This window comes from Labrus mixtus, chromosome 2 (assembly GCF_963584025.1).
Source record: "Labrus mixtus chromosome 2, fLabMix1.1, whole genome shotgun sequence".
NCBI classification, from domain to species: domain Eukaryota; kingdom Metazoa; phylum Chordata; class Actinopteri; order Labriformes; family Labridae; genus Labrus; species Labrus mixtus.
The window spans coordinates 25,016,595-25,138,490 of NC_083613.1; the positions used below are offsets into that span (position 1 = coordinate 25,016,595).

General features: G+C 41.2%; 5 protein-coding genes and 2 long non-coding RNA genes across 17 annotated transcripts; 3 read left to right on the forward strand and 4 right to left on the reverse strand.

Annotated features, from left to right (window-relative positions):
- Positions 1–17,357: 17,357 nt before the first annotated feature.
- Positions 17,358–63,858, forward strand: lef1 (lymphoid enhancer-binding factor 1). 9 transcript variants are annotated; one of them, XM_061058216.1, is made up of 11 exons: positions 17,358–18,382; positions 20,460–20,526; positions 21,755–21,885; positions 42,819–42,951; positions 47,650–47,740; positions 49,500–49,619; positions 50,375–50,537; positions 51,360–51,467; positions 53,277–53,316; positions 53,965–54,000; positions 62,096–63,858. In XM_061058216.1, exons 1-10 carry the CDS (start codon positions 18,185–18,187, stop codon positions 53,991–53,993), a joined length of 1,080 nt encoding a protein of 359 aa, XP_060914199.1. In that variant the 5' UTR covers positions 17,358–18,184; the 3' UTR covers positions 53,994–54,000; positions 62,096–63,858. The 9 variants fall into 9 exon arrangements, with proteins under 9 accessions (XP_060914199.1, XP_060914133.1, XP_060914143.1 ...); XM_061058193.1 differs by having other exon boundaries at positions 17,359–18,382; positions 53,268–53,316; XM_061058207.1 differs by having other exon boundaries at positions 17,359–18,382; positions 53,274–53,316.
- On the reverse strand, positions 63,434–64,920 carry LOC132990141 (uncharacterized). Its single transcript, XR_009675968.1, has 2 exons — positions 64,266–64,920; positions 63,434–64,128 (listed from the first exon to the last, which is right to left on the reverse strand). It is a non-coding gene; the product is annotated as an uncharacterized LOC132990141 (long non-coding RNA).
- A 209-nt stretch (positions 64,921–65,129) lies between these two features.
- On the reverse strand, positions 65,130–70,125 carry hadh (hydroxyacyl-CoA dehydrogenase). Its single transcript, XM_061058229.1, has 8 exons — positions 69,944–70,125; positions 68,487–68,615; positions 68,227–68,384; positions 67,843–67,969; positions 66,494–66,583; positions 66,330–66,402; positions 65,585–65,701; positions 65,130–65,481 (listed from the first exon to the last, which is right to left on the reverse strand). The coding sequence occupies exons 1-8, from the start codon at positions 70,103–70,105 to the stop codon at positions 65,363–65,365; spliced, it is 975 nt and encodes a 324-aa protein (XP_060914212.1). The 5' UTR covers positions 70,106–70,125; the 3' UTR covers positions 65,130–65,362.
- A 2,392-nt stretch (positions 70,126–72,517) lies between these two features.
- LOC132990148 (cytochrome P450 2U1) lies at positions 72,518–78,084 on the reverse strand. Of its 2 annotated transcripts, none has more exons than XM_061058248.1 (5): positions 77,594–78,084; positions 74,797–75,447; positions 74,072–74,233; positions 73,763–73,930; positions 72,518–73,665 (listed from the first exon to the last, which is right to left on the reverse strand). In XM_061058248.1, exons 1-5 carry the CDS (start codon positions 78,009–78,011, stop codon positions 73,484–73,486), a joined length of 1,581 nt encoding a protein of 526 aa, XP_060914231.1. In that variant the 5' UTR covers positions 78,012–78,084; the 3' UTR covers positions 72,518–73,483. The 2 variants fall into 2 exon arrangements, with proteins under 2 accessions (XP_060914231.1, XP_060914240.1); XM_061058257.1 differs by having other exon boundaries at positions 73,527–73,665; positions 73,763–73,866.
- A 635-nt stretch (positions 78,085–78,719) lies between these two features.
- sgms2a (sphingomyelin synthase 2a) lies at positions 78,720–90,616 on the reverse strand. 2 transcript variants are annotated; one of them, XM_061058277.1, is made up of 6 exons: positions 90,364–90,616; positions 83,810–84,313; positions 82,499–82,616; positions 81,007–81,160; positions 80,117–80,283; positions 78,720–79,486 (listed from the first exon to the last, which is right to left on the reverse strand). In XM_061058277.1, exons 2-6 carry the CDS (start codon positions 84,256–84,258, stop codon positions 79,301–79,303), a joined length of 1,074 nt encoding a protein of 357 aa, XP_060914260.1. In that variant the 5' UTR covers positions 84,259–84,313; positions 90,364–90,616; the 3' UTR covers positions 78,720–79,300. The 2 variants fall into 2 exon arrangements, with proteins under 2 accessions (XP_060914260.1, XP_060914251.1); XM_061058268.1 differs by having other exon boundaries at positions 90,360–90,615.
- Positions 90,617–91,244: 628 nt separating this feature from the next.
- On the forward strand, positions 91,245–108,539 carry papss1 (3'-phosphoadenosine 5'-phosphosulfate synthase 1). The gene is made up of 12 exons (XM_061058291.1): positions 91,245–91,484; positions 92,311–92,425; positions 92,534–92,769; positions 93,399–93,537; positions 94,213–94,331; positions 94,649–94,762; positions 94,887–94,998; positions 98,173–98,378; positions 101,454–101,589; positions 102,006–102,274; positions 103,407–103,636; positions 107,297–108,539. Exons 1-12 carry the CDS (start codon positions 91,425–91,427, stop codon positions 107,433–107,435), a joined length of 1,875 nt encoding a protein of 624 aa, XP_060914274.1. The 5' UTR covers positions 91,245–91,424; the 3' UTR covers positions 107,436–108,539.
- LOC132990178 (uncharacterized) lies at positions 95,011–97,473 on the forward strand. The gene is made up of 2 exons (XR_009675971.1): positions 95,011–95,261; positions 95,298–97,473. It is a non-coding gene; the product is annotated as an uncharacterized LOC132990178 (long non-coding RNA).
- Positions 108,540–121,896: the final 13,357 nt, after the last annotated feature.

Sequence of the window (121,896 nt, forward strand, 5' to 3'; positions counted from 1 at the left end):
TTAGCATCGTGGTGAAGGCGGGTACAATGTCTTCCAACACCGTAATCCAATGAGTTCTAATGACGCGACAGAGACATGCTGTGACTTCCTTCCTCTGCCAGACAGGCGGCAGAGTCACTTTGCGGCTGCTCGGCCATCTCTAATTATTTCATGCCCCTTGGTTCTGCGTGTACAGGACGACACGGCGTGATGTTGGAGAAGAATGAGGATGATTGACAGGCAGCCTCCATCCCACAGGAACTCATTAGGCTTCCTGACTAAAAGCTAGTGGGCACACTCATGCTGCTTCTGCCTGCTTCTTCCTCTGGTCTTCCTTTTAGTCCAACACTCAGTAAGTTGGAGAAAGAAATGCCTGAACTCAGCTGCAAGCGGAGAGTGAACTTACTGTGCTCTTATCTCATCTGATCTGAGGATCGACTCAGAAAAAAAGTTTTTTGGAAGCTGATTGCTCTTTCATTTTGAGTTTCTTTTTTTCTGAGTGTTTCTCTGCTCATCTCAACCCCTATGACTCTTTTGCATTTCAGTTTTAGAGTGTTCTTCCTCTTGCTCACTATCTCCTTTTATTTCTCTTTGGCCCTCTCTTCTCACCCTCTCTCAGGGTGATATGAGGCAGTAGTGTGGGTTCTAAGAAGCCCTTGAAGTGTTGGCTCCTCTGAGAACTTTAAAAGGCCATTTCATCATGTTCATGAAGCAGCGCTTGAGACCAAACTCAAATATGACTTATGTGAAACTAGAATAAACTCCCTGGAAAGTTTTGTTAGGCCCTTTACAGAATACTTTTCTGTACTGTGGATGTCAGCTCTTGCTGCTTGTTTGTAGTCTTTAAGTTGGTTACCTTCAGATCTCCATGTATGAACATGATGGTTTTTAGTTCAAGAAAACAGGAAAAGTGAGTCACTGGATGCAGATGGACATTAATTACCTTGAATTGTAACCCTGCGCTCAGCTTTCTGTTTCTAGAACGACTGAATTGCAGGCCTCAAACACTGCCTTTTTACTCAGAGATTGCTGGCCAAAGAGCATGTGGCGTATCATGCTTTAAGACATTCAGTGTCCAGACTTCACTGGTCTTTGTGCTGTGGCAATTATGAGCTGCCAATTAGACACAGAAAGAAACATGTTCAGCCCTCCAGTTTTTAATCCGCTCCCAAACTGGGAAATCTACAGACCCAGTGCATCAGATTTGCTTCACTCGCTGCCATCAATTTAACACATCTTTGAAACCACACAGGAACTGGTTTACATGTACGTATGAATGGGCACAAACTTGCACGCACACAGATAACAGACCAGACAAGAGAGTAAGTCTAAGTTGATTAAAATATTCTAAAACTCCAGAAAATAACTTAATTTGAATTGAAGAAAGTTGGGGATTTTTTTGTTTGTTAAATTTGTAGTTTCTTTAGGATGATTTTATTGGAATCCTTGACATTAAGCCAGTATATGTTTTTTCTTTCATTCCACCTATCACAATTTGCACCTTAACCACAAAATGTTACCGTATCCATGTCCACCTATAGTGACCATCCGTGTTAAGTAATTTGGACAATCCTACAATGGACAAGTACCCTCTTTCAGTTCAATTTTTAGTCTCCTCCACCCTGAGTGAAACATCCGGCTCTTTAGCTGCAAAGTGATTCTTAACTTAGTCCCTAACTTTGCGGGTTCAGGGCAAATATGTGTGCGCCAGATTTTTGGAACTTTTTGCTTTAACAGCTGCCAGCTGAACTTAAAAAGAAGATCAGTAGTAAGCTTGAACCAAAAGTAATACATTAAACTGAGGAGCACTTAAATGATTGGTTGTGGTTGTTGCTTTACATTTAAAAACAGCAAAAGTTTGTATCCATTGAGTAATTACAACTTATGTGAAATCATTTTTATTTTCACCTTTAAAAGGATGAAAACATTTTTATTTTACCCTATTAGAATTTTTTTTGTAATTTGTGGGGGCAGCAGCAGTAGCTCAGTATGTAGGGACTTGTGTTGGTACCTGGAGGGTCGCCGGTTCAAGTCCCGGTGCTGATCAAAATATGGAAGTTGGTCTGGTTGCTGGAGAGGTGCCAGGGCACTTCCAGGGTGCCATTGAGCAAGGCACTGAATCCCCAACAGCTCTGGTGCGCTCCCTGCATTACAGCCCCCCTCCGACATCTCTCCACTAACGCATGTCCACAGGTCCTTTTAGTCCATGTGTGTAATTCGGGCCTATGTGTGTGAGAAGCCTGTATCTCAATAATAATTTCCCTCAGGGTTTAATAAAGTATGTAAAATATAGATATATATGTTTTTATATATATATATTAGTGGTATGTTAAAGAAATGCAGCAAAATTGCCCAACATTTCTTATTTGACTTAATTAGTATAAAGTCAGGTCATACTTCATGCTTTAAATAAGTTTGTTTAAATACATTATTTAATCGATTAATTAATTTATTACTATCATACTGCACATGAACATATGCCGTCCTATACACAGAGCGTGATGTCCGGATTGATGAAATCCGTATTACTGACATGAATTCATCATGCTTGAGTTTACAATGACCGTGCTCCTTTCACCAAAGCTGCATGCTGTTTCTTTCTCCCAATTAGTTTCCAAACACACATCTGAGCAAGTTCCTGTTTGAGCTTATGCAATTGAATGTAGACAATTACTCCTTCTACTCTCAGTGTAGTATCAAGACTTTAAGGCTCAACAGCTTGTTGTGGGAGCCGGAGTAAATACAGTGCTGTTTGACGAAATGTTGATAGTGAAATCTCTCTGATTCATGTGCGATTACCATTATTTACAACATTGTTTGGCCTGGGTTTAGCACTAAGAAATTAATGATTGATTTCAGAAGGCCATAAACACAATCTTTTTTGGTGCCAAGCCAATGGTTAAATATAAATTAAGAAGAAAGCAGAAGATCAATAGGGATTCTATCAGTCTGAAATCCCCATTGCTTTATGTTTTGTTTGATGTCTCAAGTGAAGAGCTCATTCACACTGAAATCAAAGACCTGTCATCTTGGAAGCAGTAAGAGCAGATAATATCACGGTGCGGGACTTTGGGTATACATGGGTTAGTTTTAAAGCCTTTAGGAAATTGTTGTTTCTACTGGGAGGTTTATCTGGGCTCATCTCTGACTGTGATGTCTGCTGACCAACATCTTTAAACCACTTATTGATTGCTTTTAGGGACCTGTGAACTGTCCTGTGGCTTTTTGACCAAATATACTCCATACAAAGACTACTCTCTAACTTATACTATACAGTACAATTGTTTGGAATCTTTAATAAAAAGAACATATGGCTTGAAAAATAATGTTGAAACAGCAGCTCCAACTAATGTAGAAGGGAAAATTTGGCGAAGTGAGTCATCTCAGACTTTATCATGACATATGATATAATTACATTCATTTACTTTTTAAAGCTATTTCATGTGTTAGAAGGAACTCAACCAAAATAGTTATTCCTTCTGAAAGAATCAACAACTTCATGTTACTTAGATGAGTGTAACATGAGCAGACAAAGATGTGTTTTGAGCAACATTTTCTTGTTTTTCTGATAGCTTTATCACATTATTATCATCAAAAAAATTCCATTGGAAAAAAATCCCCTTATTGAATATCTCCTCACCATCTTCAGATACAGATTCGACAACTGAAGCATATCTTAAGTTTGACTGCTAAAAACAAACATTAAAGAAAAAAAAGTCAATGTTGATATGTTACAAAGGAAATGAAACTGTCACTGTCATCAAAGTGAAACACACACGTACCACACACTCCCTCCCTCTCCTGAGCTAATACCCCACCTTTCCTGAACTTCACAAAACCTCCATTCTTGTTGTACTGACAATAGTTCCTACTTACTAACAGAGTGTGGCTTTGAATGAGAGAAAGTGTTTCTCAAAATGTATTTTCCCACACTAAATATAGAGCACACAATCACAAGGAACTCTTGCTGCTATTAAAGTGTAAAATTATTCATTTAAGTGAGAGATTTGGTGCTGTCGATTATCTGTAGTGACGTGGAGCAGGATGTGGTCGAGGCAGATGTGAAATGTGTTAAAAGGACTTTATTGCGTGGTCCTTTGCTTAGATAGCGCATTTATAGAGTTTCAGGAAACCCACATTGTGAGAAAAACGAGTTGAGACCAACAAACACCACACGAAGAACATAAAAAAAACTTTTCATGCTGTCAGACGGCATGAGGAGGCCACTCAACGTAAATAAATGCTGAGGCTGTTATCGTGTGGATTCTAATTGTGCTGCGCCATGAATGCCTCCACCAATCACATTCCCTATTCATGCACGCTTCAGGGAAACCACAAGGGAACAAAAAAACAAATGTTGGGAAAACAAGCCACTGATTTGTCACCGTCTTTGCAGCAACGGAGGCGTCGTGAGGCGTTCAGGGACAGATCCCCTTTCCTCCACGCTTTCTCCTTTTCACCCCAAATGATCTCTGCCTTTCCTTTCGTTGACTTCACTCTCCTCTTTTGACTTCTTCCTCTTCCTCTTCCATCTATCTCTATGTCTTCAGTCTCCCTCCCTCCTCCTCTCCCTCGGTGTCACTCGGCCCATCTGGGCTGTCTGCTGGAGTTGCGAACATCGGTCCCTGTCAGGGGAGCTCAGTGGGGCCCTGTGGAAGACACAAAGGGCGGATTACTGCAGCTGCCAGTCACACTAAGACCCACGCAGCAGCTCCTCGCAGTCTATTCCAGTGTCCTCAACCCTCACACCCAGCCCCGTCACAAAGGGACATCATTAGCTCGGGCACAAAGGAGCCCCCCGCTCACCCCATCTTAAGCAACACTGCAATCAGGCCCACAAATAGAGTGATTAGTGGAGATAATATGCATGTGTAATGTATGCTAAGGCAGTGTCATCTGCTGAAAGTAGGAAGGATATGATGAGGGGCTTTGTTTTTGAGGAGCATCTTTCACACAGATTTCACATCATGTTAGCTGAAACATGTACACAATGGTTTTCTCACTTTTTAAATATGCTCTCAATAAACATTCAAGCATTTTGAGTAACAATAAGGCCTTCTTAAGTAACATATTCATCATACAAACTACATCATACGAGAGTCCATAGTGAAGACATATTAAAGCCTTAAATGAACGTTTTACAGTTTCCTGTGGCTGTCTCACTACTTCAAGATGTATTTCCATAACGTTAGTATTAGAAAAGGTATTTGTTAATTATGAAAATAAAATAAGAGGATTTTAAAATCATTTCAGTCTGAGGATGAAACTTAAACCTCATACATTTGTCATACTATCCTGTGCAGTTTAATGATATGTTCAGCAGTTTTAATTATAAATCAAAAAAAGGTGTGTTTTAATTGGACTTCCCAGGTGACTCCCACTCCTCCTTGTCATGCTGACAGAACCTGATAAAAATCTGCCTTTAGTCGGAGAAATCATTGCGTCTGGTCTTAACTACGAGAACAAAGAACTCCCCAGCCGTCACAGCCACAACAGACACAGTTTCCTTTCGTTTAGTAATCAAGTCTCATTTAACTGTAGAAGAAACAGCGGTGTGATGTTGTGCTTTTTTTATTTTTTATTTTAATTTTATTTTCACCCGCTGTGATCCAGCTCGATCCCCTCTGACAGATCACACTGAGCATCTGGCTCGATCTGCTAATGCACCGCAGCCAAGCAGCTCTCAGGGAGCCTAAAACACACATTCACTGCTCCAACACTCATGCTGGGCCGCCAACACTGTCCAGCCTGGTTATAGTGTTGGCTGTAGACTATGACTAATAATGTCTCCATTCATGCTGTTTGTCCTGTGACAACACTGGATTCATGGAGGGCTGCCTTCTCTCTCTTAGAGAAACATGAATTAAGTTTCAATCTTTTCTGTGATGAGTCAGGATTTTCCAACACAAATCAGACTGCTAGAGGATCTAATGGTCGATGGTGCTGGTGCCCATATTAACACTCACAAAAAAAAACCCTCGATATTCACGGGTGGATGTTACCATTTTCTGATGGTCCTCTAGGTCATAAGGAGTTATTGGGCAATCTTTGGTAGTATGCTTATTCAATACATTGGCAGAGAATTGGATGAAAAACCCAAACAAGCTTAACATAGTGACTTAAAGGTCACATTGTGCAAAACATACTTTACCGTGGTTTTCTATCACTAATATGTGTTCCTACCTGTCAACAAACCACCCGGTTATGAAGAAAGTCCATCCTCTCCAACTTTTGCCTGCCCCCCTTTTCAGATAATGTGTGCTCAAACAGGCTGTTTGGAGATTTTAACTTCATGACATCACAAAGGGCAGTAAACCCTCCCCCAGATGGGTGCTCCCACAGCTAGGTGTGAACCGTAAACAATCAGGCATAGTGCAAGAAAGCCCAAGCCACATCCCCTTCAAGAGAAGGGCATGGTCAAGCACAGCTTGCTTGCATTTAAAGCTATAGACACAGAAACAGCCCGTTGTGAGCAAGGCAGAGGGCAGAAGAGGGGTTTATAGCTATGCTAAAATACAGGATGAGAGTGGATTTTTAGCAAGAAACTTCATAGAATGTTTTGGAGACCTCTGAGATTTATTTATACATGTTGGAAATGAGTATAACATGTGACCTTGAAAACAGGGCAAACACCTAGTTTTTCCCATCTAACTTATCACCAGAAATTAATTTATTATACTTTCTATAATGTTAAATTGTTTTTTTTTTTAAACCTGACGATTAACTGCATTAAGTTCAAGGTCCTCATAATTTAGGAAAGTTAGAAAAAAATATTTTGGTACAAGTATATCTGAAATACATTTTTGCTTAAATTGAGACATCTCAGATGCTGTCTGCTAAATGCATTGCATGTCTTTGTCTTTAATAGACTCGCTGAGAAACTGGACTTTTCCATATTAGTTGTTTTATTATTGACCTCTGGAATTCAAATAAACCTAACGCAGTCTTTGAATGTGTTGGATAAAAGCAAGAGGCTCAAGACTCGATAAAGAGGTTGGAAATGCCTTTTAAGTCTGAATCAGGACCGGCAGTCTACAAAGAGAGGAAGCATTCATGTGTTTTATATGTGGTGGGAGGGAAGTGTGTGAAGTGTTATGTGTGGAGGATTGGTTGGGTTTTCCCTGTTACCTCTGTCTGCCACTTTGTCTTTCCATCTAACATTGTAGAGCCTGAACAAGGTGACCCCGACACTAACTGCATACCCAGACAAATCAAACAACTCAGCACGGATGGCCATTGATTGAAATAAAACAGAGGAATGCACAAGGGAGGCTTGTTTATGAGCATCACTCAAGTCAAAGCCAGGAACGGTCATGTAAATCAGAAGAGGACAAATGACATTAACAGCAGTGGAAAAGTACAAAGACTGGAAAAAAATCAGACGGGGCAGTAGGTCACCACTTCTTGAATGAAATGCTTTCCCTCATACACGTTAATTAAATGCAATGACATTTCTGAAAAAAAGCTTGAATGTTTAGAGAGAATACTTAAAGGTGTGGTGGCACACACTGGCCCTTTTTTTTCGTGACTCCACTTTATGAAGCAGATGGCAGGGCGAGGCTGGGCGAGGAGGATTTTGGCACGGCCTCTTTACTATGCATCCTTTGGGATTTTTCAGTTTCAAATCTGGCTCAAATTGGGCCGTGACTTGGGCGAGACAGAGGCCAAGAGTTCAAACGCTCTCCTGGCCACATATTTCAGCTGTAATAAAATTAGCAACAAGACAAAACAGGTTGTGTTTTTTTTTTTTGTTACTTTAGACTGGACATCTCAGACCCCCCTGTACTGTATGTATCAGACTTCCAAAATATTACCTGTAACCACATTTTGGAGCTCAAAGAAAGTTACAGGGGGAAAACTGACATTTTGAGTTTAGAGTCGGCGAACAAACACAGGCCAGTTTCCGAGACACGAAGTCTGCCTCCGATCCCCCGTCTGTTAGACCAACAAGAACAATAACATGCTCATTTCACCAACATATGAAGTCATCCAATCACATAGCATACCCCAAACACAAACTCAAAGACTCTTTTTTTAGCAGATACAACCGAAGTCTAAACCTTTCATGTTTGTCCTGGTTTGTCTGTGAAACAAGATCACGTTTTAACACTTTGGAAAGATGTCATTTAAGATAAATACATGCCGATAAAAGTAATAACCACTTTTATCAGAAGTAATTAAAGTATTGACAGGGTGAGTAAATCACTTTTGTCTACTCAAGTCCGTTGCCATTCTTTTTTTTTTTTTCTCCTTCGCCTCAGGCCTGCCAAGAAGAAATGACTCATTTGCAACAATTTCTTCATGTTGGGAGATGTGGGGGGAAAACCCTCAGACAAAGGAATAAAATGAGTTGTTTCCCGTGCTCTAAAACGCAGTCAAAAAGAGCCCGACTTTAATAAAAGAAAAGAAAAAAAAAACACTCATCTGATGCTTTTTAAATACAACAAAGGAGCGGAGCCAAGGTGCCTAACTAAACCTGTCAAATTGGCAGCATGTGCCTGTGTCTGGAAATGCTTTTCTCTCTAGTAACAACTCCGGGGAATTGTGGACTTTTCCTCTCTGAGACAAAAAGAAATCAATCAGCACAAGTGAGTATCACACTCCAGTGGTTTTAACAGTTAATATCCTGGTGGTGCAGGCTGGTGCACACAGGAAATCAGCTACCAAACTGGTTAAATATTGCCTGCTTGGGCTCTTTACACAGGCTGTCTTCAGCTTCAGGTTATTGGAAAGCTTTCACCACACTACAGAGAGCTTAGTCTGAACGGATCCCAAGGAGTATGGAGAGAAAAATGGATTCTTATGTACATTAAAACAAACCCATGTAGCCACATGTCTACAGACGTATATACACACTGACTCAGTTAAAAAAAAAAAAGAAGCTCAGACTGAAACATGAGGACAAAGAAGTGGAAGTGCTGCAGGGTCTTTGTAGTAATCACATACAGGTGCTGTTTGGGTACTTTGGAAGAGGTTGCATGGGTAAAAAAATGAACTACGTCAAAAGAATACCAACTGCAAATGTTGTTAAATACAATCCAAGGCACACTGTATGATTTCTGTTAAATCAAAGTACCTTTATTTTACATGCCAAAATGTTTCAAAATAGTTGACATGTTGCAACTAACTCAGGTCCTCATCAGAGCCTTTGTCAGCGATGGCTTTCACACCTATGATGACACACTAATTAGTGCTGAAGGTGTGTTTTATTCTTTTAACTGATGACTCCCTTGAACTGAGTCCAAGAAGATTAAATGAAGTGGGCTGTGGCTCATGGTCAAAGGAGCGGCCTTGGATAATACTAAACTTCCTACAGTCCCCACTAATGCTCAACTAAAGCTTAGTAAATTGTGTGATACACATGATATATTTGTGACACGTTTTTCACAATAAAAATGAAGCGCCATATTTGTAAATGAAGTGTTTTCATCAATAAAAGCTCAACACAAGTCAGGCGTCTGACAATACAAAAGCGTGAGAGAAGCGAGCAAATGTTCCGATTCATTTTAAAAAAACATCAAGAGGGGAGTTTGTCAGGAACAGGAATATAACAAAAGAAACACTTTCCAGAAGAAAAATACATTATTATTATGACTGTCCTCATTTTGTCTTTCATAAATTTACAATAAATAATAATCTTGCCTTTCAGGAAAGGTGTGCAGTAGTTGCAGCTTCACCATCCTCAGACGTGATGGTTGCAATGAAGGCACTTAACAGCCTGAAAACAATTAATTAATATAAACTTGTTTTCTGTTCGTGAGCGAGACAAATAGCATGTCACTATTTTCTGTAATAGTTTAAACATAATCCTTAAAACAGCCTATTACTTGAGCAACTGTTTGCAATATTGGCTATGTAAGGTGATTACTTGTAAGTATGAGGGTTTACAGCATGTTGCCAGACCAAAAGTGCCAGAAAATTGTTACTGAGTGTTTACATTTTCACATTTTCACTCTTCTTGATGCTTTACTAAGCTGATGATATGGGCGAGACTTGGAACCAATATCCAGAAATGATTAGCATTCTAAAAGTTGCATTTGATCATATTTAAAGCCATACTCCAAACGTCATGCGGGGAGATCACACGCAGGCTTCCACACTGATATGTACACAAGCTCACACACAAACACACACAGTGAGCCAAACCAGGCTGGCTGTGTTTACTGTTTGGCCCTGCGTGTTGATGTGATGAGACACCCAGGCTGATAACAGGCCAGAGTTACCGCCGCACTGTGTTTGATCTCAGGCAGGCGAAGCAGGCTGAGGCTGGGCGGTGGGACAGACGGAGAAGCCGGGGTCAGGGAGGTGTGCTGTGTGCTTGATTACAGACTGGATGGGGGCCCCGTGACCTCTTAGCAGGTCAGCCCTGACCCCCTGACCCTGACACACCAGGCTTCAACGCACTGCTCAATGCTTTCTCCAATAACACAGTGGGATAAAAGGAAAAGCTGTGTGCTCTGAGAGGACTGGACCACTTCCCCTTTAGACCTGAAAAATGTAGCATAGCACATCACAGCAGTGCACAGTGGAGGACTGCTGGTGGTGCAGCTGGGCCAGCCTCTGGACATATGTAGGCCCTGTGCAATAAAAAAGGAGCCTTGTCATGCCTTTCTAACCTCATCAAGTACACCAGTGGAGACCTTGCCCTTCCCACAGCGAAACTGAAGGGAATCCCTCTAAACTTTCACTCAGAAGAGGACTATAAACTGCAAAAGAACTGTTTTTTTTTTTTTTTTTAGTCTTCTGCCAAATATTTTGTCTCTTAAGGAAGTTGGTATGTTGCTATTGCAACAGTTCAAATTCAACATCCCATGCCTGGCCCTGAAGTTTTGTCTGATCACCGCAGCTTTTCCGCACATTTGACCTATCACCCTATTTCCACTTTGTGCTTTGACACATACGAGGAGAAACACATAGGATAAAAAATCTTGCTAAGTTTTTATGATGCCTAAATTATAGTGTGTGAGTCACAGTGGATGTGAGATGTGTTCAAATGCAACTAGAATTGCAATTTCTCAAAAACGTTGCTACTAAATCAGACATTTAAGGCTGCAACTGTCACAGAATTATTATTTTTTTTACATATTATTTTTTTTACATACTTTATTAATCCCTGATGTAAATTCTGGATTACACTCTGTTATTGAGAGACATGATGCTCGCACACATAGGCCCAGAATACACATGCACAAGCAGGACCTGTGGACATGCACTAATGGTGAGATGTCAGAGTGGGGCTGCTACACACTTCTGCGCAGGAAGTGCAACAGAGCTGTTGGGGGGTCGATGCCTAACTCAAGGGCACCTCGGCAGTACTGGGGAAGGGCCCTGGAACCTAGAGTACCGGAGACCCTCAGGTTCCCAACCCCAGTCCCTACAGACTTAGTTACTGCCGCCACTGGTAGTGCTTTATTTTCAGGAACAACTGTTTCATATGTGAAAGGTCATTTCAGATCTTTCAGATGACACATACAGAGTTAAACAACTTCCCCTGTCAACAAAAAATATATATATGGTACCAATATGCAACCTCAGCAGATTTCCACAAATTCCTACTAACAGAGTCCTCTGCAGAGAAGGTGATTGTCCCAGCTGGGGGAAGTTTGTAGGTAAACAACCTCACAGTCGGTTTCCCTTGAGGCACCTGGGTCAGCCAAGTGTTAATCTGCCCATTAGTCTTCAGGAGTGACAGCGGGACAGGGCTGCATGCACACACACAGAAGACAGAGACTGCATGTCATGATATGATCTGCCCCAGAGAATTTGCTCTTTTGGCTGAAGTGAGGCAACACTTCGACAAATCATAACCCGAGCTGGACAAGCTGGGTGTTGAGGAACGTGAAATAAGAGGTGGTAATTGTGTCTTTGCACGTGTGTTTTTGCCCAGTGCTGTCCAATGACGACTGCAAGCCCCCAGGTTTTTGAATCTAGCAGAGGGTAAATTAATACTCTCTCCCTGTGAGCCAAGCCTCAGGGGAAAATGCTCCCTTGTTCTTCCTCCCTCGTGACCAAAGAGTGTACTCTGTGCTTTTTTCTTTTTTGTCAGCATCACTGACTGGCTAGTAGAGAAAGGTGGAGTCAGGTGTGAATCTTTTAATCATTTTTAATAATCTTTTGCGTGTGGAGGAATTTATCCTCTTGAGAAAACTTGTTTTTTTTCCCCCTCTTTGTTAAAAAGCACAAATGCTGCAGGATTTCAGTCATTGTTGCCAAGTGGCAAGGCTCTGTCTATATAGCAATGTTGGCCAGTTGGTTAGTCCACCAATTTGAGTGAATTATATTGATAAATAGGGATAGCCAAAAATGTCTGCACAGACGTTCATTCATGATCGTCAGAGAATGATTCCTGATATATTTGGTAATCCTTTGACTTTTTTCTCCATCGACAACAGAAGACCAAGATCTTCATATCACAACATTATTGGACGGATCACCACACATGTTATACAACATCCATAACAGCCAGACGATGACTCTGTACCACCTGAGAGATGCCCTGACTTTTTTCTACTACAACCATGAGGTCGGCAGTTTAAATATTATGTCCCAACAGCGTTTGGAGGGATTCCTATACAAATATTTTACATATCTTCATGTCGCATTAGGAGGATTTGAAACAACCTGGATAATCCTAAGACTTCTCATGATGTCATCACTAAATTTCAACTGTCCTATATCGTGTTTATGAAAAAGACACTGTTTTAAAGCTATAGGACTAATGGTAAATCACTATGTATCTTGTGCTGAAGTATGCAGTGTCGTCAACCAAACACACTTCTCTAATGCTGCTGGTTTAGGCTGCTACTTCACAGGTCAATGTCCATCAAAGTTGAACCTCATGCAAGGCAAAGATGTCAATTTGCTTTGTCACAACAAAATGTTTTATTTGCCCATTCCGGTGCATAGAATGGAAGTGGACCAAAGTCACACATGTGCCCTAAATCTTGATAATCAGCCTTGGTTATACCGTATGTTAAATGCTTATAACACATGAAACTAAGCTGCTGAAAGTGGTAAGCATTGTACTGGCTTCATCCGCATGTTAACATTGTATTAGCTTTTAGCTTATCATCTCTATTTCTGGCTTTAGAAAGAGAAACATAACTTTTTATTTACTTAAATAGCCTCTAGTCTAGGACATCTTTTTGTCTAGTCGAGCTTCTACTTTCCAAATTGGACACGTCCTAAATATACACATTGCAGGACAAATTCCCCTCCTTTTCCATCATGGAGTTAATTTCATTTTAATGACAGTTTGTCTGAGACAGCGTCCTGACAGTGTTGTCGTAAATCAACAGATCACACATCCTCCCCTCTCTTCCTCACATTACCCTCAAGACACTTTCCTCCCCTTCAAGAAGGTGAGTCATCTTCCACCACTCAAAGGGCAGCCCAAATGATCACTCACCTCAGACCTCCCCCGTTTTTTGATTAGCACGTTTGATAAATGGTGTCTTTTCCCTACTTTAATTGGAAGCTCTTTTCATCATAATTTCATGTTTGTTTCCTGTCGTTTTCTCGATGATGTCTGGGAGCTGGAGGGCTGTAATTTCTACATCAAGGAAGTTGTTATGAATGACTAGCAGGTGGAACAGACAGTAGAGCAGAGATTTCACCACTGAACTCACCTGGCAGGTGAATTTAGGAACTGGTTTTGACAAATCACAACACAAAACAGGCTGACTCTCTCTCTCTCTCTCACACACACACACACACACACACTAGCACAAATGAAGCACGAAACACAAACAGGGGATAATTAGGCTAATTTTTGTTTGAAGTATTATGCGTCACAATGAAAATAGAACAGATAAAAGATGAGATAATAATAGATCTAAAGAGGACCTTGACTGAATGTTGTTCCAACAAAGAGCATTTTGTTTGACACAATTCATATTGTCGACAAAACTGATATGCTGTCCCAACTTTATAAGGGGCGGAAAAACATATAAAAATGCATTATGTTCAACAAAACTTTGTATCTCTGCATGATATGTGGAGTTAATAATCTATTCACGCCCCTTCTTCAGATTGACTTGGAGTGGGATAAGGAATCGAAATCTGCTGATGATAAATTATGCCGTGTGTATAGATATATTCGCTCCTTATATAACATGCAGAATGTAGTATCCAAAGTGAGAGACAACTGAATCGAGGTCACGCCACAGCAGGAAATCTTCCTTTTCATGTGAGATCCAGAGGGGTCACTCTTATGAACTCATTAGGAAAGAAATGCAAATGTACTTCTGTTTTTTTCCTCCCCTCCTTTTTTTTTTTTTTTTTACTTTCTCCTTTCTATCCAATTTTTTTAAACAAGCGCCGCAATACGCAGAGCCTCACTGGAGAATATAACGTATTTAGATGTAAAGTTCAAGTGTGTAAGGTGAATCTGACAGGCTATCATGTTTGTTGCCTTGTCATCAATTAACATAATCATTACTCAGCAAACAAAGCTTTGTATTTATCTATGCACACTTGTGACTGATGCAGTAACTCTGCTGCTGCAAACAATACTCATGAAATACATTCCACAGATGAAACAAAGTCTATTTCTTGGTGCAATATGATAATGAGGGATGAATGACCCCTCATCACCGGCCTTCTCTGCAGTGGTCTCTCATCATGCAGCAGAGGGCATTAAATAATGCTGGACTTCCCTTTACAAAAACAGAATTCAAATCAAATCAAGAATTTTTTTTTTTTTATTGTATTTTTAGTCAACTTTATTTTATCATTTATAATATTATTATTATTATTATTTTATAAATTATATCTTTTATAGGAAGAATATACTCTAATTGTCTTTTGTCATGGTCGTATGATTTTAGGGGGTTACAGCATGGACTGCCTGTATCACAATCAACCATTCTGTTTTCTTGACACTGGTTTTATTTTCTCTGAGTTTGTTGGGATCCACCAGAAACACTGTCGTAAGACAGAAAAATACAGCTATTTTATTTAGATTATGTTCAGAATGTCATTCTACCATGGTCTCTATAAGAATAAAAAACACATCAGGAAGTCAAGCTCCAAAGAAGGCCTGAGGTCTCACATGACAAACAATTCTGGGATTAAGCTTGGTGTCCCTAACAAAGTTGCATTTTATAATATCTCACAATGCCAAATAAACCAAAGCCAAAACCCCAACATGAATCATTTAGTCCTGTGATTTATTTAATCTGTTTCATTTTTCACAGTTTGCATCTCTTCACCTCTTACCTCAGGCCCTGCAGGCCTGCACTGTCTCTTTTTAGTCACTTAATAGGCCTACTAAAAATCGTTTTATCCCCTGATTTCCCCTTCCCCCAGAATGTTATGATTAAACCATATCCTAGGTGAAAGATGAAAAAAGAAAGGTAAAAAAAAAAAGCGTTTTTTTTTTCCAAAGGCGATGATGTCGTTTCTAGCTTGATTTCAGGCTGTAGGTAGCATCATTTCAGAGTGTTCCATAAGAAGTTGCAGATAATTCAATTAAAGAAGTGCTGTAATTAAATAGATCAGAAAATGAAAGAAAACAGCAAAACACAGTTTCTAACTTGTATCACATTCTCCTCAATTTATTGGAGCTGGAAACAAACAAAAAAATACAACGTTAAAGGTTTTTTTTTAATGAAAGGTTCGGTTGTGAGGGTCTGCCTGCGTAATCTTCCTAATTATTTCTCTCTCTTTCAATACTGTATTTGTGCGTGTGTGCGCGCGCGTGTGTGCGTGTGTGTGTGTGTGCGTGTGTGTGTGCGTGTGAGGGTGTGTGTGTGTGTGTGTGTGTGTGTGTGTGTGTGTGTGTGTGTTTGGGCGTGCGTGTTTTCCGCTATACTCTGGAATGCAGCCAGTCTCGGCTCTTTTGAATCCACACTCTGCTTCCAAAACCGAAAAGCCTTTGATCTTTTTTTCCCTCGCTGTCTCCTTACCCGGAAGAGAACCCCTTCTCGCTCTCCCTCCTCTCTCCTCTCTCTCTCTCTCTCTCTCTCTCTCTCTCAGCTGGGATGAACGCACACGTGGAAATGTTGGCCCGGCTCCACACTCGGACCAAATTTAGTCATACAAAGGCGAGGGAGCGAGAGAGGAGGGTGGAAGAGGGAGAAGGGGAGGCAGGGAGGTGGTGTTGGAGGGGGGGGGAGCCGGGCGGGGGGAGTTGGGGATGAAAGAGCCAGCCGCCGCAAGATCAAAGGCAGCCGCGGCTCCTCCCCGCTAACCCCACCTCCGCGCTTTATAAAGATCTGCCTCCCCATCCCAACTTTGATTCTCACGCAATCTCTCAGTGCTCAGTCTGTGGCTCAGACAAACACAGAATGCATCACGCTTCCACTGCTTTTTGGCTTGATTTTCTTTTTTCTTTTTGACGTATTGTCATTATTGTGAGACTACAGAAACTCAATTTATTTTGTTATAACCATTTCCCTCATTTTTTTTTTTACCGAAGGCCCATTTATTTTGTTTGTAATATTTAAATACTATTTAATGTCATAACATTTCAGTTGTGTTTATCCAATAATTCATACAATAATCCTAAAATCTGTGTTTTTAATCTTTAATCGTTTTGTGTGTGCGTGCGTGTGTGTGTGTATGTGTGCAAATAAAGAACTATGGCTTATTCATTTTCCCGATGCTCACTACAAATTCATATTTTTTTTTTAAATGATGCTTTTGATGGGTGTTTTAAACTTAAAAAAATGTCTGTTTACAAAAGTAATGGGACCCCAGGCCTATACTCAACTCTTATACATTTTGCCATCAAGTCGTGATTGTTTTATTCATTTATTAAATAAAAAAAAACAGTTCACTTAACATTAAATAAAGATAAAGAGCCTAATCAAACAGGAAAATAAAAAAAAAAGGGAAAAAATACACGACCTGTATTTTTTAGAAATGTTTCATTATGAGGTCTGCATAGAACCCATTATGAATATGTACTATTGTAAAACCAAATAGCCTCATTAGCAATTGATTTGTACGCATATAAAACACGAAATACATAAAGACTGCCCTCTTGTTCTATTGTGGCCTTTGATTGTTGGTTGTTTCCACTGAAAACGGCACTATTGCCAACTCTTGCGTCTAAATCAAACATCTCTTCCTCTACCTCGCCTAAACAAGCTGAAACTCGTCTCGTGTTTCTCTCTTTTTCTATCATTCTAATTTATCTTGATTGTTTAAATTCATCACAAACACTGCGAGTGCCAACCTCGCAGCTTCTGCTTCTTCTTCTATTCTTCTTCCCCTCCTGACTGCCCATTTGTTGTGAGCGGAGTATAAATCTCTCTCTCAGGAGGAGTGTCAATCGGTGCGGTGTCAATCAGAGCCTCGGCTTCCCTTTCATCTCTCCTTCCTCCCAATGACTGAAGAGGGAGAAGGAGGAGGAGGAGGAGGGAGCACGGCTACATTACCAACACACACATACACACACTGGATACATTACACTGTGGAAGCAGTGCGGCGAGCAGTGGGAAGTCGGTCTACGACATTTTTCCTCTCCGTCTTCTTTTTCTGATTGTTTTATGACTTTGAGCTTTTATCCCCTCTTATCCGAGCAGCTGTGAGGATGTATTTTGAAGCATGTGAGCGGCTCGCTGCGTTTCTTCTCGCCTCGTCTTAAGTGTTAAAACTGTCTTCTTTACATCCATCAGTTACCTTTTCACCTCCAGACGGTGTTTTGGTTCTGTTAGCCCACTTTCGAGGACGCCACAGTTTGTTCACTGGACGAGCAGGACGTATTTTTCTCACTTTTTTTTTTTCCCAATGCATTTTTTGACGTTGAGTCATTTTGTAGGCTACTGGACCATATCCGTCGTCTGTTGACTGAAAACAAGTGATGAGACTTTTAACTCGTGTTTTGACTTTTTTTATTTTTTTTTTCTAATGACATTCAAGCGTGCTCTGGACTTATCTGACCCGTCACGTTTGTAGTTTTTGGGTCCGAGTTTCTTTCATGTGTTATTGAAATACGCGTGATTTAAAAAAAAAAAAAAAAAAAAAAAAAAGGGACGCCGACCAAAAGACACACTCCTCCTGTTGCTTCTGTGAAAACACACCGGCAGCGTGTCTGCACGCCGCTTCCTCTCCAAGTGACTCGCGGTGCACACACTCCGCTGAAACAGAGGGACGCTTTCCCACTCGGGGGGATTTTAAGTGGGAGTTTTCCCCCTCTGTAGTTTCGGACAGTGCTGGCGTGTGCGGTGTCTTCAGTGAGACAAACCGAGTAAGAAAAATGCCACAGTTATCAGGCGGAGGAGACCCGGAGCTGTGCGCCACAGACGAAATGATCCCGTTCAAAGACGAAGGAGACCCGCACAAGGAGCAGATCTTCGCCGAGCTCAGTCACTCGGAGGAGGAGGGAGACCTGGCAGACATCAAGTCATCTCTGGTGAACGAGTCAGAGAGCAGCCCAAACAGCAACAGCCACGACGTGAGTAATGTTGCGTGTTCACTGATGTGGTGAGTGATGATGAGGAAGAGGAAGAGGAAGGTGGGTATCAACTCTGAACTCCAGCTGAGAGGGCGAAGCAGCCGGCATCACCTTGTAAACAAAGTTTATTTGATCTTTTTTTAATCTTTTAAGGAGCTCATATTACTTGACTGAGAGATTTTCAGCTAATGAAAAGGTGATGCGTTAAAGACCAAATTGACAAAATCAGAATCCCTAAATTAATATCCTTCTGTGCTTATATTTACAATTAAGCCCACTTGAAAAATGTTTCTTAAAGCTTAATTTCACCCTAAAAAAGTAGGCTACACAAACCGAGTTTAGCCTCAACTGTCCCTTTATAGACTGTCTTTTATTTTATTCTAACAATAAACATCTTTAGCTATAACACCAGACGTCTGCAGACCCAGGTGCACTCGTTTTACTCTCCTCCAAAAGATGCTGCTCCTAGATCTTTGGCAGCTAATAATCTTCTTTTTTCGAATACATTGAATACCCGAAAGCACACCTGACACTTGGTAGAAGTTGTATTTTATTCATTTGCCCTTGAATTCAGTGCAAAATATGTTTTAAAAAATCATTAATGATGAAGACTTGGGGTGTTGTGTGCTGCCTGTATCCAGTGTGTAGGCCATAGCTGTATCTGCTGGGGTGCACGATAATCCTCTCCATCCCCTCGATATGCTAAAGCATCAAATGACATAAAATGCATGGACAAAGAAGATTATTTTTTATTTCTCGTTGAATCTATGAAACACAGATAAAATGAGAATCCAATTATTTTGTTAAACAGCTGTTTTCGTATAGGCTATTTTTAATGTCATTCTCGTGTCAGTGTCAGTTTTATTTCAGTCATTAATTCTTTTCACATGCAGATAGGTTTGAAAATATTAGATATCCAATTTCACATTTGTTTTTTTCAAATCCTTAGTAATCGAGTAAAAAGGAGGCCATATTGGCCGAAAAGACTTTTTTCTCTGTGTATTAATGTGTCGAATTTATTATTGTGATGTAAATGCATACAGGATCTCAATGGAAGGATTATAAATGATGAATTTTTAATGTATCTGAAATTATTTCTCTGCCGCTTTATATCTGACTCTTGAAAAATGGCGTAACAATAGCTCATATGAAGACACAGAGTATAGGCACGATAGATCTTCATCACATTTTAAATGCGTTTTAAATTTCTCCTCCTCCTCCTCCTTCTCCTTCTCCCCCTCCTACTCCTTCTTCACTCCCGTGCACTGACCTCAGGATGCAGGCTGTAGCTTCCCCATCGCAAAGTTACCCGCCTGTTTTTTTTTTTTTCATTAACCGCAGTGTTAATGAAATTTTGGGCGCAATCCTGAAAGAGCCATGTGCACATTCACCACGGAAATGTCCTAGAGACGCACGAGACAGAGGCTGAATGTTAATTAGGCATCCAGTGAAGTTCCCCTTCGCTCTGCTTGAAGCCATCTTGAGGGGTCTGGACTCCATAAAGAGGTCCCCTTATTGGTAAAGAGAGAGGAAACGGATGTGCAAAAAGCAGGAGATTTTTATTTTATTTTTTATTTTTTAAAGCAAAAACTGCCTCCTCCTCCTCCCCCCCCCCCCCCCCCCCTTTTTTTTATGGGACGCTTTAATTTCCCTTTGTACACAGACTTTTAAAATCATACATTTTCGATTCATTTGAATTGGGAAGAAGGCTGAAAATGAGACATGGAAATGAGAGTGGACCTATGTTATTGAAAACAAGTTAATTTGTAAGCTCCTTAAGGACATAAAGCTTAATTAAGTGGTTCTTTTGAAGCTTTGATGCAGGCTGCTCCATCACCCCTCTATAGATAGTACTGTGTGTGTGTGTGTGTGTGTGTGTGTGTTCGTTCTTATGTTTTTGTGTGTGCAAGCTTGTTCTGCCTTGGTGACAAGCAAAAGGGACGTCATTTGTCCCAGTTCTGTGCGTGGGTGTCTGACCGTTTCAGCATGTCTGTGTGTGTAACTGCATTTGAAAGCCCTCCTAATTGATTCTCCATCACATCTTTGTGTGTTATTTCTTTCTCTTTTCTACTTACAGGCAGCTAGACAGTCCCAAATACCGCAAGATTCATATCACGAAAAACACAGAGACCATCCAGATGATGGTAAGTGACACAGCCTTGAGCACAGAGCTTGTTAAATCAGCATGCTTTGTATGACAACCAGCTGTAATAAAAGCTCCGATGTTTTCACGGTCGCTCGTTGGAGCTGGAGGAAGTTAAGGGTGTGAAAAAAAGTGCCTCCTTGTTTACCTCCACAGTGAAGTGATCAGTCCCACTTTTAACTGTTGGTCCTTCTCTTATCAGAGCCCCTGTTTATCTTCCTCTTAGACACATAATCTCTGATCCAAGTCTAGTCAGGACATGCTGCACCTTCATGTTACCTCCCTCATAGATGTGGGTTCCTGCAGAAATGCAAAACAAAGATCAAAAAGGATGAAAATGCTTCTTTTTTTTTTTTTTTAATGAACTTTTAATTAAGGAATACTCTTGACTGCACATGCAGAATGAGGCTAGAATGGAACTTAATTCACTATAACAGCTCGCATGTTTCTTATTATGCAATTCCCCCAATAAACAATTTCCCCACACACTTCACATCAGTCACATGCAACATGTTGCTGCCGCTCGGGGCGCGTTGCTCTCAAGGCTTTTGTAGTCTGACCCTGCTGCTGCAGGTCATCATTATCCTCTGAGGAGGAGTGCGTGTCCTCTTTGTTCCCCTTTCACTCCTGAATAAGACACCTCACACCAAACACTGGCTTCTTTTTTTCTTACTACACAACAAGGACCGTGTCGCCATCAGGCTGTGTATACCACAAACACTCCCAGTCCCCCCCCCCCGGCCTATTACGCAGCGTGCAGTTGAGTGGCGAGTGGCTCTGTATTGAGGCCTCTTCTTGTACAAAGCTCCCTCTCTCAGGTCAAAGGCGCAGAGGATCAGTTGGGGCGTCTCCTGTTTTGACACAGTCTGTATGTTCTTCTAATTGGTGCTAATTGGCACAGAGGGGCTCCATTGTTCCTCTGCATAATACGACCCTCCTCTCCAAGACGGGAAGAAAGGGCACAAACAAAAGGCCGAGGAGAAATAGGGCACGGGTTAAAACGATCCGCAATGATATCATTGCCGTGCCAAAACGGTCAGGCCCAACTTTGTGTGCTTGATTTTATTGACTGAAGCACATTTACAGTTTGTATTTTGAAGCTCTGGTAAAGTAAGGAATCCAAGGGTTCATATGTGAATTTGTAATAAAAAAAACTTCATGTGAAACTTTTTTTTGCAAACACCCAGACAATAAACTGTCTCTATTTAACCTTTTATTTTTTAAATCAGGAAAACATCAAGACATGTACGGAAAAGGCCATCCGTACTCGGGTTACCCAGGCTACATCATGATGAGCAACATGAACGACTCTTACATGAACAATGGCTCCCTCTCTCCGCCCATGCCCATGCCCAGAACGGTCAGTACCAAGTCTCTATTGAAATCATTTTATTATGTGATTCATATGACATGAGATGCTGCTGGTGTGGCATTAAGGAATGGCAAGACAGTAAGCCTTTGGGGATTTTTTTTTTTTTTGTGGTACGGATACATAGCTAATGAAATCAAATATCCATCAGTCAGTTACCAGAAAAATAAATCACTGATCGTTTTAATGAAAGGATGAGGGAAGTGACTCAGTCACTGCTTTTTTTGTGAGAGTAATCAATGCTTGAAACGTTGTATATTCTTTTGTCCATTCAGGGTACGACTCCTGTTGTTTTTTAATGCATCTGTTGAAATGTGGTCTTCTGCTGGTCTGATAAAAACACATGCTGTGATTATTTACATGCGTTTGTTGAATGGAAAGCATAAACGATCACCGCTACTGATTGTAGTGTTTATTTGTGTTTGTGTTTATTTTTCAATGTTCGACCGCTCAAGTGGAAGAGCAAGTTCAGGCTCTGTACAAGATATCACAGTTTAAGCGCTGACCTGATACCAAGAGGGTTTTTAAAAACCTCTTTAATGGAAGCCTAATGCCACACATTCTGGTAGCATAACACAGAGCAGGATTAAGCAGCAAGGCAACCTGTTGCTCTACCTGCCCACAGACTCTGCTGCGCTGTCTCTCTTCTTTTATGAAAAAAAAATACTTGATAAGTACGATTTATTTGATGTTTCGACTGCTTTAGTATGAGAAATCTCTTGTATGTGCAGTCATGTTTATGGATTTGTTTGTGTTATGGACTTGTTGTGGGGAGACATTTTTGCAGTGTTGCTTTTAGCTGCAACAACTTCTCCTACACCCTGGTTGTTGTTGTAAACATCAAAATACACAAAATGTAACATTTTAAATGTCTGGAGATTTTCAACATTCAAATTTCGAGCACAAAATTAAGCATTAAGGAATGAAACCTTCCCAGTGAAACGCAATCATTGCAGAAAAGCTTCATTGACCAACATCTCACCGCTGACATTTATGATGACAGTAAATAACCATTTGTGAATAAGAGAAAGCGTTTCAGGAAAGAGCCACCCATAACAAAAGTATGCACTCCACCACATGCTGTTGTTGTTGTTGTATCTATGTGACATGTTTACCTCCATGTGCTTGCATTGTAGACCCCCCCCCCCCCCCCCCCCGCCCTTGACAACCATATGCAGCCCTTGGAAACAAATTCCGGCCACACTTTCCACAAGATTAACAAGAGATGTACAGTAGTTCTCATCTTGTTAAAATCTTAAGTGATGCACATCTACATGACCCAGTAAGCTCTCTAATTAGCCCAGCATGACAGAGGAGGCCCTAAAGACAACATAACGTCCTTGCAGAGGAGTTTCTGGTGCTGCACAGGGGTGGCGTGCTCTGTTGCAGATATTGTCCCTGTGACCGTATTAATTTCAGGCCAGCTGCAGGTCTCTCTCTCTCTCTCTCTCTCTCTCTCTCACTGGCGGCTTCCTGTGTCTGTCCCGTTTGCAAATTTCTCCTCTCAAGACAGACATGAAATGCAGGGCACTCCAGCAGCTGTCCACTCGTAATCCTGTATTGTCCACGTCTCTGAGTCACGACCAGCCTGAGTCTGGCTATGGTCTAAAAAAACGCACAGAAACACACACGGTGCAGGGAAGGAAGCGAAAAAAAAAAAAAGCTCTGGGTTGTTTCTGCTTTTGCAGCTCATGCGCGTTAGTTTCATCAGGGTGAAGTTGTGAAATGTGACTTCTGTGATATTATAAGAATCGTCTTTCGTGGGCAGATGTGATTGTCGGGGGCAGACGCCACATGCTGTGTGTAAAGGAACTTCATTCACACGCAACTCTATCACAGAATGATGTTAAAATTGCATTGCTTCCCCCCCTCTGCCAAAGCTGCAGAGGCTGAAGGTATGTGACGTTGTGGAGAAAACATTATCCGGGGGTTACCTCATGGTCTGCTCTCTTCACTTTACAAATAGGATGTTTCAACCAAAATGTTGGATACGATGCTTCCAAAAATGTCTCTTTTTATGGCTTGTTTTCTGCTTAATTTTATCAATTATTCCATCAAACGCGCCGCAAAAAAAAAAAAAGCTCTGCGAGTTCTGTATGGAGACCAGCTGACTGTATGAGAGGAAATTACCCCTCGCTGCACATAAATTAGGCCAGGCAGTTAGGCAGCTCATGTGCTGCCAAAACTTTTACAGCCACGCTTTTATTTCATTTACCATGGCTGCTTTTTTTTTTTTTGCCGCACAATTCCCCCCCCCCCCCCCCCACCCCCCCTCCCTGTCTTCAATAAAACGGTAGTCATTTCATATACGTTTCTCGCACTTATCCAATAAAAAGAGCCAAGGCTTGATGGAGGGATCACGGTACATGAGTCCTCTGGCTTTTTCACTGATGTCAGCTCGTAGCCACAGTATATCTGCAGGCCTGGGATCAGTTTTCAACCCGAGATCAAAGGCACATTCCCTCTTTCATTCTCTTCCATCCCCAGCCCCAAACCACCGCCGCCCCCCCGCCCCCCCCCCCCCATCCCAGTAGTTTAGATTGATTTCCATTGACCATGACATTCCTGCACATGCCGTCCAGTCATGATGGAGCTGCAGGGAGTAACTGATTGTCAGCAGATTTTTTTTTTTTTTTTTGGCTTCTGGCTTGATAAGTCGTCTCCCTGCCACAAGGGCCCCCGATTTGAAAGGTGTCACGATGCCTTAACGGTGTTCTCTTCCTTATTCATGTGGATTTAGAACAATGTGGCCGCATCAAACGGGCCCGGGGGGGGGGGGGGGGGGGGTGTGTGTGAGGAAAAACCCTGATGTTTACGTTAAACCTATAGCGGTTTCAGGATGCGGAGTCTGCGGGGTATCCCAGACAACAACTGGAGTGAGCTGGGAGGTCATCACAGGATGTGGAGCCTTCTCTTTAAGGCGCAAAAAGCACATTGTGTTTATCTTACATCAAAAGTAGAACTGATGCCTCAGTAATGTGTAATACTCCACTATTTAAAACCGTTATTATTCATTATCTTGTCTGCTGTTACTTGCAGTAATGAAAAAGGTTTTTAAGACTTTAAAGCGGGTCAGTAGAAATGGGCTGATCTATTTTAAATGTGGTCGTAGATTACCAACACCTTGGCTTGTTGTTATGGACTGAATATTTCTACTAATATTAAAGCGTCGGTTTCCAGAGGCCCATCTAAGACGCCTCATACTGCTAATGTGTATAAATTGGACAGAAAGCCTGTTGTTTGCTATTAGAAGTCAACATCATCAGATACCCCTTCTTGTCTTTAGAACGCATATCTGAATATGTTCATTTGTTAGGCAAATAGATCCTCAAGGCATCATTATTTCTAGCTATGTTAAGTCTCATTTGGCTACCTACCCCAATACACAAAACTGCTTATTGAAAGCTCCTGTGTGGAGTTTTTAACTGGTTATTACACTGGATTAATTTAATATTGATGCCTCTATGTGACCTACACATGCAAACAAGACCACCAGCGAGGAGAGTCCTGATTTCCATATTTTTTTTTATTTTTAATGCCTGTAACCTCTGCTGCAGGCTAGGTGTCAGATGATAGTGAAACCGACCTTATTGACACACAGCCTGGACTCACAGTGAACGAAATGTTTGACTGATAAAAATCAGCAGGACCCATTTGAATATTGTGTTCCCTTTTGTGAAACATGCTTATATGATTTAGGTCTGATATTCAAAGCGTTTAGGGATGTCATCGCTGCAGGTTTGATGTAGTGGGAGAAGTTGTCCGCTGCTCTCGGAGGGTTTTTGTCTTATCTTCCAATAAGTGGTCCTGCAGCCTCTTTGAGCTCCCGTGGGGATTTGAAAATGACAGCTTCTAAATAAAGATCAACGCGCACGTGATGGGACGCTGCGTATTTTTAAATGACCTGAGAGCTATTTTCAGATCAATGCAGTTGTCACACTAAAATGTCTCCTTTTGTTTAAAAGTTTGAATAAATCCTACAGCCTCCGAGCTCCTTAGATCGACCGAAAAAAAACATTTCAGTAAACTCAGAAATGCTTGGATGGAAAGATAAAGAAAACAACAGTTTGCTTTTGGTTCTGAGATAGGGATAGTGCAAATGTTAGTCCAAGATTTTTCAGCTGACTGATGTGTTGGTGATCTATGTCAGAATAGTCTCATGGTCTGTGCAACAGCTTGAGGAGAGGAACGAATAGAATCCTGGATTTTTTGTATTTTCTAATCCGAGTTTTGCTGCTGTGGTAGAGGGAGTTAAGAGCTATGCCTCTCCTTTTCCCTTTCACTCTTCATTTTTTTTTTTTCCTCCCTCTGGACCCTCAATTGCAGATCCTCATGGCGAGAAAGGGGGAGTGTGGAAGGAGAAGGAGGAGGGCGGGGGTGGTGGTGGTGGTGGGGGTTGCAGCGCAGTACTTTCCTTTGATGTAGTGAGAACGTGACGGATCTGCTAGCCAGTGTCTCGCAGCGTGGAATCACTAACCCAGGCTTACCTAACGGGATTTGGTAGGACCGCTCTGGTGTCCCTCAGTGCCATGTGTGTCCTGAGCTCATGCCCCCAGCGCTACCGTGGAAGATCCCTGTTAAAGAGAACACTACATCTACTAGAAGGCCTTCATGTCCTCACAGAACGCTGTAGATTGAAGCTTATGGCATCTGCTGTCGTTTTAAAAAAAGTCTCTATATGGATACATATGGATCCATATAGATGGATTCTGTGTGTATTATACTAGAGCAAGACTCCATATGATCACCCCATCAGCTTATTTAATTGCCCATATGAAGTCTTACCTACTTGATACAGATATTTAAGTCTATAAAAAGAATACAGGAACAGCCGAATATAATGCTGCAGATTGTTGCGTTTTCTGATATGCATCACATCAGAAAGTCCCACAGACATCGATGGCATCTGCTGCGCAGCGCTAAACAGTGAAATATGTGCACGCACATGAAGGACAGCAGCGGGGACCTCACACAGAAGAAGCACTCGGCGTCTCGGGCGTCTTTGTAGTGCAGCTGGGCTGTGGTGTTTCATAAACAGCGCCATTAGCGCTTTAGGTTTCTTCTCGCTTCCCCCGCTGCACGGTGCGATGCCGGTTGACACATTTACTCCATATGCACGGCGCTAATGATGCCATGTGGTTGCAATCACCTTTATCAGTGTGTTTCATCCTGTTAAATGGAGCTCTACCAGGACCGGCAGAGACCTCGAGAGACAATAGAACTAGAAAGTTGTTTTTGATTGGTTCTGTTGGAATCATTGTTTTGTTTTAACAGTTAAAGGTTTTATCGTTGTTTTTATGTTAACTGCCTCAACACTTGCAAGACCATTGTGTCTGATTTATAAAAATGTTTCTATGTTCTACAAATAAAAAAAGGTCAATAAGAACACGCTGTGGACAAAGTAAATATCATTAAGCGTTGAAAAATGCTGAAAATCTATCTTTCTATATGTGTGACCACAGCGATCAAGCGTGTCATGGTAGTGAGCGTGACATGCAGGCGCACGCTTGACCCCGGGTTGGTGTTTATTTCAGGCATGTGTTACCGCTCAAAGTGAAGCACTCACAGATGATGACACTTTCTTTGCCGCCCATCCTCCCTCTGAATTGGAAGAAGCTTAACCAATCAAGCTGTGCAGCCACGGAGCCAGCCAGTCAGGCCGCTTCTCAAGCCCTCGACACCTGCTCAGAGGACTTCACTCCTCACCCGCAGCCTGCCCGCTGATCTCCAGGGGTCAGCGCAGGTCCCCCTCGCCAAGGTCGTCCCTCATGTGTGCCCCAGTTCTGTTTAACAGTACTGGGTGTGGACTTCCTGTAAGGGTGGATCAGAAATGGAGACTTGAGGGCGGTGTGTGGCGTGTTGTTGTTGATGTGTTGTAACTGTTGGCGATGTTATGACTTGTTTAAAGGGGAAAGTGGGTGGATTTTAACTCTTTGGGATGATGTGTTCATTGGAGTTTAGGGGCTTTGGTTCAGTTCAAAAATCTTAACTCCTTCTGTAATCTTTGTTATCTAAAAATCTGTGTCACCTAATTGACCCGGCTTTCAACCTCCTATTAAGGCCCGGCGATAGTCCCTCAAAGCCGATCACAGTACCTCACTGTTCCCTGATACAGTCATAAAGTGAGTAAAAACATGAATAGCTTTATTGACTTCATCCTGACAGCTTGCAGGTCCATATAGAGGCGAGCAGTGTTCCAGCTAGTAAACGGCAGCGCGGGGAACAATAGGACCACAGGAGTGAAACATGGGTGCAAATCCTGCCGGCTGTGTCCAGACTTCAGAGGAGCTCAAACAGCCCTCACTTTGTCCGGGCTAAGAAACAGAGCTATGATCAATAGCTGCTCTGTTGTGTGAAGTTGGTCAGTCTGTGGCGCGCTCCCACCCTCCCCTTCTTCTCGTTGCTGTTTCATATTTTTCAGAAGCTCATTATTTCTTTCTGCTGTGGGTGTGAGTGTTAAAGAGGCTCACATGCAATGTGTATCTGACAGCGCTGAAATATTAATGGTCCCCAGTGTAGGAGGTTGGTATAGGGCCTGCATAGTTTCAGTACAAAGGGTGCCTTCTTGCCACCAGGCTTTATTAGCCGAGCTGTTAAATGAATGGATGGATAAAGCGTCTGCTTTTTCTTGATGCCTCCTTTTGTGTTCTTTTTTCGCGCTAAACTTCCAACCGCTCCTTTTTTCGGTTGTAACAATTTCCAGAACTTACGCTGAGCTGGTTATCGTTGGAGACTTGCACATGCAACCACACACACACACACATATATACGGGTTAAGGATGCTATGCTACGATGTTGAGCCTTCCTCTGTGGGAGGACAAAGAGGAGGGTTCAGCTATCAGTTCATTTTGTGTGGTCTCTCACATAAAAAACACCCTGTTCTTTGACTGTGGAAAAAAAAAAAGCCTGTCTTTAATTTTTGGGAAACCCATAAAACTTTGTCTCTCCTTTCATATCGGCGGCAGAATTGAAAACAAATGCCACATTCTCCCCTCCTCTCCTTTGAACCGGCCAATTATGGAGTTGTGAAAATAAAAATCAGTCTGTAGATCTCCTTACTCCCTCTCTCTCTCTCTCTCTCTCTCTCTTTTTATTTCTTTCCTTCCTTCTCTCCCCCCCCTTTCCTCTTTGCTTTCTTCCTCCGTCACTTTCTTTTTTCTCCTCCCCCTTGTTTTTGAAGAAACCGAGGGGGATCACTGATGTCAAAGTCAAAACCAAGAGCATTAAGAAAACTGGCGAAATGCAATACAGCTGCAATCCGACATGACGCTAGAAAATAGGGCTGAGGAGCAGAAAGCCTCTCTCCCGTATTCCCAGGGCGCGCAACTGCTCCCGGCCTTGGCTTTGATCTCTTCAAAGCCTCCTGCCTCCTACTAGATGGAGAGTCTTGGCTGCCGCTCGTGAGCGCTGGAGAGAGGCAGGGAGGGAGGTGGGGTGTTTTTTAGGGGTGGGGGTGGGGGGGTGGAGGGAACGTCGTCTTTTCCTTTCCAGGGCTGAAATCAATCACGGTGCCGAGGCAATTATGTGTAATTCAAGCCCAGCCAGATTAGTGACTCCTGTTACCTGAGCGACCGGAGCTCTGTAATCTGCGAGACACACCGGCCTCACCGGCAGAGAGGAGTAGCCAGGAACAGGAGAGGGCACTTGAGGGAAGAGGAGGGGATAGAGGGGGCGAGGTGCTGAAAAGCAGGCTGCCACGCTGCTGTCCAGCAGAGCAGAAAATCAGAGTACAATGGAGTGATTACACTTGCAGATGTAGCCATATTTATGACGAGACACATAGAGTGAGCAGAGAGAATGACGAGCGCTGATTGCCATGGAGCTCGCTAGTTAGCGTTCTAACGAGCCGGCTCTCTTTTGTGTTAAACATGTGCCTGATGTCACCTCCTCTGTGCTCCCAGTCCTCCCCCACCATCCTCCGCCCCTGTCCTCCCTCCAGTGCCATATCTCTATCCCTCATGCCCTCCGCAGCCAGCTTTGAAATGCAAGCTCGGCCAAGGCTCCTGCCCCAGGCGCCCAATTTACTATGGCTGGAGAAAAACTCAGTGGCCCCAAGTCACAGAGGAAAACAGGCGAGTTGAATGCTGCTCTCTTCCTGCTGCTGCAGCTCGTCTGATCTGTGCGACTCTTTCTGTGTCTTAACACACAGCAGTGTAACAATTTACACCCTTCTGCTCGTTTATACGCTTCACTGAGGAGATTTATCCCAATTATGTTGGCTCCTAGTTTAGGCAAATCTAGAATGATGTAGGAGTTTGATGTTCATGACTAATACCACCTAGCGTACGTTATGAGATTATTTATTTGTGTGACTTTTTTTATTTTTTTTTATCCAGTGGTATTTTCATTTGGGACTTTTGGAGAGAGATATTGTAGGTTGTATAGAGGGTAAAGGCAAAATGCAGATGAATATTATCAGTTTTTAATTGGAAATATCTGATCGCCTGTTCTTTTGATTCTTCCTCCGTGCGAGTTCTGTAAGCTCTGATGTCACAGGGATGAGAACAAGGCTTTGTTTTTTTTCCCCTCAGCAGTCACTTGATGCAGGATGATGAAACCCACAAAGATATCTAGCAAGAACGTGTTTGTTCATCTGATGAGCTCGCCGTGTGCATCGTGTTTCTTTTGATCATCGGACTGCTCGGCTGGAGATGGAAGGCACTTATTTCCCTCGTGGGATGTACACATTGAATAAATTAGATATACCGAACCGTTATTAAAGCAATAAGTTGATCAGGATAGTTATAAAAAAAGGCAGGTTTGAAGGAAGTGGAGCTGACTCTAAAAGTATAAAGGTCACGCTGAATGGATTATGTGGCATCAATGGAGCCACCATCCAGCTCAGCAGGGGCCCTTAAAATCCACTAGCAGCCATAACCTCTCGGCTCAGGGGCCAGGTGACGCTTTTCATGTCCTCCAATGGAGAGACATCAGAGAGGCCTCCTTCACTTTGAGCTGCCCGTCATCAAACAATGCATCAGAACATCAAATCAATCCTCCCCCACTGTATCCCTGTCTTTTGAGATGAAAGATGGGGGACGTGTAAGTGCCCAGCGCACCCGACAGCTCAAATCTACATTTTTCATTTCTCCCATCACCATCTATATCCAAGCAATCATAAAGCAACTCAATTGTGTTTATGAAATGTTCAACAATTGTTACCTAACCTTCTCAGCTTTGTTATGAAGAGAAGAATAAATTATAAGATTTTATAAGATCAGTGTTTACAGCAGCAAAGGGCAAAGATAGGCAAAAATAGAGTACACCGTGCACAAAAAAAAACGTTAAGAGAACGTTGCATTTTGTACATTCACAGAAAATAAAAACTACAATGCAAACAAAAAGTTGAACATGTCATTGCACCGTCTTAGTTGCTTATATTTTTGCAAATCAGTATCAGAGGATTTTATAGTTTGGTTGAAAAGTCTCCTGTAGTATCGCTGCTTCACACACTAAAGGAGCTGTCCAGTGCTGTTCTTGTGCCATGCAGGGCGTTGGGAAAATGTTATCCATGAGAAATGACAGCTTTGCCATCATCCTCCTGTTTCAAACAACCTCCACATAGTCGAGGGGGCAGCCTAGAACAGCGATGACCTTCTTCAATTGTTTGTTCAGTGTGTTCCTGTCTGCAGTCATGATGCTGCTGCGCCACTCCATAAAGGATGGCTGATGCCTGTACAGAGCCGTACAATGAGTGTTATCAGTCCACCCAGAAGAGTCCACAATCTCAGCCCTGAATGTTGTGGGAGGAGCAGGTTTGTTCTTGTTAAAATCCCCCCTCCAGTTCCTTGGTTTTTCCACCATTGATTCACCTGGAGGTGATTTCACTGGTACCAGTCCATGACGTTCAGGTCAAACACTCTGCCAGTGATGGTCTCATCACTGCTGGGGTTTAAATGGAGTACGGAGTCGTCAGAGTCAGATGTTTGCAGTTGACAGTTGGTTGTGTGGTGGCAGACGTCTGCAGTGTTAAGGATGAAGAAGAAGGGTGACCACCATGTGGGACACCCAGTCTGTTGTCCTCACAAACTATGGCCGGTTGGTCAAGAAATTCAGAAGCCATGATGTGAGGTGATGGTCCAATTCTGTGTGCTCCAGCTTGTCCCTCAGAAGCATGGACTATATGGTCTTGAAATCACTGGTCCCTAATCAGCTAAGTAGAGTCTAGTATCTTAGTCATTGTGGCCAAAGATGCTTTTCAGGCCCCTTCAAACTCCACTGACATTGTTCTGCTGCAGCTGATCCTCCATTCCCTCTTCTGCTTTCCCCCTCACTGATCTTCCTCCTCATTGCACAGTCTTTCCTGACCTAAAAGCCCTCTTTTTTTCTCTTATATCAGGAGTTATCCAAGGTTTGTTGTTGGGTAAAAATGAATATCGTATGTTACGCAATGTGTGGACTGTCGGTGTCCTCCCTGTGATCCTTACAAAATACTTGCCCACACAGTTGAATCAAAGCAATCCTTGAGAGCCTCTTCGTCTTCGTTGAACCATCTTTTAACTGTTCAGAAGACAGCTGGATGTCTGTCTACCAGAGGTTTGTTCACAGGCATGAGGTGCACCAGGTGAGGGTCAGTTGTTCCTTGGGGAGGAAGAGGAGAAGATGTATGTTGCCCTTAGTGTTGGAATAGAAAAGGTCCAGGTCCTTTATCGTGTCTGATGTGTAAAGAAGAAAATAGGTATTTTTAGCCTCTGGTGCTCAACCTCTGGTATTACTAAAACCTGATCTATAAGTAGGTTTGTTTGGTACAGCTTGATGTTGGCACTTGTTGCCTCAAATTCTTCACATGTGTATTTGCAAAGATGCGTGAAGATGATTGTACACAACTTGGACAGGACAATAATTATGTGACTGGTTTAAGACTTTAGCATCCTTTTTTATAAAAGAAAATATCCTGGAATTTATGACTTCCTGCTTTGGTTTGTTAAGGTTTCAAGTTACAGTAAAAAAAATTAAATAATTAAAGATAGGCCACACATTTTAGTAAGCATGTACTGCATCCTACTTAATGTAATTCTGAGGTTTCATTTTATATGATCAGATTTGGTTGATTTGACAGAGACATATTTGTAATGTTAATCAGAAGTGCTAGTTATATGCACATCACGTAGGTGCAGGGCAATATAAAAAAACATCAGAGAGGAGAAGATATGTTCGCACACACAAAAAGTTTCAATTTCTTCTTCTCTCAACAAACAATTAATTTCATTACCTTTTATTGTTTCATCTTTATTAACTGACACCAATGGAAGTAACAGAAAGAACTTGCAGCACATGTTGCTGCTCATTAAAGTTAATGTTGGTTTCTTAACATCTGAATGAGATTATATGAAAACATGAGCAGTCCTCTATGAATAAATCCAGCTGCATTGCGATCACAGTGTGTCCATTGTGCGGCTTATCATTCAGAACTATGGCATCAGGTGCATGAGTGTGCCCCATAATGTTGTGTATCCATATGCTCTGAGCCTATAAGGAGTCCCCTTTGTGCTCCAGCAATTCACTATTACCATTTCTTTAGAAGTATCGGGGGATAAGGAGGCGTTGTCCATTGCCGTGTTGTACATGGTCATTGTTTTGTTTAAATTAAAGCCCACAAAAACCTGCCCCAAAGCTAATTGACAAGGCAGAGGTTTCATGTGACCATTCAGATCCTTGGAGAGGTTTCTTCAAGTGTTCCCTGAGTCTGTGGGGACGGAGAAAAGCCATTTGTTCAGAGGGGATCAGATTTGAATGGCTTTGTGCTTTTCATTCAGATCTTAACAGGGGCGTGTGCGCCCGGCTAGAAAGGACCCCTAAAATGTGTGGTTTGATTAAGGACTAATTCCAGGCTGAAAAGCAGTTGTTGGTAGTCTTTACCAGTTAATCCCTTAAAACGTGGACTCACACCCAAACAGTGGGCTGCTGGTATTGTTGCACAGTCCATAATGTGAAGGAGCTGAAAGGTCTGTAGTGTGATCCACATCCGTGAATGCTTTTAGCACTCGGACATGATCCTTATTAAATCCAGGTCGAAAAACGGTCAGATGATTTGTAATACAATAAGACAAAGTGGCTATGTGTTCAGAAAGACATCTTTGGGAGAAAAAGAAGAGAATATCTTCAAGTGCAATGGGCTCCTTTTAGATCAAAGGGGCGTTTATCATGGAACTAGGGGGTCAAAAGTTCAGATCAAAGCCCGGGACACAGGTGTCATGCCACCTGAGGCAACAGGGCTTCTTGTGGCGAGCAGTTTTGACTTCATTACATAACCTACCCGCACTAACCCTACCACAACAAAATTCAACAATTTAGTTTTTATTTTATTTTACACAAGTTTTATTTCCTGCTTGATTAAGTTGTCGCTGCACAGGCTCTCTAAACCCGTCTGTATTTTTAATTCGTTTCTATTCTTGAACACTACGTATGTTGGTGGGTGTGCACGTGTCTGAGTGAAATACAGAAGGAAAAACTAGGTCAATACTCTCTTCAGCTCAGGCAGAAGCCGCTCTCATTCAAATCACCTCCCCATCCACATTTTTCTAGCGTGTGCCGCTGGAAACCTTCCTCAAAAAACGCAGCAGCACCTCTACTGCCTGTTTGCTGTCTGTCTCCGTCCTGCTCTCTTGGCTAGCTTGCAGTGCTAATATTTATCCCCTTCCTTCCTGTGGATGTAATGTGTAACGTTGCATTGGAGCTGGCTCGGGCTTGGGGAGAAGAGTACTGTCTCGAGCTCTCGTCTCCACAGGTAGAGACACACAAAGACCCCCACCAGACTCTATTTCCCCCACTAGACGCTGAGCTCCCAAATCCAAACTGACAGCCATTCATGCCCAGAATACCTGGGCGAATGCTAGGGGGGGGGGGCACTATCTGGGTGTAGCAGGCAAATCCGCTCTTGTTCGACGGCTCTATGAAGCTCCTGCATGAGGCAACTCATCAGCAAATTTTCCTCCCTTCTGCACTGTGTTTTCTTCTCCCTCCTTCTCCCTTTCTGTCTCTGGTATTGTGCTACGGCTAAGATTTTAGCGAGCTCTGCCGCACAGAGTTAGCTTGTGCTGCAATTTTATTTGTGTACATCTCTCAGGGCCTTCGAGTGTTGTTGTTTGAATGTGGATGTTGGCACCACGGCGCAGCCTGGCCTGAATGTAGCTACTCAGCAGACCAGAGCTGGCATGTAATGATAAATCATGCAGTGTGTTAATGCAGCAGTGGGGTTTCTATAAATAGTTGCTGGAAGAGAGGGACGCCGGTTGATTCAGGAATAAAAAAAATAAAAAAAAGGGCGCCCTTTAGATTTTCTGCTGGTGGTCAGCTGTAAAGGCCCAGTTCAAACAGAGGGCCCAGAGATTTAAACACACAGCTGATCAGGTAAAAGACGGCGTGACAAACTTAAAGACATTATGGTTCTTAATTTAATACAAACATATCGACGTATCCAGTAAAGATTTTCTGATACAAATTTTCCTCCCCAATAACAATTCCAGTACTGAGATTTGAGTAGTGGATGATACTGATTATCTCTCTGCTACTCGTGGGATATCAAAACTATATCATATATTGGTTGAAGAGCACTGATTGCTGACATTTGCACACTATTACAACACTTTCTAGTGGAACGTAACTGCTGTTGTTTTCTTGTCACATTATAATTAAACCTAAAACCAGTTGATTTGTTTGGGAGCGTTCACACACTTCATTTTAGGCAGTCGGGTTGTCACGTTGCCAGAATTCTAAACTTCTATATGACACAAATAAAAACTCAAACACTATCGATAACATGTTTCAAAACCACTGAAACAAATAAAAGAAGTCCTAGTGTCTCAGTATTGGCTAATTCCTTATTTTAATTGATTAAAAAAAAAATGGCACCTGCAACACTGTCTGAATTTTGGAATCAAAGAAACTGTCTCTTTATCTCGTGGCTGCTTTGGGGTAAAAATATGACTGAAGATATGCCAATTCTATTGATAATGAAATAACTGAGATTGTATTACAACATGTATCAAAGTACCGACAATGTCATTAGGCAGTGACCCTATGCTGGTATCATCTCAGAATGTCTTTGGACGTACAGAGTAGCTTTAGCCCTTTACACATAGTAATGGACAGGCTTGTCACGCCATAAGTTTGTTTTCTTTTCCCGAGAATGGGGACGGCATGCCCGTCCTACTCTTGACTCTGATTGGTTGGATACTCTTTGCATTTCTTTGGGTTGGTCAGCTTTAGGCATGAGGACTGATGATTTGTTGGGGTTCATATATGGGCAAGCCAATCAGAGGCAAGTGAAGGAATATATAAGAGGGGTTAAAAAATTAAAGAGCGGAAATGTATGATTCTCACCGTGTGAAATGGGAGGATTAGCATGTGACCATGTAAAGATGCTCGACTGCGTGATGTGTGAGCGTTTGGCAGCTTTGCAATGAAAAATAAATGGGCTACTGCACTCTCTCTTTTCAATAAGTGTTGAGAATAACAGAATTCTGCATTGTTAAGTAACGTGGGGGTTGTCTGTTTACTTCCTTCATTAGATCCAATGAAAGTAATGGGGCTACGTAGAGCAGCCATGATCTTGGAGGGGGGAACAGATGCCTTTTGGGTGCTCAAGTGCGTGTGCGGTCTGCCTTTGTGTACGTGTTTGCGTGTGCGCTCGCAGGCCTGCTGACAGTGGCACTTCAGCAGAATGTTTGCCCTTTCCTCAGTCCTTTGATGTGACCAGGTCCTGCTGTGATAATGAGCCCTGTGCCCCGCCGCAAGGTGAACATCCTGCAGTTCGCCCAGGGCTCTGCCAGATCAGCGGCCAAACCCCCACCACATCTACACACACACACACACACACACACACACAGTAACACTCAAACACTTACACGCACAGACGAACGCATGCAAACACACACGTGCACTCACTCAATGAACACAGCAGTAGAGTACTGTACCAGGCCTTCACTTGCAGCTGATCAACTGGCATACAATGGTAGGGTGAACACGACAACAGTCTGTCGTGTGGTACAGAAACATTTCAAGACCCTATACCAACAGTGAATACAACATGAGGGACTGAGAATGCGGCTGAACGCAGTGATATTTGTCCTCGCGTCAATAAATCCAATGAAAAGACAAAAACCAACAATCAATTGATTAACTAATATTTGTTGGCTTATCCTTATCCTGCTGTTTCTGGTCACAGACTAAAAACCATTAAGAACATGTCAGTGAGCCAGTTTCCAGTTGGTGAAACTAATGCACCCATTGGTTTTGGTTGGTTAAGCGATCGGTTAAGTATATGACAAGAAGCATTTTATATGCCCTTATTTTTAAAGGTTCCTATCTCAAGTAGGAACCAATGAGTCACAAACAGACTCTCGATGACATGAATGGTAGTTTCATGGGATTTGTTGATAGAAATAAAAAATACTGATTTGAAATACAGAAGTTAAGTAGAGTGCAGGATTTAAAGGTTTGTGTTGCTTTGCCAACAGTCCTGTTCTTGTAGAGTTTTGGTATACATTTTGTGAATGTTATATGAATGAATGAGTTAAACAAAAAATAAATAGTGATCCATATTGCTAAGAACTTTTTTACATTTAGATGCTGCTTGTGTACTTCCTCTATAAAAACAATATCAGACTGAAGGTTGTGCTGTTGTACCAGATATCAGCACGGCCATATCTGAACCAATCACAGCTGTGCTCATATTCATCAACAGATCTTCATCTAGTGTGAAGGTACCTAAACATCTGTTACCTGATTTGTCCGAAAAATCTATATACAATTTTTTGGAGTCTGCCCAACCCTATTCATCAGCTTCTAACTTTAACCTTCACTGTTTGCATGACCTTGTTAGAAGAAGTGTATGTCATATGATGATAGCTATTGGTTCGTTCCTAATGTTCAGTTGCTCTTCCATGAGTCTATTTAAATAGCTCCTCAACACAAGAGTTGAACACTTTAAAAGGCGGATAAAGTCTTTTATCCGGGGCGGGCATATTTCACACAAATTATCTTCTTTGCACATGCAGAAAGTCACTGTGAGAGCTAGCGTGATTGGTTTGCTCCGAGCGCACGCTCCTGATGCCAACTGAGGGATGATGGGTAATCCACCTCAACCTATTCAGTTGTGCTTGGTGGCGGCGGGGATGGGGAAGAAGAATTCAGCTATTAATAGATTCTTTGTGTTCATATGTAGCATGTATGTGCTAAATTCATTAAACCCGTGGTTATTGCATTCTCTGATCCCTTTGACATGTACCATGACGGTATTTTACAGGATGTTGATGTTCTTTTTAATGGTGTTTTTCTTCTGTGGATTCCATGTTATTACAGCGGCATGTGTATGGTCATGTGTGCTAATGTGAAGCGATTGGTTGTGCATCTTTGTGGCTGTTACTGTGGTATTTAGAGGACAGCGTGACAAGTTTGTCGCATGATAAAAATGTCTTGCAAGTCAGCCAGTAATACCATAACATTGCATATGTTCAACATGCCTCTCTGTGCTATCCAAGTGAGTACTTTAGGTTTAAATGCTTTTCATACATTTGTGTTTTTCCAGTTTTACCCGACTGACCTCTCCTTTCAGTGTCATGGTTCTCTACAACTTTTGGACTCAGACTTGCGCGCAGGATTTATGATGGAAATGGAAAGAAGAGGTAGAAGAACAGATTTGAAGAGGGGGGGGGGGAGATTTACAGATGTAAATTTGTCTCCAAGGCAGGCTTTTCCTGTTATTCGTAGCCTCCTCCACTCCTGTCCCTGTGGTTGGCTTCGCTTGTTCTTCTCATTACCCCGGGCGCGTGGCGCTCCGTCGCTCGCTGGCGGTCTGGCTTTCTTCTCCATTAATTGGGTTTCGTTACATTAAGCCCCTGGCCAAGGGGCCATCCTGCCAATAAAACATTCCATTTTTAGCACTTCACTGGAAGCTGGTGGGGTTCAACCCGTTCTACGAATGGTAATTGGTTATTTATTTAAGCTTCCTCAGGTTGGTCTCCACTGGTTTTGGTAAAGAGAGGGGGGCAGGGGGGGGGGGGGACAGTCCCTTTTCTTTTCTGTACTGTAAAGCTTCTGAGAGAATGTTTGCTCACTTTTGTTGGGAAAAGGTTAAACAGCTTGTACACAAACACACCTGAGAGTGTACACCTGGTCTGAGAGGGACTGTGGGATCGAAGCAAAAGGCACACCCTTATTTCATTCGGCACCTTTTGGATTAAGACGGCTTTCAAGCTGCAACTCCGTGTATTTTATGACTCCAACGCCAGTGGAAACAAAAGCAGAAGACAGTATTTAAGCAAATTACAAGAAGGCGGGTGCTCTCAATTACTTTAATGAGGTAGGTTTCCTTGAAATAGTTGGAATCCTTTTATTTTAGTTCATATTTACAGTCAACTCTTGATGATACTGAATGCAATTGCCCAACAATTTCTTGCCCCATCAATTTGTACTCCAGATTCCAGCCTGGCCATTATTATGGTGTAACGTTTTCCCTCAGAGGGCAAAAAAAATCCCGTGAGTTAGGTGATGCTGAGTTTCAGGGTGACGAGGGCTTCTTTAGTGAAACGATTTAGCAGCATGGGAATCCATCGCCACCACTTGAGCTGCTATCTCCCCAGCTGTTTGTGAAACACCTCACATGGTTTCCACACACTTGATAGTACCTGCAGGCGCAGAGAGTCCTCATTGCATATAAATTACAGAAGTGGGAAGTGATTATTATAAAATTCCCGCTTTCCCTTTTTTCCACTCCACTCTGCAGAAGTGGTATAATTGAGTGAAGTACAAAAGCCGTGCTGCAAGGGGAAAGAGAGAGAGAGGGGGACGCCAAAAAGGCAATATTGCAGAAACGGCTATTGCATATACTGTACACTTGCAAACACACACTCATGCGCAGGAACCACGGCGAGATGATGGCGGAGTCTGACAGAATACAGGGCTCAGAGACGCCGTGCCGTCACAAAAATCCTCCCTCAGAAAAAAATACAGAAACAAAAAATAAATGTCCTATTTCCCTTCCCCACCCCCAGATTTCAGACAACATGCCAAGTCACTGGCTCCCCATGCTGAAACACACTGAAGTGTCTCCTCCATGGAGGGCTCCCTGCCAGCTCCAGTTCCACACAATGAATTTCTCTTAAAACCACATCTAACAGGTTCTTTAGAAGGGCCAAGCCTGGAAATGAAATTCCAAATGGAACGTTTTCTTTTCAGCGCTTGCCGCCCTTCCCTTTTTTACTCTCGCTGAAAAATATGAATAGAAAGATCCTAAGCCTATTATTTCTTCTATACAATAAAAGGGGATCGCCAATATGGCTGCCCTGCATTGCAACACCACCACCGTTGCTGCTGCTGCTGCTGCTGCTCTATCTAAGGGCTCTTGCAGTCAGGATGGGGATGAGAGGGGATCAAATTTTTTGATGTTGCGTGACCCTTATGGTTTTGGTCACAACCAAAACGGTATCATGCTTTTTTTTTTTGCAATTGTGTTTGTGAACTTGCTGTGAGCTGCAAGTCTCTGCCTGGAATCAAATCTGTGGCTCCATGATGGCTGTTTGCATGCAACGACAGTCATTTCAACTTGAAGCAGTCAACACGTGATCAGGCTTTTACTTAACCCTGATAGAGTTTTTCCCATCATACTGTATGGATGTATAGATAGAAGCCTCATTGAAAGCTCACTGCTTTCTTCTGGATGTAAACTTGGTTAGTTATGGCATGCAGTTTAAGTAAATGGCCATAAACTCTGCATTGGTCACAGACGTTTGCAGGTTTTTCTCTGGTGGATTTGTCCACAATGGAGGGCAGTTTATTAAGAAGTTGAGAAGAATCAGATTTGACAGCTGTAACCAAGAAAAGCAGTGGAAAAACTTCTCCACTTCTGGGGCAGGAGTCTCTAGCTTCCAAAGCTGCGAAGCTCCATCACATTTTTTAAAAACTATTGTAGTATATGTATATGTGATACAGAATGAGAGAGACTAACTTTTGTTTCCATTTTCTCTTCTTCAAGTTGGAGAAGACTTTAAGATAAATGGGAATCCCTCAGGTTCTTATCTCATTCCCACAGGATAACTAACGGGAGTGGAGAGGCGTAAAATAATATGGGCGAGAATGCTATCATTTAGCCCCTGGTGTAGGCATGGCCCAGCAATCCCAGTCCTGGTTAGCCCTCCTTAAGGGTTTGCAGGCCTTCCTTATAATCCCTCCCCTCCTTTGGATGAGGTCTGACACTCCCACACTCGCAGATTATCCCCATCACCTTTGACTCTTGTTGACCGGGGGGGTCAGAGAACCTACACTCACCTGGGCTAATGTGTAAAGCCTTATGGTGTAATTAGTTTTCAGGCAGGATTTTTGTTGTTTGGGCTGAAGCAGGCAGTGTGTGCCATCTCACATGGTTTAAAGTGGACCGTGCTGCGGAATGAGGCTCATATCGAGAGCAGGACTGGGAAAGAAAATGGCCCAAGGAGATGAGATTCCCAGACCGATAAGGCGTCTGATGTGGATGACGTGTCATGTGGTTGAGGTGACCTCTTTTATTTCACACACGCACGCACACACCAACCACACATACTGGCCTTTTGTGTTGCTGGTTTTGACATTCCCAGAAGGTTGGGGGGTGGCGAGAGGGAGGGGAGTATTAAGTTGAGAGCAGTGCCAGTCTGTGAGAGGTTCGGGGGTAACACAGACATTCCAGCCACCCTTTGTGTATTTGCGTATGTGTGGTCGGAGATGGCGAAGGGGGGCACCAATCACCACTTTGCACTGCAGGAATGTCACCTTGGCGGACAGGTCACTAACGTTAAAGCTTAAGGAGAACCCTTGATAGTGTTGTCTCTTCTGATATTTATGCTCATCCTTAAAAAAGAAAGACTCTCTGCAACATTTTAGATCAGGTGATTTTCCCACGAGACCCCCCCTGATTTATAATTTCAAGAAACTCTTTGATTCGAACTTGTGGGCGGGGTTCAGTGGAAGCATGTCTCACCCAATTGTGAACTGATGTCTTCTCCGATTAGCCTGACATCCTGTGGAGGTGATATTTTGACTTCAGCTCAGCCCTGGGCTCAGATTGTGAACAGTAGATTTAGCATGGCTAAGCATTACCATGTGTTCAGTGCTGCTGAAGCATGTAAGCGCTGTCGGCTGGGGGTGGAGGGGGTGGAGTGGGGGGGGGAGTGGGGGGTGGGGTTGGTGCCGGGGCACTCTGGGCCTGGCTCGCTCTATTTTGGTTGTCAGGAGGAGGCAGGTCTCTGTGAGTCAGCCGGGGATGGGAGGCCACTGTTGACGTGATTACCCCTGCAATAAGTACCGCTGCAGACATCTGTCTCACTCACGCTCTCTCTCTCCTTCTCCCCATAGCCGACCCCCACTTCTCCTCCTCCTCCTCCTCCTCCTCCATCCCTCATCTCTCCTTCCCCCGGCTCTTGCTCTGTAATGAACTCCCCTTATTCACCAGCTAATGACTGCCTTTGATCTCCCGCCTAAGACCTCTGCTCTAACTCTACCCTGTGAATCTCTCTTTTCTCTCCCCTCTGTTCGCTCTACCGCTCGCTCGCTCGCTCGCTCCCCTTCGCTCCAGCTCCGGTTGCATCTTTCTCTTTCTCTCTTTTGCTGTCTCAAACATGCGCATAGACTTCTTTGGCTTGTTTTTTTCTCCTTTCTTCAGGGAGTATGATTTTTTATTTTTTTGGTCCTGCTGACCTAGGCTGAACAAAGTTTTGAGGTGCTAAAAAGAGAAGTAATAAGAGTTGGTAACTTTCTTTCATGAACATACTATTAAGCTTCACCACCATCTATAAGGGAAGCAGACCACCCGCACTATATGAAGCCGTACCAGTCCCCAGATCATGTGGCATGGAGAACGACCACAATGCTTACGGAATAATGCAGTTAAACCATATGTTTCTCATCTGTCTTTCAGATTTTTTAATCTTCTTGTGTTCTTTTTTTCTCCACAGTCCAACAAAGTCCCCGTGGTTCAGCCGTCCCATGCAGTCCATCCTCTTACCCCGCTGATCACGTACAGCGACGAGCACTTCGCCCCAGGGTCCCATTCTGGTCATCACCCTCAAGATGCCAACAACAAACAAGGTAGAAACACAGCAAAACAACACACACAGCACAGCCTCATCAGCAGTAATATAACTTTGTGAAGGATGTTCCCAAATCCTCTATAGAGGTTTTTTTTTTTCTGTACCTTTTGGCATCAAAAAGTCGGCAGCAACAACATTTTTGAAACGAAGAACTTTCTTTAGGTTTCCCATTTGAGCTAGACCTGCAAGAAAAAGAGGGACTTATTAGGAATGGACCTATCACTCTTTTTTTTCTATTTCAGATCAGATCACTTTATTAGCATGAATCTAGTTGTGACAATAGTGCAAAAGCATCAAATGACAAATGAATAAAAAATGGTAAAATCATGAAACACTAACAAGGAAACAAAAAAGTTTGAAAGCATGTTTGTCGGTGTATGGGTGACAGTGTGTGTCTCTTTGTCTCTTTGGCTGTTTGTTTCTCTCTTTTCCTCTCTCCGACTGTTGACTTTCCATTTTTGAATGTTATTACTTGGCTAATAATGAAAGATGAAGAACAAGGTAACCAGGCTATGAAGTGAGAGACAAACCCAGGTTGTTACATATAGGGACTAAACTTACGTGATGGCTCAACTCCACGGTCAGGTCTACTCCGTACAAAAACAGTGTAACAGTGAGAAGATCCTGTTATTGTCCAGCTTTTGTGGAACAACAACAGAATCCTCACTGGTGATAAACCTGTTCACTTTGGAGGGCAGCTGGTATTTTATTTTTGGTGCGTTCCATTTGATGTCAGATTTGAAATTCAGAGTTACTGGGCTGATACATCTGAAGTAGGAATTCTGACTCGCAAAGTCAGAGAACCTTCAGTTGCCCGAGTTAAAATCCAACATCGGTGTGATCCAATCAATCACACCGATAGTATCATGTAAGTTCTGTCTGTGGACATGTTGTCATGTTATTTTTGCGCACAAACACTTACGCAGTGTGTAGTTATGGTCTGGTATTAGCTAACAAAACAAAGGTACTCCTGGAGGCGTCCATGTTGCTTGTCTGACTTGCAACTGGACGCGGTTAACTCGGGTGTGACGTCATTCCTAGCTCCGAGTTCTGCGTTAAATGGAACACACCATTCGTATCAGATCTATTTGATAGGCGTACTAAGCAATTCATATGTTTCAACCATATTGTAGATAAGTACAAGTTAGCAGGTCACCAACTCTGGAGATATATATCCAAAGGCAAAGCACTTTGTCTCTCATTGGTTAAGAAGTCCTCTTATCTGCCTCTTATGAAATTCCTCGTCTCTGCTAGGCTGGTTGTGCTGGGCTCAAATATGGAACTGAGCTGAACGGACATTACTCAGACAGTGGCGAAAAGAATCACCTCCTTATGAAGAATGGTCTACAACTGTGGCTCATCTAGCAGCCAATGAGAGAGCAACATATTCTCTTTTATATCAGAACTTGCACACGTATAGGCTACAGCCCTTATATTCCCTGGTTATCTGTGACTGCAACTTCGAGGTCAGTTTAGTATTTTTTATTTCTTGATTTGCTTTTTTAGAATGGGCAGATGAGTTTGGCATGGGAGGATCAGTATGTTTCGTTTATTTGCTTGTTAGTTTGTAAAATTCAATAAAATAGGTGAATACAAAAGACGGATTTGATACCTCAACCCAGAGTAATGCAGATACAGATCAAACACCGAAGCCCTGTCTCCCTCAACTTCAACATATTTTGTAACTTTACTTTACAAACTGAGCATAAATACTGACTAAAAAACTCAGTTGGTGTTAAACTGAACTAATACCAGAGTTTATTCTCGCATCCCTACCTGTCAAAACTGTCAGGAATCCATCAAGTCAAAACAAAAAACAAAACAAAAAAATGTCAGAGCAAAGTCATCCTCTTTCTCTCTGTTCCTCGCATGAACTCATTTGAAGCAGCCTGTGGGACGACGCGCTGAGCTCCTCTGCCCTCTTTCCCTCTGCTCTCTGTGCCTCTCAGTAACAACATCACAGCTCCGCTCTGACAGCTGCAGACGAGCTGCTCCGCAGTGAGGACGAGCCTCCTCTGCCTCCTCAGCCCCGCACAGCTGGAGACTTTTGGCAGCTTCTCACTAATACTGAAAAAGACGTGGGCCCTCTGCAGTTTTGTCCCCGCACCTTTTCTTCTTCTCCTTCTCCTTCTTCTCCTTCTTCTTCTTCTTCTTCTTCTTCTTTTGGCTTTTCTTCTCCCGCGGCTGCTAGTTGAAAAGGAGGAGAGGGATCAGACAGGATGTAGGCGATGAAGAAGATGAGGACGAGGCTGGGAGGTTCTGAGGAACCGGCTATAAATAACAATGTAGAACTAAGCACGCCGCACAGTGAGATGAAGGGAGTGAGAGTTGTTTAAAGAATCTTTGCTCCACATATGTCAGAGGAATCATACATCAGACACAGTTTGTTGAATATTTTCCTAATGGAAGCAGGAAAGATTTTTGTGTTGACACGGAATTGAGCAATAAAACACGGTGCACACATGCAAGCATTAGATTTCAGAAAGTTGTTGTCATGTCGTACAATTTACGAGGTGGTGCGCTCCGTTTTTTCTGTGTTGGTCCTCTGTCGTGCTGAGTTTTTTTGGCTGTATTTGATCTTTTTTTCATCACCGGCCCAGCAGAAAGTCCAAGAGATCCAGTCGCCAGATATCTGCCAAAGATTTCTCAAGGCACATTCATGTGATGAAGATTGCTTCAAATCTCTCTTATTCTCTTGTTTTTTTTGCTTCCTCTCTCTGTCTCTGTCTCTCTCTCTCTCTCTCTCTCTCTCTCTGTCTCTCTATCTGTGTTTCTCTCTCTAATATCGACCATTTGCTGCTCTGCCTTCCTTAGTGGGCTCAGACTTTGATCTGCTCGTTAATTATGAAAAACAATCATGGATTTTCTCATTATGAGCTCTAATATGCACAGGGCCGCAATGCAGGATGGAAGGTCGGACGCAGGGCTTTGGGGGGGGGGGGGGGGGGGGGTCTTTGAACATCATAGATCTAAACCCTGTATGTGTAAAAGAATTGAAATATTACAAAGGAGAAGTAATTTGAATATTGATTATTATATGTAGCAATGAGAATCATGTTAGTGTTTCCTTTTTTGAGAGGACACGCGAGGGGGCGTTGTTGGGTTTTCAGCAGGAAGGTGTGAACAGCACAGTGAGTAATGAGGCACCTTAAGGGGTGTGGGTGACCAGGTTAACACGCCGGGGCTCTCTGCGCCTCCTCCTGCTCCCTCACTACCTCCTACCCTCCCACCCTCGCCTCCTTTCCTTCTGCCCTCAGGAGGGCCCTCAGGATTGTAACGTGGTGGATTAGTGGGCAGGGGGTAGTGCTATGCACACTATGAATCCGGCGTTGCAACATTGGCTTTGGAGATATAAGCCCCCTACTCCCACCCCACCCCCTCGCTCTGCTTCTCTGAGGAGGGAGGCCCCTTCAGACCACAGCCTGTAGAGAGAAAGACGGAGAGGAGCGAGAGAAGGCCGGGAGAAAAGGCTGGCTCCAGCAGGGATTAGAAGATGGTGCTAATCTGGAGGCATTTGCCCTCTTTTCTTTGTGTGTGTGTGTGTGTTGTGTGTGTGTGTGTGTGTGTGTGTGTGTGTGTGTGTGTGTGTGTGTGTGTGTGTGTGTGTGTGTGTGTGTGTGTGTGTGTGTGTGTGTGTGTGTGTGTGTGTGTGTCTTAAAGCACCCATAAAGTTGTGTGTATACGAATATTATGTCCAGAAATCTACACCCTTTCACTCGTATAATAACGCATGTTGTCAAATGAAAAACAAGAGGACAATTGGTCGTTACAGATTTCCTTGAATATAGATTATCTTGCGTTCCTGTCCTCGGCTAAATCTTCCTGCAAAAAAATAAAAAAAATGACCCCCGGACCTTGAAACCCAGCAGGAGAAGGCAAGCTGGAGATGGAGGAGCTTATTCCCGAAGATCCACCGACAGTTAGTCTGAGTCAATCCCTTGTCTGGAGGGAGAGCTGCAGCCTCTGACAAAAAGAGAACGGCTCAATTAACCAGCTTAAAGACGCTGAAACACAGTGGAAGGACTCTGCCATGTCGGGATGATAATGTGAGGTCGAGAGGCCCTGACATGTGCACTATCCTTGACTTGTACTGAAGGGTGAAACAAAGAGTAATATCTTAAATTACACTGATTATCTTATTCATCTTTTAGTCTTCCTCACCCGCATTAATATAAGCTAGTAAGGAAATCTTGAATTAACTTTTTTTTGCTCATCTTATGGCTGCACCAATGCAACTTACAGATCCTGATACCTCACCTTCAGGTTTTTACCTTAACAAACTACTGATCCATGTACTATCCAATGGAAAAATGATGACTTACTAAACATAATTATAAACCAGATCTGACAAAGCCTTTTGAAGATAGAAGTTTTTAATCTGTGTGCTTCTGATTGGTTGGCTGTTGAATATGTTTTTCTTGCACGTTTATTGTTTAAAAGTCTTGTCTGATACTGGATGTAGCCTAATGTTTTCAGAAAATGAAGGCCACAAACCAGCCCGTCGTGGTCTCATGATTTCTCAAGTTTTTCTTCTAAGCATTAGGGCTGCTGTGCTTAAAACGTCTTGTAAACATGGGCACCGCCTTTGATTTATACTTTCATCCACATGATGCTGGTATGATTAAAAGTCTGGATTCTGTATCAAACGTTCTGGTAATTACTCTCTAACTTTTGTGTTCGATTGTTGTTTGTGCAGGAATGCAGAGGCATCACCCTGGACAAGACATGCCAAACTTCTACTCCCTGTCTCCCGGAGGAGTAGGCCAGATCACACCACCTCTGGGATGGTGAGTCTCAAAAACAAAAACAGGAGTCAGTCGGCTGTCTCCTCACATCAGATGCCCTCTGACACTCTCTCACTCTGTGTGCATGAACGTTGGACTTGCAGGCCTGCAGCAGCAGCAGCAGCAGCAGCAGCAGCACAGGGGAGGTCTGCCTCTGGCTCTTCCTGCTGCACTGCTGTGGCTTCAGCCGCACAGCTCCTCTGTGTGCCCAGCACATGTCAAACACATCACCACATACGTGCCCCTGCATAACCATATGTCTGCTTAACCCCTATCAAAGCTCTCTGGAAGCACTTCTCCCTCTGAGCCTCACTTCATGTTCACGAGACACTCTTTTTTAGTAGCGTCTGCTCTTTTTTTTTTTTACTCTTCATTTTGTACTGCATCCTTATTCACTTCCATGCTCTGCTTTCTTTGTCTCTTTTCTGAACTTCTAGTACCCTCTGTCTTTCTTCTTTCCAACTGTCCTTGTCTGTGTCAGTGTGATGTTGGTAAAGACGGGGCTTTAGGCAAACACTGAGTGAAGCCAGATGTAAGGTGCAGGATCAGGCGACAGTTGAAGCCCAGACAGTCTCCTCCAGCCGTCCTCCTTGGAACCTCTTAAACCTCAACACCTACAGTCGATTAGCCTTTTTAAAGAAACTTTTTACACATGAAGGACTTTTTTTGGCTGAAAGAAACTTCTCTGACTTTTTGATCGATGCTCGCAGTAAATATCCAGCATCAAAGATCGTTTTTTTGCAGTACTGAACAGTTCTTAAGTTTCATGCTACACAGCCGTGTTCCCCCATGATAAACACACAAAAACCCAGAAAGCATTGGGTTTCAAACACAACCACAGCATGGTGAAGTGAGTGTTGAAAGATAAGAGAAATGAAACACAATGGAAACAGGGGAAACAAGCATTACGGACCCACTAACGGACTGATGTCTATTTGTCATTACAGAAGAAGGCATTGCAAAGTCTGAGATGATGACCAGATGGGGAAAACATATCTAAAGACTTCCTCATGTTCAGCACAAATATACATTTCATGGCATGATACTAATGCCCACAACAAGTAACTTTCCAACCCTGCTTTGTTATTTGTCTGCAGTGAAACACAAGCACAACTCATGGGAACTCCTAGTTTCCTGACTTTATACCTTATTAACGTTCTTTGGATGTTTTGGAGCACAGCTGGAAAGAGTGCAAAGAAAACAAGATGATCTTATAAACCAATTATACCTTTCTTAAAAAAACATGTAACCAATTGTTACAGGTTGCAAGTTTCTAAAGTTATATTGGATTAAAGTCAAACGATCTTAAACACGTCTCCAATTTTCAATGGAAGACTTTTAGTGTCGTATTTTCCTCGCTGGGTTGTCATCTCAGGAACAGCTCCGTTCATTCAGTTTTCATGTGTTCTTGTTTACTGTGAACAGCAGGATATTATTATAATATTATTGACTGCTGTCTGTGAGCCAAATTGCCCCTCTGGGACATTAAAGCTTTACTCTGCTGCTCCGCTCTGCTCTCATATTTCTGCAGAGAGTCTGATGGAATCCGTGCATGCATGATAACCATAGTCGGTGACTTTCTGTTCCATGGTTTTGTCCAGAATTTCAGCTGAATTTTAGCTCTCAGGGTGGATTGTTTACTTGTCTGTGTACATTTTTGTCCCCCCCCCCCCCTTTTATTTAGGTGATATTTAGTGCAAAGTGTCCCTGCTACTGTCCTTCTTCATAGCTTCGAGTAATGAAACTGTTGCTGTTGTTGCAGGTTCTCACACCACATGGTTCCCGGCCCCCCAGGTCCCCACGCCACAGGGATCCCCCACCCGGCCATCGTCAACCCGCAAGTCAAACACGAGCCTCTGCATGAAACAGACATCATGCACATGTGAGTCCCGCATAAACACAAAACATACTGTCGTGAAAAAAAACACTCTCTTTAAACACACATTTAAAAAGCTCCAGCCTCTCTTCCTCCTCTCGCTCTATCGGCAGTTTTCTGAGATGACACACTTCCAGGTATTTGTGCACTCCACCTCTACAGCCGGACAAACTCTCTGTCAGAGCCTTGTTCTCATTCCCTTGATGTGAGCAGATAAGCAGCGAGGGCCCGTGCTCGGCTGATAACGGGTCCCTCTGCTTCATTCGGCCTCAGGGATCACAACACACTTAGCCAGCAACAGATACAGGTCCTAGATTAGTGCTGGGATGAACTCAGTTCACATCCCCAGTGTGCGCAGTGGGAAGTGCTGCGAGCGCCCTGAAGTGGTTATCACTGATATTTCCATTATTCATGGCCAGCCCAGCTCCGAGACTGTACGAGCATCAAAAAGGTTATTAGAAAGTGAGTCAGGAAAGAGAGCAGAGCAGCTTTTGGTTTTAAACGATCGCTGATGTGGAGAAGGTTTGGTTGTCATTACTGGTGAAGTAATCTCTCCGCATGAAGGGCTACAACTATGCAACTGCACATGATTAAAGAGGCCGAGGCCCATGGCGTGGTAACCCCTCTCACGCTGACTCCCAATTGGCTGAGGTTGAACTAGAACCTTGCTGTTTTTGTGGCCATTGAGGCACCACAATCTCATTCTCCAGTTTTCTCCTTACTTACCTCCATCCCTGTTTTAAAAAAAACATGTTTTACAGGAAACCCCAGCACGAACAGAGAAAGGAGCAGGAGCCCAAAAGACCGCACATCAAGAAGCCGCTAAACGCCTTCATGCTCTATATGAAAGAGATGCGTGCCAACGTGGTCGCCGAGTGCACGCTGAAAGAGAGCGCCGCCATCAATCAGATCCTGGGACGAAGGGTAGGTCACACACCCGTCTGATTCTCTCCGCGGCTGTAGTTTATCTGTTGATTTAGTTCAATCAGCAGGAGATCACGGTTCAAGTCAGGGTTCTAAAGCGGCAGCATGGACTGCCTTCCCCCGGCCCAATTAGCTTAAAAAGTGCAAAGATTCCTCCTTTTATTAACATACAGTCTTTTCTGAACTAGCTGTGATTATTTCTATAATGATTGCCCCGGCCAATTACTCCCCTCTCAGCAGCACAGAACCGGTCTGCCTATCTAACTGACATTTAATCAAATTGGCTTTAATAAAACATGCCTGGATAATGGCACGGTTGGAAATGACAAAATTTGTTCCTTTTGAGGATTGGGAAAAGAGTGGAACCACAGAGCCATGTTAAAAGCCTTAACGAATAGGCCCAGCGGTCGACGCAGCCAGCCACAGCAAAGCCCAGTTTGTGGCCTGTGTGGCGTAATTGCTCGCTGACATAGTTTGAATAAAAAGCGCTGCTAAATTGGAACCAGTGTTTTGATATGGAATCAAAGTTTTTTTTTCTTCCTTTCTAGTCTCCCCCACCTCACTCTCTGACTCTGTATGTTAATCACTTCATCATGTACCACCCCCCCCCCCCACCCCCCACCCCCCTTCCCTTCTGCCTTTTCTCTCTTTTATCCCCGTTTTTAACCCCAAATGTTTGAAAGTAGAAAATATATTTTTTTATAGACTTACCATGACACTAGCACACTTCTCTATGCAGGGAACATACAAGTGCATGCCAGTAATTGACTGTGTGCTATTTCCCCCCCCCTCCCCCTTTAATCTCCCTTTGTACTGAAACAGTGGCATGCTTTATCTCGGGAAGAGCAAGCTAAGTATTATGAGTTAGCCCGCAAGGAACGGCAGCTCCACATGCAGCTCTACCCAGGCTGGTCTGCTCGAGACAACTATGTAAGTATCAACAGAACAGATTGGAAGAGGTGCGCCTGCGTGTGTGTGTGACTGTGTGTGTGACTGTGTGTGTGTGTGTGTGTGTGTGTGTGTGTGTGAGAGTGTGTGTTGAATGTGTATTTGTGTCAGCATCGCATGACTTGTTCTTCAAATGGCTAAGAATGACACCCATAGACACATTAATTCATGCTAGTCAGCTCCATGCTAATGGAGTCCATTTGCAGACCCATTGTTTCAGCCTTATGTGTAATTCATACATTATAATATCATCCGCACTAGAATGGATCATAGTATCATGGACATTATTATTACCACAGCGAAACTACCTGGTGATGGTTCTGCTACTCTTTGATGTTTCATATCAGCGTGGATGTAAAAAGCAGCTGTTAGACTGAGTTTAAGCCGCTGTATCCTGCATACGGAATGGAGCGGCGACAACCTTTGCTCCTCTCGCTGCCCATTTAGCGTGTGAATGTGGGGTATTCGTCTGGATTTCAGATGTTTGTGGTGCGTGTGTTCGGTGTTTGTACGTTTGTTTGGAAGTTCTGTCTCTTGTATGTGTGTGTGTGTGTGTGTGTGCGTGGTATGTATGGATTTGTGAGTGAGCACCGGCCTTTTATTAAAAGTGTGGCTCCGGCACTCACGTTCACTCCACCACCAAAGTGCTTTGTGGTGTTTATCTGCCTCCCCTCGGACACCGACAGCATCCCTCCTCCTTCTTGCCTCCGCTGCTCCACTGCCAACATGCCTCCCTGAGAGGGGAAGACGGGGGAATCACAGCACACAGCTCTCATTTCATTTGATACCTTTTGTCTGTGCACAAATATATCTGACAGGCTAGAAAGGGGAGGAAAAAAAAAACAAGTTAAAGGTACTGCTTTCTACAGTGCTTGGCATACTACAGAGATAAAAAAAAATTAAAAAAAAGAGCAGATACGTTAAAGGAAAAACACTTCTCAAAGTGAATTCTGTGACCGTGTGAGTGCTTTTCCCTGACTCCTCCCACAAACAAACTCCTCAGCTGCTGCACATCATGCCTGGAAACACCCAAAAATAGTCATCACACTGGCATGGAGAGCGTGTAGCATTCATAGTTTTGCTGCGTGCCCCCCCCCCTCTCATCCTTTCTCTCACCCACTCTCACTTAGTCTCTCTTCTCCCCTGTCTGCCGCAGCAGTAGAAGGCAGATTAGCTCATGAATAAGTGGATTAGCAGACTTTGCAGCAGGAAACCAAAGTGCTGCTCATATTTGACTAGGACAACTCCGCGCTGCTATCTATACCTATAGTCTCCCCCCTGGGGATTTAGCATAAGCTATAAATCCTTACACACTCCCACCACCTCGCTGGAAGAAGAGTGGTGCTCTTCACAGTCATCCAGCCAGACTAGCCTAATTACAGTGAGCATTTTTAATTGCACTTCATGTTAATATTTGTCATTAGAGGGACTTCAAAGGCAGCAGAAATGTGACGCAGAGGGGTCACATCAGCAGGACGAGCTACCTCTATACTGTTAGCATGCCCCCTACTCACAACAGGCCTCAAAATGGTAAAAAAAAAAAAAAAAAAAAGTCATTATAAGCAGCTGAAAGCAGGTAGAGAGCACACTTAACTTCAGCTTAGCCTGCTCCGTCCCTCTCTCAGCGAGGCAGTTTGCGATGGAGTCTGGAGACCGAGGGATGCTGGTTGGATGCCCAGCAGGGGATGAGTGAACATGGCAGTCAGCAGCAGGATACCAGAGTGGTCTAGTGAGCGTGAGTGCTGGAGCCACACTTTATGTGTTCCTCTGTATATTTTTTAGGGAAAGAAGAAGAAGCGGAAGAGGGAGAAGATGCAGGAATCAGCCCCGGGTAAGAAAACACTCCCACTAGTTTCCTTGTTTCCTTTTTTTTTTTGTGTTACATCTCGACGTTGTGAGTTGCACCATCTTTCCATTTCCTTCAAAGCTTCTTCACTGCATTTTTTTTTTTTTTTTTTTTTTTTTACAAATGCACCCTCTTTAAAGCTCCAAAATAACAACAGATTTCCCATGAGGCCTTGACAAACTCACATTAGACAAATCTACTATCCTCTCTCTGGCTTCAGTAGGCTGGCTTAATTCTGTGCAGGCAGCATAGTCCTTCACTCAGTTAGCTCACACTCTTTTTTTTATTTTTGTGCACATCCCTCCATCCATTTGTCCCTTCTCTGCACATTACACCTACTTTGGGATTAGTCTGGCCATTCTTTACGACTACTTACCAATTCTAGGCTTTGCACTATTTGTTTGCCTGCTGCACTACAGTCTGTCTTTCTGCTGACCTTGTTTAGCTGCGCTTATGAGCCTCCTCTCAGCACTGCAACTCTAATCCATTGAGAATTACATCTTAAAAGTAGAATGTCAGTACTTTTTTTTTTTTTTATTATTATTATTATTTTTTGATCTGTACGGTGAAGATCTATGCCGCCAAGCTGCGTCCAAAATTGTTAAAAAAAGATGCCATTTTCTGCAGGTACAGGCCAGAGAATGAAAACGGCGTACATCTGAGAAAATGGTAAGACAAACCCCCCTCTATCTGCCTCCCCTGTCTGATCAGTTCAATACATGTCAAAGCTTTTTTTTTTTTTTTAAACTGCTAAACACTGACTTGAGAGTATGTACTCACAGACTAATCCTAAAAAAGGTCCACCCTAACCTCGCCATAGTCATTGTGTCGGTGGTGTTAAAGGCCTGAAGAGGGATTGTGCTTTGTGTGAGGAGTTTGCTCAGTGGCCTCTGCACAATAGGCCTCGGATTTTCTCTGTGTTTCCGTGTGTGTGTGTGTGTGTGTGTGTGTGTGTGTGTGTGTGTGTGTGTGTTCGCTGAAAGTGAATGTTTCAGCTTCAAGCGATGGCTGGATGAATGGTTCTGATGTTGTGTCAGAGGTTTATGGCTTTTTTTTTCTCCCATAATTAATTGAAAAAGTGTAAAAAAAAAAAAAAGAGTGAAAAATGGCTTAATAAATCAGACAGCTCATTCTCTTTGTGTTCTTTTAAAAAAAAACGGTCTAAATAATACATCTGAAAACAGTATTACAAACTCAGAACCTTTTTTTTATTCACTGCTGGGGGGATGCTATGATGTCAGCTCAGCACCATATGGACTACATGTGTTGTCTGTCTCTGCATCTTCATGAGGCAGAGCATGGATTCAGCAGCTTGTTTAGCAGGAACATAATGAGATGCTATACCTTAATAAGATTTCATGGTATCTGGGGTTTCCAGGGTGTCTATAATGCCTTCATAACAAAGGCACTCTGCAGTCATTTTTAACATGTGAATGATATGTTGAAGTATATTGATTTAAATGATGTGTCAAACCCTCACCTGTCCTTTTTTTTTTTTGTATGTCAAAAGGAGGATTAGCACTCCCAATATGTGGCAAAGCTAACTCTATTTCCTTTATCTCTTACTCTCTGTGGATCTCCTCCTCTCTCTCTCTCTCTCTCTCTCTCCTTTTCCTCTCCCTCCCTCGGAGTCTGGCAGCATCCTGTTGTTCCGCTCCCTTTTCGTCTGCAGAAAAAGCCGGGCAGATGTCACAAATCTGGTCTTACGTCGAAATCACCCCCAAAGCAGACAAAGGTTTTCCACTTGGTCGATTCCTGACCCAGTGGCTCTCTCTGAACTCAAAATTGGGCTGCTTTTCTTTTCTTTTCTTTTCTTTGCTTTATTTATTTTTTTGTTCTCGCCACAGCCCGGTTTTCAGAGCTCAGAGAGAGCGAGCGCTAAAAAGCACTTTATCTCTGATCCAATAATTAGCAGCGCCTAGCCGCAGCAGGATGGACACCCTTGCTGATTCTCAGTGACAGCCTTAAACTAATATGCATAATACCAAGGATACTGCCACAACTCCTCGAGCCCTCAATTTATGCAGATCCCAAAGAGCTGGATTGAGGTTAGCTTGGTGTAGACGCCAAAAAAACATCTTTAAATGAACTCGTTTGTCTATTTCTTTTCATCTGCAGTAGCCTCTACCCCATCTGTGCCTCGTCTATACCGAACGTCTGGAAGGACGTTTTGCTGTTAAAACTGAAGACACAATCTGGACAACTTTCTTTATCATAGTTCAAACGAATGAGGCTCAGAAGCATTGTGCAGTCATAATGAAGAATATTCAGCATAACAACGTAAAGTGCATCAGTCTAGGTGGAGTTTGTATGTGGACATTGACTTAATACATGTTCATATCTACATATTTTAGAGCTTCAACTGAGTTTTTCTGCCTGTGAGGCAAACCAGGAGTTGAGCAGCGGAGCTGTGTTTTATGGCTGGACGTCAGTTGTCTTGGTTATCTTTAGCATGTCAAACACTCGGCCTGCCGCACAGCTGTGCTCTAACCACACTGCAACAGCTCTCTGAGAAGTCATTACTCTGACAATGTGAAATTAGGGTTTTTCTGTCTCTTCTCAGCCCCAGTTTTTTTTTTTTGTGCCTCGAAATTTGCACTTTTACTCCTTCTCTCTTTCTTGCTTCCTGTTAGCCTTTTTGTCTGACTAAGCCTGCTGATTCACAGCCTTTGGAGATAGTTATCTAGCCGAGACACATGCATGCCCTGAGGCTTTCGTTTCCCATTTCAGCCACTGCCATTTTTTTTTCACAGGGGGGGGGCAAGGGGGCACCCATAACAAAGATGGTCTTTTAAAATCCTTGGGCCTTGGAGTTGTACATTTTTGCAAACTGCCATAAAACTGCATCTGAGTCAACTTCTTCAGACTCCTAAGAAGGTGTTCTTTTGACAGAAAAAGACTTCATGAGTCAATTTAGCTTGAACACCTCATAAAATCCAATATATCTAAGTACTCTGAAAGAACATGCTTTAGTTATGTTTAATTTCAGTACACTGAGAGTCATTTCTAACCTCATGCCCTGGTCAAAGAACATGAAAGAAAGTGTTGCTAGAGCAGCAGCTTTGGTTGCTACTCTCTCTCTCTCTCTCTCTCTCTCTCGCTCTCTCTCTTTCCTCCTCTGCTCCCTCTGATGTGTGCAGCCAGAAGTCAGCTGTCAGACTTTGATGAGGGTGCGAGCGTGTTAGGGAAAGAAAAAGGGAGGGTAAGAAAAGGGCCAGAAAGAAAATCCCTCATTCTCTTGAGTTCGTGACTTTACCCAATCTCACTCAACTGCCACTCAGCCTTCAGTCTCCATCCCTCGTTTCATTCCCATTTCCCGTTCTTTTTTATTTATGTGTTGCCTCTCATCTTCTCTCTCTCTTAGACCCTCATAGCTTGCATTTCTTACATACACACGCACACACACACACACACAAGCAGCCAGCCACACACTCCGGCTGCAATTAGGCAAGATTCAGCGTCTGCCTCTATTTCCCGAGTCGTTTCAATTTGCCACCGAGCCTCCAGGCCACTGCGGCACAGCCCAGTGCCTCCACACCCTCCACGCCTTATTAGTGACCTGGGATAATTGGGGCTGGAATTCGAATCTCTTTCCCCCCCCCCCCAAAAAAAACAAAAAACAGAAAAGAAAATCTGGGTCTTGCTCGCTCTGAGCAAGCGAAAAGGAGATGAGAGGATGTTTTTAAAGCTGTATTTCTTCACAGAAAAAAAAGGAAGACATATAGTAAGGAGTGGGAGTTGGAGGGGGGGGGGGGATTCAGGGCTTAAATCACAGCGACACCCCTGCTAATGTTTCTGTGGAGTTAGGAAGTAAAGTCGGAAGTGTTTGCCCTTAACAGTTCTCCCTTTTTTCTCACTCCTCTGACCTTGACAAAGCCTGCTCTGTGGGGGGAAAAAAAAGGACCCTCTCAGCACTTAGCCTGTGTACTTACAGAGGGTGGAAGCATGTCAAACTTCATGTAATTTAAGTATGTGGTTTTAACTTATAAGTACAAGTCTTTACTCCTGGTTTGGCAACCATATTTTACAGCTTTAAGAGGAGGAAAAAAAAAAAAACAATACAAGCGGGGTACATCCCTCTTCAAGTTTTTTGTTTACATGTGAGCACATGCGGCGATAGCTCCCATTGTTTAGACTAGAGCCTGACATCTGTTTTGATTGGGTCATGGGTGTATTGTTTTGTGGTTTGGCCAGCTGCTGTAACAGTATGAGGGTCCAGTCTCTTGGAAATTTTGTGATGTCTTCTTCACTTCCTCTCTCTCCCTCTCCCCCCCCCCCCCCCCCCTCTCTCTCTCTCTCCCTCTCCCTCTCGGGCGTTGCGGCTCTTTTTCGGAATAGACCTCATAAAACACTCCCCTCGTGAGATGCTTATCTGTGAATGAATGAAAGGCCTCCAGGTAACGCAGGGGGCACAGACGGGAAGAGGACAGTTTGTGTAAAGGAAGCAGTGTTTATTTTTATTTCACTCAAGTCAAGTCTGGCTATTGTGAAAAGAGGGAAAAAAGCTCACCCTCAGCTCGTTTTTTTTTTCTCTCCCTCCTCTTTCACTCATTTTCTGCCTTTCTTTCCTCGCTCCTCCTCTTCCTCTCCCCTCTGTCCTGACGGAGAATATGAGTGGCGGTGGAGGCCTTTGAAGCGAGACCACAGTAGAGGGAGCAGTCATTGTGCCGGCTCTTTGAATCTGCACTCACTTCCCCCCCTCCCTTCCCTCTCCCTATTGACACCCCCCTGCCTGCAGCGGCTCAGACTGAGCTGTGCGGGGGCACACGGCCAGACTCCGGCTGCCCGGGCCCCCAGCGATGCCGCCTCAGATGTGGGCATTGCCTCCCTCTACCCCTCCCCTCCCCTCCTCCTCCGCCTCATACACCCCTCCTGTACTCCCCCAGTCTCACCCACACATGCCTGAGGTTTTGGGATTTTGGTAACTCCCCTCCTCCCCTTTCGTCCAATCAGACCCCACCCTTCCCTTCTCTCCAAAATGTAACACCCACACCATCTCCCCTCTCTCTCTCTCTCTTTTTTTTTTTTTTTTTTTAAGTTTCAGCCCCTCCTGACTGACTTGTGATAGCCCCTCTGGAAAAGACGCTCTCTCTCTCTCTTGAGCCCGCCTTTTGATTGAAGGTTAAAAATTTGGAGGCTTTTTTTTAAAGGGTCGATTTCTTTTATGTTGAATGTCTCCGAGCAGAAAAAAAAAAAGTGCTGACAGTGCAAAGCATTGAGTTTCAAACATTGCTTTGTCTTCCAGGTGCTGTTTTTTTTTTTTTTTTTTTTTATTGGCCTGCTGTTTTATTTTTCCCGTTTGCCTTTAAGAGCCGCCCTGCTGTCGGTGTGTAGAAAGGCGGCTCCTTTGAAAAGGTGTCGCCAAAGGCCGCTGTGTGATCCGGGGCCAAGGTCACTGCCAAGACATGCCACGGCACCAGACTCTATTTAAATGTGCGGACGAATACTTTCTACAGCTCGCAAGTCTGTTAGTCTTATTCAGACTTAACATGAAGGTGTAACGAGGGATTCGCACACGGTGTTTGCAAGATGTCAGATTCATCTACTCAAAAGACCGATAACTGACCGAGATGTTGGTTCTGTTTCTGTCTGATCTAATGAGGTGAAACAGTGATTGCCCTTATACTTTACAAATGCTGAACATCCACTTGTTTCAGCTGCTTTTCGTGTTTCACACGTTTTTTTTTATGAAGGACATTTGACCTTCTGTTGACTTTTGACATACCAAACTAGGCCTCTGTTCCTGCTGGCTTTTGGGAATTTCAGTTTAGTCTTAAAACTCTTTTTTTTTATTTTAATTTTTTATCAAATAGGCATCGAACAGTCAATACACCAACAAATGGCAAATGAATGGATAAAGAAACTGATCATTAGCCTTCCCTTTGAACTCATTTCTGTTAAAGTAGGAGGACATGTTTTTGTTGCTGAACTTTGACCTGCCATTTCCCCTAAGTTACCTCATTATTTCTATCCATAACAATAATAATAACATGAACTCCCTAGGATATTCAGAGAGAAGTCCAAACAGGAAAGAGATATGGTAGGCCAAAAAATAAATAAAAAATAAAAAATCTAAATGGAGGCCACAATTTGATTCGAAAAGAAGGCAAAATGTCAAATTATGAACCAAACTTTCACTTTTCTTCGGTCCAACTTTGATTTTTCAACATTTGGCACAAAGTGTTACTGTGTGCATGCTTTTGCAGCGCGTGATTAAAAAGTTACGTTTATCTTGTTCATAAAGCTGCTCATATGATGACTTTTAAATTAGGTTATTTACCACTTATCCAACCGTCTTGTGATCTGACTACACACTTTCACTTTCAGACATCGTTTAATAGTGTCTCCCTCTTCAAGATCTTACAAATACCATCTATCCCAATCATGTACCTGATAAAAATGACTGAAGTAAAAATCTCTCTCCCTCTCTCTCTGTGTCCTTCACTCTTTCCCTCTCATTTCTCCTCCAAACCTCCCCTCTCCTCCCTGCCATGGTAAAGTCTGCTCCTCAGTCAGAGCTGGAGACACCTCTCTCAACTTGGCTTATTTTTAGAGTAATTTGTCGGCGGTGTTTTCCTTTTTAATGGCACCAAACGAAACCCCAGAGCTGTGTGTGCGGGGGGAAAGAGAGGGAGCTGAGGAGGAGGTGTGTGCGTGTGTGTGCGTGTGTGTGCGTGTGTGTGTGTGTGTGTGTGTGGGGGGGGGGGGGGGGGGGTTTGAGGTTAGGGGGGTTATACGGCAGGCGGGCCCCAGCTGCGGGCGCTTTGATTTGGTGAAAGCGGCGATTGAGACGCGAGGCTGTGCCAGTTATCTTAACCTCCCACACTTCAAAAGCTGGGCAAGAACTTGTCCGACTCCCTCCCAAACCCCCCCCCCCCTCTCCCTTCGTCCTGTTGAGGGAAAGGAATTGGGGGGGAGAGAAGAAGGAGGGGAGACTGAACCTACGCTAGCCCTCTGAACAGAGGAGCGTTTCATTTCCTGCGAAAAGAAGTCCAGCCGGCATTCCTGAGCACTAATATAGAGAGGGAGGAGGAGGAGGAGGAGGAGGAAGGTGAAGGGGAGAGGAGGGGTCAAGTTGCTCCTGAATCCCAGTGTTTGTGTCGGCTGGACCTTGTGAAGAGTTGGCCTGGTCCCCCTTCCTACAACCAACCACCATGCTAGCACACACACTCCTGCTAATACCACCAAACCTGCACACACACACACACACACACACACACACACACACACACACACACACACACATGCACACACACACACATGCACGCACTCCTCACCCGCAGCCCCTCAGGCCTCTTCCCCAGGCAGGAAGGCCGGTGCTTTTCATGTCTGTGGTTGGGGGAAGGAAAAAATGCTCCCCAGGAAACAGGGTGCAGAGCCGGGGGTGCGGGCCCGCTTTGAGATCCTGGGATGAAAAGAGCGAGGGCGGCGGAGGTAAATAAAAGCGACAGGGGCTCTCTCTCCTTTCAATCTGTGCTCAGGGTCAGCTCTCCTCAGGGAAAGGTGGCCTCTGTCCCGTTCCCTTTTATCCACATGTGGTAGAGCACTCGGCAGAGGGGTGGGTGTGTGTGTGTGTGTGTGTGTGTGTGTGTGTGTGTGTGTGTGTGTGTGTGTTGAGACTTTAGAGTGTTGAGATGCAGCGAGCAGCAGGGCTCAGCTGACTTCTTCCCTACAAAAACACACTCTTGGCTTTGCCACAAGGGAAAAGCAAACTAATACCGTTTCTTTTCCCTTTTTCTCGTCTTCACAAAACATCCATCTTTTTGAGTCGCAGGAGGCATCCATCCACCTCTGTCTCTGCCTCTCCACTTTGATCACAGATTCTATTTGATGCTGCTCGGGTCTAAAATAACCCTCCTCGGCTTGTCAATAACTGTAGCTAACTCTGTTATGTTAGCTCGCGCCCGGATCATGAGGGGGAAGAAGAAGAACGCCTTCATTTCGCAGCTTGACAAACAATTTTCCTGTCAGGGAAAGGGGCCAATTTCATGAAGTCCTGTGAAGTGGATGGAGCAGCAGCTTCAATCTGCACCTGAGACACTTTGGTTCATAATATAACTACCGACATAGCGCAACGAACTCTTGCTTGCTGTATCCAAATGGGTCACTGCGGCATGTCGTCCTGTGTGGTGAGCATTTCCTCATCTTGTTTTCCCATCGCCCACCTGCGGCGGCAACCTAAATGTCAACCAGAAGTGCCACGATCAGGCGCTTTGCCTTGAGAGAGTGAGAGGAATGAGTCAGGCAGGGGAGGGCAGAGAGAGAGAGAGAGAGAGAGAGAGAGCAGCACTGCCAGCTGGGTCACTGCAACCCCGATGTTAAACCAGATCAAAGCTAGACCGGCCCACATCCTGTCGCTGACCTATAACCCCTCTGTAGTTCAGAGCTTTAGCTTCACACTGCTGTGAAGGCTCAAATTCAATCAGCTGTAACACAACGAAACAGAGGAAAACACATTGATAAGGCAGATGTAATGACAGTGTTATTTATCCCTTTCTGAGCGAGGGGGCATGCCTGCACGGTGAGACACTTCAGAGTCATTATGAGTCATCCTGATAACGTCTGGTTTTGGTTTGTGTGACGTGAATGCGACCACTGTTTTGGTGTGTGTTACTGATGTGTTTCTCATTTTTTTTTCCCCCCCCTGATGAGAAAAAGCAGCTTTTTATTTTCTTTGTATACAGATGCAGTTACTTCATACTTAGTGCGGTGATTGATGTTTTCGTTTGTTCCTCTCTTTGTTTTGTGTTTCTCTCCCCTTCAGGAGGAAAACGTAGCAACTTCTCCACATGCAAAGCAAAGGCAGCAGCTACGGGCCCTCTGCTCGAGATGGAGGCCTGTTAAGATTCCACGAAGACCCTGAATATCTCCAAACTCAAGCCTCCAGATCTCAGAGGACCCCCATCCCAACCCCAACTTAACCCTATTCCCATCACAGTCACAGTCACAACAACCACCACCACCAAAAACTCTTCACTGTTTGACCCCCCCCCCCCCCCACACACACACACACACACACCTCCTGCTGTAAAGACACTGAACTGAAGACAATCATGATTAGTAGGAGCACCCTCACAAAACCACGTCCTCACCCAGAATCCACAAAACCGCAATTAAATGTCTGAATCTTGTCCTCTTCACAATCAGCTTTACCACAATCCGAGGCACTGCACTGAAAAACAGCAGCAATTTGTAAAGTGCGCACAAACTGCACCGCCCAAACACCTCTTTCTACGTTTATTGTAATTTATTTGTCACCTCGGTTCGTTTGTACAGTTCATAAGGTCGACATTCACTTCCTCAACACCTTTTTCCCCCCTTCCCCTTCTCTCTCTCTTCCTGGATTTTTGAGACCATTTGGGGTTTCCCACCCGACCGACCAAACACCTCTTTTTAGACTGCACTAAAGGAAGACGGAGGGATCTCATCTTGTCTAAAAAAAAAATCAAAAAAAAAAAACGTCCTCAAGGCGCCATTTTGAGTTTGTTGCTGACCAGTCGGTGCAAAAAGGATCAATGTTTTAATTTGCGTTTGGTTTTAGACTGACTTATTTTGAATGCTTTTTTGTATCTTGAACCCTTGTTTCAATTTCTCGGTGTATATTTTAGTGATTTTTTTTATTTTAAATATTGTTTTTTTTTATATAGTGGTTATATATGAAAATAAGCTTTGGACACAGGAAAGCCATTTTTCTTGTTGAAGCGTCTTGCAGAAAATTGAAACTTAAGGCTTCTTTTGATAACTATTTGTAACAAATAGTGACCTCGAGTCTTGCTCAGATGTAAAATAATGCTCAGTATGTGTACTTTTTAAAAACTGTCAGGATATGTCAATTTTCTTGGTATTTTTGCAGGCAAAATTAGGACAAAGGCGAGAGTGCTAGCTCAGAGGCCTATATTTTATTGTTCTAAAACATGACAAATGAAGCAGATATATATATTTACCCCAGCACTTGGCAGTCTTTCTTTTATTGCAATGGACCTTTTTTTTTGTCTTTTCTCTCTCGTAGCTGATAGTGTGGTCTTTAGCCATGTTGTTTATTCCATGCAAGCATCTCTGTAACATTTTGATTTTAATGCTCTATTTTAGTATTACTTGATGAATTCCTTTTTTTTTTTTTATTATCATATTTCGGGTCACTGTCATCTTGGTTTAGCATTTTGCTTCCCAAGTGGTCATATTTGAACTGTTTCAACATGTTTTTGTTTTGTTTTGTAAGAAAAATAAAAAGGCACCATTGGCGCATTTGATCACATGTGTTATGGTTAAGACCAGAGCTTTAATCAACCGTCGGTGTCATCATTTCAGATAAAGATGAATGGTGGTGAAATAAGAATGTCAAACACATTGAGTCTTTGTGGAGACGTACACAATGCATAGGGTTACATTCAAACAGAATTATTGTGATAATGAAAAAAGAAGCCTTCATCGACCGTTTTAGAAGTGGGTAAAAAGTTGATTTTAAGGGTGAGATTCATCTTTCTCTCTATGAAAGAACTGTCAGGTAAACAGACTTTAGCTTTATTTTTTTTTAAAAAGTACCTTATTGAATTGTTTGAGATGAGCAGCGTTTTGATTAAAGAGTCAAGATCAAAGGGAAATTCTATTCACAGTCCAATCTGGATTGGGACTTTAAAACGCGGTTATTTCAGGTAAGACAGCGCCCCCTTGTGTTCATTATGGGTAAAAAGTACATTTTGAACTAAAGAAACCAATCAAGACACACAGACACACTTGTTTCTGTCAGTTTCTCTACAAATCCCAAAATCTAAGAATCTGAACAAAAACCCTTTATGCCTGGTCTTTAGACTATTACAAAACTCTAAAATATCACGATATAAGCGAAGCGGCAATTAATAGTTAATGAATGTTAAATATAGAAGAAAGTACTTAAAAAGTGTTAATGTTAAAAAAAAAAATGTTATTTTTTTTACTGTCATTCGTCTGCTGAAGGAGGAACGCTTCTTGCCTTAAAACTGAATTAAAGATGAGTTTAATTGCCACGAGTTTGATGTTAAAAGTTTAAATCTTGAATTCATTTTAGCTACTTAATAAAAAATAAAAAACTTTTTCATATTTACTATTCCGTATTGCTCCATCTCAAAACAGACTTTATAAAGACGTCCAAACTCGTCGGGCTTTTGTTGAACTCTTACAGCTCATTGGTCCACCTGTTTGATTTACTCAGTAGGACTGAAGGTCAGTCTTTTAATGAGTGTGTTCTTGTGCATATTAAGGACTTGAAAAAGTTCCAGCCAATAATTAAATGTTGTTGTGTGGGAAAACGCAGCTAGAGGGCACCAAGGTGCTATCAAAGGCACTAAAGAAGAAGCCTGCTCGCTGGTCACCATGAGTTAACGCTACAGGTTTTAAATCTTTCAGAAGATCAGCCTGTAACATTTTTAAGATGAGAACTCATTCATCACCTCTAATGTTGGAGGGTGATGCATTTTGTTTGGTATCACTGAAGGTTTAGTCTTTAATACGTTTCCTTTGGACTGACTTGTTTAATACGATGTAAGTAAACTGTTCTAATCCTCTTGGAAAGATCCTGTTGTGTTCTCACATCAGCCATCTCGGACTACCTTCAGAAAAGATTCGGCTGCTTGAGTTCACACAGCTCACCCTGAGAACTTCAGGAGTTTTTTGTAAGTGTCAAAGCAGTGTGTCCATCATCTGAGGTCATATTGAAGAGCTCCTTTATGCTCAACAAATAATGATTCTGTTATCAATCAGCACCAGTAGAAAAGTAAAAAGAACATTAACACCTTTCACTCATAACAATGACAGACACAGAGTACATAAAAATCTCTATTTAATTAGCTTTGATCAGTTCAGTTAAAAACACTGAGCTCTTGTAGTGGACGTCCATAATAACACTTTACACACATAAAAATCGACCTTTAATATAAAAGGCACTGACTGTTTTTCCTTTCACTTTTCTAATGAGTCTCTCTTGGAAAGAGCATTTGTTGAAGTTCTCGTTGGTTAGGGACGGACGTCCATTCACACAATACATTTTTAAATTAGATCACTTTTTGCCGTAGAATCCTTCTCCTGTCTTTTTGCCCCATTTGCCCTCTCCCACTAGCCGGTTCAGGTATTCACTTTGGGCAAAGAGGGGGTTGTCGGGGTCCTTCTCGCTCCAACCTGCGATTACAAGAAGAGTTTTTCATGAAGTATAAATTAGATCTATTGCTCCGTCATGCAGCAGGTTCATGATTATCCCAGGATATCACACAGTTTTACTCACCATCAATGATGAACTTAATGGTGTCTAGTCCTACGTAGTCAGCCAGCTCAAAAGGTCCCATTGGATAACCTGCACCGAGTTTCATGGCGATGTCAATGTCCTCTTTGGACCCGTGACCTGAGGAAGAAAAGAAAAGAAAAGATAACAATAACCCATGAAGGGCTGCAGGAATAAATCAAACCTAAAAGACAATAATATGAAGACACATTTGTTTGCTATATGCTTAAACATGAATGAGTGCAAAGAAATATCTGAGCACACCTCCTTTTAATTCCCTCCGTTCTTCAGTTTACTCTTAAATACCATAAAACACATAATGGCGCTTCACTGTGGTAAATAATCCCATTACACAAACTATACACTCGCATTGTACAACCCAGAATTCAATGCACTTATTTGAGATTTAAACCATTTGATCCACAAACAAGACTCGTCCAATAAGCAGACATATGCTGAACGCAAAATCTAACCTGGGGGCATCGGCCTCACCTGATCTTTCTGAGGGGTTTCACGGCAAAGCACTCAAGCTTTTCCTTTTTTAATTTATATTAAATCATTTTAAACACCCTGTAATACCTTCCCAACGACTTCAAAATGTAGTACTGTCTTGAGATGGTCTGTAACATTCAAACCTTATGTAGTCCACGACAACATGTGGCTACATATGGAATAATTAAGGTGGATGAATACCTATTGAGAGCAAAGCTAGTCAATATTGCTAAGTGATGCAGCTGGGTGTACATACCTTTTTCATGCAAGCGGACAGCTTCGAGTAAGTACGGAACAAGCAGGCGGTTCACAATGAATCCTGGTGTGTCCTGAATAAAGACATGTGGATACTGCTGAGTGGGCTCTCAAATATATTTGAAGACACTACAAACTTATTAGGAGTCGGGAATCAAGTCCTACCTTGCAGGACACGGGTGTTTTTCCAAGCGCTTTGCTGAAGTTCAGGAGGGAATCGAAAGTCTCTTGGCTCGTTGATGGCGTTCCAATTACCTACAAATGATAAAAACTAAAGTTACCAGTGCTGTACAGGCGGGGCTTGTAAAATAGTTTTCAGGATCACTGGCCCCACTAATGCAACCATTGGCCCAGGAACATAACTTTTGATTTGTAGAATTTCAGTCAAACGTCCTTATCTTTTCTATACTCAACTTACTTGTCCGCATATATCAGCATTGATCAACAGATTTGGCAAAATATTACATTTCTACGTTATCTTCCTTCTGTTGTTGTTCTGTCTTTGGTGAATTGCTTTCCTTTAAATGTTGACTTTTACCAGTCGTTTTAAATACATTTAGCTACAATCCACGTCATTGTGTACAATCCGAGTGCAGTGAGTCCGCTCGCTGGAGTGACAGCAGTGAAGCTGTTGGTGGCAGCTGCCTTTCAACTATGACGCATGCATGTGGGTGCTTCCGCTAAATATTGAATTCTCTGCTCTGTGAGTTTCAGTATCCCCGCTTGCAAACAAATGACATCAAGTGCTTTTGTATTTAAGTTGGACAAACGGATGTGTGGAGCTTTGTATTGACGAGCTGCTGACTCAAATCACAACACTCGTCAACAAGCGAGTTGCGGTGAGCCGAAAAAAAAAGGATATTTTGCGGTGTGTACACCCCATCCTTGTTTTTTGTCCGTCTACGCGAGCGACCGAGAGGAAAGTAGAAACGGGGCGTCGAGGCAAAAATGGCGTGTCACGTTGCGCTGCGTCACTCGTGGGCAGTTAGGACACTTCAATAGGAAACAATAGAATCAGGCTGATTTTAATGCTGACGCTCGCTCGCGTCACGAGCTTGATTGTAACTTCATTCTGTCTCATTGACCTCCTGTCTCTCTCTGCTGTGCTCCCGTACAGACGAGATCATCCAGATCTTAAATCATTGTTATCAAACATGTTTGAAATGACTGGGTCACCTCAAATAAGTCTGCACCTCATTAAAGTTGCATCTGTAAAACCATTACATTACTAAATAAACTGAGCGGACTACACCAAGGTCCCAAATACTTCCACAACTGTCATGAGAGGCGGGTAGAATATAAATCAGTGCAAAATTCCAGAAGTCTGAGTTGGCTTGACGTGTATTTTCTGACTTTCTCTCTATGTTTAAGCACTTCCCTGATGTTTTTCCGTGGTAGCAAACTTGTGAACTTGACTTTCAAATCTCCAAAACATACATTTCTTGCATATTACGGCTCCAAGTTGTTTTCCTCAATCAAGGAAAGGTGGATGTGAATGAGCTGCAAGACCTTACCTCTATAAGCTTCATCACAGGGACGGGGTTAAAGAAGTGGAGGCCACCAAATCTGTCCAGCCTGCTGGTGGCGCTGGCGATGTCGGATATGGGCAGGGAGGATGTGTTACTGGCAAAGATGGTGTGTCTAAACAAAAAACAGAAGATCGTAACGTCAAAGACAGCACCAAATATCGTGTGTTAAGACCAGTACTACTACTAAAAGTAAGTTCATTGAGTGTTTTTAAACAGAAAACTTGTATTTGACAACAACACACTCTCTGCACCATAACACCCAAAACAGAGAGTTCGGCGACAGCCTCTTCTGGGTGTTAACTCTTTCTGCAAACATTCTTTCTAAACTGACACTTTTAGCTGATAACACAGAAACAAGTCGGTACTTACGCTGGTGCGGCCTTGTCAAGCACACCAAACAGGTCCTGTTTGATTTTTAGGTTTTCAACAATGGCTTCCAAGACGAGATCAGACGTCTGAGCTGCTGCCCCGGCATCTGTGGAAGTCGACAGATTCTGCAGGACTTTCTGCATAAACTCGTCCCCCGCCTGAAACACAGGAACATAATTCATTTAATATATTTTAATCTCTTCTATATTTATTTTAAAATTATCTTGTGTTGTATTCCTCTGTGATCCGCTTTGTCTCACCTCTGGTTTCTCAGCAAACTTCTTCTTCACCACTCTTTTGAGGCTCCCTTCGATTCCTTTGACAGCCTTTTTAAGGATGTCTTCGTTTGTGTCCACCAGCGTCACCGAGTGGCCAGTCTGTGCAGCGACCTTTCAGAAGCAAATCAGTTCAAGATTACTAGAAGGGCAGTTGTCAGTGCCTGTGATGTGTAGGTGGATGCAAAGAAGGAGATACGGCTCTCCCTTAACCTTTAAGATATACAGTATAATAATCTGACTGAAGACAAAAAAACAAACAAACCCACAAAAGCATTGTGCATTAACAGGCAATTTCTTATAGCATGTTTGAAAAGGAGTGGGAAGACGATGAATCTTGAGTTAATAATTCTGCATAAGCTTCCTTCTTTAATCCTGAATAAATAAATAATAAACATGTTATATATATTTATATACATAAACATACAAATATTTATCATTTATAACCAAATATGTTCTGCAAAATAAAGTTTCCTGAATCAACCATTGACCCATTAGAACTTCTACATTGATTTCTTTAGTCTTCTATAAATAATATTATATTTTTGATTAAAGGTGTTATTTTTTTAAAGGTGTCTGTACACAGTCATTACTGTGTTAACAACAACAAGTCTCAGTAACAATGACAGAAAATAACTTGACTCAAGCCAAACTATAAAATCCTTCTCAGAAAAAGTCAATGTAATAATAAGACTGTGAGATCCTCGCTACTGTCCAGCCATTCAAACTTAATGTAGAATAATCACAGTGATGTATAACAGAAGTGGGGAAGAAAAACATGTAAAGTAACTCAGAACCAGACAGTAAGTGCTCATCCTGAGGCTAGCACTTGACTAAAGAACAAACAGTGACAGGGACAGGGACACCTTGAGGCCAAATTCAGATCTTCAAACATTCCCTGCATTGACTCTCAGGTGAATCCTCCTTTAACCTTTGCTGGTTACGTCAAAAAAAAAAAAAAACAGCAAAACATTGAAACTCCTGTCACACCTGTTTGTTTTTTGTTGTTGTTGCTGGCATTGCATTTTAAAATAGCCTTTAGTTTTTCATGACTGTGGGATTCCTCTCAACATTTAATAACTTGTCTTTGTATTATTTTCAAATAAATATTGAACTTTTGCACACAACTTTTTTTTAAAACCGGGGTTGTAATCTAATAAAGGCTTTAGCTCCACATACTTCCTTGTTAGCCATGGCTGTGATTGGTTATCTGGCTGCTGAATACCGTCTGAAATACTGTCTTTCGTGAAAAAGCTTCAATAGCAGATCATATTGGGGCGACACAACATGGTAATACGGCATGCACAGGCTACTTTTAAAGCACGTAGCGCCTGCTCTGATTCATATCATGTGAGCTAGTTAGCTCATAATAGCTACAAATAAGCTAACAGCTAGTAAAAAAAAAAAAAAAAAAAGGAGCTAAAGGGAGTTTCTTCGCCTACCTGTGCAATTCCTGCCCCCATCTGTCCACTTCCGATGATTGTTACATGCTTAATAACAACATTTCTGACAGCCGAAGACGAAAAGCTTCTGCAGACTCGGTGCGTGAAGAAAGCCATCGTGAACGACCTGCTCCTCTGAAGCCTACAGGACAGAAACAACATCCTCCCCGGGGACACAGACGTGGAAGAAGGTCAACTAGACGGTCACGTGGTATTCTTCAATGACCTTTCACACACATACTGTAAATAATATGTTACAGTCTGTGATACTCAGGCGTTACATATTAATGGTAGTAAACACCATATAGCCTACTCAAAGGTGACTTTTATAACAAGCTTTAGGAACAAAACAAAAAAAAAAAACTGTCTCACCTGAACAACCTATTTGAACAAATATGATCAAATAGCAGTTCACAGTGGAATAAATACTCGAGTTTAAGTACAAAAAACGGCAGACTTTAAGTATTGAAGTGTTTCTGTATGCAGGGGGGGCATTGCCAGTGATATAAAACTGTGTGTCAAGGTTGTGGGAAAACAAGGAGGTGTGGACCCAAGTGTAGAATAACAAAAACTATTTATTTTTTAAACAACAACTTACTATCAAAATCCAACACGAAAAAACAAGGAGCCATGAGGAAGCAAAAGGAGACACTAGTACACTGACCACTGACATACAACAAACAATGAACTGACACAGAGGGCATGAAACACAGAGACTAAATAGACATGGGGGTAATCAGACACAGGTGAGACTAACGACACAGGTGAAGACAATGAGGGCAATCAACACTGGAGGGAAACACACAGAGGACAAGAAACACTGAGGACGACTATGACAAATACATGAAACACTGAAGACAAATGTATAAAATATATATAAATAAATATAATGACAAATATAATGACAAATATATGAAACACTGAAGACACTGTTAAACATCAACACACTAGAACAGAGAGGGACACAAGGATATGAAATTACAAAATAACACAGGAAACACTGAAGACTAAACTATGAAACATGATGACAAAAACACACGAGGGAAACGAGCAACACTAGGATAAACAGGAGAAATTAAAACATGGAAACCTAAACTCTGAAATACAAAACTAAATAAGACCAAATCAGGACACTATGAACAATTAAAACACTTCAATCTTAACATTATTGCAGCAGTCAGAGATAGAACCAGTTTTATTTTTATTTGGGATAGGCTACCCTTTTTTTATGTTGAATGCTTCTTTGAATATTAGTTTGAGCTAAAGTATATAACTATAAAAAATGTGTCATTACCCAACAAAAATGAACCCACGTTTTGATACTGATGTTTGTAAACTTGTATCTACATAAGCACAATTGGGGGCTGCAATAGCTCAGTAGAGATATAGGGACTTGGGTTGGGGAACCGGAGGGTTGCCGGTTCAAGTCCTGGAGCGGCTCGAAATCGGCAAAATAATCACTTGATTGCTATAAACTCTCTGTAACTTCACAACTGACCACCTTCAAACTCTCCCTTAGTTGCCTTTATGTCCTATGTCTCATTAAAAAGAATTGCCCTGGTTTTCTGCTACAGAGAGTAACTTCTTAGGGCTGATGGTGATCTTTGATTCTGGTAACATGCTGACAAATGAAAACAAAGGATTATTATTAACACATTATTGTAAATATGCTGGTCCAGAAGTCCAAACCTGCAGACAGTCTATCCCTGAATGTAAAGAAGTATTTGATAAAATAATAGGTAACTTCCCTCAAACTGATCTGAACTCTAGATAATACATTATGTATGGCTTGAAGAGACCAAAGTTCTTGTTTATTATATGTAACTCTAGAGATAGTGTAGCCAGGAAGACTATATATTCTGCATGCAGGTTTTATTGTTCATTCTCATACTAAGTCACATGCACTCCTCCAGGGAAACTGTAATCATCAGCTGTTCCCATCACCTGGTTATGTCTATCCAACAGCACTGCTCCATCTTCTCATCAACCCCAGTCTTCACAGTTCAGCTTCTTCATCCCATACGACCAGATGACATCATCAGCTAACGCCTCCACCAATGTCTGGATTCCACCGGGGGATAGATCTTGCTGCCTTTTAGGGCAGACATTGTTGATCACCCTTCCTACCTGTAGAATTCAAGCACCAAAGATTCTCTGACAGTAATTCAATATCACATATGTAAAGTGAATATTTATATGATTCATTTACTTGTCTCTCCAGATTAAAGTACCTTATTAACATCACTAGTATGCCCCCTGCAGCAGTAAAATAACACTATTTACTTGTCTATTTACTTTGGTATACTGACTTTATTTTACTAAATAAAGCCTTTTAGGAGTGAACATAACAGTCACTCTAGAGCAGGACTTCAAATGAACTCTGGCTTATTCCTATAAACACTTTTTTAATTATGACAAAAGATTTATTATAACTTTTAAATTGATTTCCAGGCTATAACAAAACACATTGTTAAATAACAACAACCTAAAACTCAAAAGTATTAAGTGTGTAGGTTAAGTGATAGTGTTAAAAAGAAAACAACAACATGCATTTATACAGGATAAGTTGAGGTATTTATTATTAGAATAACATTTTTGTTGAAATGCTGTCAGAAAATCATCCATGGAGTGTGTAAGGAAATATATATATTTACACTCTTGGGCCGAAAAGCCTAAATGTGTCTTCACATAATGCCCTGATATTAGACATGTCATAATCAGATACGTGTGGGGGGAGTTACAAACTATAATACATATTTATATAACACAACATGAAAATCCCTTCTGGCATTTAATACTGACCATTCTTTTAAGTGGCTCATAAACATTAATTATCAACAGAAATGTGTACATGACTAAACTAATTATCACTTGATTATCAAGTTATTATTCAAATAAACGTCTGCTGGTATGAGTTTCTTAAACGCATCACACATTTAATACCCACTATAAGCTGCTGCTTCAGATTGCAGCCATCTCTGATATATATTTTGAAATGTTTTGGACTGAAGGATTGCTTCAATATTCATAAATTAATTGATACTGAACTTAAAACAAACCACCGGAGTTGCCAACATTTTAAAATGAAATTGAAAGAATTCCTTAAAAACAACCAATCACATAGTCATGTGTAGGTATTGTGTTAGTGGGAGGGGTGGGGGATGGAAGGTATGTGTAGAGATGTATTAACTTTACATCTATGTGGGTGTGTAGATCAGTAAGCATGTTCTCCATATATTTTTTTATCATGTTATGTATTTTATACTGAAGGCCTTCTCAAGGACAGGCATTAGAAATTAGCATTAGCTATAAATGCTGTGGTGCAGTGCATTGTAAAATTGTTGTTCAGTTCTCCATGTATACTGCACCTGTCTCTGAAATATAGTGTACAGCCACAATATGCATTATAATAATAATGCATATTGTCCACAGACTAAATACTCTCTCCAGGAGACCTTTGAAAACATCTTTGCACTTCTGGAAAGATTTACATAGCACAAAGTCAGAGAATATCTCTGTTAAAACTAAGTCTTTCACTGTTTAGCTACGTGGTATTACACACACAGTGTATGAGCAGGGAGCCAGCGTCAGGCCGAATCGACCACGCAGTGTAGGCTGAGGCGTTCCCTCTGGGAGTCTGAATTTGAAGGCCTGCAGTAAGCTGGTGACAGTCAGGAACATCTCCATCTTTGCCAGCTGTTCACCCATGCACACTCTGCGTCCTGAAGGAAACAGGAGTACATCAGTTAATCAGAGATTACTTGCTTTATAGAATCAATGGCTCTGTTAATAAACCCATATTAGTGAGGAATGGCATACCAATCCCAAATGGTATAAAATACTCCTTCCTTAGCAAATTTCCGTCATCATCCAAGAAGCGTTCTGGGTTGAAAGTGTCTGGATCGTCCCACACAGTGGGATCTCTATGGACAGACCACAGGTTGGGCACAACAACAGTTCCTTTGGGAATACTGTAGCCTCTAAACTCTGAATGGGAGGGAAAACATATCATAAAATGCCTTCACCACTGAAGCTTAAATGCTTGTGAAACTATGAGAAATGTAAATATATCATCTAACACTTGGATATCTGAGAGAAAAATGAAGGGTCACATGTGTTTCAGTGTACCTGTTGTCTCTGAGGCCATGTGAGGAATCCCGAGAGGAACCACTACAGTCAATCTCTGCACCTCCATGATGGTGGCTTCAGTAAAAGGTAAACTTCCCTTATCGGTCAAAGATGGGACCCGATGTGCGCCCACCACTTTGTCGATCTCTGCCTGGACTCTGTCTGAAATCAAAACAGAGGAAGCAAAGCAGCCTTGAGCTGGTAGTTTCTGCATGATCAATTAAGTCTCCACCTCCACAAATAAGCAGATCAAAAGCAGATCAAAATATCTTCAGAGCACAAGAAAGCGGTAGTGTCAGTGAAGTTGTGAAACAAGTGAAGAAGTGGTTAAAGGCATCTTCGTTCCAGACATTTTGATGTCCAAAAACCAGGAAGTGTTATAGCTGTGGGTTCTGTCAGAAGATTTCCAATTCCTTTTTTTACTTATCTAAAAAAAAAATAAAAAAACTGGCCCCATGGTTTATGAGCCTGAAAACACATCTCACTTTCAGTTCAAAATAAATCCCCCCCGTCAGTATCTAAATGATCAACTCTGAAACTCTACGATGCTGTGAATCTTAAATTATATTTTATTTTCAGAAAATACAGATCATAATACCAAAGCTTCTCCTAGACGTCATTGTGATGGTCATTTTCTTTTCAAGCACACAGGTGCTAATAGGTATGACAAGAGCATGTATGCAGTCTGCAAAATCATGGACTGAACAGACTGCTGCTACGTTTACCTTGGATCTCAGGGTTTAAGACCAAGTAGAGTAGAACCCACAGCACGGAGTTAGCTGTGGTGTCAGTGCCAGCGATGAAGAGATCTCCGATTATATAAAAGAGATAATCTTCAGTGAAACTGCTATCCAGGTTTCCAGCAGCCTGTTGAGCCAACATCTCGATCAGGTACATGTCTGTCAGATCCCTGGGGTTTTTAGGATCTAATGTTTCTCTGTGTGTTGCAATAAACCTCTTAAGGAACGCTGTCATGTCTCCTTCCACCTGCCGTAGCTCTTTAAAGACCCCAAAAGGCAAATAGTACAGCAGTGGAAAGACGTTGATGAGGACAGCGGGGCTGTTCACACAGATTTCCAGCCCTCTATCCATCAGGTCCAGCATGCTGCGAAACTCGAGGTCCTCGTGGTGGAAGCGCTGACCCAGGATTAGAGAGCATATAACATTCGACACAGCATGGCTGATCAGCGGGGCCGGGTCCACACCGGCACCATCAGACTCCTCGTTCAGTCTCAGCAGCTCAGCTTTGATGGTGTCCAGGCCCTGCACGATGCAAGGCTCCAAGCTCAACTTCCCCAGGCCGAACTTTCGGAGTGTGGTGTGACAGAACTTGCGCTGCTTCTTCCACACGGGCCCATAAGGAGCGAAGACTATTCCTAAATTGAAACAGAAAGGGACGCATTCAACTCAGGTTTGCCACATGTAACATAATTACAAAGAAAAACTTCACGGCAGGCTATCTGTAATGATCCCACCCAAATGCTACTGGCAATGCTGTCCTTAAAGTGGGTAAAAAATATTTAATGCCACCTTTATGTCAGATGGTAAAAGGACGAAGACAGACAGGGGATGGCATGTAGCAAGAGGAAGAGAAATGACTGGTGTTAGAGCTCTCGCGTCTTAACCAGGTGAGCTACCTGTGTTCTTGGACATACAGTCTACTTACTCTGTCAATCCAACCTCTCAACTTTATCTCTGCCAGTTGTAACCATGACACTTTTAAATCTGTCAAATCAAGGGTGTTACTTTTAGCTCTTTAATGAATATCCCAGCTGACAGGACTAACTACTGAAGTTAGTAAAATGAGCCTCTCTTAATCCATCAGTTAATCTTCTTAATTCATATTCACAATTAAAGTTATCCCATGACACTTTTAGTAGCAGATCTAAGCAGTACTTGTGTTTTATAATTTACAGAGACCCACAATTAGTCAGCAATCAGCAAGCACTTGGCAACAGTTGCATGGAAAATGTCCTTCTCCTTTTCATAGACAGAAACCTCGAGCAGAACTAGACTCATTTGTGAACAGCCATCTTCTGCCACCACTAAAGGTTACAATAGCATGTCTGACAGTCTACACTCACATTAGGTACAGCTTTGTAACAAATGCCGACCGTCGACCTTGGTCTCTTTCGTTGTATACAGGCATGAAAATAACGTGAACAGACACACTCATATTACATAAGAAACAGTCCTCTGTAACAGGAGGACACAACCCCTTCAAGTAAACCAAGTAAAACATTCAGTGATCGCTCGGAAGCTGGAAAACATTCATGTCTCATATTAGTACATCCTTCAATAATACAACTGTGAACAACAATCCTCACAGTTGATAACCAGCCGCAGCATGACTGCATGTGACTGAGGATGGTTTTGTCTTGTTTTTGGGATGTCAGATGTTAATCAAGTGATTCAAAGAGGAAACACATTCCCCCGCCTTGATTACTATCTGTATTCTCTTTTTCCATCTTTTTTTTTCTCCTTCAATATAAGCAGAGACATAAACGCTTCCTGCACTTTTCGTTATGCAATTGGATCATTACTGCAATAATACACGATATGGGGCAACCTTATGAAGCCACTTTATTGCTATGATTAGCAGGAATCCCTTTTGTTTGACGGTACACGAGTTGTTTTGATTTAATCAGGAGCTCTTTAGACTATATTACAGAATACAATTATGTTGTGTCTTGTTGTTAAGTCTTAATCTATTGTTTGTGGCCACCTCCTCCCACATACACATCCACAGGGCCCCATTGTACCAGGTCGCCCTGACGTCCTGGCTGCACTAGTTTCCTGTTAGGGGCTGGTGACAACATAGGGTCAAGTGAAAAGTCAAATAACTTACTTTTAAGTTGAGATAATAGTCTAAAGAAGACACAAATGACATATTTTAATGTTTGGTGTACATACTTCAAAAAAATTAGAGACTTTGATATACATACCTTTTGAATTTGTGTTTCAATTTTAAATTTCCGCCTAAACTACATGTGTGTTTAAGTGTGAAAAATTCAAAAACGTAAAATGGTATTGATAAAAACTTTGCATAATTGAAACTAATAACTATCTGTGAGCATCCTGTCCAAATTTGGTGAAATTCTGATTCTGATTCCCAGAGATACATGTGATAAGGCTAGAGCTGTCCCATTTAGAGAAGCCCTAATTTGACCTATTTTCGTTTTTTGGTAAGATGCATAAAACATCCAAAAAAAGTTATTTTGCAGTAAAATATTTGTATACAACCATCCGTTTCATAAACTAGACATGTTCAAGTTATGAACAAAAAATATGGTTGTGCTTTGTTCTACCTCGGGCAGGGGTATCTCAACTTTTAGGGGCCCAAGTTCCTCTACTATCAATAAACACCACAGAACAAAACACATTGCTGGGCTTCTCGGGGCTGTATTCGTTTTGCTCGGTTCACCTAAGTGAAGACAATATCTTCTTTTGGCTTTATCCGTTATGTTGAGTCACATTGAAATGAGTTGTAAAGGTTCTTTAATGCACACAGAAAATGCCTACCTTTGCGTTTGGTCATGATTGATATAGCAGGGATGTCAGGTCTGTCTGAGAACACCTCGGGGTGATTTGAGAAAGCATCCCTGATCACATCATAGCCATTCAGCACAACGAGCAGCTGACTCCCTACAAACAGGCTGTAGATGTTACCGTAAAGCTTGTTCAGTTCCGTTAAAGCAGCCACCGGGCTTTTGTCATTGCGGGCTGACTCTTGTCCAAACCTCCTCAGGATGAAAGACGGGACGAGAAAGCCGCCGAAGTTACCCACAAGAGGCCACGGCTTCGGACCTGGTGGGATATTTGAGATGTGTCGTCGTTTCTGATAAAAACGAACTAAATAGAACACTATGAAGAACACTATGAAAGCTGCAATGTTGACATTTGACAACACGGAGCTGAAAGAGTGTGGTAGCGACATCATAGTGTCAAAGCAAATACACCAAAGTCGGTGAGCCGCTGTTTCTATCCCATTTTTTTTGACTACTATGGAAAGATGACACATCCACCTAACCTTAAAACCGGTTGTAAGAGCTTCATATCAGCGCACACTCTTCCTGTGTTGTTGTGAAACCGCACGTGACAATGTGGTGCCGTTATTGGATTTCGATTGGCCGACAGCTGAGCACCTCGACGCGCTGTGATTGGTGCATTTCAGACTTAAAGCAACAGGCTCCTATCCTGTGTTGCTTTTTGCTACAATGTAAGTATTTGACATTCTAAATAAATTGAATTTATATATTTTTATATTTTAAGGTAGGATACATTGCATTGCTTCCTAAAGAGGTTTATTTCGCAAACATGACAACTATAATGATGGTTAAATCTTTCGATCTTTCTTTGAATGATACTAGGCTATTTGCTACCTAATCAATATGTTGCAGCTGTGAAATTTCTATGAGCTTATTTGTTGACAACATAGACAGAAAAACGCTGTAGGCTATGCATACATTTGCCGAAGGCTTAAGCTTTATTTTCATACATTTTAAGAATTATTTTAAGATAAAAAAAAATGTACTTGTGACTTGTGAAAATGAATTGCTGTTATGTTGCAGGCATCCATATAAAACTAAAACATTCACTTGTATTTGACAGGTTATTACATTAAATGAAGAAAAAAAACACAGAGGCATCAGCATGAGGACATTTTAATACTTATTCACAATGTTTGACTACAGCTAGAATATACAGTACATACTCGAGGCTAATAATATTATTACAATATTCATTATATAAAAAACTCATAGAAAAAAAAAATAAACGCTAAGCTGGTGATGGCAGTTTTGTAACATATACTGACACTGAATACTCCCTAAGGCACCTTGTGATTTGAGCATATTGAAATCATAATGAGGTAAAACCTGTCAACACATACCAATGAGTTATGGCAGCAGATCTAAAAACAAGTGTTGCAAATATACTTCAATGAACCTACAATACATTTGCAACAAACTGTCCATCACTAGCTGACTTAAATACTTGGTACAAAAAACAAAGATGACTTTGCAGGACTCTTATCTTATAAATAAATGACATATATGAAGAACACACAGAGATTTCACGTTGACCTTTCTTGACACGTTTTGCAGAAAAATTTCTCTCATAGCAATTCATTTTTGGTACCATTATGCTGCTGTCCATTTGGTAAGACTAAATGAAGGAATACCACGTCTGTGGATTATCAGGCAACACTGCAGGGGTATCAGGGCCAGATCACTCCTCTCGTGTGCTCTGTACCATGGAGTACTTCTTACAGGGGTTCTTAAGGCAGGCAGGAGGCCAGGTGATGGGCCAGCTGTACGAGCACGGCACAGAAGTTTGGACGTTCCTCTCCAGAAAGTTGAACAGCGGGTTCCACCAGGTGTTGGTGAGGTAGTTGTTGGGCGAGCACTTCAGAGTCTGCAAGGAACGTAAAAGCGATTCATTTAGAATAAAAGCATTAATGGTGTTGATTGATTATTCAATAATTCCTCAGAGGGTATACAAACAGACAAACAGAAAAACATGTGTAACAGACCATTACTTTAAAAAGACCACCATTTAAAAACGTGTCAACCTTTTTCAAGGTGGGACAATATAACTTTGATATAAAATAATATTAATAGAGGGATTAAAAAACAACATCAAATTTCAACTTAAATCAGCATTCAAGACCAGCATTTAAAGCCCTTTCTTTAAAGCTTTAGTGTTTAACATGTTAACCATACAATTACAATATAATAATTAAACTTACCATTTAAAAAAATTCTTGTCACCAAACATTGTATTAACTGTTGTCTACATTTTGGCCAGTAGAGGGGGTAATTCACTGTGTTTGAAAAAGCCTCATCCTGACAGGTTGAAGGGAAGGTCTAACACACTGTCTTTAAGATTTCATTACTGTGGTTATTGTATTACATATAGGCCCTTTTCTTTGACAGAAACTTAACTGCTACACTTAAGGTAAACATTGTTAAGAAAATACAGCTATGTGTAACTAGATCAGCAAACACACACACACACACACACACAGTCAACCAGTGTTCAAACCTGCAAGTTGGCCATAGTGTGGTACCACCAGAACAGGCGGGAGGTGATGAAATAGGCCACGACCACGTCCACACTGTAGTGCTCATGTGCCACCAGGATGCACACCACACCCACGGCGCTCAGCAGCCAGCACATGAGATGATACCACCAAAATGATCGCGGCGAGTCTTCAAAGAAAAGAGGAAAGGAAGGGTAAGAGTGTTGGTAAGATTTATGACAACATCCATTTGAGGCTGTGTTTGATTTCAGTGCAATGTGACAAGAAAAGATGGATTTTCTGCAACACAAGCAAAGGAGCAGTCCTCAGTAGATAGCATATCATATGTGGAAATTAAACTATTGGACACATCTTGTTATATTTTCTCTTTACAGCATACATTTTCATGTTAAAAAAAACACATTTCTTGTGCAGCTCTGTCATATCCTGCACACACATTTATGTTATCTAATATCAAAAGCCTGGATAGGAAATCCTATAAGGAAGGTTGTAAACTTTAAAATGTGTTGAAACAGTTAATTTATACGGCATGGTGGACAGCATTGTTGACATCTTTGGTATAACACAAAATAATTCAGTAGCAAAAGATGCTTAAGCCTTCAAATTGACCAAAATGTTGAATTTCAAGCACTCATAAACTATTTAAATTTGACTAGATTAAAAACATCTGACTTTGTACTTTAATTTTTTTTTGTAACTGCTGTGAACATATTTGGAAAGATATGACACAAAAACCTTGAAAGCTAAAATAAATCTGTAATAGTTGCACCACATGTCACGTTTGTATCCCATTAGACTCCAGGAGGTCCACGTGTTCATACAAGATTAATGAAATTCACATAAATTATTCCCTACAGACAAACAAACAACAAGTGCCCTGAGTAGTACTTACACTCCTTGATGAACAGGTAGGTGAGAGTAAGCATCACCGTGTGTCCACTGTACAGGAAGTCTCCACACAAGAGATGGGAGCTCGTAATGGACAGACCTCCTCCTGAGACCAGACGCAGGATTCGCTGGATCTTTGCCTGGGAGTCTCCATGGAGCTAATAGCAAACAGGAAGTGGACAAAGAGAGGGATAAATAGATCAACACAGGATCAGCAACAACATGAGGCCAGCAGTTTGGGATTATTTTCAATGATCAAGTAATTGTTGAATATTGTTTTCTGTTATGTCAGAACAACGTTCATTACAAGTTTGCAGAGAACAAAAACACATTACATCATAAGATCGTTGTGTTGCCTAAAAAGCTAATAGATAATTAGATAATTATTCTTTCATTTTTGCTAGATAAATACAAAGACGGCGGCAGGATTTTTTTTATTTCTCCCGATGCGGAGGGGGAGCTTGACTAATATGTCGGGGTGCTATTAATAGTCGATTCATCGTTACTTTTTAAGTTCTCTCTTTTTTTCAAATAAAAGCAGACATACGTGAGGGGGCTTAACCGGGGCTAGACAGATTTGTGAAGGGGCTATAGCGCCCCCTAGCCCCAGTGTAGCGCCACGCTTATACTTCAATACTTTTCTGGTAATGGCCTCATAGATAATAAAAAATGTATGGGAATAAATGGAAATTTAAAGGGTCACCACACAACCAGCACATGGCAACCTCAAAGCAATGACAAGATCGTGACTGAACCTGACGGATAGTGAGGTTCAGGAACATTGCAATCTGTCAACTGTGTGGATTAAAGAAATAAGATATCATTATAGTACATTATGTAGATAGAGCCAGGCTGCGTTCAACTGTTTCCAGTAATTATGCTGAGCTGAGTGGCTATAGCTTGAAATGTACCTCATAAAAGATGTTTCAATCCTCTCGTATAACATTTATAAGGAAGCAAAAAACCTGTTTCTCAACATGATAAACCATTCCTCAGGCTTTTTAACTATGCAACTATATATGGACATGGTAATGAAAGGGACGGGAATGTGCAGTAAAAAAAAGGAACTTGAAGGAAATAAAAGATACTGTATCATAAATTACACATGAATCTTATCTTGTGCTTGTTGCTCTTAAGCTACTGATGGTAACTCACTTCTTTAAGTCACATTTCTGAATATAACTAGTAGCAAAAGGCTTTCATACACTAAATCATTTTCAGAACCTATGGTACTGATCTACTTTATGACCTCTCACTCATTGCACAACACAACGCAGCAAACAACTGCCTGAGAGCACATGTTTTTCAAAACACTGAAGCACTTCAATATTGTTGGTGTCCTGAGGCAGTTGAAGTCAAAATGGCTTTTTATTTTTATTTTTTATAGTTGCTTCTCTTGCATGGCTGTGCACAATGAGTCCCAGAGGGTGAACGAGAGTACAACACGGCTGAGCAACAACAGCTGATGCCGCCTCTGATGTTTGCATGTTACTCACCTTAGGAGCACAAGTCATGTGCACACCAGGTACAGGCAGGGTGGTGATGTACATAGTGACACAGCGGTACAAGTACAGCGTGCCAATGAGGAAGAAGAACCGCCTGCATGCTATTGACCTGCAAAGACACAATATGAGAACAAAAGCTGTTTTGGTCTCATGAATGTGTAGTATTCCTTATCATTTGACACATATAATAGTCTGAAGACTGTTTTGTACTGTTAGAAGTATGTTAGCCCTAAGCGGACATGCATCCATACTTTTTATGTTCTCTGTTTTTTACATGATAACCACTAATTAGCGGTTGTTTTCCGCAAGAGCTCGAATTATTTATCTCATATCCCCAGAGTTGCAAAAGCACAAAACAAACACAGAAATAGGCTTAATTTTATACTTATAGCACATTAGTGTTGGCAATGGTAGCACGGCATGTCGTGGTCTGGTCACAGTGACAAGCCTATTGTTGTGTTAACTAGATGACCAGCTGAATACCCCATTATCATAAGAAAATAAACAGTGTTACTGCAGGATAATTAAATAAATGAAGCTGTTATAATGGGAAAACCACCTTTGTTTTACACAACAGGAAACATAAGTTGAGATCTCGAGAAAAAAATCAACTGATATAACTCGTTACCAAAGGAAGTGTTGTAATGTTGGGATAACTAAATAAATAAAATGAGATATCGACAAAATTCCCAGAAATTACCTGTCATCACAGAAAAAAATTAATACATAAAATGCTCTGTTGATCTGTTTTTTTTTTAGTGTGGAAATGTTGATCCTTTCCAAATGGTCAAATTGATTTTCATCAACCAGGCTCAGTAATTACAACGTATATCCTCCATGGAACAAGGTTAAAAATGGTACTGATGATTTTGCTCAAACTGCTGTGCCCATTTTGTGGTCGGATGTTTGTTTCCATATCCTTATTCCAACAGAAATATTATATAATATATCATATATACTGTAGATTACATAATAATCTGTTTTTTGTGTTTGTCAGATCTATGAAATAAATACTGCTCTAAATATTCATGTAGAACAGTGGGGGAAAACTTGAACATAACGCTGTTCCTGAAAAAACAGGGAGCGGTATTTACAGGTTAAAACACAAAACCACACGTAAAGAAAAAACAAAAACACTACTCTTTCTGCAGTCAAACTTTCAGGTTTTTTTTTAATAATGGCAGACACTTCATATATAAGAGTGTGTATTTTTATTTTAAACAAATCATAAAAATGAATAAATACTGCCTCTGAAGCTGAAAGAAAACTACATGTGCAAGAATCAGTGCCTAAGGTTCTTACTTGTATCTGAAGAAGAACAACTGGATCAGCCAGATGGCCAGCAGCACCATACCGTTGATCTCAGTCACAGTAAAGGCCCAGTTGACCCTGTCGATATAGTCAAAGAACTTATCAGGAAGAGGCGGGCTGCTCTCTTTGGGTGGGACCCTCTCATGGACTATTGTGATGACGACAGTGGTCAGGACCAAGTTAAAGCCAGCATAGAAGAAGGCAATCACTGTCTTCCACCACTCCATGGGCAGACGGTTGACTATGGAGTCTGGCACAGAGATCTTCACGTAGTCATTATGCCTCCCTATGCCTTTTCGAAAGCCCCTCTTTGCGTCCTCTCCGCCTGGGGTGTGGACAGGACAGATTTTACTGCTGCTGGGGACAGCACCGCCCTCCATTTTTGGGTTCAGATTGTCAGTGGAAGAGTCCCTCGCATTTACAAGCTCCTGCGAAGCCATTGGTGCCTGCACTGTCCATCCACAGACACCACTCCTCTGGGTTTAGGCCTTTTAGCTGCCAGGAGAGAAAGACAAGTTTAGAAATGGAAAAACTCTTGGATTTGTAAAGTACATTTGTGGTATTGGAATTTGTACAAGATAGAACACACAAACAGGTACTGCTTGGATGCATTAAGAGTGCCAAATCAGATGAGAAGCAGGAGGAGATAAACTATCATTTAATTTGGTTTCCCCCCCTTCTTTATCCTAGAGATTGAGCTTTTATCAATACAAAGTCCTTGATGCCACTGGCCGAATGGTCCATTTTAGGAGGAAGAGCTATTTCTAGCCTAAACGGGGTTTGATGATTTAACACTGTGTGTTATTTTTTCCTTTCCCTGGACACTCACCAGAACCACCACGACAGTTTTTTGTTTGGACATTCAGCCAGACTGTTAGTTTGGGCCCTCCAAAGTCTTTCCACCACACGGACTTTGTCCTCAACAAACTGCTGCCATGGTCACAGCAGATTTTTATGGACAAACAGTATGTGTAGCGACAGATGAATCTTCCATTATAAAGGGTAGATGCTGTACTAAAGCCAAAGAAATCCACAAAATTCAAGATAACCAATAAGACTGTACATTATCCACAAAGGATATTGAAGTTGACGTAAACACCATCACCAGCACTCATTTAGCAGCTGTTTTAGAGCTTTCAATAAATCCCAGCACATGCAGATGTAGTGCTGAGTTGTGTTGGTATTTCCAAGGAGAAAAAAAAAAGGTTCCTAGCACTTTGAAAACGTCCTGTCAATGACGTTTTTTGTTTTTTGTGGTCCATAAAACATGGAAGATTCCAATTGCGGAAGAAGATCATGTGATACAAATTAAAATCTCCATCTACTAAGTGGACTCTGTGGTGACGTTTTTTCTCTTTAACAAATGAATACTTAAACCAAAGAAAAAACTAACCAAACGTAAGCTAAACATATACCAAGCTAAGTTAGCTTATTTTCATACAAAAACAAATAGATGGGTTTCTGCAAAGGTAAATAATTAGTAATGATACCCTGAAGACAACAACAGAAACTTGGAAGTGAACTTTAGTGCAATGTTTGTTGTTGAGCTCTTTCCAGTTAATGGCCTGAGAGAGCACTACAGCAATGACTATTTTCATTCTTTCATGACTAAAAGGCTTCTAACAGCTCCATTAATGGATTCGAGGATACCGCCATCAGCACTGAAATGCATCACGATAAATGTCAAATGGGATACATACAGAATGGTATGTTTGCTTGCATGGAGAAGGCAAACCTGGCATTAGTACAGAGGGTGGGATAGAAATAGAGTTTGGCTGCAACCAAGAGAGCTGCTGACAGGATCGGTTTCCGCAGAATCAATTGTTGGGAAAATATTATTACAGTAGAGAGAGGCTTATGATAGTAGAATGGCCTCTGACTAACCATGAGCAGATTCGGCCTCTGTAATTCAACTGATAGAAGGCTATAGAAGACAGAGTCAGACAGACTTAAAGGGAGCTACAGGGGTCATTAGGTGTATTCAGACTCAGCAAGATCATAAACAAGATCAACAAGAGGAGACAAACAATATTAGCCAAATACAAGGCCATGGACCGACATTATGTTTGAGCTCTGTGGTTAGTGACGTCAAGGACATTTATGCTGCCTCTTTATTTCTAGTCCAAGTCTTTGAGCATGAGTTTGAGAAACTCTGAATGCATCCTTCGGGTTCTTGAAATAAATACTTTTTTTGTATATCAAACAGATCAGACTAAAATTATTTGCACTTTAACAACAGAGAGATCGACTATGTTGAGAATGTAATTTATGCCTTAAAGGCAGTGACTGGTGACACATCATAGCAGGTATGTACAGGTAGAAGCCTACTTATCAACAGCAGAAATTATTTTTTGTAATGATCCCAAAAAAGATCTTGTGTATTTACAATCAAAAACAGATGTTCTAAAGTTTCAATTTCATAATCAAAAAATATTTTTTTTTCAGTATTAGTCTTTCTCTTTGAAATTCATTGCATTCATTCAAATCTGACTCCTCTACTTTAAGTTGAGCATTTGGGGCATTCTGAGTAAGCTTTTCTACCAGCACTTGTCTAATTCCCATTGTTAATCAATGAATCCCTTTGCAATACAGCCTGATTTGAATAATCTTCCTGGGACTCCAGTCAGCAGTGGAAATGCTGACAACAATGGGCCACAGGAACCTTTTATTGCTTAAATTAAAGTCCCTGGAACTAAAAGTTTAGGGAACATTTGGTCAAAAGGTTGCTATAAAACTCTGTGAAATACTAAAGCTATCATCACAGTATTGAGTATTCCTAATAACCTACCTTAAGGACACACATATGTGGTTTATTTTTGCTTTCCAAAATACCCAAGTGCCTCATGTGATTGTCTGCTGATCTGGCACTTCCATCGATGAAAACATCGTTTTCAGCATCTTCAAAAGAGCTAAAAGTGAATCACAAGACCCGGAATCTTTCCTCCACTTCTAGACTTTAAGAGCAACTTCACATTGAAAACATTTGTTTAAATCTTTTAATTTTATTTATCCTTTATTTAACCAGAAAAAAAACTTTTTTATAGGTTTGGTTAATTTCAAGCAGCTTTATCTACTTAGTTATGGTTTGGTTGTGCGGTCTGATTTAAAAGGAACAACATGGCTAAGTTTGACAAAAGAGCCAAAACATAAGGTAGACTAGCCACCATGTTATAGGCGCTCATTCGAAACACACAACTGTTTCCTCAGTGAAAATGTATGTTTATATCTGCTGCAGAGTTTAAATCTTTACCCAACTTAACATCATTCTAATGTTATCAAACAAGTTGATTGACAAGTTAACATGATAATTGTAATCTCGTTTTCATCCTCCTCTTGATTAAACTCGACAGAATCATTCTTAGAGGATTGTTTCATATTTGGCCTGTTCAGCCTCGATTAGCATCAATGTCCATCTCTTCGGCTCTGTTGTGCAAACATTCAAGTTCAATGGCAGTGGTGATTTCATAGACATCGCCCTTTAACCTTCTTGGTAGTGTTGGCTGAAAGATTATCTGACAAAGAAAGGCAGTGCAAAAAAGTGAAAGCCCAAGAAAAGCTCTAAGTGCACCTTGTGTTGGGATTTTTGTTTAAAGTACAATTTGAAATGCCCAGAATGAACTTTCACTTTCTCCATTACCTAACTGAGGTTTCTGAAAGATTGTGATTATGCTTAACAGGAACCAAGTTAACCTGTTGCCATGGGGGCAAGATGATAAACAGTCTTTGTGGTTGGAATCAGAAAGTTAAAATATATCTAGGGTTGTTAAAATAATAATAATAATAACAATAAAGTTTATTTATAAAACCAACATCACAAAGGGCTTTACATAATATAAAAATCCCAACAGTAAAAATACACAACAATAACATCCCATTAAAAGCATGAAAATAAAATAACAACACAGCAATCACCCAATTAACAGAGAATTAAATAGAAACAACTAAAATAAAAGTTTTTAAGTTGTTCGTACAAATTGAACAAATGTCAAGCCGCCCTTTCCTGGTGGTGACGGTCTCTTGTTTCTGTGATTTTCTACCTATCATGGGCATATTTGATTTTTTCAACATTGACTTTACTGTCTAAAATAACTGTAACAGCAAAGTAACCTCTGGGATTCAGTTGATTTTTTCCATCTTAAAAACCTACAATCAGCGTCTTTATGTCCTATATTTTATTGCCAATGATCTCTGTGACACTTTACATGGGAGATCAACAGTGTTTTCCACCAGTCCCCTCCTCCCTAGTGTACAATACACCATGTTTTCCCACCAGCCGGGGTACCCAGCTCTGTTTAGGGATGGGTGGTGATGGAAAACTGGAAGAAAAAAAAAAATATTCCACATGGTCACAGTCTGTAATGGATAAGTTGGCTGCATCCGCTCACATAAGCTATTTCAAGAGAAGCCACACAGTTGCCTGGAAGGCTGTATTTTACTCCAGGGTTACCAGGGCTTTGACTCCATTTTGGGGCCTCCATAATAACATGCTACTATAATTGCTGTCCACTCATCTTCTTCTTCACATCATGTGGACTGTTTCATCAAAGGGAAGGTTTAAAATAAGTCACTTCAGAGGTGGCCCAGCCCTATCACAACTGGTGACACTACAGAGAGGAGCTATAGCTACACATGTAAAAATAAGTTCTTGTTGTAAATCAAGCCTTGAAACTGCATGTTCAGCAGTACAATATCTTACGGTTTTATTTTTGTTTACCACATGTTTTCTTTTATGTAAGTGACAGATGCTGAAAATGCAGAGTTAAAAATCTCACTAAGGGGATATGAGAAAACAATCTGACACAAGTTTGTATATCACTGAACCACTATGCCCACTTCCGTTTGAGGCACAGTGATAAATAAAAGCTCTCCTCAATGGTGCTGAGATAAATTGATTATTTATTTTTGCTTCACTTGGCATGGCATGGCATGCTATTTTAAGATGACTGTAATTTGTTGCAGTAGTGTCTGAATTTCCAAATTTTAAAGTAAGTAAAAAAGTGCAGGGCTGCAGTGATTAAATGTAAAAAGACTTCATCAAAAGTCATTATAGGGCACATCAATTAATTTTGAGCAAAATGTACCCAAAGATTGGCCAAAAAGTGCTCCTGGTTGTTTTTTATTTAATGTATTTTGTGATAGGATTAATGCCTTATTTTTTAAGCAGTGTATTATTGTTGAAGGTAATTCAGCTGTAATAAAAATTAAGCTATTTTTCTTTCCAATAATTAGCTATAATGTGTAGTCTGCCTTTAAATATAGTGGAGAAGTCTTATAAACGTGGACATAAGATGGCGATAAGAAGTAGAAAAGTATAAATATAAGTAGTAAATATGTGCTGGTATTGTAAAATTTGGCTCCTGTAGACTGTTAATGTATGTGTAAGTTGCGAGGTATAGCAGTACAGTAAAAAGGTGGATAAAGATAATAGAAAAAGTAAACCTGTGGCATTAGATGATATAACAGTACCATAAGCCTTCAAAGAAAATACTATTTTACATGTGAGTAAGCAGGTGTTGACTATAATGGGAGCAATAATATTTACTTCCTGTGTGGTATCCCATGACTACCGTTAACACCCGTTCCTTGTGCAAAACTGTTCATCAAACACACAAATTTACATATCATTTGTTGACAGAGCAAATAAATTTGGATGTCTTTTTGGAAAGACAACCAGTTTTATAGCATACAAGCCAACACAGCCGCACTGTACATGGAGCCAACCCTGCTCCTCTGGGTGCCATAACCACATGTGGGGTGGACTCTGACAGTAATGCCAGGTTCAAGAACTGGGTGTCTCCCATGCCTCCCATATATTACAGGCTGGTGTAGTCCTGACCATGTGATGTGTGTGGAGCAGCCGGTTTTGAAGTTTACTTTTGGGGTGTAGCACAGTGAACCCACACACTGCTTAACCACCATGTTCCACATGAGGCCATAGACTACTGGGTGGGGCAACAGGTCATTTCCATGCCCTGTAATTAAGCCCTCTCGTTTTCAGTCAGACCTAGAGCAGTTCATAACTGGTAACTGAATTATAACAATGAAATTAAAACAAGGAACAGCAAGTGCCACAAGCATACAGCAAGCAAGCATACAGTAGCCCAACTGTTTACTGGGAATCTATCTGAAATTATGTTTTGAATTTTAAATATTTTAAGAGCTACATATTTGAAAATGTGCCTACTATCCTGATAACATGCTGTGTATTACTCATATGAGTATATAGGCTACCTTATCTTCCCTATCACCTCTGTTGATTCACCTGCTCAAACTTTTGTTTTTGCTACTATTGTGCGGATAAAAAAGGTCCTATATGCAACAAATGAAATAGAATAAGAATCTCAGTTTATTCCTGTATATAGTAGCAAGGCAGATTTTTAAAAAGTTGATTGCCATGAATATCCATTAAAATACACTCCTGCGATTTTATTCTATGAAAGATCACACATTAGTGCCACAATGGATCTTTCCAACATCAGAAACCATACGCAATATAAAGAAATATAAAGATTCACATGTTGCACTGGTTACAGCATCCTACCTGCCTTCCTCGGGCCTCCTGGTGCCTCTTCCTGTACTTGCAGTTCCTTGAGTGTCTGATTCTGCGTGCTGTTCGATCGCTGCTCTGCTCAGGCTGGACTGCTACGTTACTCAGTGCCGCTCGCTTTTTGAGGGAGGGCTCCTCCCAGCTGCCCGGCGTATGTTCTCAGATCCATCCACCATCCGCATCCTGCCTCCTGCCGCGCATCCCCTCTAATCCAGAGCCACCGTCCTGTAATCAGCACGAGTTTCGCCCTGTAACTGCTACTGCTGTGACTCGGTTCATAGCCTATAAAAAAAAAAAAAATAGTGTCCTGATATTCGCTTTTTAACAAGTTGGATGGAGTAGCAGGATATTTGAATGTGTGGGTGGTCGGTTTAATTGATATATTATATATTATTATTATATATTTAATGTATATAAACTTTAAAAAAAATGTATACGTTTTATTACATTTATTTTTGTTCGAAAAAAAATTATATTGATGAGAGCAAACCATCCGGGTACTTTGCCCAAACGATGCCTATTTTTATGTATTTGCTCATTGAGTCATGATTCATTCCATATCATTTTAAAAAAGATTCAAATATTTCAGGCCATGCCACATCAAAAACAAGTTTGGATTGTTAAAACAAAAATATATATATATATTAAATCTAATATTATCTTTGTGAGAGCTGTACTTTTTCCCTTTGGACTACAAAACAAATTGTATCGCGATAGCTGGTTGCAGATCAGTTGAGTCATTAAGACTGTACGAACGCACTAAGAGATTACAACAAGTAAAAACCGACCTCAGATCAGTTTTTTTAGTCGCACCGCGGATTGACTACAACCGAATGAGGAAGTGCGTCACTCCGTCGCAGGTTACGTGGCTTGCTGTGGAAGCGCTTCCCGGTTGTAGTGCCAGCGAGGCTCTCCCCGGCTTCGGGCTGCTCCATTCACTGGAGATACCTGTACAGATAAAAAAAAAAATCTAACGGGACAGTCAAACGAACGGGGTTTTTCTTTTTCTTTATTTTGAAAGAGGTTAGCGGATTAATCAGCCATTGTTCGCTGGCAGCCATGGAAACGTACAGCAGCTCTCACAAGAAGCAGAAGCTGAGCAACGCTGCTGAGAACTGGGTGAGATTTCTTTAGCCGAGTTGTGTTTATTCACTTCCTTTCACCTCCAGTAACCAGCTCCTAATGGGCTAGAATGCTAACTGTCCAGACACGCTAGCTGATTAGCATGCTTACAGTACACTTCTACATTAACGTAATGCTAACTCTACATGGCGAAACCTTTGTTGCTAGCTGTGTTGCGGGCTAATACATCGTCTGCTAATTCACTTTACAGCATCAACAGTTTGCTTTATGTCCACGCAGTCGTGATAAAATTACATTAAATGGTGCCAGCTGTGTGTCTTACTGCCACATAACTAATTGTTTGATGAGTAAGCAAGAAGCTAACTGTGAAATGAATTGCCCATTAAAAGAAACCATCATAAAGGAGTCAAAACAAGTAGACACATTTTTCAAATTGTATATTGTTCATTCTTTTCTCAGTGATAACAAACACAATCACACATGTTAGGATTTGAACCCTTTCCAAAGTTAAAGGGGGGATAGTAAATGTTGGGTTTCCTTGAATGAAGAATGAATTATTTTACATCCCCACCCAACTTTTTCACACATTGTGTAGTCAATAAATAACTTCTAAGGAAATGTTGAATAATGAGAGTTTACCCATGCTCACATTCAGCCTTAAAATTATAATATATTATATATATATTCAGTGCTTTCTTCATAATATTCTAACATTTCCTGGGAAGCCATATACTACAGCTAACTTTAAGATGTTGAATATGTAAAGCTTTAAAGTTTATTCTGTCAACATTTTCCTCCTACCTTTGAATTAAAACATGCTTTTGGGCTAAATTGATTGGTAATCTTTTTTTTTTTGTGTTAGGGAATGCAACGTGCCACTAATGTCACCTATCAAGCTCATCATGTTAGCCGAAACAAGCGTGGACAGGTTGTGGGAACCAGAGGAGGGTTCAGAGGCTGCACTGTGTGGCTGAGTGGTAGGTGATGACATGTGATGTCAGACATGTACAAAGTTGATTTCCGTTCTGCTCTTGTTAATGTTCTCGTGGCTTAGCTTCATAATACTGTCCTTTCTTCGGTGCCAGGTTTGTCTGGTGCAGGAAAGACCACAGTGAGCATGGCTCTGGAGGAGTACCTGGTGTGTCATGGTATCCCCTGCTACACACTGGACGGGGACAACATCCGTCAGGGACTGAACAAGAACCTGGGCTTCAGCCCAGAAGACCGTGAAGAGAACATAAGGCGCATTGCTGAGGTGGCTCGGCTTTTTGCTGATGCTGGCCTGGTCTGCATAGCCAGCTTTATCTCTCCCTACAGCAGGGTGAGTGACTCTCCAAAGAAAGCATTATAGGTTGATTATGTGGATAGATGTAGCTTGACCTCATTGATACTAAAATGAATCAGATTTTTGTTTCTTATACATTCTATATTAAAACCTATTCTGATAGTTTTGTGAACAGTTTTGTTCAAGGTAAAAAAAGTATATTGTTAGAGTTTGTTCTTAATATGATACTTCAACATAGAAGTACATCAAAATCAAGTTCCCCCTCAGTCATGTGTGTGGGTACTGAATCCTTAACAAAGCTTTTGAAAAATACTCCAGGACAGCACTCCAGGAAGATTTGTTTAACATTTACTCAGAATTTAACCAGAAGTTTGAATATGAAAAAATGAAATAAGAACAAAACCCTGACACAATTCTTTGATGTCACTGCTTCATTTTCGTCAACCTATTTTGAAGGTCTCTGGGGCAGAATGAGCAGTCTATATTTTTTTACCCTTTAATGTCTCCTGTTAGATGCTTTTTCTGGCCTGTGCTTCAGATATTGGTCCATATATACCTCAGAAAGCACACTTCTCTGTTCAAAGATTATAACTGAACATATTGTGCTTCAATAACTTCTTATCTAAATCATGCATGTACCTCTCTATTTGCTTATATTCTCACAGGATCGCCTCAATGCCAGGAAGATCCACGAGGCCGCTGGTCTGCCTTTTTTTGAGGTGTTTGTGGACGCTCCACTTGATGTCTGTGAGCAAAGGGACGTGAAGGGGCTGTACAAGAGAGCCAGAGCAGGAGAGATACGAGGTAGAGTATAGTGAAACAACGTTCATGTGCAGTGTATTAATAGATCCAGCAGGCATGGATCCTTGTTGTTTTTATATCATCAACAGTCGGGGCTTATGTTTTGAATGTTGTAATGTGACATCTGTTATTTAGTATTATTTAGTATTTTAAAGGCAAATCTACAATCTGCTCAGTAGCTCAGTGAGCAGCTGTACTGTATGCGAAAATTTTCATCAGTGTGACTTCAGTTGTCAAATTAACAGAAAATAAATGACTGCAATAAAACTTATGGAGCACTCTTCGGGAACGCATTTCTTATCACGTTGTTTCTCAGCAGCCCTGCTGAGTTTTGTTTCATTCTCTAGAGAAGATAGGTTTCTGATACAGTCTGTCCCTTGCCTTAGACATAACACAGTCCTAATGTTGTCACAGGTGTGAAAGGCTATTTCCTGGATGAAAACATTCAAAATACACTCATGTATTAGTGCTCGATTCTTGGAGTATGAACATGTGTTCATAAATCATGGATGAAAAAAATGTTTACAAGAACTGTTGTTATAATAATTTTGATACCTGTTCATTCATTTAAAACCCATACACAATAATGTACAAACAACAAAAAGGCTTTTTTAAAATGTCAATTAGAAGTTCACTTTTTCTCTCAGATTGTTCATTTACTTCAATTTATTTTATCAGGATTCACTGGAATTGACTCAGAGTATGAGAAGCCAGAGGCTCCAGAGCTGGTGCTGAAGACTGACTCATGCAGTGTGAACGAGTGCATACAACAGCTCATCGACTTGCTTCAGGAGAGGGTGAGGGCAAGAACTGTGTGGCCATTTTTAAAAACGTTTCAGATATGGGTGTATTATGGGGATAATCAAATGCTTTTCTTTATGGTTCTCTTTGAAATGTATTTGTGCTACAATTCAGAGACGGTATAAAGATTTGCTACCATTCCTCTACCTCCCACTAGATGGCAGTGAAGTCTCATTTGTATCAATATTGATATCAACTCATCTACACTCTGTCCTGTATTTTTACGAGTAGCAATAACCAACCTCTTGATAATGCTTTTTTATTTTTTATTATTTAATTTTGAATAATACATTTTCCTTTTTTCATTCTTTAGGATATAGTTCCTGTTGACGCATCTTATGAGGTGAAAGAGCTGTACGTTCAGGAGAATAAATTGGACCTTGCGAAGGCTGATGCAGAGACTCTGCCTGCAGTGCAGATTGGAAAGGTGCTTCTGGTTTTGTTTATTATTATCATGTCTTTATCTACTACTTTACTTACATCCTTGCATATATTATACGTTTTTCGTCAGTATGAAACATTGTGCTAGTGACTATGCGTGTCATCCTCAGGTGGACATGCAGTGGGTGCAGGTGCTAGCTGAAGGCTGGGCCACTCCTCTCAATGGCTTCATGAGAGAGAGAGAGTTTTTGCAGTGTCTTCATTTTGACTGTCTGCTAGACGGTAAGATATTGATTTGTTTTTTATTATTTAGATGAAAAATGAAAAATTCAGTGTAATACATAAGAAAATACACTAGGGGGAGACGAGTGCTCACTAAATACATTGATGGAAAAAGGGGATTGCTCTCTATTAGGATAGCATGCCACATTTCATACAGTGGTACCTGAGTTCTTCTTTTCTAAATATATTTTTTGATGCTACTGCCACAGTATTTCCTCCATAAGCACAGGAAATAAATCCCTGTGAGCACCATGATCCCTTCAGTACGCCTGTCTTAATATTAGCTCTCAGCTGAAAAGTTTATTCAGAGATGTGATTCATTTGACACGCATGAACTTGTGAGTTTTTATCGTTTTTGGTAGAGATTCAAGAATTGTGAAAATCAGGGCCGCAACCGATTTTTAAAATAACGATTTAGCCGATTGCAGACGCTGATGTCTTTTCCATTACTTCTGTTGGTGTAAGACTCTCACAATGCCAACATTTCAAAGATTTTCCACATATCAGAGATTATCCAACAGGTGATTTCCTTTGCCCAATGAAAAATCCCTTTTGAGTCAGTAGTTACCAGTAGTACCTTTTATCTGTATTTTTACTGTATTCCTATATATTCTTATTTTATTTGTACTCATATGCGTGCTCTTCTTCTTGTCTTTTACTGCTGCAACACTTGAATTTCCCCACTGGTGTTCAATAAAGGGTTATCTTATTTTATCATAAATGCACTAGATGCCAGCATAAAATGAAAGATAAACATTTGCTACTGACATCAGTTTATTCCACATTATTTGCAGATGTCTGCTAGGGAATGCAACATGCCACTAATGTCACCTATCAAGCTCATCATGTTAGCCGAAACAAGCGTGGACAGGCTGTCTGTCAATGTTAAACCAGTGCGACAGTGCGCACCCAGTTTTTGTCAATTGAACCTGAAATGTCTCTTTACTGTAGCTCTTTTCCTCTAACTGTGTTCCCCCTTTACTTTATTCTAATAAAAACGACGTCATCTGATATAGTGCAGTGTTAAATTACATTTAGAAGTACACTCTGCATGTTTCCCTGCCTATTTTTTACTGTGTGACATGCTGCTGAGAGGCTTAAACGAGGCTTGTGTGCTGACATGCTAAAGAAGTGCTCATCATGCAGCAGTGATGTACAGCTTAGCTAGGTGTGATACTGATACATTTATACAGGAATGAAGTTGATCTAGATGCAGGATTTTAATGGACGATGATGATGTTGTCCAACATGTCCATTTCTCATCTCAGGAGTTCATCGTTTTAATTGGCATCAAATACACTGTTTCGAGTGTCTCTTCCTGTAATTACAGCAATTTCTCATGTATTGTTTGAAATTCCAAGAAACAGTCAATTAACTTTTATTGTCCATGTAACCACTCAAATCTTGGTTGTGAGTTAAGATGACGAATATTTTGTTAAGTACACAATAAAATGAAAAATGCATCAAATAAATTGAAGGTTAACATAGCCTGTATTTCATTTTCAGATGTTGACAGGACTATATATTAAAACTGCTGTCCTCACTGGGGGATGAAATCATCCAGTTGAAATCATCCAATTCTTACAGCTTGGAACAAAATGTCAGATGATTATAAGTTCAAAAAACACATTTAATTTTGTACTGTCTCAAAACGGAGAGGCAAAAACATATATCGATGTGAAATGTCTTGATTCCGCACCGGAGGCGGAGGGAGACGGAGGAAGAGGTTCTATATTGATTTGACATCATACACCACATTTATCAATTTTCACTTCCTTCCAGGGACTTGACAGCAAAATAATCAGAGACAGTATCAATTACCCTGTCTGTAACACTAAAATAGGTCCAGAAGCCAATACTACTATTTTACTAACCCTGAAGTCTGCAAAAATAAACAGAGACCCAAAGTCAAGCCTTTGTCTCCTCTCTCGCTCAAACATTTGGCCGTACGGTGTGTGTGTGTGTGTGTGTGTGTGTGTGTGTCACAGTGTAGATTTTACAGCTGGTTCAAATAAAACAGAGGGGACGAGATGAGGGTCCAGGGGGAGGATGGGGGCAGAACCAGTGTCCCCTCGTGTTTCCACTGCATGTGATCTGATGTGATGTGAAAAGCGTGCCGCTCCAAACGTTTTCATCAACCTGGCAGAACAAACCCTCCAACAGAGCGCTGTCCCTACACAGCTTAAATCATCAAATGAGACGGGGTCAAGCTCCAGCTCGGCTTAAGAGAGTTTTTTTATTTTTTTTTATCTTGTAGCTTCTCAATTTGGAGCATTGAAGACTCTCTGTAGCCTCTGGGTCAGCCGTATATTCCACATTTAACTTAAAGAGGAAAAGCATGGAAACCTCAACAAGATGGTTGAGCTGTTTTTAAAAACCAGTGAACATTTTAACTTGCTTTTTAAAGGATGTGTGATCTTTCTCTCCATGTGCGTTACATTGCTTTTCATTTATTAAACTCTGATGTGAAAGGTGCTCTACAGAGACACAAACAACTCATGGTGCCCATCCCTGAGGTATAAATATAATGCTGACTATGTTTCCTTCCTTCGTAAATATTTTCAAAGCTGTTGTTTAGGACCGAAACGTCACGTCAATGTTTGTTAGCTTGCTGTCATGTTCTTCACTGCTTCCTCAGTTAATGCCACCAGCTGCTGGCCATTAGAATAGCTTGATAACAGTGGCAGGACTGTGTATAGTGCTGCTCACAAACAATCATAATACAAACAGAAGAGGCAAGAGTTTAAACAATCTTACCTCATCACTGGACGCAAGCTGGATGTGACTTCAGTGGGAGGATTCTTCTCCTAGCATAGACTGTTTTGAACCAGAGCATCATACGTTAATATTATAAGTACAATCTTTTTTAATAAGGAGCTGAAACTATTAGCTATTCTCTCGAACAACAATGAATGGTGGACAGTGTCATTCATCAGTAGAGCAAAAATGGAAACACTGGTTAAAGCTTCTTATGTGTAAGGATTTGATCCTTTTATGTTTTGTGCTTGTGGTTAAAGTTGTGCATTAATACAACTTCTTTTATACCTGATGGTTAACTGAATATCTTTATGTCTTTCAACTGTTTTCAGACAAAACAAGCTAAATTATAAATGTCCCCTCTTTGAAATAATTCTCTCCCCTCATGAAAATGTTCTTTGCTCTTCATTGTCCTAGGTGGTGTCATCAACCTGTCAGTGCCTGTGGTGCTGCCGGTGTCTGCTGCAGATAAAGAGCGTCTGGACGGTGTGACCGCCGTGGCCCTGGTCTACGAGGGCAGGCGAGTGGCCATCCTCCGCAACCCTGAGTTTTATGAACACCGCAAAGAGGAGCGATGTGCTCGGCAGTGGGGCACTACCTGCAAGGACCACCCATACATCAAGGTAGGCCACTGAAGTGACACTTTCAGGGTCACAGGTGTTATTCTCTAAATGCTGACTCGACAATACACACTATAGAAAAAGCAAAAGCCAGGTCTTTGTGAAAGCACAGAGCAGCATTGCAGAGTTGCAGACGGTTTGTCTCAAGTGTGCTGTGTGATAAACATCCTGCATATGAACACATTCGGCCTCCCTGGATTCGGCCCTGATAGAACACAGATCCGAGCTGGCCTTTTCACATTACTTATGGAAAGAGTGAATAGGTTAGGGAGCAGAGGATTTTCTCACACTCTGTCAGGATGCCCAGGGTGATCACTTGAGTTTTTATTGATTTATTCAACCTCATTTTGCAGGTGTTATAGTTGGATGCTGCCGAGTAGATTCCACCATAACGTGCTTGAGAATGTGCTGCTAACAGGCAGATGACTCCCTGCCAGCTTCCACCTTTCCCCCTCACACAACTCCTCTTCAAATGGACCCCGGGAATTGTTTCCATGTGTCTCCTATAGACCGCTGTGGCGCTCAGGTAGACTCAGTGGTGAGATAACGTTCCAAAATGATCCGGCACACCCTGCGGAAAGTGGCATCTGCTTGTAGCAGTAACATATCTCAACTGTCTGGTGCGTCGAGACAGTTGTATTGCTTGCCATTTCATAAAACAAAACTGTATGGACCAATAGTGTAACTTAACCCTTAAAAGTTACTTGGGTGGCTGTTTAAATCCCAAGTGTTGGTCTGCTACTTTTAAAAGTCCGAATGTGCAAGACCAAACAAAAAGTGACCTGCATGCTATTAACTTGTTTGACCTTTCGCGGTCAAACTTACTGTAAACCTCATTAGCTTGTCTTAAAGCGATATGCTGCTGAACATTCTGTATGGAAAATCTCTACTATTTGAATGATCTATTGCAGGGGTCATCAACTACATTTATACAAAGGCCAGCTTTTTTATTGACAGACATTGCGGGAGCCGGGTTTTAAAAATATGGTTGCACATAAGCCTGACTCTGACAGCTGTCAAGCCCGATGTGCCTTGGGATTTTATGTGTATTGTTTAATCACCCGAGATAATTTATATTCAGAGGGCCGGATGGGAAGCTTTGGAGTCCGGATGTGGCCAGCGGGCCGCAAGTTGATGATCACTAATCTATAGTATCGATCATTACCAAAGCTTTAAAAAAAACATAATTTTAACCATAATCTTTGCAAGCGAAATGGAGAGAGCAGTGGTGGTCTATTCAAGTTTACAGGTTCATTCAACTGGATTATGCATGATAACACAGTCTCAACGTATTTGTGCAATTTAGATAGTATGCAGCAGTTTGCCCGCGTCTTTCGGCAAGGAAAAAAGCAAGAAATAACCCAATATTTGTTACCGAGGAAGTTCCTTTTTTGTTGCCATGGTATCGAAGTTGGCCTTGATATCGTTGATTTTTACAAGAATCTTATCAAAGTTTAAAAATCTGCTAACATGACAGCCCTATTATTGGAGATTACCGAAATTACCAGACCAAAGCTCTCTTAATATGTCACTGCACATGGAACTTATTTTAAATCTTAGCAGATATCTTAATGTGTTTTATGACGAGCGCGGTCTCAAGTTTTACGAATTGGTACCATGACTCCCCACTGTCAACACCGGATTCCTCCACGCTGGATTTAAACACATGCTGTTTTATATTTCATTTCCGCAACTGTCAGATTGATTCACTCTACCAACCTGTGAGTTCAGCTTGCCATGATTAAGGTGTCACTCAGTGTAGACGCTGTGTATGTATATTTAAGTATGTGTTTAACTCCCCGAGCTGGAGCCAGTCTGTCATCACACCTCTGCGCTGGTAGCTACAACCTTCTCCTCCCATCTCTTCCCAACCAGAAACAACCCTCTCCTAGTTACATTTAGTTAATCCACTTTTTCCTGTTTACCTGTCCATCAGTCAGACAGCAGCCCCCTTCATTGGAAACCATGCTGTGTAGTGGCTGTTTATTTGGTTTGGGCTCTTTTTTCCCATGTGAACTCCTGGGGGCACTTATACCGCTGAAACAAAGCACATGTGTATGCGAAGGCCTGCTCCTTTGATATCTTCACGTAGACTTCACATTTTTTTTTGTGAGGAAAATAAATTGCCACTTGTCTTTGCTGTTGATCTATCTAAAGAGCGAGACTGCTATGCATCGTTCACGGCTCTTCTCGGGCCAGCAGCAGACAGGTTGAATAAATTCGAGTGTGGAAAACAAATCACAACACAATCCTGAAACCCCTTAAACAGAGCCAAGTTGTTTTTGATCGCGTCACGCACACGCCTCTACTCCTGACATCTGTCTGATTATTAAACATAGTTTGCCAGATAAAACTGAAATCAATATGTGCCTTAAGTGTGGATATCAAAGCACCTTTTTCTATTTATTTTTTACATGATAAATGACATGTCAAAGAAATCAGTGACATCTTTGTTATCAACTTCCAACTCTGCTCTATGCAAAGCTTACCAACTTCAGGTTGCACATTTGTGGCCTTTGTTTTGAGAGTTCTCAGCCTTGACACCGGTGTTGTGCTTCTTCTTTTATTACCAAGCCTGTACAGAATTGTCACTTTGTATCACATTAACATCGCCCAGGCTGGGGCTTTCAGTAACTTTAGCTCCACTCTCGTAAATGCCACATTAGGCAGGCCTATCTCCTGAAACAATAGCAACCTCCGCCTGGATCCTGAGCACTTGAGTGACTTTGTTGAGCGGAAAAAAATTCGCTCCAGTGTGGTCATAAGCTCATCAACGGGGTTACATTGTGCAATACAATCTGATTTTGTCTTTTCTCTCTTATGGAAATAAAGGAGATGGCCAAGTGTGGAAAAGTGGGCATGCCAGAGTTTTGTTGACGGTTTTAGGACACAGAGACTTTGATATATGCGTGTGTTCTCTTTGCAACTGGGTAATAACTCCTGAGTTTTATTAGAATTCACTCTGGCCTGGTTCCAGCACAGTGATGTTTTTATGGACCAGTGTCTTAAGTCTGGATTATGTTTGAGTTGTGCTCCCTGTCGTGATGACTTGTGACCCCCCCTTTTTTTTTTTTTCAGATGGTGATGGAAAGTGGGGACTGGCTGGTTGGGGGAGACCTGCAGGTTCTGGACAAGATCCGCTGGAATGACGGACTGGATCAGTACCGACTGACACCCACAGAGCTCAAGCAGAAGTTTAAAGAAATGAATGCAGGTACTGTACAGGGTTCTGTTGGTCCCAGTTTGTTTTCTGTCTTGAAAACGGTGAGATGGACTTCTACAGAGACTGTAGTGTCATAATATTTAGAAACTACTACCCATTTATTTTGTAAAAATGAAAGGAAACGGCGGGTACTCCACTCACTTCAATGCTTTCATTCTTTGTTTAGTCTCTGTGCTCAAAGTGAGGGAGACACAGTATGAAAGTCATGGGAGAGAAAGCGCTGTTGTGATTCACTCCTTCGCTCTATGTGGTTTGAGTGGTCAGGCGTTTAGCTGCTTGATTATCTTTGGGTACATTGTGGTCTCTTTGTTTGTTTGATACAGATGTGTAAAGATGTGTTTGGTCGCAGCTGAACAAATCCCTCTCATCCCCCCTCTCTCTCTCTCTCTTTTTTTTCTGCCATGAAGATGCCGTATTCGCCTTCCAGCTCCGCAACCCAGTCCACAACGGCCATGCTCTTCTGATGCAGGACACCCACAAGCGTCTCATCGAGCGGGGGTATCGACGGCCCGTTCTGCTGCTTCACCCTCTGGGAGGTTGGACCAAGGACGATGACGTGCCTCTGCCCTGGCGAATGAAACAGCATGCCGCCGTCCTGGAGGAGGGCATCCTGAATCCAGAGACTACCATCGTAGCAATCTTCCCTTCTCCCATGATGTACGCCGGGCCAACTGAGGTAAAGATAATCAAGAATGTTATGAATGCAGTTACATACTTGAGGTTTCTTTTTTTTTGTCTAAAGCACGTTTACCTCATAACTGACATGTGTGACAGTGTTGAGTAATGACAACAGACACAGGGAGGAGGACTGTCATTTGTTAACTGCAAATTGTATAAAGTGATAAATGGCAGGAAATTGGATTTACAGTTGTCTTGAGGCATTCTGTTTAGTGTTTCCCTGTCGTACATAAACCACTCAGTGTCACTGAACATAGCTGTGTAACTCTTTCATAATGCAGTGTGGGGCACCATTTATTGAGAGCAGATTGAAGCTGGTGGATGTCAGGCAGTGAATTCATTAAGTTTTTCATTCTGAATGTGAGTTTTAGAGAGCGGGACTCGGCTCCAGTCTTTGTGTCATTCATCTGGCATTTATTTTTCATCACCTCTGGCCTACCAGCCACCAAAATATTACCACGTCTTGTTCAGTGGTTGACTTGCCAGATTGTTCCATTGCTCTCACACACTGAACTAAAACCACTTGTTAGCATTAGCTCAATCTCAGAGCCTCTTGGAGCTACGGCCATCTTTTCAGGGTGTTTTAGTGCAGCCAGAAAATAGTAATAAAAGACTCCCGGTCTAGACTTCCTTTTCCACGCATTACCTTTCCATACAATCTTTACAGAGTTTAGAGGCGACGACTAACAGCAAGTTGTTAGCTATAGATACATGCAGATTTCTGTTTTAACACATCAATTAAGCTAAATTGCGCCACTGGATGATTGCGGTCAGGTTACTGTATTGCATTCAAGCAATGAAGTCCACCTCTTTTGATCTCCACATAGACTTATTTCTGTAAACATTCCCAGTTTGCTGAAACACTTGTGGACAATTAAACAGAGAATTCAAACGGAAACTGGAAAGCACCCGATACCCACAATTGTATAAGGTGTATAATTGTTTGAGGCTAAGGTACCAACTACAGTGCGACAGCATATGACAAACTTCAACGTAGCACAAAATAAAAAGAGCAAAGATAATGTTTAGTAAATGTGAGAGGCTCTCTTAAACTCCATTGTGGATTTAACTCCAGCTTATTTTCCTCCTCTGGCATTGACAGCTCTTCATTCTGTTCTCCTCATGCACAGGTTCAGTGGCATTGCAGGGCTCGCATGGTGGCCGGAGCCAACTTTTACATCGTGGGTCGTGACCCAGCAGGCATGCCCCACCCGGACACAGGAAAGGACCTGTACGAGCCAACTCACGGGGCCAAGGTACTCACCATGGCTCCCGGTCTTATCACCCTGGAGATTGTTCCATTCAAGGTTGCTGCTTACAACAAGGTCAAACGAGCCATGGACTTCTACGACCCTAAAAAGTGAGTTCTTGTTTTTGTTATAATTTTTCTAAAGCCTATGTCCTGTTCTATGTCTCTTTCTTTAAGTTAATGGTCATGGTATACTGACCAAGTCTGAGTTTTAAACATCACCGCTCACTCACACTTCATTGAAAAGCTTATTTGTAGATTCAGTCAAGAGTAATAAGTCTCATTTAGGCCAATTAGAAGCAGCAGTCTAAACAGAACTTAAATAAATTACTCATTAGGCTGGTCTGTATTTCAAACCCTTTAATCTATTTCCTTTTCCCCCCTTTTCTCCTTTTTACATTACACGTGCATGCCAAGAATAACAGGCATTGTTTTTCTTTCCTATACAGTGAGAAGCTTTGGTGGATTAGTATGAGCTTTGTTGTTGGTCAGAAAATACAGAGAGCTGTCGTTGATTAGAGTGTGTATATGTACGCTGCACATGATGACTAACAAAACTCATGCAAGCTCACTGCCTCTTGTCTGGACCTGATGCAGGTTATGCAATGCTAGCTGTGCTTGGCCAGGAATAAATATAGCCAGACTAATCAAAAGATTTGTTTTGTTTTCCATGATGCATATTTATGACATTGATCTCAAACCAAATAGTTTATCAGAAACATCAAGTGCTCTCAGTGCTGCTAAAAATAACAACAGTGTAGTTTTTGAAAATATGAAAGACAATTTCACTTTGCTTTCCGTGGCTTCAGCACTAACATGGTTAGGTAAGAAATAGAACTGTTTCGAGCTCTGTGTTAAAACACTCGGTAAGTTCGATGTCTTGTATTCCACACTGGGATACAAACATTTATCATGTGTATAAAAGTTACATGCAAAACACTATATATGGGTGCTGAATCCTCAACCAAAGAAAAACAGATTGAAGTATTTCACCACCTGATGTGTATAATGTGTATAAAAGAGAACTTCAAATCAAGACCTGTTTTTTTTTTAAGTTGGTGTATTCTGTTACACTACAGATCTCTCTCAGTCTCAATTAACACACACAAAAAAGAATGGATAAAGTAAAAGTAAAATATAAGACACCTTACTTTAAAAAATATATATATATTCTCATTGATTTAATGGGCTTGTTGTCGTTTTAAGGGTAAATCTAAAGTGGAAAATCTAAAGTGGAAACTAGTTTTCCAAAGTCTGCAGTTGTGCCTCATTTAGATTTATGACTTTCAGTTCTCTCGTGCACGCTGACAGCCCCTTGCCAAACATCAGGATGAATATGGATGCTTCTCCTAATCACCAGCAACACCCCTCAGCCTTTCTGTAAAGTATTGCAGCTCAGATCACGGCAAGCTGTTTCTCATTTGACACCGAATAAAAATGGTCTCTGAAGAATTTGCCTGGAGCTCTTCTACCTCACGCCATGTGAACAGAGAGATCTTCCTCACAGTGTTTGAGGCAAACGGTGCGCTGTGTCATGTAAAAGCAATTAGAAATTGTATCTCATAAACAGCAGGACTTTGACCCTCTGTGAATGTAAGCTCTGTGGAGAAAAATGTAAATGTCTGTTAGCAAGATGTCTAAAGCGGTCCTGATTATCTCTGACAGACGAGGCTGGAGAAGCTGTAATGAACTTGGGCCAGTGCTCCACTCAACATGCGTACAGGATAAAGACTTTCCTTTTTCAAACAAAGCCGTTCATATTTTGAAGAAGAACTTTATTTTAATGAGAATCTGTCATGAGAGGGGCTGTGTTGAAGAAATTACTAAGACTTGACTCCATGCAATAAGACTCAGTTGACATCAGATGGCTTACGTTGATGAAAGTTTATACATAAGATGAATACTCATGAGGAGACATGATTCAACATCACACTTCTGTACTCGTGTCTTGTTCAATCACATGTGCAGAACTTTTCGGAAGGCATCGCATATATCCTAAAAGACATTATCATTATCAGGGTAATGTCACATTGACCCACCTAGACTAATCTGTGACGTCAATTACACTGGAGCAGACAATAAGTCTACCAAACATCCTTGCAGATATCAGATAGATCAGTTGACACTCTAAGCTGTACTTGGTGTTCTAATAAGAGTTGAACTATGTCAGGTCTGACTGACATTAGAGAACAGTGAATAAACCTAATGACATCTGTACATTATAATCTAAATAACTACAGAAATTCCACCACAGGATGGAGCACACGTCAGTGTTTGAAATTTACCAAAGATGTTTGGACAACAGAAATCTACAATCTGATAGTGGGAGAGCAGCTCGGTGACAGTGTTTGATTTTCTGATCAGTGTTTCATTTGAAGCCAAATTCCTTCAGACAGACAGACAGACAGGCCAGTGGTGAGGGTGTTTGACAGTGTAGTGTGAGAGAAGAGAGAATTCTGTTGTTTTTTTAAATGTAACTAACGAAACTAGTGGTCAGGGTTTCATTTTGTGAAGTAGTTTCAATGCTGTCTGTTTTTAATATATCAATTGCTATGATTACTCAGTCTTGTATTGAAAGGAAGTTGGTAAGCAGTACTAATCTGAACAGGTCATGTCAGATGTTTGCTGTCATAAAGAGTTGGGGGAATTTGAGAAAAAAAAATGTTGTAATCTTTGGGCTGGAACTGGATTTGAACCAGAAACAATGGGGCGGCTGTGGCTCAGTTGATAGAGTCGGTCGTCTCTCGATCGAACCGTCCGGTGTTCGATTCCTATCTCCTGCAGCAACATGTCTGATGTCTCCTTTGGCAAGACACTTAACCCTAAATTGCTCCTGCTGCTTCGTCTGCGGTGTATGAATGGGATTAGCCACTTCTGATGGTCACTTTACATACAGTAGCAGCCTCTGCCATCAGTGTGTGGATGGGTAGGTGTGACCTGCGGTGGAAAAGCACTTTGAGTATTAGTGCTATATAAGCTCAAGTCCATTTACCATTTACAAGTAGATCCATTAGAGATTTAAAAAAACTAAATGTTTAATAGACATTGGCACACACATTATAAAAATACAACATTCATCAAACTTTTCTTCTGCTTGTCAATGATTTCAAGCCCATTGTGTGCGTCACCCTCTCTTAACATGTCCCTCTGTACCACTAAAAATGTTAATGGAAACTCAGCAGGAAGGATGACAAAACATCCAGGCTTTGGCAAATCAAAGAGGTGGTCAAAATGTTTCAGATACTTTGTGTCTTCACTACACATCCCCACATTCTGCCAAACACAGGATTATAAATGATAAATCTACAGCACATTGCATTTGAAGGACTGAAGGATAAAAGTTGCATGTCAGCTAAACTGGCCTCTCTTTACCACCATCACTGTGATAGCGTGCTGGTGTTTTCTGGATTGTCACACCATCCCTACAGCCACACAGTGATTTGTGAGGTATTACAATGGAGCGGCTGCCAGAAACAATCAGAATGTCAAACGTAGAGTTTAGAGATATAACTATTTTGATATACAAACAACTATCGTGTCTAAATTTAAGTGTCTCGTAAAGAAAAGGATAAATAATTTTGTAAGAGCTTGTTTTGGTCTCAGACTCTCTGCTCTTACAGCCTGCTGCTACGCCTCAACACACTTGATCCAGAGCAGCAGGAAGTAACCTTTGTCTCATATTTCCTTTATTTTTTGATAGGCATCTTTTCATTGATTGAAATATGTATGTTACTTACATTTCATTTTTGTCTCTTTTTTTTTTGTACACAGCCATCAAGATTACGACTTCATCTCAGGCACACGTATGAGGAAGATGGCTCGTGACGGGGAGAATCCTCCTGACGGCTTCATGGCGCCGAAGGCCTGGGCTGTGCTGAAAGAATACTACAAGTCACTGGAGAAGGCCTAAAGGGTCTAAAGGTTGAGTCTGTAAAGCTGAAAAATGTAAGGAGACACGGTTTGACTGATGTTTTAAAAAAAGGCAAACGTGGGGACCAGTTATCTATCATGAAAAACAAAAACACACTCTTGCTTGTGTATGTTTCACTTTTACAATTAACAGTCAGTCGTGAAATGTGTTATTTTTAGTCTTATGTTCGTGTTTTAACTCTGTGTACTTTATTTTTACTAAACAAGCTGTAAAAAAATATGACAGGTCAAAGGCTATAGAACAAACAAAAAAAAAGACATTTAAAACTAGGTTTGTGTTTCTCACAAACTTCAATACTGTATATTCTGATGAGTTGTCAAAACAAACGTGTGTGGGAAAAAAAGGATCAGAGCTCAATGGAAAGTACTGTTGACCAGTACTTAAGGGGGGCGTGATTGAATGTTGAATATCCGTGATGTCCAAATTGAAAAAGGTTCCTGCACCTGCTCTAGTCGATTTAACTCACAACTGAAACGCAAACAAGCTGCTTTGTACTCTGCGCTGTTTGCGAGTGGCAGTGGTAATGGCTCAGAAATTTGGTGTACAAAAGTATTTGACGGAGGAAAGTTGAGTGCCTTGGTCTTTAGAAAGTGAATTCACATGATGTCTTGTTTGAATTAGGACACACACACACACACACACACACACACACAGACCTGCCTCTTATCCCACAAGTCTTATTGTTACTCTGAATCGGTCCAGTAGTTCACGTAATGGTCTGCAAACCAGATCAGCATTTAAGGTGTTTTTATGGAATGTGCAACCCTAACCTTCCTAACCATCTAGGAAAACCTTTTAACATTTAATTTTTGTCATTTTTACTCTATTTATTCTGACCTAACATTTCAATATTTACTCCTTCTTTTTTTTTTAACTGTAGTTTTGAAGCTTTAAACTGGTTGTCTCTCAACAGTCTTGATGTTTTGTTAATGTTTCATCGTTTTTTTTCCCCCCTCTAATATTTTCCATGTGGCAATTCATTTTCAAGAGTAGGCCTGTATAATCAGAGGGTTGATGGTTACCATCAAGGGATCAGATTTGTAATCTTCCTTGTCCAATAAACCATTTTTACCAAAAGAACAATTTGTTTACTTATCCTTTCTGCGATCTTCAGCTTGTCACACCCAGTGTACACAATTTCTGTTGTTATTTCTTTTGCAGCACACCAAAGAGTTTTTAAATCCACAACATATTCTCAAACGTTTCATCTTAATTACATGTGACAGCACTGAAAGTCATGTATCTTTGAAACTAATGATGTCATTAAGCTGCCTTTGATAACTCAATTGCTCCAGATCTCTTCATGTCTTTGTGACTGCCATCTACACTAACAGTGCACACTCCACATTTCATTTCCACCATTTCATAGACCCAGCCTGTTTAAACCTTTGTGACCTCCCAGTTGGTCAATCAGCTGTATATTGAATGAGACAGACCCTCTAGTGACCCTAATCAGACTCAGATACACTCGCACGCTGTATACAAAGAGCTGCAGCTGGATCCCAGATGCAGTGGTGCAGTGAAAGTGGAATACACAGGGTTAACCAAGTCACAGAAGAGGGGCTCTGTCAGAAATACCCTGGATACTTTGTCTAATCGAACTCTGAGATGTAGTGAAGAGACCTGCCAGAAATGTTTTTTTTCCTACCTTTTGACAGATCTTGTTCAATTCCAAACGGTAATCAAGCTGGTTTCTCTGTGCGACTTCAAAAGAAGAGCTCGTTTTTCACAGAGAAAATGATCAAATGATTTTGAAGAGGTTGCCTTATGATTTCTGTTGTTCTTTTAACTGTCTGGAGGAGATCAGTGCTCTCTGGTTGTAGCAGGTGTCTGTTACTGTGTATCCTTAACCTCTTGATGTTATCTTCTATCACACTGTATTTTAGTTCTGGTTATTTAACAGCTTGTTCAGCCTATAATCAGATCTTTGCTCGGCTTTGAAACTGTTGTTACAGTGTGGCACCCTGCCAGAGACCACGGCTGAGAGTGTCAGAAGAATTTGTAGTGTTCAGTCTACTGTTTACACAACCTGTCTTTTCCTTTACCTGCACCCCCTTCCCCATTTTACTCAAACGGCTTCTGTGTGCGTCATGAACTATATTCATCACAGGCAAAGAAATGAAGTACATTTATTTCTGCTGATTTTTGTTAGCATTAAACTTAGCTTAATGCTGAAACTAATGTGAATCAATAAGAACTGTCTTAGGCTATCTTTATTGACAGCCTTTGATTAACTCTTTCAGTCCCAAAATAACTCCAATAAATAGATTGGGTCTCTTTGTCAGTGCACAGTACAAACCTTACATGCAAGGAAAAGGTAAGGATGTATTATTGTATAGATAGGCATAACAAAATAATGCCTCCAATAATGTAGCCATCAAAGTTGTCTACTATAAAATTTCCTGGTTCTTTCTAGAAAAAAAACAAACTGTTACTGAAGTAACTGTATGCACTGACTCTGTATTAAAACTATTTAGTGCAAAATAACATTTGTATATGGGAATGGTTAATGTTAATTATCATGAAATTATTAAACCAATAAATACAAATGTTTAATAAAATAACCAGAAATGAAATGTCACTATTGCAAAAGCCTTTGTGTACAATATGTTACAGTCACCATACAGACTTTTCCCTCTACACATTTACTTTTCTTCATGCATGCAACATCGCACAGGCGATGACATCATCACTGTCTAGTCTTATACCTCGAAAAGGTTCTGCTATAACATGGACTCCAGCTGCTTTTATCTCCAATTTCCTTCCATCTGGTTTGAGTTCCATTCAAAGACATCCATGATAAAAACAGGCTTTACTCTGAAAAATGCAATACAGCCACACAGGACAGGGTTAACGTTCAAGGAAAATTTTATTCCTCAGTTATGGCATTAAGTGTGTGTGTGTAGGGCAGGATCAGTGCTCATCAGCTGTAATGGTTTTGTGTTATTATCTGGACATTCGTGATGACAGTTAGTGATGACAAGAGTTGAGTCAGATAGCATTTCATGAGTTTGACTCGAGGGCTGTTTGGCTTTGTAGGAGGTTCTGATATATAGTACACTGTTTATAAAAGGATGAAAAATGTGTCCGTCATAATTTGTGGGGTGATAAAAAAAACTAAAATATATTTTTAAAAATTGCTTCTTTTTGCTCCAAATGTCTGAAATATTTTCTCTTAAAAATACACATTTATTTAGTTTAAACATTACCGACTGACCATGTTATTAGGATGTGTTGTGATGCATAACTTGTATTTACTTTATTTTTTATAAATGACTTTTGGAGTTGGATAATTTGGATAAATAGGGCATAATGAATGGGTGAAAGTCAAAAATTCATTGCAATGATCTGACAGGCCTGAATGCACAGAGGCACAGACAAATAAATGCATGAGAGACACTTGTCCTTTGATCTGAATGTAGAGTACATAATGGTAGCTATAGTATAGCCACTACCCATTAGTCATGTCACCATCATATATGCTGTTCTTCCTTACACATGCCTTTCATTTCTACAACATTACGAGGAATGAATAAATCCCTCTGCTTTGTGATTCTGTTGTCAACGCACCAGGCCAGACTGAGGCTAGACAGCCTCTAAAACATAACCTCAGGAGCCAGAGGCTTAATATGAAGAACGCATACAGAGGGATAAAGATCATGCATCAAATGATGGTTTGTGAACACATCAAAGGAATGAATCTGTTTTGCAACCTTGAAGGACTCTGGGGAAAAAAATAATTCCAGAGTTTTATACAACAGATCCACTGTCGGGGTTAAAGTTTGACTGTGGGGCCATAGCTACCTCCGCAGATTGCATGACTCTCCTGAATTAGTGGCCCACCTGCAGAACAGGATTCAACAGCTAAGAAAAAGGAAAGGTATCCGTGCCTGCTACCAGCAGAGAAAACAGAGCTGTGTACAGTGCCAACAGATGCAAATTATAGAGGGCTTCACAAGACATGATAAAAGATGAAGTATTCATTTTGTTGTCTGAAACAGAATGAAAAAACAGAAAAAAAACCTCTGACTTCATGAAGTGAAGTAATTCCATATATTTGAGTTCATTTATGTGAATAGATTTAAGTCAAAAATATGTTTACAACATTTATACAGTGAACTATTTACATATTTGAGTTTACAAAGCTAATATTGATATGTTATCATTTTTTTTATATTTTCATGTGACCAAAATAGATTTAATCCACCTCTGTGGTTTTCATGTTTGCCTATCATCTGAGCCTCTGGTTGGCTAACGAATCATTGACAAAGAAATGTTGATGTATATTATATATAATATCACTAACAGTAAAGTGCTGCTGGGAAAGTTATCTGTCCCCATCCTGCAGTTTTTCTTAAGTAGTGATCCATCCACCCTCACATTACATAAATTTGAAACAGGAGGGGTTCTTAAATGGATCCTTGAGGAACTCCCCAAGTAGTTTATGCTTTAAGAAGAAGATCAATCTCCTGTCATAATGTAGAAGTCAAATACATAATGAGAGATCAGTGATGCCAATGTATATGGTGGTAGAAATATTAACAGATACGTTACTTCATCAATACAATTCACTGATATTATACTGCATTTAAAAGGGAAAGTCAGGTTAGAAATCAAATTAACATCATCACCAAATGAGACTTTCAAAAATACTAGTGCTCATTTAGCATAAAAAATGTGTTCATATATTGTATTTTTGTGGTCAACAGGTCCCCTTAAGCCCAAGTGACAACCTCCGTTGTTGAAAAATTAAGCCGGTTTCTCAGGAGGCTAGAGGCCCGCCAGTTCTTTTTCTGACGTTAGGTTGACTGAAAGTTGAATTTCTGCACCTAAAATGAAGTATTGTTCAATCATAGAGTAAATGTACTTCCACCAAAGACTCCTGTCCTTGATGTCTAAAACGCTAAGAGAGTGTATTGATAGAAAAGGAAAAAATCAGCATAAGTAAAACATTATTTTGTTATATTAATCTATGCATTTAAAATATGAAGAAAAAGTTTACATTCAGGATGTTGGTCCAACCTGATGACCACATACTTTTACAGCCTTGAAGATGCTGTTATATAGACACATTAACTATAGCCAGTGGGTGATAAGATACTGTATACTTTACCCAGAAGTAAAAAAAAAGCAAACTGCAAACATTTTCATCTCCAAATGTGTAATTGCTGTTGACATTTAGAGTGTGTAGAATGAGTCTTTGAAGGGCATAAAACAGCTACATAGAATTATGACTAAATCAAACCAATCTTTGGATCAGAGTCGGTTTGTTAAGGACATTTTACTATATTTAGGTATCATGACATTCCAATCTGTAAGCCATATTTTTTTATTATAAGCAGTCCAATGTATTGTCTCTTGACTGTGTCACTTATTGTCATCTCACTTACTCTGTTTTCTGTCGTTGGGACAGAGTGTTTATTCTCTAACAAACACCGGATCAGACTTGATTGGATCAAATGTTGGAGTAACTGTTCTCTGTAATTTCTCTGGAGTAATCTGTTTTCCTGTAGGTGATTTTTGTTTAAATTTTAAATTGACAAAACCTGTTCCAGGCCCTTCAACATGTCCTTTTTATTTAGTTATTCAGGCCAGTTTCTATGTCGAGCTCAATAATCTCTTGAACCCGGGCCGTTCATGAAAGTTAGCATGTTTCTCTCCATACCAACTCTTTTACTGTTCATTTGTAATCTGTGTGTGTCTCAGCTGCAATTCACAGAAGATAGTTGCATACAACACATCACTTTGCAGATCACACTTTAGGATTTTCAGAATATTTGACCTTGAAGTTGCTCATATCTCGCTCGAGAGAGTAACCCTGAGCACTGCCAGAAGTAAAAAGCAGTAGAGCCAAGCCAGAAGTCTAACTGATATCATGCCTTTGTGAAATCAGTACATGGAGAAAGGCGATTGGCTATGTGAGAAATGCAGAGAGTCTGTAATGTCTCAAAGTGAATGAAATTTGGTAAAGGCAATGTCCAGAGCAACTCGACACAAGAAATGTGAAAAGGCTGTTGTGGGAATAATTATCATCACTTAATAACTGTTACTTTGGTGAGTTGTGGCTGGAGAATATTCCGGTCTGCTTGGACTGCTTTCCAATAGCATCATAGCACATGTTTTCACTGTGCAATCTCAACAGGTGAGATTCAAGTTTTGTTGTATTTAAAGAGCACAACCAGTCAGACTTTTGGAAAAAACAACTTCATTTTTTAAGTTAACTGTGAATTGCTGTGGTGATTTCAGAGGTTGTTGTTTTCTCACTGTGAGCTAACCTTAGCTTGCATTACCCTCGTTTGAGGTATAAAGTCAAACTCTTCTGCCAATTATCAAAATGCCCCAAGTAGCTAATTGAAATTTTGCCACTCATTTTTATAAAAACACCTGTGCTCTTCTGTTAAAAACTGTATCTTACTTCCTCATATCCCATTGCCAAAGCTTAGAACTGACTTTAACCTAAAAAAGACTAAGTTGGTTTAGCTCAGATCAGTACCACATTTTCTACTCGTATTTCCGGCACTCATACTGTCTCCAGTAGCATCCATTTTACTTGACCCCTATCATATTCTGTGAATCATAAATCATAAGCTGCAGTTCACTGTGAGTTCACGAGGTCGATTCATACATGAAAACATAATGAGCTCCTGTGATTGACTTCCAGCCGCCTTTTTTTTCTGCAAAAAAAAAAAAGAGGGTGGTGATGCGGTTTCAGCCTCTGCCTGGCACTGCTTGCTCAGGCAATCTCAAGTTTCCCCGTATCATCAGACGTACTGCTATCCAATGCCATGACTGTATTTGTCTTGGACATTGTTCTAGCTTTGATCATAAACTGCAGTAATTACTCTGGGTCTTATCCTTCCCCTCTGGAAACAATGCTAACACTGAGGCCTACAGTATGTGGTGAGGGGATAAATAGCCTGATTAAATGCACCCTTTATGTTTTTTCACCCACAACAGCTCAGCTACCAGCGGATGTGCTAATGAAACAGGGTGTTCTGTAATTGATCCAGATCTCTCTCTGCCTCCTTTCTCTTCCTTCCCTTTCCTTTCATCCTTGCATCTCCAACCACAAATAAATGAGCAGAACCTGAGACTTGACTGCAGGGAATTGTTCATTATGGACTCTGGAAAACAGCAGCAATCAGGGCTAACAACATGGCTGTGTGACTCATTTAAGTCCCTGAATAGTACAGGGCCCACAAACTTAACCCCCCACTTACAACACATACTCAGCACAAAAAGTATGTCCATAGTTGCCTCCCCTCAACAGGAAACAAACATGTTTGAATTCCAAATGCTGCAAGCAGGAATTAGAATTCCTGTCATACTGCACTGTTCACTTCCTGGAAAATCATGGACCTCTGTCTCTGGGAATTAGACATCAGGTTGCATTGGAACCTCAGTGCGGTAACCCAAAAATACGGTGACAGAAATTCCAGAAATTCTCTATTTATAACCATAAATCCTCTAATGATGCGAGATCTAACCCTGTAGTGTGAGAACATGTTTTTTTTAAGGCAAAGGCAACAAGAGAGAGCTCATCTTCAGTAGTTAAGTTTTCCATTTGCAAAATTGGGCTAACTGTAGCTGAACATGGAACATTTTAGGGTATTCCAATACATTCAAGTCCCTCCAAATGTGATAAATGGTTTGGTTGGACTATTCAGATTGGGCGAAAGTCTGTCTGAACAAAACGGGGAAGAAACCCGTCTATTTAAGAAAAAACAATAAAAAAAACTTGCCATCATCCCTTCATTTCACTTTCCCTTGACCCTCACCCTCATCCATTCACCCCTCCATCTCTTCACCCTCATCACTGGGCCCTTAACCAAATCCCCTCATCCCTTGACTCTTTCCATCATCCCTTCATCCCTACCCTCATACCTTCATTCCTCGACCCTTACCATGTTCCCTTCATCTCTCTATCCCTCAACCCTCATCCCTTCATCCCTCAACCCTCACCTCATCCCTTCATCAATTCACCTCTTGACCCTCATCCCTTCATCCCTCAACCCTCACCTCATCCCTTCATCAATTCACCTCTTGACCCTCATCCATTCATCCCTCGTCCCTTAACATAATCCCTTCATCTCTCTATCCTCTACCCTCACCCTGATCCCTTCATCTCTTGACCCTCATCCCTTCATCCTCAACAACTTTATACACTTAATCTATCGACCTGTATACTCTTCTTATTATCAAACCTTCACTTGTAATTTCAATCTCTGCCATGCATATAACAATACATTTTTCTAAATCCACATCTTTCTTGGCGTGGTCTTCGCTAGGGAAACAAGCGATGGTACTGCTGAAAAAGGAGTTTTACATGACCCAGAGGAAGACGGCCTTATAACCTGCCGAAAGCTCAAACTTCCCATGTGTGTCTCATGTAGTTACTGCAACGCCACAAGCTGAGGCATACTCTGATCTAATGTTAAAAATATGAATGGGATTTGACCGTTGGTCCTGGGGTTTGAGCCAAAACCTGAGAGTAGTAATCTAGTGAATGTCATACTTCCCAGGAATTCAAAACCAAATTCCATCCTCATTAGTTTGAGATAACAGCTGAACAATTATTTGGACCACTGGGGTATCTCATAAAGTTTATAAGAACTTTACACCAGCTATAAAACTGTTATTGACAGAGTAAATCCTTGCCAGCAACTTAGTAAGAACTTATTCTGACAGAAAACAAGACTCCATGTGAGTTCAGAATGAGCTCCAGCCCTGCGCTGAATTGTGCAACACTTCTCTGTTCTTTGTTGATTTCTGCAACATTTCTTATTGGAAAACATCTTCAGTATACAGGGAGGGAAATATGCACCCACCAACAGTATCAAATGTGTCTCCCGAGGGAGGTCATTACTTTGTGATGTGGTATGTTGAGATGCCAACGTGCAATGATCCACCTCAAGACGGTTTGTTCCCTGTCTTCTGCTGGTGAACTCTGCTGTTCAACATAAATACTCCTGACATTTCCGGGGCCAGGATTCAACCATGTTCACACAGATCAGTTCTGCCTCTGCCTGTTACCACACAAATACTGAAGAGAAAAATCATGTTCTCATTTCAACAATGAGCTCAGAGAAGAGTTTTGTTTAAAACTTTGAATTCTGTTATCACGCAAATGCATTGCATCTAGACCAAAAGATTACAACGATATAACGCCAAGAATATGATACGTTTGTCTCCATTTTAGCCTCGAAATGGTTACATCACCTTAAAATCAAACCAAAATAGTGAAATATAGAATTTAATATTCTGTTCTTTGTGTTATCAAAAATGCTAATGATGTATGTTACCTGCTATGTGACTATAATCAAGTCTAACTATTATAAAGTACATAAATGGCAATGTTTAATATCGTATATGGAGGCTTAGAATTATAATAAGAATAGTGTATACTTTCATACTTGGATATAAATGTAATACGCTCTGATGTGTTGGTTTCACGTGTAAACAAAAAAAATTATAATCTCAACTTAGGTTTTTAGATTTACATGGCACACTTTCTCTCAAGAAGTGGCCTGTTTTCACATCCAGAAAATATGGGGGCAACATTGTTGTTCTGACTGGATGTTCATGCCATCTGATAAGATTATGTTCATTACTTATTTTCTATTACCCAACTTCTGTCTCTTCCCAATGTTTGGAGGCTTAAATTAACCTTTTAAATTATTTTATCTTTTAGATTGATTTGTTTTTTTTATGCCTTTATTTGAGAGACAGGACATTGGATGGAGTCGGAAATCTGGGAGAGAGAGAGAGAGAGAGAGAGAGAGGGGGGAATGACATGCGGGAAAGGAGCCACAGGCTGGATTTGAACCTGGGCCACCCACTGTACAGAGGACAACTACAGCCTCTGTACATGTGGCATGCAAACTAACCACTAGGCCACTGCCGCCCCTAAATGAGCTTTTTTTGCAAAAGAAAGCTCTTTTATTATACCAAAAATGATGCTTTTGAGAGTGACAGTCAAAGCAACAACATTTTGCTTGATAAAGATTCATTTTCCGGCATGGTGGAACAAAAAAAACAACCAAACTGATTATAAGTATAGCTTAAAAGTACAAATGATGAAAATATAATCCTCTAATAGGTGCTATTATCAAATAAAACAATGGTCATTAGCACCCAAAATCTTAAAAATCTGAACTGTTCACTGTGTGCTCATAACGTTTGGTTAAATGGCTTCAAGCTGCTTCTACATGCTTGTGTTCTTCATATTCTCTGTGGTTTCTGTCAATTTCACACGTTAAAATTAATTTGGATGATCATGTACTTTAAGTTAATTCCCTGGAATGCAATTTTTGTTGACTTTATCTTAAAAAGTTGAGCATTTAGCCAGCTCTGTGCGGTCGGTATCCTGCCTGGGGCTCAGTTTGAGCTTTAGTCATCAGTTGTGTCACAGCCTAAACCTCAACATTATAATATTATCCTGCTTTAGCCCGAGGATAAGACCACCACTGCATGAACACCTCGTCTGTGGCACCCATGCTCTGAAAGTAAAGCAGTATTATCATACAATGTAGACAGATTTTTTTTTTTTTTTAAAGTTCAAAGCTCCTGATTCTTTCCCAGGATCACAGTTTGTTTCCACTGTAACAAACTGTTGAAATAAAAGCTTCTTATGTTGCCTACATCGTTTCACAACACTTCCATTTGGCTTCTTTTTATGTTTAGGCACGTATCAAATTCGACTTTAAAATTCAGGTGTCATCTCATGATATTGAATCTGGGTTAAAAGGGGCCTAAAGGTGCTAGAGTGTTTGTAGTAAATATTATGTAATGTAATCGTAGCCTATTCATTCTGCTGAGATGCTCTGGGAAAAAGGCAGTAAAAGGAACTGGAGTTTAGCATTGCATAGCAGCTCAACTCATTGGCTTATGCTGAAATAAAGTTTTCAACCAAACCATGAGTCTAATTTAGTCCAAACTGAGCACAAAGTAGGACTTTTTTGGTTACCCCTGAACTATTTTATTTTTTGGTCATAAAGTTGTTAATGGATCACACAGTGCTTGATCAAATATTTGCTAAAAGTTTGTCAAAACGCCCAGCAATGAAAAATACAGCCACAGAAACCACATGTATAGATTGTGTAAATGTGTGATAAATTGTGGGCTCATTGTGATGACATACAGTGAGTGTAGTAACCACACACCACCGAAGAAATGACATTTATTCTGATGTATGTGTTGATGAGTTAAATACTGATTGTCCAATATGTCAGCTCTGTATAAATGAAGAATAATACGTTTCTTTTAAACTCAATGGCACTACATCTTTAAGTTTAACCACAATGTTTTTGAAGTAGCAAGGCTCACAACATTGTTCCTTCCTAATTGTAAAACCCTCTGTAAAGATTTGAGTTATGGGAATGTTGCATGACAGTACCATTATGCACTATTACGCACAAAGAAGTTGCTTGCCTTTTATTGAAACTGAGCTCCTTTGTGTGGGTCCAGTTGGTCCAAACAAACTGGTGTTTTTTTTTTTCCCAAGACATTTTGAGAAGGAAATACGGGACTGATGCAGACTCAAGGCCTTACTGAATGGTAACGGGTCAGGCAAGTAACACAGCCATATAGGACAAAAATTGAGCTGCTGATGAGGAGCTATAATTTAATTTCTGTCATTCTTAATTGTGTGATTTAAATCAGTAAGCTGATATTCCTTCAATTGGCATATCTCATTCAAATGTTACCAGCAAATTCAATAGCAGTGATCTGTTAATCACTCAGGATCACATATTTAAGTGAATAGAGTCATACTCTTTCCAGCTGGCTGAGTGGTATGTAAGCTATAGAGCAACCTACGTTTTTACCAAAGACTGTATAAAATAAGGACATATCATCAGTGATGTCATACATTGGTTGCTAAAGCTGTGTTAAAAAGCCAAACACTAGCGGTCACCATATTGTTAATGCTATGCTACTAACTATTGGTCAACCAAGCAACAGGCAAACAGGTGGAGCTAAGGCAGAGCTAAGCATTCTGGCAAACAGTTACTATCCCTCTTTTTGATTAACCACACTTCTAACAATGAAGATTTATGATGAACATTACACATCAATACAACCAAACAAATGTAAAACATATTATACAAATGAAGAAACAGACCATTTTTACCATTGGACCTAATGGGGATTTGTTTGCTTTTGCAGTGAGCCTCATGTAGACAACCGAGGATCTGTTATTTCAACTTCCAAATTTGCTATGTTTTTTGAAACCCGGGGGTAGCTGCTTGATACTAAACAAAATGACACCTATAGCTGTAGATGTTATCACGAACAGACACAGGACTTTCACACAGTAAACTTTGATGTCTGAGACAAAAAGGTCAAAGTTGAGTTATTGAGATGAGTCTCTGACATGTTGAGTCAGCTGCAGCAGCTGGGAATCAAACCCCTCACCTTCCCGTTGAGAGATGACAGACTCTACCACTGAGCCACAGCAACCCCTTAATATAATCCAAACAAAACTCAGTTTTTTGCTTGCAGTCTGTAAGCATTTTTGCTTGAGCATGTAACGTAATGGATTATGTTTTTCAATTGGTCAGGATCTTTATATAAAAACATTCTTGGAAAGCTACGTGTTATTTTCAGTCATGGAAGAGGACATTTTGTCGCCCGAGGAATGGATCTTCTCTTTGTCTATATTTTATCCCCGCTGACCACAGATAGACCACAGACACTTTGTTCACTATTCAGGGCAGAATCATGTCCACAGATGAAGAGTAACTGAAGAACATTACATGCCCAACATGATCACATTGGCCCCAAAAAAACTCCCCAGGGAGGGGATGGGTCAACATGCATTTCAGAAAACCCAAAGACCCCTTTAGTATTTTAGTTTTGCCACAACCACCATGACAAATGTGGTTCTGCACCACAAAAGGGGCCAGCTGAGATTTTACCGAATATTGCAGAAGTTTGATCATGGCATGATTTGAAAAAATACAATTCTTTGGTGTGTTTGTCACGCTGAAAACCATTACTGTTTCATTTGGTTAGACTTTGGGCTTTTTTTCCTGATGTTTTTTAGGCAGTCAGGGTCAATCAGTTGTCTTTTCAAGTAGCAGACCTCCACGAAGTCTAACATCTGCTATGTAAATATGCCTGCCCCACACAGCTCTGCCTCACATCACTCTTCAAGTTGTGGCGTCATCTTGTGCAGTCACAGAAGTCTTCTTTTAAAGTTCTAGCTCACCTTTCCTGACTGCAGCATCATCGCCGCAGCACCGGCATAGTTTTGCATCTATCAAGGTCAACCATCGGAGCTTTTACTTTATTGCTCATCTACGTGAGAGAGCCTTAGCACCTGGCATCCATTAACAGCACATATTGGATTCACACACACAGTCAAACACATTTGTGTAGTCATTGTTGTCATAGATTCCTGCCTTACACGTGGATCTTATTTATGGAGCCAACAGGCCTTTTCATCTTTTATCTCGGGTTTAATTTTCTGTTAGGTCTTTTTGCAAGTGACACATTGTTTGAAACCAGTGGCGTTCCTGGAGGCAACAAGGACTTTGGCTTTGACTTTCACAAGTGAAAACAGAAACCTCTTCACACACAGCATGTAAGAAACTCGAAGGAACTTCCCTGTATTTTTCAACCAGGGTCGATTTTCATGATTGTTGTCGTTCTGACTATGAGTCGTCCAAACTTTTCACTCCCTTACAAAGCATAAAATATCTGTTTCAAGAAAAGGAGTGTCAAAATAATGCATATGATGAAGGAAAGCCACGTGAACCTCCTAAAGCCTTTAAAATAAACTTCTATTCCACATGAATAATTTAAAACACACGTGCAGACAGAAATCTGCCCTGAAGGTTAGCTAATATAGCTAAATGCACTAGGAAATATACTTTTCATCACATGCACAAAACACTTGAATATGCCTATTATGCACATAGCTTCATATATATTCATGCATTGGACACTGTTTAATTACATGTCTCTCAGCAGAAGTAGATTTAATTGAGAGAATGTTTTATTGCGTTGGTAGCTGAAAAAGCTGATGCAGTGTCTCTCTCTCTGTCTCTCTGTCCTGCAGGGGTCAGATTTTGAAAACCTGCACCTGCAAAGCTCAGCACCTGAACTGACCTTCATTCACAATGATCTTTAAGTCAAACAAGAACTTGTGTTTGCTGATTAGAACTGTTATCTTACATTTTTTTCTGAACTGGTGCAGAATTCAAAGCTGGCTATCCAGTTCTAAGTATTACTTTAATCACTTTTTTTAAAAAGCCATTAGGCTAAGAAATGGCCTCTACGGTACTAATTTGTTTCACCAAGTACATTATTGTGTCAAATGCAATGGATTTAGTTCAAAGTTTTCGCTTTTTAGGAGAATGAAGTTCTTAATTTATGTTCTGTCATAAACAAGAGGTTTCCATAGCCCCTTTGTTAGTGTTAGTGAAACAGTCAGAAA

Bases quoted from the DNA above. Each gene is read 5' to 3' on its own strand.
- lef1 (XM_061058150.1), top strand. From the start codon at position 18,185: ATGCCACAGTTATCAGGCGGAGGAGACCCGGAGCTGTGCGCCACAGAC. The intron at 21,886-42,818 runs GTCAGTACCAAG...TTTTCTCCACAG, and splicing joins CCATGCCCATGCCCAGAACG to TCCAACAAAGTCCCCGTGGT. The intron at 49,620-50,374 runs GTGAGTCCCGCA...CATGTTTTACAG, and splicing joins GAAACAGACATCATGCACAT to GAAACCCCAGCACGAACAGA.
- hadh (XM_061058229.1), bottom strand. From the start codon at position 70,105: ATGTTGTTTCTGTCCTGTAGGCTTCAGAGGAGCAGGTCGTTCACGATG. The intron at 66,403-66,493 runs GTAGGACTTGAT...GTCTTTATTCAG, and splicing joins AAACACCCGTGTCCTGCAAG to GACACACCAGGATTCATTGT. The intron at 65,702-66,329 runs GTATGTACACCC...TTTCTTCCTCAG, and splicing joins TGTCCGCTTGCATGAAAAAG to GTCACGGGTCCAAAGAGGAC.
- LOC132990148 (XM_061058248.1), bottom strand. From the start codon at position 78,011: ATGATGTCGCTACCACACTCTTTCAGCTCCGTGTTGTCAAATGTCAAC. The intron at 73,931-74,071 runs GTACACTGAAAC...CCTCCCATTCAG, and splicing joins CATGGCCTCAGAGACAACAG to AGTTTAGAGGCTACAGTATT. The intron at 73,666-73,762 runs GTATGCCATTCC...TGTTTCCTTCAG, and splicing joins TTTTATACCATTTGGGATTG to GACGCAGAGTGTGCATGGGT.
- sgms2a (XM_061058277.1), bottom strand. From the start codon at position 84,258: ATGGCTTCGCAGGAGCTTGTAAATGCGAGGGACTCTTCCACTGACAAT. The intron at 82,617-83,809 runs GTAAGAACCTTA...GTGTCTTTGCAG, and splicing joins TTGTTCTTCTTCAGATACAA to GTCAATAGCATGCAGGCGGT. The intron at 81,161-82,498 runs GTGAGTAACATG...GTTTGCTATTAG, and splicing joins ACATGACTTGTGCTCCTAAG to CTCCATGGAGACTCCCAGGC.
- papss1 (XM_061058291.1), top strand. From the start codon at position 91,425: ATGGAAACGTACAGCAGCTCTCACAAGAAGCAGAAGCTGAGCAACGCT. The intron at 94,999-98,172 runs GTAAGATATTGA...TCATTGTCCTAG, and splicing joins TTTTGACTGTCTGCTAGACG to GTGGTGTCATCAACCTGTCA. The intron at 101,590-102,005 runs GTACTGTACAGG...TCTGCCATGAAG, and splicing joins GTTTAAAGAAATGAATGCAG to ATGCCGTATTCGCCTTCCAG.